The 144,179-nt window shown below is 38.7% G+C and overlaps 1 protein-coding gene, 1 long non-coding RNA gene and 1 other non-coding gene across 4 annotated transcripts; all 3 read right to left on the reverse strand.

Annotated features, from left to right (window-relative positions):
* Positions 1-23,203: 23,203 nt before the first annotated feature.
* On the reverse strand, positions 23,204-60,983 carry SEC14L1 (SEC14 like lipid binding 1). Its single transcript, XM_070739806.1, has 16 exons — positions 60,723-60,983; positions 56,474-56,564; positions 43,770-43,919; positions 43,556-43,687; positions 42,720-42,848; positions 41,748-41,979; positions 41,291-41,400; positions 39,954-40,143; positions 37,649-37,737; positions 36,584-36,654; positions 35,650-35,821; positions 34,273-34,407; positions 31,512-31,646; positions 28,908-29,162; positions 27,181-27,359; positions 23,204-25,571 (listed from the first exon to the last, which is right to left on the reverse strand). Exons 2-16 carry the CDS (start codon positions 56,534-56,536, stop codon positions 25,466-25,468), a joined length of 2,148 nt encoding a protein of 715 aa, XP_070595907.1. The 5' UTR covers positions 56,537-56,564; positions 60,723-60,983; the 3' UTR covers positions 23,204-25,465.
* A 44,367-nt stretch (positions 60,984-105,350) lies between these two features.
* LOC139158619 (uncharacterized) lies at positions 105,351-109,926 on the reverse strand. 2 transcript variants are annotated; one of them, XR_011557725.1, is made up of 3 exons: positions 109,619-109,926; positions 108,760-108,824; positions 105,351-106,749 (listed from the first exon to the last, which is right to left on the reverse strand). It is a non-coding gene; the product is annotated as an uncharacterized lncRNA (long non-coding RNA). The 2 variants fall into 2 exon arrangements; XR_011557724.1 differs by having other exon boundaries at positions 109,641-109,800.
* Positions 109,230-109,421, reverse strand: LOC139163275 (small Cajal body-specific RNA 16). The gene has a single exon (XR_011558441.1). It is a non-coding gene; the product is annotated as a small Cajal body-specific RNA 16 (non-coding RNA).
* Positions 109,927-144,179: the final 34,253 nt, after the last annotated feature.

Genomic DNA, 144,179 nt, shown 5'->3' on the forward strand with positions numbered 1-144,179 from the left:
TAGATCAGATTTACTGCATAAACTGAAGTACAGGGTTATTTGCAATGTCTTTCTGTGCCTGGGGGAACTCTTCAATTCTGCATAGTTGCTAAATTTGGGCTTTGGACAAGTGCCCCTTGACTAGATTTTTTTTCACTGTCATCTTTCTGACAAAATGTTGCCTTTTGAGTCTTATGCTCTTTCTTCCTCTGCTGTTCCTCAGCAATTAACATCCAAAGACTTACTCCTTCTGATTCTGGCAAGAACACACACTAAACAGAACAATTACCCATTTTATTGCCTTACCCTCCATGAATTTGTCTAATTCCCTGTTGGAGTTTTGTGTGAAAAGGGTTACTTTTGCCTGTTGGCAGCTCCGTTGCACTATTCATGTGGTCAAGGAGAGTCAGAACCCCAGCAATCAATCTTTTCCTCTGCCAAAGGGGAAAAACTTAGTGTCTTACATCCACTTTTAACCTTGGCACCAGTGGGGTTTTTCCTCCCACTGCAAATATCACTTGTAGGGTAATTCTATTCAAATCAATTTCAGGAATAAAATTAAGTGATTATGGCTATGCTTCAGATCCTGCCCTCAATTGAATGCTTTGGACAGCTTCTCTGGTTAGATATTTATTGCATCTTTAAAAAGTATTAAATCCAGCTTTTGTTTCAAAATTGTGCAAATTTTCATAGTTCATTCAGGTTCCAGAAGTGTATTTTAACTACCCTTATGTAAAATTTCAGGGTTTATTTTTTAGCACTATATACATTTTGTCCTAAATATTTATCTGCAGTTATATTTTTTTTAAAAGGGTATGAGAGTTACTGAACCAATTGAATAGCATCCTATTTTAAGTTGAGATATAAATTATAGAATTCTTTTAGAATCTAAGATTCCAGTCTTTGCATTTGCTAGATATGCAACCAGCAAATTGAACTAGCTTTCTGTGTTTGGAGATTTTACTTATAATTTAAAACCAGCCCCAAAGATGCTGTTCAAAAAGGCCACCTGGACTTTCTTGGTTTTGTTTCTCATCCAAGAAGCTTCTTTGGTTCTGAACTGAAGAAGCTTCTCGGATGAGAAGTGAAACGTTTTCAAGGAAAAAAACAAGAAAGAAAAAAAAAACAATTGCATCTTTAGAACCACCATGATCTGGATGACTGAGAATCTCCATAGACATTTAAAAGCAGTCCTTCATTAGTTTTAATGTATACTTTCTGCCTTGTTTTCTATTTCAGGATATCATGGAAACACCATGTATATTTTTCACCCTACAGCTTGCAACTCATTTAGAAAAAGTGCTAAATATCTCAAATGCAAAAAAGGGGGGACCATTTTTGAAGGACTTTCAATGCTCTATAAAGCAGATGTATGGTATGTGTCTGTAAGGGGATGTACTACCATTGATTTAGCAGAAGATGGAGGGATAGAGGTTTTGTGCTCTTCTCTAATGCTATAAATACTGCTGTCCATGATCTCAATAAGTCAAAAACTATTCATAGCAAATTGAACAAAATGGCCAGAAAATTTGTTTCTAAAGGGTTTCCTAAGGGTCAGTGCAGTTGAGCAGGGAGCAGCTCCTGCATGGTGATTGTTCTGTCGGGCTCTCTGGTACACTCCTCCCAAAAATTCACAGGTACAAATTTCAGACACACACACGTTTGAAAATTCAAAACAATGTTCTTTATAATGAAAAGTCACTTAAACTAAGCCCTCTTTTGGTATAGCAAAGAGCACCCGTCTCCAAACAAACTGGTAATTTGTACAAGTCCCTTATCAGTTCTGTGATACTTAGCTTGCAGCTGTGAGGTAATTCACAGTCCTTCTTCTTTCACAAAGTGAAACACACTTTGCTCTGGTTTAGTTTCAAAGCGGGGAAAAATCAGCACACGAAAGGTCAAAGTCAGTAAAGCAGTCACGAAACACAATGACTAGATAATCCTCCACAATGGCCAAACCCACAGGCTGCTCTTTATAGCAGCCTCACTAATTACCACAGCCCCACCCAACCACAGGTGGCCTCATTTTCTTTGATAATATTCTCTCAGTTGTTGTTGCCTATGCATCGCTCTCCGCATGCCTGGCTGTAACATTAACTCTTCTTCTGAATCCAAGGAGGAGCTAGATAATTGATCTCCTTCTGAGCTGTCTGCCACAGTCTCCTCCTCTCTGTCACTCATGTCTTCTTGGTCAGAGGAGCCTTCATCAGCAGATTCCACCGGGGGCAAAACAGGCCTGCAGCATGTAGATGTCTCCCCTCCACACCCACAGTTCTTGGGGCAGGAGCTGGGCCAGAGCTAACCACAACAGTGATATTTTTCTTCCACGTCTCTATCTTGACTTCTCCAGTTGCCTCTCCTTTTGGTTCTCTGGAGATACTACATGGCAAAGGTTTTTCCCTCCCTTTCCTTTTCTCAAAGTATAAAAAGATACGTTGCTGCTCTCCTCCTATGATTGTATAATTCTATAAATGCCTGCCTGAAAGAAGCATGAAGCAACTACAAAGTCGTGTCAATACATTCCATTTGAACTTCCAAATGAGACCAGAAATGGACTAGCATGGAAACCTCCAATGGATTGCCCTAGCCAATTCCTTCTTCTTTCACAGTACGGCAGGTAGAAGTGGACTCTAACTGCTTTGGGATCAGTGGGAAGCTTTGAATTTGGGCTTCAAGTGATCTCATCGTCTCTGCACTGATAGTACTGGTGGCTTCTTTTCCTACCCTGCTCCAGGCATTGAAAGTGGACCTCTAACATTGACACTGAGAAGTATGTTGGTGGGTGATGGGCTGTTGGAAAACAGGATGGGAGAAATAGTGAAACATTGTGCAAGAATGCAACTTCTCACTGGTATTTTGATAAGGTTGGCGGGGCCTCGTGGAAGAGCCTTCTCTATGGCGGCTCTGAGGCTGTGGAATCAACTGCCCCCAGAGATTTGCATTATCTCCTCCTTACCTGGCTTTTCCAGCAGGCCTGGAATTAAGATTGATTGTTAGTATATATGGTTTTTTAATTATATACCTGATTTTAGTGATGTTTTTACTGTTTTTTACTTGTATTGTATTTATAACCGTTGTTAGCCACTCAGAGTCCATTTCAGAGTGAGTGACATATAAATGCAAGCAATAAATGAATGGATGGATGGATGGATGGATGGATGGATGGATGGATGGATGAATATAAGGCAGCGGTCCTCAAACTACGGCCCGCGGGCCGGATGCGGCCCAATGAGGTCTTTTAACCGGCCCGCGGCAGCTCACGAGATTTTACTGATCAATATAATAAGCTCCCGAATCTCCTGTCTACTCACCGCGGTCGGCTGCTGAGCGAGGAGAAGGTGGAGAGGCAAGGGGGCGGGCAGGAAAGCGGGCCTGCAATTGGCCAATTTATTTCTCGCCTTTAGGGAGAGAAACTGTTGCTGCCCTATGGCAGAGCAGCAACAGTTCCTCTCCCTAAAGGCGAGAAATAAATTGGCCAATTGCAGGGCCGCTTTCCTCCCCGCCTCCTTGCCTCTCCACCTCCTCCTCCGCGGTGAGTGGACGCGAAATTCAGGAAAAGGCGATGGCAATTGAAAAACTGTCCACTGAGTATATGTGTGTGGGGGGAAGGCGGCTGCTTGAAAATCCCAGACCTCCATAGCCTCACCCCCCCACGGCACAAGGCAAGCACACCTCGCCGCTGACACAGGTGGCGGGAACCGCCCTGTCCCCCTTCAGGGCCTCTTTGACAGCTCTCGGCATCAGCGGATGCCATGGCATCATTGTTGTCGTAGCAGTCACCCTGCACTGGCCAGTAAAGCCAGCTGCCCAAGAAAGCAGCGCAGGAAAGCGGCGCATTTAAAAAGCGCAGGGCAGCCGCCACGAAAACAACGGCCCAATGGCGGACGCTGAAGCCGAGAGCCCGAAGCCCGCTCTCCAGCCTCAACACCAGGCTTTGGGCGAGCAGAGCTGTGCGCTGGCGGCGGGAGTTGTTGGGCTCTGCCGGGAAGGGCTGTGTCAGCGGCGAGGTGGCCGCGCCGTCATTGTTCCTTCTAAGCTGCTTGCGCGACCACCTCGCACAGAAACATTTGTCCCTTTGCGCCGCCCCACCACCCGTTCCTGCAAGTAGAGGTCGGGTGTGTTACCGGGAGCTGGAGGCGGCGTGGGGCCAGACACTAGGTGCCGGGGAGGACAAAGGAGTGAACGTAGCTACTGCCTCTCAGCTGCAGAGCCGAATGGGGGCAGAGGCAACAGTGGAGCCCGGCGCTGGGGCCATGTGGGGCCGCTCCTCCAGGGGGGCGTAGACTGGCAAGTCGCCCTCCGCTCTCTCTCTTTCTCTCCCTGTTGCCAGCATGGTATATGAGAGAGAAAGAGAGAGGCAGAGGTCGGGCACGTTACCGGGAGGTGGAGGCAGCATGGGGACGCTGGGTGCCGGGGACACGGAGGAGGGGGTGGACGTGGCCTCTCAGTTGCAGAGCCGAACAAGGGCGGAGGCAACGGTGGAGTCCGGCGCTGGGGCCATGCGGGGCCGCTCATCCAGGGGGGCGTGGACTGGCAAGTCGCCCTCCTTTCTCTCTCTTTCTCTCTCTTATACCACGCCGGCAACAGGGAGAGAAAGAGAGAGAGCGGAGGGCACCTTGCCGGTCCACGCCCCCCTGGATGAGCGGCTCCGCATGGCCCCAGCGCTTGTTCGGCTCTGCAGCTGAGAGGCCACGTCCACCCCCTCCTCGGTGTCCCCAGCACCCAGCGTCCCCACGCCGCCTCCACCTCCCGGTAACGCGCCCGACCTCTGCCTCTCTCTTTCTCTCTCTGTTGCCGGCGTGGTGTATGAGAGAGAAAGAGAGAGAGAGAAAAAAAAGAGGGGAGAGAGAAAGAGAGAAAAAAAGCAAGAGCGAGAGAGAGAGAAAGAAAGGGAGAGGAGAGATAGAAAGGGAGAGAGAAAGAGGGAGAGATAGAGATATACAAAGAGAGATACAAAGAGAGTGAGTGAGAGAATGAGAGATAAGAGAGAGAAAGAAAGAGAGGGACAGAGAGAAAGCAAGAGAGGGACAGAGAGAAAGGGAGAGAGAGAAAGAGAAAGAAAGAAAGGTAGAGAGAAATAGGGAGAGATACAAAGAGTAAGTGAGTGAGAGAAAGAGAAGAGAGAGAAAGAAAAGAGAAAGAAAGAAATAGAGAAAGGGGGAGAGGGAGAGAAAGAGGGAGAGATAGAGAGGGAGAGGGAGAGAGGAAGAGGAGAGATAGAAAGGGAGGGAGAGACAGAGAGAGGGAGAGAGAAAGAGGGAGAGATATAAAGAGAGTGAGTGAGAGAAAGAGAGAAGAGAAAGCAAGCAAGAGAGAAATAGAAAGAGAGAAGGACAAAGAGAGAGGGGGGGGAGAATAAATATTAAATATTGTATTTTTTCCCATTTTGTTTTTTACTTTAAATAAGGTATGTGCAGTGTGCATGGGGATTTGCTCATACATTTTTTTTATAGTCCGGCCCTCCAACAGTCTGAGGGACAGTGAACTGGCCCCCTGTGTAAAAAGTTTGGGGACCCCTGATATAAGGCTATGCCAGACTTAATTCTCTGATATCATTGTAAGCCAATATCGCACTGATATGCGTGTCTATATAAGTGCAAATTTTAACACTACACTGAAATGATAGGGATTTTTTCAAGTGGCATTCATGAAAACCAGTCATAAAAGCTTATCCCCATCACTTCAAACCAGGAATCAGTACAGGTGAAGGTAGGGACTATGTGGTTTCCAGATGTTGATGAACTGTAGATCCCAGAAGGAGAATTTAATAACAGTGGGAGGATGACAGGGATGACCTAGTGGCTGCAAAACATGTGGTTCCTTTTCTTTTTCATTGCTAACCAATTGAACATTTTAAGTCTAATCTATATAAATCTAGTATTGATTGGAATAGACCCTTTTTCTATCAGTATATTACAAATTCAGGAATTAAAAAGAAAATTGAATTAGAAAATGGAAAAATAGTTCAAAAGAATTAAGTAGCTATACTGTAAAGGAGTAAAACAGAAAAGCTTTTCTCTTTTCCACGAACATATTTCACATTCATGAACTTAGATACTAAGATAGCAGCTAGAATTCTAGTAATGCAAATCTAAGGCAAAGTCATACAGTATATTATTTATTATTTTATTGAATTACTATTCTGCCTTTTCACTGGGGGTTCAAGGTATATTGAGCCAATTGCTTGATGGGTACTGCAGCCTGGATCTTCCTGGTCCAATGCCTCGCCTTAAGCATTTCGATAGAGTGATTAAAACTACTCCACACTTCTTTTTGTTAATATAATTCTTTAAATTCTGCAATATAAGATAGCAAGCAACTTAGCAAACCTCTGTGAGTCAATAGATCTTATATTTGGAGAGACTCCCCCTCTTCTATTTTAATTTAGCTGTTACTTCAAGTCTACAGTTTCCTTGACAACCAACAAGGGTACCATGTCTCTTTCTCCATAACCCCACCTCCATACAATATGCTTCTATATGCCTGGCCTTCTTCAAATCAAAATTTGCAAAATGAAATATCAGCCTGTTGTCTTGGTGGTGAGTCAGCTCAAGTAGCTCACTGAGTAGAAACTACTATAAAAATGATAGGCATATTTGAAAAGATGTGAAAATGTGTTTAAAATCACACATAAAAAGCCTCCTAGTCTATCCTATTTCATCTCACTGATGTTCTAGAAACCTTAGACCCCTTGGTTCTCCTTTTACACATCTAGAAGCTAGATGTCTGCTATGCTCGAACTTCTCAGAAGACAAGCTAACTCATGTCTGGACACTGGGATTGATAGAGCAAAAGCTGCTATGGATGCAAATGGTGATAGGCTTTCACCAGTGGGGAGGGATTGGGGATATTGTGATAAACTCTGCTCCTGAACTTTGAAGTTGATCCATGGAGTGACTTACCGAACTTGGGATTCTGCATGGAAGCATTTTGGTAGAAACAAAATAAGATGCCTGAAAGAAACAAAACGTAAGACTCCTTAATGGTTTCAAGATTGAGCTGAAGGGGCACCCCAAGCAAGTCCCATGCAGTACAAATAATTATCTCATTCAGGTTCATTTGTGGTTGTAAGTTGAGGACTACCTGTATCCTTGATAGGCAAGGAAAGGTATTCTTTGTAAGAGACCAGTGTGGAAAGGGCTCTATGTCTTGGTTACGATCTGCACACTGTATTATGACATTGTAAATTTAAACACGATTTGATAATAAAGCTGCAATGGCTGGGTTCAGACAGTACGTTAAAGCCAAACCAAACCCTTTATGTTTCAGAGTGTTGTGTAAATTCAGTATTATGCACAGGAGGCTGTGCTTGCTAACATTTTCATTTCTGACCCAGGGTTTGATTTTTGCCTCTCTCTTTAGACCTTTGTAACTAAACCCCCTGAAATTGGGGGAAGCCTTTCTTCCTTCCTGTTAGTTTCTGATCAGCCTTCCCATAACAAGCTGTTCTTGTTTTGCAGTCCCATTTAGACAGGGGGCAATTAGCTATAGTCTGTGTTAAAGGGAAAGCTGTGCTCTTAAGTGGTTATTGATAAATAGCTGTGTTGCTAACATGGAGCAATTAACATCCAGGGTTGCCATTCCCTAATTCAAGTTTTTATAGCTTATTATCAGATGATACAAATGCTGGCTTCCTGCGTCCAAGGTAGTAATGACAGCTCTCCACCAAGAGCCTTCATCTTGGATATTAAAGTTATTAGCTAAATACAGGCTTTTAATGTGTCGCCATAGCAACCAAAAAACCGTGCTCAGCATTTCAATGGCAATAGGCCCGATGGGTGTTCTGTTTTCTGAGGTGACCATTTCTGATAGTTTTAAGATCATCCTGCCCTCTTGTCAGAATGAATAGCAGCTAGGCCCTTCTACATTTATCAAACACAGCTAATTCCCTAATGCTAGCTTCCTTCTACAAAGTTGAATTTTCCAGATGTCAAAGGAGCGGTGGCTTTAAGACAGCCAGAAGGGATCCAGCTTGAGAAAAGCAGGTACAAAGAGGAGATCTGAGGTCACAGCTGTTACATTACCATAACAATAACCACCTCCCTCAAAAGGATTTTTTAAGAAGTTACCCTGTCCTGATTTAAGAGACAAATCCACAAGACCATTTTGACAACAATATGGAAATGGTTTGGCATTATTTTCATCCCAATCTTTTTTTCCAGCTCCAAATTATGTAGCAGTTTCCCATTGAAATCATAACTAGGATGAAACCGGTTTAATTCTGGAGCCCAGAAGGTCCTTGGTACACTCTAAGTTTGGATATTTTCTTGCAGATGTTTCATTACCCAAACTAGGTAACAACAGCAGTTCTCATTTCAACCCTGAGTTAGAAATATTGTCCACTATTGAGCCCAAATAAGGTTGATCAGTTGCCACTTTTTGTTGAGATGCTGCTTAAACACACCTCCCCTCCATTTTGTTTGGACCCTTTCCATTAGCATCGAAGGGCTAATTTAGAATTTTAACCTAAATATCTTAATTGCCCCAACATATAATTTCATTTTTCTCCCTCTGGATAGAGAAGGGAGGATATGTTCTCTGAGCCATTTAAATGCTTTACGGAGAAGCCTACAGGCAAGCTCATTTTTAAAACCTTTAAAAGAGGCTTCGCATTTAAATGCTATAAACACAGTATGAAAAGAACATATTTCAGAGATAGATGGCTGTCCATGGGAAAACGCCTGGGCAATTATAGTCTGCTGAGGGCTTTTTTCTGAGGCAGAATGATGAAAAACGCACTCGGTTCAAAATCTCTACAGGAACATTTACAAAGCAATCACAAAATGCCCAGTATTATTGTTAATGGGACAAATTCTCCATTTATTTGTTTAGGCTCCATTAACAACTGGGGGGGGGGGGACAAACCATTCCAATCTGTGCCACTCTCAATCATTTAGCTGCCATGTCACAACATTCTTCCTCCTAATAAATATGGAACCACCCGTTAAGAAATATACCACAGGCTGGTGGCAATGAGGATCTTGGAAAACTAAACTAAAGCTACGAAGACTGGAATCTTGCAAGCAATGATTTTTCTTGGGACACTCTGTGGAAGTGAAAGTTGGACTTTGAAAAAAGCAGGGTAGAAGTTTGTACTGGAGAATACCATGGACAGCTCAGAAGCATGTGCAGACTTAGCTCTCTGGAGAAGGTTCTAATGCTGGGAAAAGTGAAAGCCAAGAGAAGCAGTTTAGGGATAGTTTGTCATGGGGGAAGAAAAACCTGTCTATCTGGTTGCTAAGGCGCTGACTTGATGGCATATAATCAAAATACAGAAGCAGGAAGGAGTAGCTGCTTTGTGAAAGTGCAGGAATAAACCACCCACAACTGTGAGAACTGTGAGAAATTAATTCTTGGGTCATTCTTCTTTTCAGACTTTCTGCAGAACTTTCCCATATGATTATGTAAGTTTTTGCTTGCCTGTTGTCCCACTGAACTACTGGAATAATAAGAGAAGCTGTACAATTCACAAACCTGGATCATCCTTGGGGGGGTGGGGAAGAATGGCCCCTCTCTTTAGGGACATGAAACAGTTAACAGGTTGTAAGCCAACTCTTGTCTTTGGTTGGCAAAATTACTAGAGAGTCTTTCAAAGAGGGAGGAAGAAAGAGAGAGAAAGCCTGGGCTATATTAGGGTTCAATTTGAAGATTAGGATTGAAAGTGGGGAGAGAAATGACTTTCAAAAGTATGGATTTATTAAAAAAAATAAGGGCTAGGTTCAGATAATTTTAGGGTTCCAACAACTTAATCCAAATCCAACAGGTTCGTTGTCTCCATAATGGCATCAGTTTCACACTTCCAATGAATTTGACACCATGGAATAACATCAATCAGAGCCAGTGAAGGGCTTGCTGACCATGTGACTAGGTGGGAGTGGCTTGACGGTCATGTGACCAGGTGTGGTTTAAAGGTCATGTGACTGGCTTAAAGGTGGCCAACCTGATGTCACTCATGTCAAAAGTTTGGGTTAGAATTAGGGTGCCTGGCCTCTCCTGGCCTCAAAGAGATACAATTTCCCTATCTATTTACTAGTACTGGACATCCAAAATATACTCTTTAATTCTATGTATATATGCCATATGTGTACATACATATTATACACAAGCACACAAAAATATACATTATCTACTATATAAACGTTATGTGCATGTACACACATACACACACACACAGCTCTTCTAAAATTATACACATTCAACCTCATTTACTATGATAGGAAAAACATACCAAGAGTACAGAAGGGAAAAAAAGAAAACTAATTCAAAATTTTTCTACCGGTTCTGCATACCTGACCGTACCCGTAGGAGCCCCTCACTGGTCAAAGCATTTAACATGTCATTTTTATCATCCTTATTAAGAGCCTTATAAGGCTGCTGAATATTATCCCAAATTGTAACTACTGGTGAGTGGGGAGAGATTGAAACTCAGAGGACATCATTCTTAGGTTATGGGTATGGTATGATCGGCACATCTTGTTTCAGAATCCAGATTTATGCAGTTCATTTACATACATGTGTCATGTCGATGCCATTTTATTTGGGATCTTTGGCCTGTCACAATTTACACTACTGTATTATGCATTTTCCATTGAGGGAAAATGGGAGAGGGGGATTGTATGAGATTGTTAGGAGGTAGCCGTAACAAATTCTTTCTCGGAAGCCAAGGTCATCCTTTGCCTCTGCACCTGCATGAAAGAAGATGGGTGGACTCTACCAGCATGGCAATTGGAGATTGGATAATATGATGGATTTGTGAGTGTGGATGCATGTACTTGAACTTTCAATTGGGTGGTGAAACTCAGGGAAGAGTTAGATTTTTTTTCTTTTTTCTCCTTGACCTATTCTGTCTGGTCAATCATTTCATTGGACAATATTTAAACCGGGACTATTAGAAGGAGTGGGAGGAAATGGGGGTTTGTTTGTTCATTGATCACTATGCTCCTCCTTTGATCAGGTTACTTCTCTGTTCTTCTGCTCTCCCCAGATAGATCTTCTCAAATTATTAAATCAAAATATTAAATTGTAGATCTGAACGGTGTTACCCACTCTGAATTCTACAGGTTCCTTTTCAAAAGCAATCATCTTAATGTTTTAACTTTAAATTGGTTCCTTTAAAGTTATGCTTTCTCGGGGATTGCTAGCATCTGTTTGATCTTCTACAGATAAGAGAATTTGATAATGCTTTTATAACAAGGTGTAACTGTGTTTCCTTGAAAATAAGACCCTGTCCTATATTATTTTTTGAACCTAAAATAGATTCAGATCTGCAATTTAATATTTTGATTTAATTTAACCCTGAGCCATGTACTCAAAAGCCTGATTGGGCTTATTATCAGGGGGTGTCTTATTTTAGGGGAAATGGCGTATTAAAAATCTGAAATTGTGAACCAGAATGGGAAAGGCTGAGCTGGGGGACAGGAGGGCATAATAAATATCTCAGGCTACTCTAAAAGCTAATAATTGGCATTCAATTTACACATGGCATAGCAGGTCAAATACTTTAGCAGACTTTATCTTACGGCCTACTAGATAGAAGAGGAAATGGGAGGAAAGGCTTGTTTTTGCACTCCTTTCCTTTTGTAACTTATCTTGTTTAAATATTGCCTTTCTCTTGCTTTCCCTGGAAACCACAAAAACTCTGAAATATCACCTCATGTGGTGATGGTGCTGGGCTCTACGCTTGACCAGGTGTGGTAGTTCCTGCATAATGGATTTGAATGAGCGGAGTGAGTCCAGCCTCCATCTGTTGCTTCTCTTTCCCTCAGAATGCAACAGACATGGACTGGCACTTTCCTAGGCTGCCCGTGTGATTAATGTTTCTAATGGAAATGCTTTTTGTTTGATTACAATTGGAAAACTCCCAAAACATTTACTTCAGGGCTCTCTTGCTCTTATGAAGTAATACCACCTGGGAGTCATCCCCTTATAAGATGCCTTATTAGAGACAGTTTGCTCTACTGATATAGGCTTCAGGTTAGAAGTTCAAGTTCTGCCTTAGCCATGAAAGTCAGCTGGGTGACTTTGGGCCAGTCTTTCTCAGCCCTACTTACCTCATAGGATTGCTGTTGTGGGAAAAATAGGAGGAAAGTGTGCTAGATATGTTTGCCACTTTGATAAAGTGACCATATTTTAAGATTGGGAAAGAGGGACACCATTGAGTGGTGGGAGGGGGGGCTAAAACAAAGTTTAGCAAAAAAAAAATTAGCAAAAAAAAATCTCACTCTTTCTCTCTCTTCCTTCATCCCTTTTTCTCTATTTCTCTCTTTCTTTCTTTCTTTCTCTCTCCCTCCCTCTTTCTCTCTCTTCCTTCCTTCCTCTTTCTTTCTCTCTTCTTTTCTTCCTCTCTTTTTTGCTCTCTTTTTCTCTCTCTTCCTTCCTCCCTCTATGTCTTTCTCTCTCCCTCCTTCCCTCCCTCTGTCTTTCTCTCTCTATTCCTCCCATTCTATTTCACTTTCTCTCTCACTCCCTTTCTTTGATTCTCACTCTTCCTCTCTTTTCTCTCTCTCTCTTTCACTCTCCTCCCTGCCCCAATGGTGCCTGGGTGGAGGCGAAGGTGGGAGAGGAGGTGTAGGGGTGAAGCGGGTCCGAAGGCTCAGCAGGTGCTTCCCTTCTCCTGCAGAGTTTCTGCCCAGCAGACCTGGACAGCCCCCTGACCCATCCTCCAAGTTCCTCCGCTGCTCTTTCACACACACCGCCCAACTCAAGACCGACATAGAAGGCCGGCTGCACGGGCAGGGGGAATGGAAGGATAACCCCCCTCCCACTTCCACTGCCCACGCAGCTGGCCTTCCTCTTTGGAGTGTGGGTTGGGGTTGGGAAGGAAGAGCAGCCAGCAGAGGCCCGGACAGCCCTTAAGCTCCTCCCGGGTCACAGGGCTGCAGTGCCGGGACAAAACTGGGCCTGTCCAGGGGCGGGATGGGGGAAATGGGTGAGCAAAGACCCTGCATAGCTGGCTGGAAGTAAGCTCAGAGACCTCCAGCCAAGCTGGGTTGAGTGGGGAGGGCGAGGCAGCAGCAGAGAGCCTGGAATCCCCTCCTTCCAGCCTCTTCCCAAGGGGGCTGGTTGGGAGGGGAAAAAGCGGAACATATTTCAAAGGGCGTGGGACGCGGGACAAATGATGAAAAGGCGTGACTGTCCCACTGAAAACACTTTGAGTTATTTGCAAAAATAATAAAGGAAAGATATGAATAAATAAATAAATCCTCATTGCTACTATTCAGATCCCATGATTAGTTTTGGATTGAGGCCCTTTGGAAGGCCTTGTATATGAATATCAAGTTTTGGAAACATTTCAAACAAAAGTTTGAAGCAAGGTTGTAATTATTACTACAAATAAAAGAACTTCTCATTGTCAAAACAATCCAACCAATATGCCTTTTCTCTTACATCTATATTCCTTTTCTTTCTTTTTATGTAGTTTTATATAGTGCTCTCCAATGTCAAAACATCGCACTTTACAGATTTATTTAGAATCAACATTTAGGAGCCAAGAAAAATGCAGATTTCATCTGTTGGGGTAGAAAAAAAAACCTCTTCCTGAACCAATAGAAGCCATTATGACTCTCTCTTATCCCCTAAACCCCCACCTCTACCCCCATTATATTCTAAGGTCAGAAGGAATTAGAAAGAAACTTGCTGAAGTTGAACCTTGGGATGTGCTTGAAGGGGGCATGGATCTGTACCTGAAAATAACAAAATAATAGGGAATGAACCTTGTAGGTCATCTAATTCAATCCTCCAACCAAGCAGCAGACCCTATGCCATTTCTGACAGATGGCAGTCTGGTTTCTTCTTGATAGCTTCCAGTGATGAAGCTCCCACAACTTCTGTTCATTGGTTGATTATTCCATCAGAAAGTTCCTCCTTATTTCTAGATGGAATCTCTCCTTGATCAGTTTCCATCCATTTTTCCTTGTCTGGCCTTCAAATAGCTTGACCCCTTCATTTCTGTAACAGCCCTTCAAGTATTGAATCACTGCTATCATGTCTCTTCTGGTCCTTCTCTTCACTAGACTAGCCAAGCCCACTTTCGATCCTTTAAATTAAAAAGTCAAGAGAAGAGCTGCAAATACGAGATTTATAGTAGATTTCTACCGACCTTTCTGCAAACGTCCAGTGGAATTCTGGATGTCTTGGGGGCTCCAATGACTGAGTTTTCTATCATAGCTGTCACCTAGAATGACCTTGTAACTTTTGTAAATGCATTTCTTTCTTTTTTAAAAAAAAAAGAATCGGCTAAAAACAGCCCAAAATGTATTCTATCACGGTCGGTGAGATTATGAATTTCAGTTACAATGCCTATTATCAACTTATATTACTGTAGGATAACATGCTGTTTTATTATTCCGGTTGATCCTACAGGACAAAATTTTATAGCTCTCAACATATAACATTCAGATCAAGGGAAGGTATTTAATTATTGTTACACATAAATTCAGAGGAAGATGGAGACTTTAATACCTTCCCGGTTTTGGCAATCAGCGGTTCTCTGGAAGAAATGGATTTTTGTACCATTTCTTTTACACTTAATAATTATCTTCTCCAGTCGTTGCTATGAGTAACTTCTTTGCTCTCCAACAATGCAATATAAATATATTTCACAGTGGTTCTACAAAGCAGATGATGACTCCTTTCTTAGTTTAATTTAGTATAGGCAGCTTCACCTCCTTCTCCTCCCCAAAGTATTGCAGTAAAACAGCCTTGGGTTGCTTTATTGGTATATTTAGAGACTGCAGGCACTCATTGCAAACGAAACATGTAAAAAAAAATGCAAAACAATATGTTGTGATTCCGTCTGAGGCCCCTCAGGGAACGGCTGATCCTCTGCCGGCTTCCTGCTCAGAGGGGGAGGATGAGGAACAGGAGGTTCAGGCAGATGGAGAGGAGGAATCTCAGGCTGAGGGAGAGGGAGGACAGCCAGAGTCCCCCGAGGGGGAGCTCTCCCCAGCAAGCAGCCTGGATTCCTTAGATGAAAATGCACAAGCAATAATCGATCTCCGGCAGAGAAGAGCAACACAACGAAGGGGACAATTAGCCAGGTACTTTCAGCACTAAAGAGGCAACAGCTGGGTTTGGGTGTGGTGCTCTCTGGAAAGGCTGAAAAGGCAGACCCACCCTTCCTGGCTTGTGGAGTATTATCTTTGGGAGTCCTGGGACCTGGCTGTGATCTTTGACATCTTGGAATTCTGGTTTGTGACTTTGAATACTGAAACCTTGGGGGGAAAAGGTGTGGGTCCTATTCTCTACAGTGGTGGGTGTGCCAGCAAGAAGTCTGCTGTATTGTCTGGCCATCAGGACTCTGCTGTGAAGTCTCATAGCCTGCCTGTTGGGAAGAACAGGTTTTTCTCTGTGTTTATTTTTCAAACTATAAAGTGCTTTTGCTTTTACCAGCGTGTCTGGCTGCTTTTTCCAGTTGGTGTTGAAGTCTGGGGGCACCCAGACAGAACAACAATATAAGTTATTCAATGGCTCTTTTGCATGGTCACATTGCACCGGTTCCCACTGTTTCTCGTGTAACCTAAGTGCTGAACTCCAAACAGCTTCCACACAGAATGCTGAGCTTGCTAGGAGGCAGCTAAACTGGAGCAGACCACAGTTCTATTATTAGTTATACTCATCTCCCTAAAGCCTTCAATTGGTTTCTATCCAAACAAGAAAACTGTATTCTGATCAAGCCTTGCAAATTCTTTTCTTTAAAGCATTGTTGATTAAACAACATTTGAATTATTCAGAGAGATGACAGGTACATGGCTTAGGACCAAATTACCTGGTGTTGTGGTTAGCTCTGGCCCAACTCCTGCCCCAAGGAATGTGGATGTGGGGGAAACATCCACATGCCACAGGCCTGTTTTGCACCCGATAGAATCTGCTGACGAAGTCTCCTCTGACGAAGGAAGCGTGAGTGACAGGGAAGAGGGGAGTTTGGCAGACAGCCCAGGAGATCAATCATCCTTATCATCCCTGGATTCTGAACAAGAACTTATGACGGACCCACGCATGCGTAGAGTGATGCATAGGAGAGAACAACTGAAGGATTATTACAGGAGATAAGTGAGGCCACCTTTGGTTGGGTGGGGCTGCTGTAATTAGTGCTACAGATTAAAAAAAAGCAGCGTGCTGGTTTAGCCTCGTGGAAGTTTATCTGATTCATAGTGTCATCAAGATCGTGGTTTGCTGTTTCCCTGTTCAAGACTGTGTGTGGAATGTCTGTACTTTGGAATTGGACTCAATTTCCCAGTTACTGGGTGAGAAATTGGATTGCATTTAACCTGTGCCTTGTGTGTACCAGAAAATCCCTTTGACATTTAAAAAGGGAGTTGTTTCTGCTTTTCTGTTGATAAAGACCTTTTGTTTTCCTTCTATCGTGTGGTGTGTGTCTGTTTGGACTAATTACCCTGTAATTACGGGTGGTTGGGACATGCCGGCAGAACACCTACAGAACTGTCTTCTGCCTCATGCATCCCAGTGGCCGGTTAGGTCCCACAGAGTTGGCCTTCTCCAGGTCCCGTCAACCAATGTCATCTGGCAGTATCTAGGGGAAGAGCCTTCTCTATGGTGGCCCCAGTCCTTTGGAATGAACTCCCTCCGGAGATATGTACTGCCCCCTCCCTCCTGGTCTTTCACAAAGCTTTGAAGACCTGTGTCTGCCGGTGAGCATGGGGGATGTGAACGTTAAGATTAGCTCCGGCCGATGCTCTGAGTAACTCAATTGGATTAATGTGGATGATTGTGTTGGGATAGATGGGTTTTTAAAGAATTTTTTTAGTTTTATAGTATTTTTAAAATTAGATTTCTACACATTGTATTGTATTTATTATGTTGTACACCACCCTGAGTTGGTTGAGAAGGGTAGCATAGAAGTCAAATAACTAACTAACAAACAAACAAAGTAAGTAAGCAAGCAAGTAAGTAAATAATAAGTAAATGTGCAAATATGTAAATAGGTAAATAAGGTATAGGAACTATTCAGGATAGGGTGCTGATATGGGGCACTATCCCTGTTTCAAATCATAGTAATCTTTCGGTATCATCTGTATCCTTGAGTAATTATTACCATTATTGTTGTAATATTAATTGTGATAAGACAGTGACTGACTATGTCACATGATTCAGCTTCTCTAGAATTCTCAAAAGTCTCCTTGTTAATTTTGGCCTGTTTTTCCAACTGAAAATTGCAATGAGGTAGTGGAGAGCTAAAAGGATGTGAGTGATACTTCTGTTTTCATCTCAAGAACTCATCCAGAATCCACCAGACTGTCTCCTAATATCCTAGCCGTGTGAGCTTGAATTGTTGAACCAGCTGAATGCATCTGTTCATTTCCAGTCAAAGTCAACCAAGCACATGCAGCCACATCCCAATATTCATAAGAGCATGAGATGGATGCATCTTGAGCCACTTGCTTCTCTGGGGCATTATCAGGACTTGATTTAGGTTGAGAAGAAAGATGTGGCTGCCGTGACCTTCTCTTTCTTGGTAATATTTATAGATTTCAGAATTATTTCATGGGTTTTCTATAGATATTATAAACATCTGGGGTCTTGATGCAGTGTATATACTTAGGCATGGAAGCTTTTTATCTTCCTGCCTTTTTATCAACCCTTGTGAATTTTCATTGGTAGATACCTTCACTAGATGTACTGGTTGAAAAAGGGATAAGAAAAACATAATTTTCACTGTCACTCTTTCTATTCCAGAAAAGGATAAAAAGTCAATGAACTAGGGGAATATCTTTACAATTCCAGGCAAGATTACAACTCAACCCTGAAACTCACATTGAAATTATTGATTAAACAATGTCCTGTGCTTTCCCACTGAATTACAGAGTTTTTCCTATTTTATTTATTAAATTTTAATGCCACCGTTTCACTGATACACTGGAGTGGTGACTCTGGGTGGCATACACTATTACTATACAGTATATTCATTTCATGCAATATTCATTTTATACAAAATGTAATTTATGTTGTGCTGTGCTGTCTAAAAAATTAATTTTGGGTGTCGGGGTTAAGGAAAGAACCTGATAATAATTGATATTATTTGCATAATTTGAAATTTAGTGGGCTGAATTTGGCTGAATTTGAATTCACATCCTTTAATGCCATATTCTTCAAATCAAAACAAAGCATTATACTCAATTCATATATAAATTTTACCATACATTCCTAAAAAGTAATTATGACCAACTCAGCAATCTTGCTGTTCATACATAGAAGCTAGAGCATTATATTTGTAGAATGGTCTCCCTGCAGAGGCTGGGACTTTCAAAGACATAATGATTACTTTGAAGAAAACTATTTTTTTTTAACATGGACTGTTTTAAAATAAAACTTTTGTGTTAAGAGTAGCACATCTGCCAAATGTGCCAGATTTGACCATGAAGCACTAAGATAGCCCCTCATCTAACCAACATCAATAGTCAGACCAAGGGACAAAACTTTCCAGACTTGCAGTGAATACTTATAGGAACAGTTTGCAGAGTTTGGGTGGAAATTATCAGTTAGTGAATGCCTATCTCAGAAGTATGGAACCGACAACCCCAAGTTCGTAAATTTGTATTCACAAGTTGTGGGATGGATGGAGGTTGTCCACTCAAGGGACCTTCCTCATGCCACATCTCCAGAACACAGCTAAGCAAGTGTTCTGTCTGGGTCCCCCCCAGACGCCAACACCAACTAAAAAGAGTATTCAGACACACTGGTAAAAAGCAAAGGCAGTTTATATATTTGAAAGCAAACACAGGTAACAAAAACTGTTCTTACAGACAGGAACGTTATGAAGCTTCACAGAGGTTTCACTACGGCCAGGCAATAAAACAGGATTCTTGCTGGCAAAAACAACACTGGAGGTAATAAAACCCACGCCTCCCCCAAGTCTTCAGCCTTCGAAGCCACAAGCCAGGATCAGAGACGCCAAGAATCGAAGCAAGGTCACAGGACTCCCAATAGATAACTCTCCACAATACAGTAAGGGTGGGCCTGCCTTTTCAACCCTGCTGAGGAGAACCACACCCAAACCCAGCTGTTACCAATTCAGGAATGGAAATACCTTGCTAATTGGCCCCTTCTTTGGGCTGCCCGTCTCTGCCTCATATCTATGATAGCCTGGACGTCTTCATCTAATGAATCCAGGCTACTCGCTGGGGAGAGCCCCCCCCCGGGGGTCTCAGGCTGCTCTCCCTCCTCCCGTTCCTCTTCTGCCTGGTCCTCCCCCTCCTGTTCATCGTCTTCCCCCTCTGAGCATGGATCCGGCAGAGTTCCAGCCGTTCCCTGAGGAGCCTCAGGCTGAATCACAACAGCAAGTAATAAATGAATAGAGCCAAGGTGGCACAGCAGGTAGAGTGCAGTACTGCAGGCCACTAAAGATGACTGTAGATCTGTAGGTCAGCGGTTCAAATCTCATCACTGGCTCAAGGTTGACTCAGCCTTCCATCCTTCCAAAGTAGGTAAAATGAGGACCAGGATTGTGGAGGCAATATGCTGGCTCTGTTAAAAAGTGCTATTGCTAACATGTTGTAAGCCGTCCTGAGTCTAAGGAGAAGGGCGGCATAAAAAAATGGAATAAATAAATAAGAACATGTGTGAATTGATTTTATTCAAAGTCTTCTCCTGAATTGTTCTTTTAAATTTCTGATTGCACACTTATTTTGCAAGCACGAGGGAGTGATGCATCCTACAAAATTCAGCCATCTAGCCAGGGATGCACCGCGAGCACTTGCCATTGCTAATTTATCAAAGGGCAGTTTTCAGACAGAATACTGTATGATTTTTCCTCCCCTTACCAGGTTGAAGCTTGCTTAGTAAGACTAAAATGCAAAATACTGTATAGAATAGTTCATGGATCAGATGCAGCCTTACGGAAAGCTGAACATGAAGTCAGCCGGTCAATCAAGATGCAACTCATTCTCCTCTCTCTCCTCCAGGTAGATATTCACCTGGAGAATAGGAGCAGCAATCCATTGCTTAAAGATTACTTGCATCATCTAGTGGGCATTCCTGACTCTGCACCATCTTTCCAGCAAGATTATTGAGTTAGTAACGGTCTGAAGAGTTTGCATAGGCATATACATCCATACTTCAGGAAAACCAATTGGAGACCTAAGATAACCAGGTTGCTTTCCCCAGGCTGGTTTCATAGTCAGATATTCTAATATTGAATCACAAGACTAGATAAGAAATATTCCAAAAAGGGAAAGAGAATGCTTTTTAACATGGCAAAATTTAGGCTTGCCTTCTTCTGTACATTTCTAGGCATTTTTCTATAAGAAATTGCATCAAAGCAGCTTCTTTGATTGCAATACTCCTCCTCAAAAGTCTTCATCTATCTTTATAATCGATTTCTTGCTTATCACCAATTTTATAAAATACATAGGTAGGATTGTTTACAAACACAATATGGCAAATCAAAGTGTATGTTAATCCTGCTGTCACATTAATCTTTTAGAAAGAGCAAAATGTAAATATTTAGCCAATTTGGTGTAGTGGTTAAAGGCAACAGGCTACAGACCAGGAGACTGAGCTCTAGTCACACCTTACACACAAAGACAGCTGAATTGAGTTTGAATCAGTCATTCTCATCCAGCCACATGTGGGCTAAGGTGGAACGGCGACGTGTGCTCGTCCCCGTGGCTCTGAGTGCTAGCGGAGTCCAGCGCAATTATGCTACTGCACCTGTGCAGGTAGAAAAATTGCACACCTTGTGTTTCGACACGGTTTTTTTTTCCTTCCACGTGCACACACGTCACTGTTCCACCTTAGCAGCCCACCTCTGCATTCAGCCCTAGTGAGCAGACAATGGTAAACCACTTTTAAAATCTTGCTAAGAACACCACAGTCAACTGACCCGAAGACATCAAAAAAGAAAAAAAACCAGAGCTATTTATTTAAAATATTAGTTCAAATGCTCAAAGTTCTCTTGTTGACATTACCATTCTGAACCCAGATGGCAGAGGTTAGAATGCACTATTGCAGGCTAGAGTTAGAGTTGACCACTGCTTGGAGTTTGATCCTGACAAAGCTCAATGTTAACTCAGTCTTTCTTCAAAGTCGGTAAAATGAGAACCCAGATCGTTCAGAGCAATATGCTGATATTGTAAACTCTAGGCCTAGAGTGCTGTAAAGCTCTATGGAGCAGTATACGAGTCTAAGTCTATAAATTGTATAAGTCTAAGTGCTATTGCTATTCTTCTGCAAGTTATTGAAAGGAAATGGATTAGAACGTAAGAGTAGAAAAACATGTAAATAGTACTTATGTAAAGTAGTCTATATTACCCTTTTAAAGTATGAGCAGTAAGTGACATTAATGGAGAAGGCAGCCAACTGTATTTCTTGCTACTTCTCCATTAATGCCACTTACTGGTCATACTTTAAAAGGGTAATATAGACTACTTTACATAAGTACTATTTACATGGGGTTTTTTAATTGAGCGGTGGTAGCGTAGTGGCTAGAATGCAGTATTGCAGGCTAATTCTGCTGCTGCCAGCAGTTCGATAAGAACATTTTTTTAAATATGTTTTTCTACACTTTTATGTTCTTTTTGAACTGCTGGCAGTCAGAATTATCCTGAAATACTGCATTCTAGACACTACGCTACCACCACTCAATAAAAACAAAAAAACCTAAGGGAATCTGGTAGAACAGTCTGCTTATTCAGAAGTCAATACCATAAAATTTAAATAGGATTGCCCTGTAAGAATACGGAAGATTGTAACCTAAGTGTACTGCATATGTACCATTTCTGGGAAGTATTTGCCTTGTTTCAGTTCTGAATGATTGGATTTGTTCGATACCAAATACTATCAAAGCTTCATGTAGGTCAATGGCTAACCTTTTTGTGGTTGCAGGCTGGAAGCGCACATGCGGCTGTACTCCTAATGGGTGTATGAGCCCGTGAGCCCACCCCCACATGCTCCCCCCACATGCGCCGCACGCTTCCCCTGCCCATGCGTTCATCTTCCACATGTGCCCTGCGCCCCACACATGCACGGACCTGAAAATCAGCTGGCCGGCGGGAGCTGCGCAAATGTGCATGGTGCTGAGCCGGGGTGCACACCCACAGAGAGGGCTCTGCGTGCCACCTGTGCCATAGGTTCGCCATCGCTGATATAGGTTATAAAGGGAGTCCAAAAGTACCAACGCTATCCAATCTTAATCCTTGTTTCATTTATTTCATTAAACAAAGTACACAATATGCTTGGGTGAGAAAGCAGTCATCCTGTTAAAGTCAGTGAATGTCTCTGCTCTTTCAATTACAATAACTCAACCAAATGCTGTTATAATTAGTGACCCGTGTCTCACACTTTCAGCTCAGAAATGTTTTAGGATTTTCTTAGCATGAAGAGTTCGGGTCAAGTTCAGCTACATAATTTTTGGTTAAGATATGAACTTGGCTGTGAAAACACTAAAACCTTCATATTTGGAATCGCTGTTCTTCTGCATGTCCCACTGGAACATCAGCTTTAGCTGGCAGGAAGACGGGTAGATAATTTTGTAATTTTTTGTTATAAAGCCATATTTACGCCTCCTTAAAGGAGGGAAAGTCATTTGGGCTCTGTGGTAGCACAGGATTCCCAAACGATAATAGTGGTACCTCGACATATGAGTTTAATTCGTGCCAGAGCCGAGCTCGTATGTCGATCAATTCGTATCTCGAACGAATGCATTTAGATTTGGCTATTCGCGCCGAGATAACCGGAAAAAATGGAATTCTTGCGCCACCTAGTGGACGCTCGGCTCGTATCCCGAATTTGAGCTCGGGTGTCGGACAGAAATTTTGCTCGCGTCTCAGCTCGTAACTTGGAATACTCGCATGTGGAGCAGTTCGTATCTAGAGGTACTACTGTACTGTCTTCATGTTTGATGGTTAGTTTAAGGTTCTTGTTTCTGCCAGTCCAAACATCATAGCTTGAAGAGTTTCGTTTTTGGCTCACCTGCCAATAAAACCTCCCTCCAGAAATCTGCAGGGAACCAGTAGAAATAGTTGTGTGAGCTCCAGTTTGATGGGTATCAATTACATTTCAATGAGGTCTTCAGAAGTATCTTTTGGGTGGGCAATGGGTGCCTCTGTTGTGACACCCGTGACAAAAGGGACCCTATGTGAGATTCATCCAGCACACAAAAATCATTTAATGAAATAGCCACACAGCCATCCCTACACTTACCACTCTTGTTTTATCTTGTAGAAAATCACCCCTTCTGAAGCATGCTGACAAGAAATGGATTCAGACATTTTTCCCATATCACATTTATTACGGATACAATTTTTTTTAAAAAAAAAATTAAAAGACTGTTACTTTATTACCAAGATTGCGGTAATATGTTTAGAAAACATTTACAGAAATCAATATGAAGTTCAGGAACGGCGAGAAGGTGGGAGAAAGTTGCTCAATTGAGTTAATAGAAGGAAGGATGACCAGGCTTATCAGTTCTGGCGGAATAATATAGTTAGATCACACACTAAGGAGAAGAGCAAAGAGTTAATCCAGCCACAGGTGGGATGTCATGCTTTTTAGGAGGAATAAGAACCCTTCCATTCCAAGTCTGTGTGTGCTTTGAGCTCTGAAATGCCCTCTCCTCCCAAAGTCCCTTCTTTTTCAGAGCCTTTGTTTTTGAGAGGGAAGACTGTACCATTTTGCAACCAGGCAAGGGAGACACTAATTACAAGAAGGATGAACATGGCACAATGTTTCTGAGGCTGGGAACCATGTTTGTGATTACATACCAACAATTACAACTGCTACTGAAGATAATTACCACGCTAGTGCTCTTAGTAGTTAAGAAACTATCACAAAAAAGCAGCGGCTGGGTGAAATACAGCATGTGTGGGTCTGTGGAACAAATCTATATACTCTTTCAATTCCATTTAACCAGTATTCAGAATAGTCATCTCGATTAATACTTTATGCACTTCCTGGTTTTGGTTTTTTAATTCCATATGACCAGTCCTTTGAATTAGGCACATAAACACTCTGATCTTAAAACAAATCCCTTTCATTTCTAATTAATCAATGTGCAGGTTGCATTCATCCTTACTTTCCTTTTTCCGAAACAGACTGCATATTAACCTTCTACAAGATATGTAAGCACAGAGTAAGTACAAAGTCTTCTCTAAACAAGACTGTAATTACACCCTGGAGGTGTGTTTGTGTGTGTGTGTGTGTGTGTGTGTGCGTGTGTGGTAACTAGAGCTTTAAATGGGAGTAAATGAATCCAACAGATACCATTTCAGCAGCTCTTGTTGGCTACGGGAACAGATTTGCAATCCTTGTAGAATTATACTCATTTGCATCAGCAAGGTTAGCCTGGCAGCTGGCTGTTTTAGGTTCCAAGGCTTCCAAAAGGCATGCTTCAAATACGAATGAAGCAAGTGCTGGAGAGCTTAAGCAACCTTTAGCAAATTTACTATTACAGAAACATGGGGATGTCTGCAATGAATTTATTGCCACAGCAGGCTGTGCTCTGTTAAGAGGGTAAACATCCCGTCTGTACTGCAGTATAGCGCACGAGGCGTCTCTCGGCATTCGCAGGACAGATCAGGGAAGTGGAGAAGAGCACAGGAAAGAAAGGACCGATGCAGCCACTTCTCCAGGAAGCTCTTGGCAGAAAAGATGCCACTCTTCAAAGGGTATTTGTCGAGGGTGAAAAGAAGCAAAGGAGGTACAATCAGGTGCACCTCCAGGAGAAACAAACCTGAGGACTCGAAGGAGGGCCAGCCTTTGGGTTGAGTTAAGGAGAGCCTGCTCTGCCCTCTTCCTTCCCACCTTCGATGCTCAGAAGTGTACGTTCTAGCTTAATGCCTTTCAATGCCCCAAAAAATAAAAAACCAAGGAGTCTGTCCTTAACCATGTGAGCTAAGCAGAATGAACTCGTGTTAAAAGAGCTGCCTGGCAGGACAGACAGCTCACCTCCCCGTCAGGGCAGCGCCTCTGGCTGAGAAAAGGTCAGGAAAAAGGTTCAGCCAGTTCACCAGCTGGCTTTTCACGAAACGATAGGCACCCAGCTACTGCCCTGCACCCCTTAGGCCTTCCTTAATGCTGGGCTGTAACAGAGGAGAGACTCGGGAGAGCAGAAAGCAGAAGAAGGGGCATGCAAACTTTGCAAAAGTCTCACTGGCAAAACCTTTGGGACAGACTTCTAATGCGTTACAAATATATCAACAGGAAGTTAAATAAATTCTCAGCCATACAACCACTGATTGATTCTTCCTTTGCAAAAACAGCCCTTTTACGTTTCCAGGTGAGAATTTGTGCAAGCGTATGTATAAAAAACTATGGCTATTAAGATTAGACACACTCTTTCGGTTCTAATTCAAAACGAAACCAGAATATTTAAATGCACACAGCTACTTTTACTATCTATAAAAAAGACCTTCCATTTGTGTGTTCGGGTTTTTTTTGCAAGTGTCACTGATGGTGATGGTGCTGTATTGCGGAGGACTGCCGTAGACGAGGGTCCAGCCGTCTCATCAACTGGCTTTTGTAGGCAGCGGCACTACCTGGAAATCATGGAGCTGGACTGAGACTGGCCGGAGGAAGTTGTAGCAGCACTGAGCTGAGAAAATCCACTGTGACTTGATTCAAGGCTGCTCATGGATCCCCTGTGGAAAGATAGACTCACAGTAAGCATAAGACACTTTCACATGCCGAACTGTATGCAAAAACTATACACAGAGAAGGGGAGGAAATCCCAAATGGAATCGGCAATGCTTACTGATAGGTTCAATGTATAAATACTGATCATGGAGGGTTTTTTTTATTAGTTTTAGCTTCCACAATTTCCTAGCCAATCTGAGGAACATACAGCAGCTGGAAAAGGGCTGGTTAATATAGTCAGTTACCCAAGTACCCAAAGAACCAGAATGAATCATCCATGTATATACCAGCTTCCCAAAGCAACTTCCAACTATTACAACAAACGATAAGCCTCAAAGATGCCGAAGTCTAAAAAGCCAGATTTTTTTTTTTTACAAAGAATAAAAAGTAGCTTGCCATATATTTTTATAGCTAACACCACTGAAAAATGCAACAATTCCATAATACCTTGTTTAAGAACCTTCAGTAAGAAAATAAATTGTTCTTCAGGACTTAATTGAAGGTCTGCAATGACCTGCTAACAATGAAGAAAAGAGTACTTCTTGCCTTCCAAAACCAACTTCTAATTCAATAAACTAAGGAAAATTAAGTTTTCTCTAACAAATAAACACAGTGTATGAAATCCAAAAAATTCCTTAAATTTATTCAGATTACAAAAGATTAATCTGAGTCAATTTAAGGAATCTTCTGGATTTTATATACTAAAAAGTGTTCACATATACAATTGCCACTTATAACCAAAAACCAAACTGATTTGAAGAGACAAAACGCCAATACCTGCACTCATCTTATAGCGAACAGCATCAAAAAGAGATTTGTCATAAATTCATTTATAAAAGTATTTGGCTTGGTGTTTTCTTTCTCTTCAAATCAATAAGCAAAGGTTGTCATTGTTTGATAGTTCTGGAACTACGCAGATGTTTGATCTCTTTAATGTAAAAAAAGATCAGTAAAGCTATTTACATAGTCCATGATTAGTGTAGTTTTTGAGACCTGTACATACATTTTAACAACAATTTGCCCCTTATCTCTTGTCTAAATAATGATCTAACTTTTTTCCTCCATCTCTATCAAACCAATGTTAGTTAATATTAGTCAAGTGTACTTATTGTTTAGAAGGCATTGGCTATATTAGCTTCCCCTAGAGATTATTAAGTTTTCCGATAGGACAAAAACAATCAAAATCATTTTCCAACATTTTACTTGGAGTTTTTGGCCTGCCACACTTTATGCGATTTTAAATTGTATTCTTTGCTATGGGCATTGCATGAGGGATGTCTGCATGCAGCCATAACAAATTCCTTCTACGTTGTCAAGGTCATCCTTTGTCTTTGCGCTAGCGCACCTGCACAAAAGGAGATGGGAGTTGCTGCCAAGTTGGCAGATGAAGACTGGTCAATGTGATGGATTTGGGGGTGTGGGGACAAGGGCTTGAACTTTCAACTGGGTGGAGAAATCCCTGGGACTTCAGATTTGGGTTTCTCCTTGATGTGCCAATATGGCTCTGCTAATAAATTGGATCTTTGGGGAATACTTTGCCTTGGACTCAGATTTAATTTCCGATGCTATTTGAAACCCTGACATTGGCATTTGCAACATTGCAGTTAACTTTACCTGAAATCTTCTGACCCAATTACTTCTGTGTAGTACATCACTTTGCATTTGTGGGATGAGACCTGCAGGGATGCCAGTACATCATCAACACGAGGCAGGCTGGTGGTAGCGCAGGCAGGCATGCTGTGGAACTTCCACTGGAGAATGTAGAAGCCAGGCCATCTAGTCACATGAGAGCCCTTAAAAAGCAAGAGCAGAGGAAATCAGTGCTAATAACCATCCATTTGGATATAACGTAGTGCACTTCATCAATCGGCAGTTGAGTCTCCCTTTCATGCTCAGCCTACTTGATCAATTCAGAGCGGTTGGCAGGCAAGAACATAACAAACATAGTTCCACTAAACACGATTCGGTTTTCTTGAATTTAGTGCAATTAATCATTATGGCTTATCACAGATATATCTGTATGAAAAATAAGGATTAATTGGCAAGTACGGCATACATAATACCTAGTACCACATCTTGACTTGGTGGTAAACCTCAATGTTTAGACCAGTGCATATAAAACCACAAAGTTGTAATGAATTATGTAGCCCACCATCCTTCAGATTGATTTATGCATAGTTTTGAACATACTAATTTGTTGCAATCCTATGTTTTGCATATCACCCTTTTAAAATGCAGAGAAGTAATTTTCAGAGATTCCAAAATCTGGATATTTCCCCTAAAAAAACCAGCTACATCCCAGAAGGAGGTTGCAAAATTTTAAGAAGGGCTAGATAGAGGGATTCATCACCAACTAAAGCAGTCAAAGATTGAAAGGCTTATTTGCTGGCAGAGGTTCCTTATTGATGTACAATTTATCTGCGAAGTGCATGACTGGTTAAAATATCTCTCTCCCCTTGTCCTGAAAGAGGAGTTACTTTAAGGTTGATTTGCTGAGGACCTCTAATTTCAATGTTGAATTGGCACCTCAGTTTATAGAACTCTAAAATGAGTCACTGATTAAATGTTCTAGTGTGAAGCAGAAGGAAAAATAGGTTTAGTGGGAGAAACTAAGCTCACACTATTTGAGAAGGACTTCAGCCATATTAAGGCAACCTGTTTTGGATGCGAAAACACACAAAGTCCTCACATTCTAATGATTTCACATGATAAATTAGGAATTGTATTAAGACCAATGACATAATCACAAAGAAGCAACGCAAGAATGCTGTGGTAGATACAGTGTTCCCTCGATTTTCGCGGGGGATGCGTTCCGAGACCGCCCGCGAAAGTTCAATTTCCGTGAAGTAGAGATGCGGAAGTAATACACCATTTTTGGCTATGGACAGTATCACACATTAAAGTTCCCTTAACACTTTAAACCCCTAAATTACCATTTCCCATTCCCTTAACAACCATTTACTCACCATTATTACTGGTACTCACAGTTTAATAAGACATTTAGTGATCCTGATATTTATAAACATAATTATTTATTTGGCGATAAAAATGCTGATTGGCCGAGATTTCAGCCAATCAGCAATGGCAAATGAAAGTTTGGCAATGACGTATGACGTCATCGGGTGGAAAAAAACATGGTATAGAAAAAAAAATGCAAAGTATTTTTTAATTAATATTTTTTGAAAAACCGTGGTATAGGCTGTTCGCGAAGTTTGAACCTGCGAAAATCGAGGGAACACTGTATTCAGAATGTGCTTGAATTAAAAAGCCTGTTCTGATAAATCTTAAAAGCATTTTGCTAGGAACCAAAGTAGGGACTGTGCTTAGGGACGTGTTCTCACCTGCACGCTTTCCCCTTCCTTGCAAATGAGCGGTGATTCCACCATACTGTAGTCTCGCCCCAGTTGCCAGGCTTTGTCTATCAACTGTACGTTATTTCCACCAGGAGAGGTAATACTATGTGCCCCGACCAAAGAGTCTTTTTTGGGAGGCTGAGGGGCTCTCTTGGAGTGATAGATGTTGAAAACAATATCACCTTTACAAACATCAAAATCCCAGGTGATCACAGAGGTAGCTTCCACAATCTGAATGAAAATCTGAAAAGAAAAGCAATATTAATATATTGGATATATTAGAAACTCAAGTCATGGCAGATATGTCTACCAGCCAAGGCTCCCCTGTCAGCCTTCCCTCAATAAGAATTGTGCACTGTGTCTGGTTTTAAGCCTGCTATTTGTATTAGTTATATTACCAATAAAGGAGAATATTTATTCTTCAGGTTTGAAATAAAGGGTCCTTGGTGCCGAGCTTATTTTCTTGCAGATGTTTCATAACTCAAAACTAGGTAGCATCATCAGTGCTAGTAAGCAGTGGGATTTGCTCAGTTTCTGTTCTAGTGGCTTGCCCTGTTAGTATTGGTGGAGACATGTTCTTAGAGGTCTGTGGTTGGGCTGGTTATTGTTAGCTTGCTTGGCAGTTCCTTGACTTGGGGTATTGTTTACCTTGATTGTTGGTCTGATATTAATCTTGGAGTTAATCTATGGTCATCTGAGTGCTGATTGCTGGTGAAGAGGTAGTTGAGTCTTTTGTTCCCTTTTTGGCTTGTTCATTATCTCTTTTGCATAGTATGTAGCTATTGTTGATGCCTATGTGTCTACTGATGGCTAATTTGTCAGGGTGCCAGGCTTCTAGAAATTCCCTGGCATTTTTGGACTTGGCTTGGTTTAGGATGGTCACAGTTTCCCAATTGAAACTATGGTTACGTCCATCCATAAGTACCACCTATCAGAAATCAGACTGAAGAGTTCATCTAGCTACAACATCCATTATTTGTGTCACATACTTAAAGCAATAGTGTCTGCTATTGTACAGTTTTAATCTTCATGTTAGATGATTGTTAAAACCTTAACATTGCAAATCAAAATCTGATGCCCAAAGCCAGAAACATAGGCTTTTGTCAGGAAAGACCTACAGCTATTTAATCAAAAACTAGAAACAGAAGCTAGGAAGACTAGGAAAATACTGAGAGCCAAGCATTAGCAGAACCATTAACTCCATTCAGATCACAGAGGGAGAGTCTGGTCCCCTTTGTAACTTTTTAATTGCAGATTTTGGAATACTGGATCATTCCAGTGAAACTGGGGAAGGAAGTCAAGGGCTGGGGACTTCCCATACTTCACTTAAGGTCTCTTTTCCTTAGAAATAAAGCATTACCTATTACAAATTCATAGATAGTATTTTAAGGTCACTCAGATAATACTCAAGATAGCATTCTTGCCCAAAATTGTCATGCAAGATTGAAGCGCCTAATGGAAAGTACAATTTTTAAAAAATACGAAAAGTTTTATGGTATGATTTTCCCTAACTATGCATATTTTTTCAGTTTTGAAATCGAAAGAGTATCACTTGAACTAGTTCTGAAAATAAAATTGCTTCCAAAAATTCTTCCCACCCAGCTAGATAGCAAGCCCTAAGGAAAGCTGAGCCTGATTGATACTCAGGGGAGAGCCTACCAGGAAACAGCAAAACTAGAGCGAAAAAAGAGGCTAGACTAGGAAGTTAAAAAAAATGCCAGAAAATATCCATGGTAAACCATTTCCTTAATATTTCTAAGAAAACAACATGGATTTATTCATGAGGTCATCAGGAATTGACCTTGATTTGAAACATAGAAAAGTAGAAGTCTGACGGCAGAAAAAGACCTCATGGTCCATCTAGTCTGCCCTTATACTATTTTCTGTATTTTATCTTAGGATGGATATATGTTTATCCCAGGCATGTTTAAATTCAGCTACTGTGGATTTATCTACCACGTCTGCTGGAAGTTTGTTCCAAGGATCTACTACTCTTTCTGTAAAATAATATTTTCTCATGTTGCTTTTGATCTTTCCCCCAACTAACTTCAGATTGTGTCCCCTTGTTCTTGTGTTCACTTTCCTATTAAAAACACTTCCCTCCTGGACCTTATTTAACCCTTTAACATATTTAAATGTTTCGATCATATCCCCCCTTTTCCTTGTCCTCCAGACTATACAGATTGAGTTCATTAAGTCTTTCCTGATATGTTTTATGCTTAAGACCTTCCACCATTCTTGTAGCCCGTCTTTGGACCCGTTCAATTTTTTCAATATCTTTTTGTAGGTGATGTCTCCAGAACTGAACACAGTATTCCAAATGTGGTCTCACCAGCGCTCTATATAGCGGGATCATAATCTCCCTCTTCCTGCTTGTTATACTTCTAGCTATGCAGCCAAGCATCCTACTTGCTTTCCCTACCGCCTGACTGCACTGTTCACCCATTTTGAGACTGTCAGAAATCACTACCCCTAAATCCTTCTCTTCTGAAGTTTTTGCTAACACAGAACTGCCAATACAATTATTTTTATCAAAGACCAGATTATTTTTATCAAAGACCAGAGGGAAAGAGGAAAAATAAAACGATTTACCTCATGAGGAGCTCCTTTGAAGACACTTGCAGACTGATAAATAGTTTCTGTCCACAATTTTATGTCTTCGTTTTCCAGTTCTTCTGCTGTCCGGTACAAAGATTTGGGAACCAGCCCACCTTCTGGAACTTCGCACTAAATAAATGTAATTAAAGTGCGGAGAGAAAAGAGTTAGCAAAATGGATCTGTTTCTGCTCCAACTGTAAACATCTCAGGAAGAATATTCCACAGCCAATTTGAAATAGGGAGAAGATGTAAAACAATTTGATGAGTATAACAACTGTGTGTGACTGGAAATGACCCCATTTTCTCACTGTAGCAGTAGTGGGTTTCAATTACGTTCACTATCGGTTCACTATCGGGAGTGTGCGTGTGATGCTTCTGCGCATGTGCACATATGTCCAGGCGAGTGAGTGGAGCCTCCCACTGCCGCTACTACCCAATCCGGAGAGAACTGGTAGCAACCCACTGCACTGTAGCCTATGACTGCCTTCACAACATACTTCTCAAGCAGACAGTGATAAGACACAGACTGAGAATTAATTGGCCCGAAACACTGGATTTCTGCTTGACTTCACTGTAAGACAAGCTAGATTCAAAAACTAGCTTTTCAGCAGTAAAAGAACATTATTACAGTGTTCTATACAAATGAATACTGTACATAAGCAGGATTTGAGTTCATTATTATAAATGGTATACATTTATTTATTTAGTTATTTATTTGGATTTATATTTATATTATATTACAAGATACAGTGATCCCCCGCTCGTTGCGAGGGTTCCGTTCCAGGACCCCCCGCAACGAGCGGGTTTTCGCGAAGTAGCGCTGCGGAAGTAAAAACACCATCTGCGCATGTGCAGATGGTGTTTTTAACTTCCGCCGCGCTAGCGAGGAGCTGAAGATTGGGGGGCGGGGCGGCCGCCGACATGGGGGGCTCGCTAGCACCCCCCCGAACCCCCAACCCGGGTTTGGGGGGGTGCTAGCAAGCCCCCCATGTCGGCGGGGATGTTTTAAAACACCCGCACGGCTTTCCAATGAGTCCCGAAGACAAACGCGGAAGTTTGCCGTTTGTCTTCGGGACTCATTGGAAAGCTCCGATCGTTTTAAAACAGTTGCGCCGTTCTCCGCTGACTCCTGGCGAACTTCCCCGCTTTAGGAGTCAGCGGAGAACGGCGCGCCTGCTTGGCTTCCCTCGCCAGCACAGCCAACGTGCGCTACGATCTTCCGGGCGTGCCAGGCTCAGTGATGGAAGGCAGCCGCTTGGCCCGGGATGCTGGGCCGAGAGGAGCCGGGCTTGATCCGCTGAGCCTGGCTGGCCCGGAAGATCGTAGCACGCGTTGGCTGCAGCGGCGAGGGAAGCCAAGCCGGCAGCAATGTCGCCGCCGCTGCAGCCAACGCGCGCTACAATCTTCCGGGCCAGCCAGGCTCAGCGGATCAAGCCCGGCTCCTCTCGGCCCAGCATCCCGGACCAAGCGGCTGCCTTCCGTCACTGAGCCTGGCTCGCCCGGAAGATCGTAGCGCGCGTTGGCTGCAGCGGCGGCGACATTGCTGCCAGCTTGGCTTCCCTCGCCGCTGCAGCCAACGCGCGCTACGATCTTCCGGGCGAGCCAGGCTCAGTCACGGAAGGCAGCTGCTTGGCCCGGGATGCTGGGCCGAAAGGAGCCGGGCTTGAAGATCGCAGCGCGCGTTGGCTGCGGTGGCGAGGGCTTGCGATGGAGGGTGGAGGAAACGGCCATGGGAGGGCGAGCTGCCTCAGGGAGGAGGATCAGGCGGGACCAGGTGGGGGCTGGAATTTCTCTGCTGGGAAGAAGCGGCCAGGGCGAAGGGCGGGCGAGCGGCGAAGGGCGGGCGAGCGGGTGCTGGGGAGGGCTTCTCGCCCTCCCGCCAGCAAGAGGGGGAGCGAACGGCGTGGGCGGGCGAAGGGCGGGCGAGCGGCAGCGAGGAGTTTGCGTGGGCGGTGGGGAAACTCCTCGCTGATGCCAGCAAGAGGGGGAAGACCCAGGGAAGCCGCCCAGCAGCTGATCTGCTGGGCGCCATCTACGCATGCGTGCCCATAGAAAAAAAGGGCACGCATGCGTAGATGGTATTTTGACTTCCGGGTTCAAAATTAGCAAATTACCCTGTTCGCAATGGTTGGGGATGCAATAACCGGGGGATCACTGTATATTCTAAAGATGTTACCTAAACGACATGGTTCTATCATGGGGTCTGGGGATCCTGCAGATAATACAAGATGGCTGTATTATCTGTGAGTGGTAGTTGCCATTCTCCTACGCTTTTACATTTTGGATTTATTATGATTTTGATTGATTTATTTTTTATTTCTTTACACAAATTTGTTTTTTTTTTTGTTGTTTTAACTTGAGAACTGCTTAGAATCATGTAAATAAAATAGGGACTGTATTAATTTTAAAACAAAGCAAAACATTTTCTTGAAGCACTGTGAAGTTTCAAGGTTGGGTGGACAATGTGACAACAGACAAAGCCTTTGAGAAATCTCAAAATCGTTCCAGCCTAGAAACACTTGACTTCACTTGAATCCGAATGGATTCAAAGCCACCCAAACTGCTTTGCTAAATTGAACTGGATGATCCCTTCAGCAAATTGTGCCACTTATGCAACTCAAATAACTTCTTTGAAATGAATCTACGATTCTTTGCACAGGTCTAATAGACTGGGCACTGGATTGCACTGGCACAGAGCGTTGATTATTACAGGTCACTGAGCTTAGTTGACAAATATACTAATTTTTCTACCTACCATGCATTCTCCACCAAGAAAATCGGGAATAATTTCTTTGTCAATGTAATCCAACAGCCCACCAGGACCCTGGTAATCATTGCCAGCATAAATCAGGAATTTCTTTCGAGTGTTGTCATCAATAAAAGGACTAACCTACAAACAAAATGCTAAAGTAGTAACATTCCCAAGACATCAGATGAACTCAAGAGAAACACATTATTCCAATGGCCACTTACTGTAGGTCTATTCTCTAGCTGGGTTTCTACTTATGGCTCCAAAAATCAAGTACACTATAAATATCAAGCTTTGCCAATCTTATTTATTCCAAAGTACAGTGGAACCCCGACATAAGAGATGCTCTACTTAAGAGCAACTCGAGATAAGAGCTGGGAGGGGAGAGATATTTTTGTTCTACTTACAAGCCCAAATTCGAGATACAAGCGCCAAGGAGCTGTCTCCTGAAGCCAAATGCTAACTTCCGCGTTCGGCTTCAGGAGACAGCTGCGAAGCGGCGCGCGTGTTTTAAAACGTTGCAGCCGGCCTGGGGGGCTCGGGGGGGTGCTTGCAGCTTTCTTTCTTGCTCTTTTTCTTTCTCTCTTTTACCTTCCCTTCCTCTATTTCTTCTTTTCTTTCTCCTTCCCACCTTCTTCCCTCCCTCCCTTCACTCATTCCTCTCTTACTCTCCCCTTTCATAAGTTTCCTTGCTTCCTTCCTCTGTTCCTGTCCCTTCCCCCTTTCTTTCTTTCTTTCTTTCTTTCTTTCTTTCTTTCTTTCTTTCTTTCTTGCTCTTTTTCTTTCTCTCTTTTACCTTCCCTTCCTCTATTTCTTCTTTTCTTTCTCCTTCCCACCTTCTTCCCTCCCTCCCTCCCTTCACTCATTCCTCTCTTACTCTCCCCTTTCATAAGTTTCCTTGCTTCCTTCCTCTGTTCCTGTCCCTTCCCTCTTTCCTTCCTTCCTTCCCACCCTCCGTCCATTCATTCACCCATTCCTCTCTTGATCGCTTAAAGCCGGTCCCTGGTGCAAAAAGGGTTGGGGACCTCTGTCCTACAGGATTGGGTGGCAGAGAAGTTGAACATATGTAAATTTAAAAGTTTAAGAAAGTTTACAAGTTAAGTGAAAGAAACTTCATTATTCATTTATATGTACATGTACATTTCTTCATTAAAAACATGTCTTTCTGCATAATTTAGACTAACTTTGTGAGTTTTTTGAGGGCTGGAACCAATTAAAATTATTTACATTAATTCCTATGGGGAAAAGTCGTTCGAGATAAGAGCTGCTCGACTTAAGAGCCCAGGTCCGGAACGAATTAAACTCATATCTCGAGGTACCACTGTACATACTGATCCCAATTTACAAAACACAAATTCTCAGAGAACCAACTTAAGAACCTACCAGTGTCCAAAGGACTGGAAACACTCTGGGAGCTCGGAGAATTAACAGACGTCCTAGCGTTTCTGGATAATTAGCTTCTACCACCTCAATAATCCTCAGCAAGGCCTTGACCCCAGGTCTCCACAGATGGCGCATGTTCAAACCCTCCAGATCCACCAAGCAAGTCCAAGAGCTGTGTTTTCCCAAAATAAAACATAATCCGCATGTTCAACTTAAATCAATCAAGCAATTATTTGATTGTGACAGTATACAAATATACCCTACTATATTAGATGTTTTTACTCCTCACTTAAATTCTTGTAGGTCAAAAAGTTTTAAATCATAACCGTAATACCTGAAATATTTATTAATGAAAAGAGAATAAATTTACCCTCCACTCTTTCAAATCCAGATGCTTATAATTCCTTCAATATCCTTCCAACTCTTTCAATTTTTGTGATTAATTGCATTGGTCACTCATGAAAAGCAAGCACCCACCCACAATTTCACTTTTTGGCCTTACAATATTTTTATTGATTTGTTTACATCCTATCCCATTTTGTTCATCCACCCTGGTTTAAAATATGGGATTTCAAAACAGTCCTCTTTTCACACTGGTTCAATATAATTAGCTGAGCTAGATGGTATCTTGCTTGGTATACTGCTCTTGGGATTATCATCACTTTCCATTCCCACCTGCACTTATTTGGATCTATTCTTAGCTCTTACTCTGAAGTATCTGACACTGCTGTTTAATGACTGAACTTTAGCAGAGTGGATGGGATGCCAGAATCTTGCAGAATCAAGTCTGACCAGTGGAATCGTGTTAAAGTGTTCCATTGGTTAACCTAGGACTTTATCAAAACACTGCATAGCAAAACTTTATCTCAATTAGCATAAACATGTCTAAAGTTCAGTGAAACAGACTCATGGGACTTCAAGAAAGTTTCTTTACCTAATAGGCCTTCCAAATACTTTTGTATTTTCTTTACACCTCCTCAGTCCTTCTTCATTTATAGATAGAACCTGCATATTAATAAAAAAGAAAGATGAGGATGTTGAATTATGTTGCTGTAAAATGACCAGGGGTAAAATTTCAGACACAGAGTTACTTTGGGTTCAACTTTGATTTTTGTATAAAATTTAAAAATAAAATAAAATAAAATGAAAGTCAGTATTTTTTGTGTAGTATCTGAACTGCAAAATAATTTGATATCTTTGAATATCTAGTTTTGAGGAATCAATATGTGCATATATTTTAAAATGTAAAATTATAGCTCTTACAATTTAGAAATGAATTGAATACATCAGAAGATGTTACTTTATATTTTTGGGAATGTTGAAAAAGAAATTAATATGATTTATGTTGATGATGTAAGAAATGTGAAAGTTAATACAATGTGGTCTTGTCCATCTACAGCTTTATTTGGATTTCAAATCATTACATATGTTAATGCACTTGAGAAGAAATATTACAGCCAACGATCTCAATGTAATGTTGACATATTTTTCCTAAAATGTAAAATTTGTTATCTCATTAATATGTTGGCACTTTGGAGGCTGGATCATGGAAAAAGTGGTAATTTTTTTTATGAAATTGGAAAAACAATTTCTGCCTTACTTATATTCAGAGGTAGGAAAGGCTGTCCTGATATCTGAGGATTAACCCCTCATTCTCCTATTCAGAAGTGAGCAATCTGAAGGAGCTGGTCAATAGTGAGAGATGCCCTATCTCAAGAGCAAAAAGCTGGCCATGTGTTTATTCTTGCACAACAGACAGAAAAAGCACGTTGTTATTCTAATAAAAGAGATTGTACAGATTGTCAATGACGTTCTAGAGTGCTCTCTGCTGTAATGTAACTTCTTCCAACTGATAATACCCTGCAGATATTTTGGACATGGTTAATACGAGCAACCTATCTGAGGAACATCCAGTTATGCTAACTGATACAAGATAATTGAAATGTGGATGTAACTTTGCCTAGAGAAATAATCTGCAAATCGTATCTGAAGCACTTACATAGCGAAGCAGGGCTTCTTCTCCAAGAGCTCGTACCAAACCTTTGGTATCCATCTGGCCTAGTCTCAACACATACAGTGGACGCCCATCTGAACCAAAAGAATAATAATGGTGACATTCAAGTTATCTTCAGATAAACCAAGAAATGATTAGAAGGCCTTTCTGTATTAGATTTTGTATTCTATATAAACTGGAGTGATCAATCCTTGCTTATTAACTTAATTTCCAACAAACATTTTGGCTGCATAAATAAAGATGACACATGAGTAAAGATGTTAAAGATTTAACAGTCGTTAAGTAAATGGCCAATGACTTTTGACCCCTTGCTTAATGGCTGTTCAAAGTTATGAGCTTAGAAAAGGTGCTTTACAGCCCATACTGCCCCCAGCCTCCATGGCCATATGACTGCATTTTGGGTGCTTAGCAACTAGCTTGCATTTATTCTTTCTTTCTTTCTTTCTTTCTTTCTTTCTTTCTTTCTTTCTTTCTTTCTTTCTTTCTTTCTTTCTTTCTTATTTTTATGCCTCCCTTCTCCTTAGACTCAGGGTGGCTTACAACATGTTAGCAACAGCACTTTTTAACAGAGCCAGCATATTGCCCCCACAACTGGTTATCAAGAAACCCATGATCATGTGATCACCATTTGCGATCTTCTCTGGCAGAAAGCGTATTCTGATAATAAGTTAAGAGTTGACTATTATTATTATTACTATTACTATTATTTTATTATTATTATTATTATTATTATTATTAATTATTAGATTTGTATGCTGCCCTTCTCCGAAGGCTCGAAGACTATATAGGAATTGCTGGCTTAAAATGTACTTATTATTATTTCTCTTTTTATTATATTATTTCAATTTCTATGGCTGCCCACTTATGTATCACTTGCTAACTTTCTCGTATGATTGCAAGTATTATAAACAGAAGAGCCAATGGGAAGGAAAAAAAAACCCATTATGATAAGCAGAATATTTTCGCCTAGATGAACAGGGGAACCATGAGTTAAATGACATACTGAAAAGTTATCAATGAAATTTAGAAGACATTGGTCTAACTATATTGACTCATCACAATTGTGCCAGGACACCTTCCTGATAGGTATTTATTTTTATTAGAGCTGCTTGATTCCAAAATGATTTGAGGTGGCTTAACATTTGAAAACTATTCATGACATAAAGGGGAAAAAAATTAGTGCCCAGGCAATGCCACACAAATAATAACTCCCTAAATCACCACGGAGTCCTTAACCTGAAACCTAGGAACAGAGGGAAGCTTTCAGAAGCTTCTGGAAGGACAGGAACCATAGTATGAGGATCCCAAAAGTGTTTTTTTTTTTCAAAAGGCAACTGGACTTTCTTTTTCCTTGAAGACATTTTGCTTCTCATCCACGGAGCTTCTTCGGTTTGCTGCAGAACTGAAGAAGCTTCTTGGATGAGAAGCAAAACGTCTTCCAAGAAAAACAAAACCCACATGGCCTTCTGAGAACAGCACCTTTTGGACAACCATGGCCTGGATGACTGATCATCTCCATAAATATAGTATGGGAATGCTGCTCCAGAGGAGGTACAGTATGCTTCTCTGTTCCCAGGAGATGGCAATTAACTGAAGGAACCTGGGGTGCGCACCCACTCTGCCCGATCTTAGTGAATGGGCAGAAACTATTGGGAACATGCAGTCCCTCAAACAACCAGAGCCCCATGCCCAGAAAGGCTATAGAATTGATGGCCAGCATCTTCTATTATACCCAGAATTCAACTGGCAACTGACACGGCTTGTAACACAGCAATGACACATGGGAGTAACATGAGATATCCCTTACAAGCCTATGCTCCTGAACTCTGGACCAGCTTTGAATGGTCTTCAATGGCCTCCAAAGGTACAACTTGATTTGATCCCATGGCAGCATTTAAGCTAGTCACTGCTATATGTTGTGTTCATCAAACTCCCAAACGGTGTATGATTGAAAACTGAGCAGAAATCTGAAGTTCCAGCTTATTAATGTATTTTTTTATAATGTCTTAATCTTGTATTTACCACTTAAGAATCAGCAACAACTGAAACAGCTTACCTGCCAAATAAATAATAAAGTCAAGACGTCTCACTCTTTATCATAAGATACCTATAACTTTATAGGTATCATATTTCCCTTTTACTCCAACAAAGTATCATAAACACTTTGTGTTTATAATTTTTAAGTACTTTAAACAAGTCCCATTTGGTTCTCTTCAGCAAAGCATTCTGGCAGCATTTCAGAAGACCTAAGACTTCTCCCTCTTAAACGCCTGCATCGATGTTACTATACCTTTGTCATGATGGTGCCAACCACCTGCATAATAATCCTGCAGTACTTGAGGAGGGTTCCAGGTATCGAGGATGTAGTCCACCTGATGCTGTTTGCGCCACGTTAAAGACTGGCACAGGATTTCTCTGGCCTTATCAATGTTGAAATCTCGGGCACGCAAGAATCTTAAGATGTGCTCATCTTTGGGAATCTATAAATGTAATTAATCACCAAATAAGAACTGTCAAAAGTATATATAATATTCTGTAAGAAAATTTCAAGGCGTACACTAGTCCCTTTCCGTGCCACCCCTTCTCCATAAAAAAGCTGCCATTTCTTTCATTCCTTCATTCCACAGAAAAATAGACCAATCAGACAAGAATTTTAAAAGAATATTTGGAGAACACCTAAAAGCTTTGATGAGAAATACAGGGAACGGAAATAAACTGGGACATTGTGTGTGTGTGTGTGTGTGTGTGTGTATGTACGTGTGTGTACTCAGCTAAGAGTACTATCCTATAACTTAAATAATTTTTTTGATTAAAACATGGCAATGAAGACTGAAAAACTAAATAACTGGAGTTAATAAATGATAATGTAAATATCAGCCTAACTAGCCTTTTCTAATAGTCAGTTCCTGAAGTGCTCTATGGCTGAGATATGATAAAAATCCCTGTGGCTCTCTTACCACTCTCCCTTTAACAGGAACCACATGCTGCTGCTTTTAAATTCAAACACATCACTGTCAGGGCTGAGAATCCATTCAAATTGCAGTGCTTAAATTTAAAGTGTTAGCAGCCCATTTGGTCCTTCCCCTCCCAAATCTTTTCTAAGCCCCTGCCAATAATGTTGTCTTATTTTTGCCCCACACCAAAACAGAAGACATGCATTAGGTTCACCCTGAAAAAAATTGCATGTTTTCGTCTCACACAAAGCATTTGAAATTGATCCATACACAAAGCAATTCATGAACAGAATGTTTTTCATAAACTTATCTAAGGGGAAAAACTAGAAATCCAAGGACAAAAAGATGCCTTATAGTAGAATGGAGAAGTTTAAACAGGAAATATAAGAACACAGTCCAAGAAATGTTCTACTGTAGTACTAGAAGATCATAAGAACATCACAAGGAGGAGGTCTTGGAGGAGGGAGAATCACCCATTTCTGAAATAGATTTGGGGATCTAAATTCTGCACTATGGGAAACTAAAGATGAGAATTTCCTACTCTATAAATAAATACATAAACAATTTTGCACTTTGTTTTCCTTCCTCTGGACACTGACATTCTGCCAGACATTCTTGTACACCATGCACCTTTCTGATGAACAGGAAGCAAAAGACAGACACATCCTCTTACTTTGCCTTTGTGTGTTTCCTGGAGCCACTGCCGAAGCCTGATGAGGCAGCTTTCCTGGAGTGGGGTCAAGTCGCCCAGATACCTCTTGATATAATCTGCATCTAATTTGTCTGAAAGATTCAAGTAGAATTGTTTTCATTAACCACACTTCTAGTGGAAACTCATTTTTGAAATGGTCAAATTATTTACACAAGTTAGCCGCTAGTAGTTTTGATAGATATTTTCATCAGTTCTGCAGATCCTTGTAAACTCTGCACTGCTAACTGCCTTCAGCATCTACTGTCCAAATCCCCAACTGTGTATCTACCGGATATTATTGAAAAGAGATAAAGCTGTACAACTGCTCGCCTTTTCTGAATTCATCAATTTGATTATTTTCTTGTATCTTTCAAATCTATCTGAGATTATGATGGCATTCATGAAATAGTTATAAAAGAGGTTGGGACAAACCACACACCGTCAGGGGTTCCAGCCGCCAGTTCTGATGCATTGTTGCACGTGTTGATTTCCTTGGTGTTCAATCCCTCCTTGACAGCAGTTTCTGGTATGTTGATTGGAGGGGACAGTGACCGTCTAAAGTGAGCTGTGCCGTGTTCAAATGCAAACTTAGCAGGGGTAGTCCAACGAGGAATAAATGTTACACCTTCTTCTTCTAGCTGCTTCAAGTAGTACTCTATTATCTCTTTGCCCTTTCAAAACAAGACAATTCTTACATCAATGCATCGTAGGCATACATGGCTGGTGTGTGTGTATGTGTATGTGTGAGAGAGAGAATGAGAAAGAGAGTATGAATGAATCCTGTAATTCGTTCCTGATTGAAGAAAACTAAGTCTGCTGGAATAATGTGATCTTGGGAGACTTCAGTTCAGCATTACAAAGCCTCAAATAGAAACTAAAGAAGAGAGGAACAAATATATTCCCATGACTTTCAATACAAAAAGAAAAAGAAAGAAAGAAATGAAAAATATGTTCTCTGGATCTTATTGTTCAAATCCAGACATAACTGTCTTTTGAATCATGAAGATCATTGCCAGTCATGGGTAATGTCATTCCTTCTAAATATAAATTGTAAACTAGACTATTTTTAGTAGCTTAGTGCTGAAGAGCCAACTTCCTCTAAACTGGTTTATTCTTTAGCAGAACGTGATCCCCAATATTTTTGTATTCATTCATTTCTGTTATTGGACAATTATCTCTGACAAGATCAAAAGGTGGGAAATGATAATGGTACTTCTGGATGACCAGAGCCTGTTATACTCAATTTCCTCTCTTGCCAATATAACAGAGAACATGTCTCTAATAGAAGACGGGAGTAAACATAGATTATGACATCATGCAAGATCAATAAGAACTTTCTCACGATTTGAAAACTGTTCCCAGCCTTCAGAAAACTGCAACATTATTTGCATATAAAACTCAGAAAATTTACCTTTTTAATATTGCTCGTGTATTGCTTCATAGCAATCTTTTCTACTGTGCTTTCAAAGCCAAAGAAAGATTTAATGTCAAGACTTGCAGACTGCTCAAAACATGTCCAGTCTTCATTGTCTGGGTGCACCTGGAGATTTAAGAAATAAAAGTAGGCACAAGGTGTAAGAAAACCTTAATCCAGTGGGCATAGGACAATTATTTGTTAAGAACTGGATAGTGCATTTTCCTTTTCTTCACGTACAACTTTTTTCTTACCAACATATCGGAATGCCCAATAAGCCCAACATTTGCGTACCTAAATAATTATTTTATTAAACATGCTGTTTGAAAAATATTATTCTCTTAAATCTTAAAAAATTGTGGAGCCAATAATTTCTTTGAATGGAAATTATGGGAGCCAATAATTTGGAGAAAACCTACAAATTCAAATCGTGTGAATTAGATTTTCCTCAGACCAGAATTGCCAACAGAAAATGACACATTTTGAGTATCATAGAACAATTTACATCACAAGTTGTTTTAAAGTGATCAGGAGAACGTATTGGGTATATTCTTCTTGCTCCTAAAATCCCCTCAGGAGCTAGGTTTTCATTGCTATGCTTTCAGAAAAGTAAGCAAGAACATTTCTTCAAATATGTCTGCAAAGTCAATAATAATGTTATACGAGTTAGCTATGCTTTTAATTGTTTCTAATTTTGTGCCCTTGGCACGCCAAGATAGGAAAAACAGAACCATAAATAATTGAAACCGTAAATAAAAAAGAATGGTTAACTATAAATGGCCAGACGTTCTTAAAAAGACCATAATATAAAATCGAAGCCTGCCCTTACTCACCGTATATGAGCATTTTTCGTTAATGACAACTCTGTTTGAGAAAGTCTCGTTGTGGGCCTCTATGTGTAAAGTGCGGTCTCTTCTATTCAAGGAGTTCTTCTGGATAAAGTAAACATAATCTACCCCTGCAATCTGAGAAGGAGAACAAAACAGATGGATTTAAGAAGCAGCCCAACAGATGGTGATTTGGACAAAGGATCTGACTAGGCCTTGCCTTTTTCAGGAGCCGTGGAGCATCCACATCCAGTTTACAACGTCTTTCAGTCACATGGATTGCTCGGTCGTCACTCTTGAATTCACTCACAGTATCACTGCCTACAAACATGGGGATGAGAGGGCAAGTGGGAAACCTTTTCTCATAGGCCTGTAAGAAAAGGAGAATATAAACATCAACCTCTGTCACAGGAGTCTCCAGGCAGCATTTCACATACTTGCCAAACTGATCAGACATCAAAAGCTTATTCTTTCCATACTGGTGGTTCCCAAGCATACCTATACAAATTCAACTCAGAACTGGAGCCACCATTTTCCAGGCTGTATTCATGCCAAAGTACATACAGGTAGCCCTCCACTTATGATGGCAATTAGGACCTCAGTGAATTCCTCATTATGGAATTCACTTCCAGAAGAGGTTGTGACAGCTGTCAGCCTTGATAGCTTCAAGGCAGGATTAGACAGATTCATGGATGCCAAGTGTATCGGTGGTTATTGAAATGGATGTCCAAGTGCTGCCTCTATGTTGGTTGAGGCAGGCAGGATTCCCTTGAATACCATTTGTTGGGGGTCAAGGGAAAGGGAGGGTCTTGCCTTCTCTTTCTGCTCAAGATCCCCATGTACAATTGGTGGGCCACTGTGTGACACAGAATGCTGGACTCGATGGGCTTTGGCCTGATTCAGCATGGCTCTTCTTATGTTCTTATGACAGCAATCCATGCAGTCCTGGTTTTATTTATTTTATTTATTAGACTTGTATGCCGCCCCTTTCCGATGACCCGTTGCCATCATTAATAGGACTATTAGTGTAAGAAAGTTTCCTGAAGTCAAAGTTACTGGGGAAGCTGATAAAAGTTGCAAGTCCCAGGCTGCCAGGCAGGTAAGTAGCTGCTGCCAGATGTGTGCGAGGCATGTTGCAGGAAGGGTGCACGATATTCATTCATACACCAAATTCTTCTATCAGATGAGATTCCTGTATGAGATCATTCTATTTACCTATTCCCACACATTTCAACTGAAACCACCCATTAAGATGATCTGTCTGTGCCTGCGTGTTTATTAATTGTATGTTTTTAACTTCTTAGAATCTCTCTATTATATGCGCGCATCCCCCTCATGCCCCCGGTCCCACACATGTGTAGCTGAGACCCCTAGACCAACTGGCCAGCAGGAGGCGCACACGCATGCACGGTGGAACTGAGCTGAGCTGATGGCTGGCGTGCCTGCAGAGAGGACTTACCACCTGTGGCATGCGTGCCATAGGTTCACCATCACATTTCTAACCTATGTATTGGTAATCTCTCCATCTCTTAGGGGACATTCAGAAGCTTTTCTGCTATGAATAAAATTGTAAGATTCCTGGCAAATCTTCTCATCCCCTAAAAACCTATGTCTGCCAGGAAGTTAGGTTTTTTATTGCCTTCTGAAGTTATTCCTCCATTGTACGAAAATTATCAAACTAACAAAGCTGAACATTAATAGAAGGTTATTTCCATTTCTGCCTCTAAACATTTTAGTTTCAGTGTGAAGGAACCCACTCCTTTACCTTGAATGTAGATTTAAAACCCAAAGACATAAATGTGAATTCTAATAATCCATTCAGGCACAATAATGAATACAACTTTAGAAACCCCCCTCTAGTGCTAAGATGGAATATATGTATGTGGTATTAAAATTCAAAATAAATCTGAAGTACCCATTTTTGCTCATGGCTTAGAATTCATAGGGAAACTGAGAAGTAAATTCAGAAACATTTGACCCATGAATGAAGCTCTAGCAACCTAGCTTTTCTGCTTAACCGCCTTTCAGCTATTATAGTAACTGAGAATCTTGAACACCCCTCACCCTCCCCAAAATACACACACTGTGCAGAAAAACAAAAAATTCATCCCAAATTCACAAAATCTGTCCCACCTAATGCATCTATCCTTGCTGCTTTTTAAAAAACGTCTTGGTGGCCTTCGATACCATCAACCATGGTATCTTTAGGCTGACTTACGGAGTTGGGGCAATCATCTAAATATGATGATAGACAGATAGACAGACAGACCACGTTTGAAGGTGTCTATTGCTTAACATCAAATTCTGCAATGTATATCTCTTGTAGGTATGTCTAACCTTCATTGTTTTTAAGCATTTAAAAATGCAACATGTTAATACCCTGTGCAACTAGCCATGTTTATGCTTTCATAAAGAAGATAACTAGGCAGTTGCGGTACTTTTAATGTAATTTTATAATACTCAACATGTATGTGTCTTCAACAAAGCTATATGAAAAAAACTGGTCGCAGCGATACAGTCTGGAAATAATGGGCTCTGACTAGCCCCACAAAATTCCAGGTTGACAAACCGCTGTCAGAGGGGGGGTCTTCGGATGGGATCCATCCTGTGGAGATGGAGAAGGAGAGGCACCAAGGAAGACCAAGAGTGATAGGTCCGAGGAAAGCCCTTCGAACTGATGGCGGGGGCCATGGTGGCCATCACAAACTTGGGCAACTGGAATAAGCTTTGTGCAGGAGCAGTAAGTTGAAAGGAGTATTGAGAACAGGTGTTTGGCCAACACATATTTAAAAAAAAGAATTTATTTAAAGAACTTTAAAAGTTATCCTGGAGAAGAATTAGCAGCTAATTTGGCATGGGGGGAAATGAATGAAATGGAGGCTTGAAGACTAGCCCAAAACGGACAGTGAGATAATCAACGTACTTTGAAAAGGAACCTGAATGAAAGCAGTTGTTTTAAGAAGATTGGAAGTAATTTTAAATTTGGAACATTGAAAAAAGAATAAAGCAAAGTGTAAAATAAGGTGTATTTATACCAAAAGTGATTATTTTGCTCTTTTGTTCATTGGCATTGTGGAGCGAAAAGAGAGAGAGAAAGCTATTGGCAGGAAAAAAGAATTGCAACAAATAATTTGTTAATTGCAAAATTGCTGTTGTTTTTCACACAGTGTCCTTGGTTTACAAGCTGTGAGAAGTTTTAAGGAGGACTTGTTTTCTTTTAAGCTATTTGATCTCGGCAATAGAAGGTGGACTTATTCATAATTTTAAACTGAAGCTAGAACATTGTGGAAACAATGATATATGCCAGGTATTATTTGAAATGATTAATGAACTGAAAGAAATTATCAAAATGACACATGGACTATTTAAGCTTGATGAATCAAAAAACATGCTGCAACATACCCAAGTAAATAAAGATATCAGGAAAGAGAAGCAACAACTTAGCATTGAAGAAAAAAAATATGACATTGGGAGTAATGATATAAGAAAGAGAAGGATTGGCAGAAAAGTAACTAAGAAAAGGAAGCAAATAAAGGGAGGAAAAGGGAAGGTTAATGATTACACTGGGTTTAGCAGTGGTGAAAATTGAGAGGGTAGAAAGAAACAAAGAAGAAAAAGGGAAAAGACTAGGTTCAAAAGAGACAACTGAGTACACGGGGATTAACAGTGGGGAAATAAAGAAGAGAAAAAAGGGAAAATGGGATCATAAGGCAGAAGAAAAGATATAATAATTACAAAACTAAAAAAAAAGAAGAAAAAAAGAAGGAAAAGAGAACGTGAGGATGAGAGGAAAATTTTAAGAAGTGGAATGTATGGGAGACTAAAGGTAAATGGTTAAAGGAATAATTAAAGGAAAGAAGAATGGGAAATATATGTAGAAGTGAATTGTATTATGATTAATAAATGCAATTATTATTGTTATTATTATTTATTGGATTTGTATGCTGCCCCTCTCCGTAGTATTTGAATATGATATGAGGAATGAAATGGAGAGAAGGAAAAGAAATGTAGTATATACTTAAAATTGTTTGAATAGTAATATTAATGATTGTAATAAATGAAATTAGTGAAATAAATATCTATAGGCATAAGCAATGTATTTAGATTAATAATGGTGAGTGTAATATGTGGTTGATTGTTTATAAGAGGATGTTGGATAGTTGAAGAAGGAAAGATGGATAACAAAATATGAGGATAAAATTTTAAGAAGTGGATTGTATGGGAGTTCAAAGGAAAATGGATAACGGTATAATTAAAGGAAAGGAATGGGAAATATGGTATGTAAAAGTGATCTTTATTATGATTAACAGGTGTAACTGTAATATTGGAATAAGATGAAACGATGAATGAAAGGGAAAGAAAGAAAAAATGTTTGAGTTAACTATGATTGTTAATATCCATACACATAAGCTACATATTTAGCTTAACTTATGTGGGTATAATATCTGAATGAATGTTTTATAAGATGATGTTGGATAGGTGAAAAAGGAGTTGTAAAAATCAATCTTAAAGAAATGTATTATTTATGAAGTTAAATGGAAAAGGTATTGAAAAGTAAATGGATTATGGCCGTGTTTCCCCGAAAATAAGAACCAGTCTTATATTTTTTTGAATCCTGAAATAAGTGCTTGGCTTTATTGCTGTGCACTCAAAAGCCCGATTGGGCTTATTATCAGATAATGTTTTATTTGGGGGAAAACAGGGTATTTTATTATTAAAAAATTGAGAAACTAGGAATTAAGATGGAAAGGACTGCTTTTAAAAGGTTTTAACTAGAAAGGGGAATAAGAAAGCTTTAGGGTAAGGGCAAATGGTGACATTGTTTAAATGTTAGGAAAAAAGTAGGAGGTAAATAGAATAGAAATTTTTTAAAATAGAAAGAATATTATGGCAAAAATGAAATACCAGTATATAAAATTGTGATCGGGGATGTTATAAGCTGTATAAAATCTTACAAAATCTTTACCCGACCAATACTCTGTTTAGAGAAAATACATTGTATGTCTCTCTATATGTGTGCTAAAAAATAAAAAACTTGAAAAAAGAAAAACAAAACAGAGCTGTGTGAAGCCAGCTGCAGTGGCATTTTATTTTCCAAGAACAGTTTTCTGGCATTATGTGTATGACAAAGTCTGGCATCAGCTGCAACTGAACAAAGCCTTCGGATATTATTTCCCACATACCAGCTTACAAATCTTAATTCAAACCGTAAGTATGTAGTTGCTTAGCAACCACAAGATTTGCAATAAGCTATTTTTTCAGCCAGAAATTTAAGCATTCATACAGTTTCCAGCCTGCAACATTTTATGATACATTTGCATTAATTTCAAAGATTTTATATAAGATTCTAGTGATATCCCCAAATTGGGTCTGAATAAATTACTCTAGATGTATCAAAAGAAGAAGTGATTATCCATCACACAGCCATTGCATCCTAAACAGAGTGCTAACAGCCAAAGCAGTGTTAATGTCAGCAAGAGAGGAGTATTTCAAAGATAGGTTTTATGAAATCGATGCTATATTGGGAAATGTTAAAGCGATTAAGAAGACAGTGTTAATGGCGCTCTCTTCCGTTATGCTGGTGCTATAGCTTTCTAAAAATATTGCAGGATATGAAAACCACCTGCTCCCTCCTTTAAAACAGATGTCTGCAACCACATGGGAGCTTAAACACATATAAATATTGCTAAGTGCCACTCACAGGAGAGTAGTGTCAATTATTTTTATTTGACAATACAGGTACTCCAAGACAATTAATGTATCAATATTGTATCTCTTGGCCATAAAAAAATTGTATCCACTAATTATATATACCAGCTTAAAGTTACCAAGAATTTCCTCTGAAATTCTTCTGAGTTGGGTAACTCAGAAATGCTATAAAATGCCCAGGGATGTGGTTGCTCCATTTCCATATCATATTCTATGAACCACAGTAATCGTATGAGAAGTATAGAAACATTACAGGCATACTGACATTATCAGAAGCGTATCAAAAGGGTTTGGCAATCTAAAATGTGCTATTTTTAAAGAAAAGTATACTACCTTCCTCTTTGATAACATTTCTTCCTTCTAGGTAAGTTAAATTTCTGTTTTATAAATTAATTACTCCACTAAATGCAGAAATTAACTCTTTTGTCTCTTGAAGCATATTGACTATTTCCACACTTGCCTCATTACAGTAATGAAGATCCCTTCACCTAATTCTCTAACTCAGTGATTTTCAAGCTATGATGTCATTATGGGAGGTCCGTAAACAGTTGAAAATGATTTATACCTTGAGTTAAGTCTTGAAGGGTCTGTGGTCAGTTTTTTTAATTGGGGATAAAGGGGATTTAAGGGGATCCAGTGTGAAGAAAAGGTTGAGAACCACTAACCTAACTCATGCCTCCAATGTGAAAAAAGCACTATTCATGATTCAGCAAGATAAATATCTCATCTTTCTTATAGCTACTACTTAGAAAAGCCAATCTTAAATAATCCTAGACATCTTTCCCCCCTCAACTTTTCTTCCCACAATTCAAATTATCAATTGGTCCACTGTGGGGGGGTTTGTTGTTTTGCATCCAAAATTGATTACAAATAACTTTGCTATTTTAAAGACAAGGTTTCCAGGTCTTGTTCAAGAGCATATAAGTCTCTGTCATTTATATTGTTGGCAACACCTTAAAACTACTAGAAAATCTTGATTGTAGCCCTTGGTAGCAAAATACATCATCATAATAGCAGTTCACAGCTTGAATCCAATTCAGAACTACGTACAATCTTGATTGCAGTATGGACAAGAACATTAAAAGTTAAATTGGACTTCTCTCATACAGCATCATCACTACAAGAATCTTGTGCAGATAACTAAGTTACAAATGGCCAATCTAAAACTGCATGAAGGCTTACAAAAAAAATTTATTAGAAAATATTCTTAAATAATTTTGGTGAAGTAGGCCCGCTTAAGACACCAAGGCATATGGCATTTCCTGTAAGAGGCTGGTAGCAAAATTAACTACAGAAATTCATATACAAATAAACTGATGCTGAATACTTCCCATATATTTCATTATAAGATGTACATAAATATCTTCTCGTACTATCATTCTTTGGGTAACTCACCTCAAAAGCCTGGAAATACTGTATTAACAAATGAATCGGAAAAAACCCATTCACACTCAGTTGAAACAATCCTTGCAACAAAAAGGAACATTTTATAAACTTGAGAAATTTATTACACAATCACAAACAGTACCCTAAAACTAACTTCAAGATTGTGAAGCAAAATTGGATTAAGTAACAAAATGAAACATACTAAATGAACAAATCAAAATTCACTCTTGGGACTAAAGGAAGAAAATGTACTAGCAGAGCTAGATACGTTCTTGATGTTAGTCCAAGATTGATGTCACTCACATTTCCTATCACATGGAGAAACACAATGTGTTTTGGAAAAGAAAATAATTCCATCAGGAAGCTCATTACTTATTCTGATAAGGTTGTGGCTCAAACATTCTCTAAATGCTCTGACACTTATTCCCACTGTCTTGCAGGATTCGGGAAATGTAAGAATATGACAAACACATCCTTTTAATCATTCAAGGCTCACACATATTCCAGTATTACTACAGCAAGAGTATGATAACATCTCCACCTGTTGTTACAGTGAAATCACAATTTGCATCAAGAAGGGCCATAATGTTAAGACAGCTTGAAAATGGTTGCCTATTGATTCATCTGCTTCCATAACCTGCTTAAAATATATGTGAAAGTTCTGAAATTTCGGATTTGGATTCTCAAAACTCTCAGTTGCTTCCTGATATGAAACATTTCTCCTTTTCACATTTGATATGATATTTTCTAGCAAGAGGCAATCAAGAAAGTTAATCCTAACAGGTATGCCACACCATTATTGTAACTCTTCTAAAAATGTTTTACCCACAGCTGCAGATGAAGACATCTTTCTGACACAGCTGATATCCCATAAATTCATAACCCGTATAGCTAATTGCCTCTCCCATTATTTCCCAGGATATTTTCATCCATTAATCTAAGAATATAAATTTTATTATGTTTCCTACATTCAATTACTGTAAGATAATACTTCTTTATTGTACTGCTGCATAGAGATCTTCATATTATGCCTTAATGAATATTAATCAGTGGCATGACATTTTTACAAATTAGAACAAAAGTGTCCTGCAAGATGGCAAAAATAAAGAAGTACTAAAATATACAGAAGAACAAATTCAATAGAAATAGATTCCTACATCAGTTTGATGATCTGAGTAATAAATGCTCTCTTCTTTCAGTTCATTAATTATTTTAACTGATCTATAAATCTAATAAAATGAGCCCTGCTTAGCACTTGGATGGGGAACCATCCAGAAAGCCCAGGCTAGATTAGGAAACTGAAAAAGAGAATGCAATGAGAAAATATTTCTACCTTGAATTTATTAGATTTGTATGCCGCCCCTCTCCAAAGACTTTCTTATTACTAAGAAAGTTGTATTAAAGTGTTCCATCATGAATTGAGCATTAATCAAAGATACTGCTTACACATTGCAGGTAATCCTTGCTTGCCAACAGTATTTGGGACCACGAAGTCTGTTCCTAAGCAATGGAGTCATACACCATGATGACACATTTACAACCTCATTCCAGAAATGAGTAATGAAGGCTGCAAACGGCGATCACATAGCTGTGGGATGCTGCAACATTGTGACTGCGAGTTGGCTGCAAAGTGTTGAATCCTGATGACATATATGCAGGGACACTACAATGGCTACAACTACAAGGATGCATTGTGAAGTAGCTGCCTGCAACAAATAAATATCAAAAGGTGGAACACGAAGATATTGTAGATCATGGATGTCAAACTCGCTGCATCACATTGCCGTCACGTGACATTTCACGATGTCCTTCCCATTCACGGAATTGGGTAGGCGTGGCCTATGCGTGATGCATCGGGCCCATGGGCCGCCAGTTTGACACACTTGTAGAAAAAATGAGCATCCAGCTTTTTGTCTGCTTTCTCTTTATCTATTGAAGTAGATAGATGAAAGATGTTTTAACAATAGACAAGACATTGCAATATTGCAATGTTTCTTATATTTAATAGAAAAATTCACTACATTACATTATTCATGAACATCACAGGAGAGACATTTAAGACCTGAGGCTCTATTCTGGAGTTGAATAATGACAAGGAAGCATAGATGAATATTTCCTCTCACTAAAGGTCTCCTTTCAGCATAATATGCATGTATAATATGCAGCATAATATGCATGCCTGTTTTTCCACTTGACATTCAGGACAATTTAACAAACAGTTCAAATTCATTAAAAAAAATAACAATTAAACTAAATTACTACCATCAGTTTGTATACATGTTTTAATTGGAAGGCCTTCAGAATATCAGCACTAAACCCAGGAGGAATTTAAAAAACTGTTGCCTGTCTGCATATTAAAACATTTTGACATATGATAATGAATAGATGCATCCACAGACACTTTAAAAAAAATAAAAGTTAGAATTGCAGCTTAAGCCTTGAGTACAATGCCACAATGCAATTCATTTGGGCACTTAATAGATACTGGTATTTAAATCTCCTTTTCATGAATATATATGTAATAGAGTTCAGATAGGACTGTACCCATGAGTTTGCGGTGGGGGGATTCAATTTTTTTCACTACCAGTTCTGTGGGCGTGTGTTGGGTGACTGTGGCAGCGGAAGGATCAGAGGTGGGTTTCTGCCAATTTGGACCCGTTCTATAGAACTGGTAGCAAGAATTTCCCTCTACAGTACTTGCTAAACCGGTAGCGATGGTCAGCTAGATATGTTCTTTATTAAAAAGAACAATGCAGAGAAATGTTATTCTTTTCGGGGGGGGGGGTCCTATTTCATGCTTAGTTATAAGTTTATTCCTGACCAACTCTGACTATAAATTCTTAGGTATAGATTAAGATGCTTTAAATTTTTAATATTCAAAATGGAGTTAATATATAGTTTTAGAACAGATCTCGGGGAACTCACAATTCAATATTTAGGAGCCCTAGATATACAGTATTTCACATAATTATTTATTTTATCCATTTTTGTCAGATGCTGTAAATTTATATATATATATATTTCCCCAGATGTATCCATTAAGGAGAACTTTGTATGCTTTATATTGCAAGAGTAAAAAAAAATCTACTGCATTATTTGTATAAAAAGCTACTGAAACAGCTTTGAAAAATCTATTTCACCATTAACATATGACATTTGGTATATAAAAACTATGAATGAAGATATTCTTATAAAGTTTTAAAACCATCTGCAAACTGTTTTTTTACCATTTTAAGACTCAGAAAAATATTGAATTAATTAATTTGATACATAGTGTCTTTTTCTGAGTTCTATTCATATATACAGTACTATGAAAATGTTAACAAAATTACTGACCAGAGCAATGCACTGAAGAGATAACAGAAGGGTTATTGAACAGTTGCCAGCAATGAAGAACACAACACAGTCAATTTGCATGCAGCGAAAAATCGTACCAGAACAGGACTTTACAAGACAAATTGTAATTTATATGGAATCATAGGAGCTGGATGGAATCTCATCTAATCTCGGCCCATTGTTAATACAAGGATCCACTAAACCACTTTCAGCATAAAGGTTCATTTTCAAATGGTGGTTTTAAAACAATCTTTATTGTCAAGAATTTTCCCCCAGTGTTTTTTTTCCCTTTAACCCATTAGACCTTGTCCTGCTCTTGATTTAAATAGAGAATAAAAAATCCTCTCCCACAGAATAGTCTTTTCAATATCTGTGGATTGTTGTTATGTAGCTCCTTAGATTTTTTTTCTTTCCTTTTTCCCCTTTTCTTGTTTGAAAGCTAAACATGCCCAGATCTTTATGTAATTCATATAGGTCTTGATTTTCATAATCCTTATCACCATAACTTATGTTTCATCCATTTCATTTTCCTTTCATATTACATGGAATACAGTGCTTTAAGTATGGTCTAATGGTGATATACTTGAGTATTTCAATGAGAATCTCCTAGAGGCAAATTCGTACTAGAGACTAACTCTAGTACTAGATATGTACTAGAGGCAAACCGCTTGTTTATCTAATTGGCCAAATAACTTGGCCAAATAAAAGTATTCAATTCATTGATTCAAAGTTAATCAAACGTAAACATCTCATGGTTGAATTAGTGGACATAGTGGAAGACAATGGTGCCAAAGAATTATTTAGAGTAACAGTACCTAGCATTACTACATAATTCTAGAATCCTGTTAAGCAGTTAGTGGACATTAAAAAAAATGCCTAGCAAACATAAATAATCCCAGGACTATCTCAGGGATACCCACGCTAAAGCAACAACAATGTGTATTATATCTAAGGTCCTACACTGAGAAAACAACAAAGTGGATGGGATGCAGAAGCAGCAGTTTTGATAAAGAGGTAGCAATAAATGTCCAAGGAGCATAGATTATAATCCCAGCTGCTAGCACGCTTTGAATGCAACACCTCACTAGGCCCTGCAATGTTACTATGGCTTGCCCATATGCTGTCCTCAAACATGACACCTCCGCCCCCAACCAACAGAATTTAATCAGTTCAATTTTGTATCTCAGGACTCAATTTTCTTGAGGACCCAGCTGTCCAGAAACAATTTCTAACTTTTTTTTAATTATTATTATTATGAATTTCTCCTACATGATCAGCTTCCTATGGACAAAAAATAAATAAATAATATGATAGTATTTCATTGTTCTTGGACTCACGGTTTTTAAAAACTTAACCAGATCTCAATTTCGGTATTTTTTTAGCCCTATTTGCAAGCATTAATATATCATCCCTACAAAAACTATTCAGAAAACAAACACGGTAGATTTACTAACCGGTAAATCAAAAGGACAAGCTAAAGGGACAACAACTGAAAACTTCCAATATGGCCAATGGTGAGAAATGCATTGGACAACTTTAAGGCCAGGAGTACTAGTCCCCTCCCAATTATAGATTAATAACATAGTTAATCCTGAAGTTCCAATCTACATACAGTATTTTAATAACATCTATAAGTCTTCTTTCTGGTGCTAAAATTTAATTCTGAAGGTTCTGTAGCCAATGATATATTAAAAAGCATTTAATAATATATCAAATACTGATATAATTTTATCAGTATTTCTTAGTACAAAGCAACTGTTTTACATAGTACATCGTGCCTATTTGCTATTGCCAACGCCTTCAGATATGCTGTTCCTCCTACGACAATTCTGCCAGTAATATTGCTAGTTTAGGAGCAAAAGATTTTTAAAGGGTACAGGAATTTTTCCCTTCTCCTACAGGAGAGAAGGGTAGAGAATTTCATAGTAAACCAAGAAAACAGTAAGCAATATTACAATCTCAGAACCAGATGCTCCAGAATAGCTATTCAAACCATTGTATACCAAATATTTTTTACAATAAGAAACTATTATATGCAGAACATATTTTTGGATTCTATAATATAATAAAAAGGAAATAATTAATTTCCTAAATAATTAGAGAAAAATATGATTTTATAGCACTGTATTCGTTTCCGATTTCATCAGCAGATAGCAATCTGTTTAAAGCCAAGCTGTCAAAAGTAGAATTAAGATATTATGCCAAACCAAGTTACTTCTTCCAAATGCATTTCTATAACATGGTTAATCAACCAACCAACATCCTCAATAGTCATGTATATTATTTCAATTTTTTCAGGATATTGTTTTAACTCATATATTTATGCCAAAGAACAGAAATAAACATGCCATCTTGAATATATATAACTGGAACCAGTTAAGCACCAACCTCTTTAGAGTATATTCAAAATAAATTATGTTTCTTAATTTAACCAATCAAGCAATAAACACAGACAGTACAATTCATGACTACATTACCAAAACAGATACTTACAGCCATAATTAGCTCAAAGGGGTGTTTATACACCCTCACGGGTGACTGGTATTTCTGCACCATGGTTACCAATAATTTGAACTATACAGATCTAAAAATAAAAAATAAAAGAAACAATTATGAGTCTATTGTAGCTGACACATCAATACTCACCAAGACTTTGTAGATCATGTACTGGTAGTTAGCACCCTAGTTTCTTACTCCATCGATCTAAACAAACAGATCTTAAAAACTGAAAATAAGAATTCACTATGAGAATATTTTAACTGCAGTAGCTTTTGTGTTGAAACATCTCAGGTGTTTAGAGGCACCATCCATGTTTCCACCATTATTAAGCTAGAAGAGAATATACGGTAGTTATTCTATTTCAAATGTTTAAAACATGAAAGATGGCTACTATCTATATACTTATACATGAAATCAATAAAACTGGAGTTTCATGATACTAATATAAAAGCATATTTAAGTACAGATGGCTGTAAAATAGAAATACTTAAAAAGGTGAGCTTCAGTTACTTGCAAACAGCCATTTTATGTTTCTTCTGTGCATAATCAAACCAGCCAAGACACTATACTGGAACAGATGTTTTTATGTTTCCTGCATTATTAATTAAACGTGACTGTTTTATAGCTTTTTCTTTACGATTTTAGAATATTTAAGTTATAAATAAATTTGTAAAGAGATTAACTGGATTACTTAGAAATAGATCATGTAAATGGAAAGCTATAGTGCCATGATGGCAAGCTGTCACCATAGAGTGCGCACATACTTCCCGCCGGCCAGCTGGTTGTGTCAATGCTGTGCATGGGCAGGGGGCAGGGCGCATGCACATGCATGTGTGGGGGCAGAGAACACACATGCATACACAGAGGGTCATGCATGCACTTTTCACACGCACATTGCATTATGGATGTGCACGGCTGTGTGTGTACACGCTATCAGCACACAACGACAGAAAGGTTAGCCAACACTGCTATAATGAATAGGTAATTTCTTAGCTAGTTTTGCTGCTTGCAATTAAGAGAGAAGGGCAATGTTTTGTACAAACAAGGAGAACAGATGTTAGATAGTAAGAGAGATAGTCCTCGCTATTTAAGATAGCCTCTAAAACTATGAACTCTTTAGACATCTGTTTCAAAGAAAAAGAGAATTACTATTATCCACTCTAAAACAAGAAATGCTTTTACACTAATGCTAATATAGTCATAGACTCAATTTCTGTTGAGAAATAAAATGATTAGATTTATTTATAAAATCAGAACAAGAATATTATTAAATAAGTTGGGGGAAGGGAATATTTAAAACTGTTCAAAACTGTTCTTACTCTCCGTTTGTCAAAAAAATTTAAAGTGATTCTGACCAATATACTTATATAGCCTCTTGGAATTCTGAGTACAAGTTTGAAGACATTACAAAATGATATATAAAGTGAGCTATTATTTAAATCAAATAGCTAATTTTGTGACTTAAACAGTATGTTTATGTTTATTTAGATTTGTATGCCGCCCCTCCCCGCAGACTCGGGGCGGCTCACAACAAAGTGAAAAACAATTTACAACAAATCTAAATTTCTACTAAAAACATTAAAAAAAACCCATTTTCTAAACACACATACATACACACATACCATTTATAAATTGTATATGCCCAGGGGAGATGTCTTAGTTCCCCCATGCCTGACGACACAAATATACACAAATTATTAAATTTCTGGTCCATTCTCTATTGGGACTCAAGATTGGTAATCATGTTATTAAACAAGTTTATTTTAAAATCATTAAAATATTTTAAAAACCTCATGAGCACAATAAAGAGAATATAACACAATAGCTTTCATCCATACATTTTGCTATGTGTTTCACAGTATTTTCATGGATCTGTTTCTATGCTGATAAACATACAGAAAGTGGATACTAAAAATAACTATCATACAGCATACCATCCTTAAGGAATGTGTGGGACTGAGTTATTAGTCCATATTGATATACGTTTTTCAGAAATGAAAGCCATACAAATTCAAATAATATATAAATCTAACTAACTTCCTACATTAATTTAAAGGGCAAATAAACATTTTAAAGCGATACAAATTTACAAAAAAAATCAAAGAGAAATTAATAAGGAACATTTTCTATAGCTTGGAAGGGAACTCTCTTTAACCAAATGACTACTTCTTTAAATCACTGGCAACAAAGACTTCAATAAACTAAGGAAAAGAACACTGAAGAAAAGCGAGCTCCTTTCAAAGCAAAAACACAATCAACTACTTGTCAGCAAGCCATAAACCAATTATTTATCCTCAGATATCTAAGAAGAACCCTCAGACCAAATCACAAGCTCATTCTTGAAAAGCAACTGTTGCTGATTATTTATGCAAGACTACAAAATAGCACAAGAGACAATTATTTATTTACTTCTCCTCTATTATTAAAAAGCAAATAAAACATGGAATCTATTTACCTATGCATCAACTTGACAAAGATAGATGACAACATGAATTTTGAGCTGAACACTGGGACTCAGCCCTCTTCCCCAGTACTCGTGAAAGCATGGAAAAAAAGTTTAACATGGAAAGGAAGCTAGGCATCATGCCAATTTGAGATGCCTGGCTGCAAAAAAAAAAGCTAGGAATTTCAGGGACGCGGCGTAGAAAATGAATGCAAGGAAAACAAGCATACAGAAGCAGAAGTTTAAAGAGCAAAGCAGAAGGGAGAATAAAATGAGAATTCTGAGATAAAGCAAGGGTGTGAAAATGCATTGCTTGGTTTTGTGTTATAAGGAGAGAGAGGAGAAAAAGAAAAAGAGAGGTACATTCCAGGACAAGGGTGAGTAGAGTTCAGCAAGAAAGAAGCCAGAGAATAAGGATACAGAGAAAATGTCTAAGAAGAGATTGGGACAACTGAAATGGTAGAACATTTCTTCCTAAGCAGGGGGTTGGACTAGAAGACCTCCAAGGTCCCTTCCAACCCTGTTATTTACACGTTAAGATGAAACTGATGATCTGCAATACCTGGTACACTATACCTTCTCCCTGTTCTGTTCTGTTGATGCAAATTAGATGGATTTTAGGTAATTTGGTTGGGCAGGAGGCCAGATTTTCCAGGCTCAAGGTTTACTCAGCCTTCCATCCTTCCCAGGCAGATAATATGAGGACCCAGCTTGTTGGGGGGCAATATGCATGAGCCCACCATTGTGCCTACCATCCCCGTCCTACTGTCTTCTTTTATCATTATTTAAATATGTTAAAGGGTTAAATAAAGTTCAGGAAGGAAGTGTTTTTAATAGGAAAGTAAACACAAGAACAAGGGGGCACAATCTGAGGTTGGTTGGGGGAAAGATCAGAAGCAACGTGAGAAAATATTATTTCACTGAAAGAGTTGTAGATGCTTGGAACAAACTTCCAGCAGACATGGTTGGTAAATCCACAACAACTGAATTTAGACATGCCTGGGATAAACATATATCCACCCTAAGATAAAATACAGGCAAAAGTATAAGGCAGACTAGATGGACCATGATGTCTTTTTCTGCCGTCAATCTTCCATGCTTCGATCTTCTATTATTTACTACTTATGTTACCTTTATACAAACTATAATCCTATACTTGTTCCACAAAATTAAATAAATAAATAAATAAATAAATAAATAAATAAATAAATAAATGGATATGAATGCTGTCTGGTGGCAGGCACATTGAACACTGTTTTATGTTGTGTGAATGTTTTCTTGCTATAAAAATCAATAAAATATTTAAATATTAAATAAATAAATATGCTGATTCTGTAAACCACTTTAGAGAGGGCTGTAAAGCAATGTGAAGTGGTATACAAGTCTAAAGACTCTTATTGCTATTCCTATTCCACCTCCCCAAGACAAGGTCAGAGCAGGGAAGGCGAATAAAGGCGACCATAGACATAACCACCCACCTCCCAATTCTGTGGGACGCGAAGGAAGGCAAGGCAGGAGAAGGAGAAGCGGGCGAGGAGCCTTCCCCGACTCGAGAGCCCGCTCCCAACCGCCCACAGCGAGCAGGTCCAGACCCGCCAGATGCGGAGTTTAAAAAAAAAAAAAAAAAGGTCCCCATTTAAAAAAGGCAAACGCGGCGCTGGGGAAACCAACCTGGGAGAACAGAGCCCGCAGGAACGAAATACGCGGGGGGGAGGGGGAAGGTGATGGGAAGAGCCGGCGGGGGCGGGGGGAGAGGAAGGGAAGAAGCAGCCCATCCAGGTGGGCGACGCGGAAACCCACCTTCTTTATCGCCAAGGCCGGCAGCTCTCCTGCTTCATGTCGGCTCCTTGTGATGCCGCTGACGATGGAAGGGGCCCCTCCGGAGTGGTACTGCCTCCCCCCCACGGCCGGTTCTGGGAAGCGACAAAGAGGAGGAGGAGGAGGAGGAAGAGGAGGAGGAAGCCGAGCGACAACGGGCCGGCGATGTTACTCAGTGGCAAACCAGAGGGAAGAGGAGGAGGAGGGGCTGGGCCGCTCGTGCGCCCGCGCACTCTAAAGAACGGCTAAGCAGCACCCCCCCACCTCAGGGAAGGAGCTCTTTCTGCGCATGCTCTCCCTAAGCTCGCTTCTGCGCACAAGCTGGAGCGAGGGTGGATGGAATTTTTTTTCCGTGATAAGTTTTATCTCAATTTTTCCCCCCTTCTGGTTCATTTTTCAATACTAATTTATAGGAAAGGTTCACGTGTTCCTTGTATTTTTGACAAAGTGAGCGAGTGGCGTGATAGCTTAAGGAGCCAACACGTTTTAGCCCTTTGTTTAGATGAGCGATTACTTCTTATTTATTTGGTTGTTTTGTCCAATACACAATAATACACAATGAGGATTATAGAGGATATAATCAGGTAGAATATATTAAAGGGAGAATAGAGGAGAAAATAAAGAAGTAAAATATAACTATGAGAGAATAGCAGAAAAAGATATAGGAATAGAAGAGAATATATATGAGATATAGGAGAGACAATAGGACGGGACCGTAGGCACTCTGGTTTTATTTTATTAAAGAACGATTTCTTTATTCATTCGTTCGTTCATTCATTCCATTTGCATGCCACCCATCTCCCAAGAGACTCTGGGCAGCTCACAACAAAGATTAAAACATAAATAGTATTAAAATCTCTTTAAAAACCCAATTTTAAAAACAATGTAAATCCATGCTTGTTTCACAAACTTTTATAATAAAGATAAATCTTCCAGGAACCCACGGCTTAATCATTCATAAATAATGACTAATGGAACAAACGGTTCAATTTAAATTTTACCTAGTTTTTGTGGAACAGTTCAGTGGCTCATACTGCCTGGAAATAATCAGACGTCCAAGGGGACTTGCATAATTGCAGGCTTTAAAGAATGAAAGGCTAAAAGTCAAGTTTGTTTGCAGTACTGAATGTTTACGTAGAAAGGAAGTAAGCAAAGCAATAATTGGAAGTGTTCTGTTTTATACTGTACACTAGATTATAGCTGAGTTTAATAGATGTAAATACAAGATAGGTTTATTTATTTATTTATTACTTAGATTTGTATGCCGCCCCTCTCCGAAGACTCAGGTTTGCTCAGGAAAGATACCATCTTGATCTATTTCTCTGAAATAAATTTAGGAACAGCTTGTGGAGACATTCTGTTGGATACAGGTAGTCCTTGATTTAGAACTATTCATTTAGTGACTACTTTAAGTTATTTAGTGACTTAGAACCATTCATTCCGTGAAACTGAAAAAGTGACTTATGACTGTTTTTCACACCTATGACATTAACACCCCCGTGGTGGAATCATCAAAATTCAGACACTTGGCAACTGGCTCATATTTATGATGGTTTCAGATCACCTTTTGCGATCTGACATGCAAAGTCAATGAAGAAGCCAGATTTACTTCACAACTTTGTTACTAACTTAACAACTGTGGTGATTCTCTTGACAAGTGCGTAAAATGGGGCAAAACGTACATAGCAACTGCCTCGCTTAGCAACGTAAATGGTGTTAAACTTGGCTTGTCAGAAGGCCCCAAAAGGTGATCACATGACTGCAAGATACTAACCTAAATACATGCCAGTTGCTGGGCATGTGGATTTTGTTCATGTGACCACAGGGATGCTGTGCTGGTCACAAGCGTTAAATAATTCAATTGGTAAAAGTGTGTGTGTGTACATAGAATGTGTGCACTATACAATTGAAGCTGCACACGCAGCGCACCAGTAGCAGCAATAGCAGCAATCCACCCCTGGTGACAGGTGGTGACCAAAGGTGAATGCAGTGCCCTAAAAGCTGCCCTAAATGAGCTTCCGTAAAAGGACACGGCATCCCCCTACACCAGAAGTGCTACCCCTCCCTGAACACCCCATACACCTAACTTCGCATGAGAAGGCTGATAAACTGATCTAAGAACTGTCAGCAGATCACTCAAAGGGAAGTTGCTATATCTGATTAAAAAGTGTATCTGACAGTTCACAAGAATGTGTGGGTCAGGTTGGTGAATATCTGAAGGTTTATGATACATGAGCTCATTGTAAATTAGAGACTCAGAAAAGTAAGCAGGAGGGGGGGAGGAAACAAAGGGTTGCCACTGATCTGTGCTCCTAAAACAACAAAAGCCAAGAGATATTTCACTTATTATTATGTGATAAAACCTAGTTAAGAGACAATGCGAATGGTTGCCAGGACTATTTTTTGCAGGTAGTCCTTGACTTATGACCATTCAGTTAATGACCAAAGTTAGTCTTCGGAGAGGGGCGGCATACAAATCTAATTTTTTTTTATTATTATTATTATTATTATTATTATTATTATTATTATTATTATTACAATGCTGAAAAAATGTGATCTATCACTAGTCTTTGTACTTAGTCAGACCATCACTAAAATCATGTGATCAAATTTGGACACTTGGCAACTGGCATGTATACATGATTTACAATGTTGCAGCATCGTGGTGATTGCCATTATGTCTTTCCCAGGGGACTTCCAACAAGCAAAGCCAATGGGGGAACTAGATTCACTTAATGACTGTGATTCACTTAATGACCATGGAAAAAAGGTCATAAATTGGGTATGACTCACTGGAAGTTGAATGTTACAGTCTCAATTATGGTCAAAGACACCCTATACCAGTGATGGCAAATCTTTTTTTCTTCAGGTGCCGAAAGAGCATGTGCCCACTTCGGTGTGGGCACTTGTGGGGAGGGAAAAAACAGCTTCCTCCAGATTCCTCCAGAGGCCAGAAATGGCCTGTTTCCCAACTTCAAGTGGGCCCAGTAGGCTCGTGTTTCGCCCTTCCCAGGCTCCAAAGGCTTCCCTGGAGCTGAAGGAGGGGAAAATATGCCCTTCCCCACCCCCCTTCCCCCGTAGGCTTCCTGGAAGCCAAAAACGCCCTTTGTGCGAGCCAAAAATCAGCTGGCCAACACATACATACATATTGGAGCTGAGCTAGAGCGATGGCTTGTGTGCCAGCAGATATGGCTCCATGTGCCTCTGTCCTATACCCACGATGGTGAATCTATGGCACGCATGCAGAGCTCTCTGTGGGCACGAGCACCATTGCTAGCTGCTCTTCTGGGTTCTGCCACGTGCATGCACGTCGGACAGCTCTCTTCCAGGTTCGGTCACTCCAGCACATGCACACGCATGCTCCAGTTTCGAAACGTGGTGCCGAAAAGGTTAACCATCACTGCCCCATAGTATAAATGCATCTAAAAGTCTCTCAAAGCTGGTTGGGCCATCAAGCCTGGGTCCCAGAGGACTGGTAAATTGCCATATTTTTCGGAGTATAAGATGCACCTTTTCCTCTCTTAAAAGTGGGTGGAAATGTCAGTGTGTCTTATATACTGAATATAGCCATTTTTAGCCTCCCAAAGCCCTGCCTCTTTTTTACAAAAACCATTTTTTACAAAAACGGGCGTTTTTGCCTTCCCCCAGCTCCCAGGAATACTCTGCAGACTTCCCAGACCCTCTGCACACACCATTTTTGCAAAGAAATGGGTAAAAAATGGGCCACTTCATGCAAAAATTAGTGCATTTTTGCCTTTCCTCAGCCTTCAAGAGCACTCTGCAGACTTCCCATATCCTCTGCGTGCCCTGTTTTTTGCAAAAATGGGCGAAAAACGGCTCTGTTTTTTAAAAAAAATGGGGTGTAGAGAGGGTTGGGAAGACCTGCAGAGCGCTCATGGAGTTCTGGGGAAGGCAAAGACGCCCCTATTTTTGTGGAAAATGGGGCGCACAGAGGGTTTGGGAGGCAAAATTCATTTAATAAATGTCTCACTTAATAACAGACATTTTGGGCTCAGTTGTAGTCATAAGTCGAGGACTCCCTGTATTATTAACTTATGTTTACACAATATACCTTTTTTTGTCTTGTTTTTAATAATTAACAATGATTAATATTTATTAATTCACTGTGTTTTGCTTTCTTGTGTACCATTCAGAGTCACTTGTGAAATAGCTGACTATATATATTTGACAGATAAATAAATATGACAACACTTTGGGTCACAATAGCATTTAAATGTTATAGAAGTAATTAGTAATTATTAAGTGAATGTGACATGTTCAAAAGGTCAGTTTCTGAAAGCAGATACAGACGGGGTCAGAAAACAATATATTTCCACCTAACATTTTCATAAACTTAAAAAATGCTGCATTTATCATCTAGTGTAAATAACTACCATCGACTACCATCTGACCCCCTATCAGATTTGATTATCAGAGAACTAAAGAAAAAGCACTAGGCATTAACAAATACTCAATTTAACATTTCACTTAGGGAAACTTTCCTGTCTCCCTTGATTAATCATTTCAAAACTTCGCTATTTTGTGAAAACATGTTGCGTTTAGACAGTTGTGCTGTGTTACGAAGTTCATGTTGCAAGCCAAGATTCTCATGAAATTGTCACTGCCTATAAATAGATCACATTTTCTGAAATCAGCGTTTCAGCAATTTTTGATTGCCAGAGCACTACATTGCATCATTCAGCAGAGAAGCTTTCTCAATGTGATGTCTTTCAAATCCATTAAGATTTTCATAAACTCCCACTCAAGGGCAATGTTCCCAGGACCACTACTTTTGCCAAGCAAATCCTTAAACCAGCAGTGAAATCCACTTACCTTCCCTACTGGTTCGGAGGCGCACGCCACCATCACACACACACTTTTTCACCCTCTGTGCATGCCCAGAAGGCTTTGCGTAGAGAATTAAAAACAAGAAAATGGTGACGCCCAGGTAGGTGAGCGGAGTCTTGCGCTCCTACCACTATCGGTCCTCCAAACCACCGGCAGCCACCACTACCAGTACGCCCGAATTGGGCTGAACCAGTAGCATTTCACCCCTGCCTTAAACTTTACTAAAACCAACTGTGGAAAATAACAGAGTGGCACTTACTCATTCAGTGATCTACAGAGTCTCCAAACCTGGCAAGGCTAGCGAAAGCTATAGTGGCAGCTGCACAAGGGTGCCTTGTAATCCTTTCAGCCTTTTACTTAGGATACACAGACATACGCTGGGCTTCATTATTTGTAGCCTCTTCTAATGCACTATCCATAATGGCTTCATGGTCGATGATTATGGGTCAAAGAGGACAACAGTGACCTCTATCTCAGTTCCTAACATCCAATCAATATAACCATGGTTTGGTGTTTCTTTTTTGCGCAGTAGCTGTCCTTTCATGTTCACTAGGGATCCACTCCAGTCTTTCCTCCCATTCCAGCTTTTCAGATCTGAGATCATTTGCCTTTACCGTTCTTCTAACATATCTATTTTAGCTTTTTTAAAATTCAATTCTGAATGAGCTAAGTGCCAAAGTCCACTGCAACAACATCGCAAAAAAGACTTCAAGAGTTGTTAACCTAAGCCTACATAGCTTCTTCTCCGGTAATATCACTCTACTAACACAAAGCATACAAAACCTTTGCCAGACCAATCCTTGAACACCACTCATCTATCTGGAACCCACACAAAATTTCAGACATAAACACTCTAGAAAATATCCAGAGATACTTTATTAGAAAAGCCCTCCACTCCTCCACTAGCAACAGAATACTCTATGCAATTAGACTTACAATCCTAGGCTTAGAAAGCCTAGAGCTTCGCCGCCTTAAACACAACCTAAGCATAGCCCATAAAATCATCTGCTACAACGTCCTTCCTGTCAACGACTACTTCAGCTTCAACCACAACTATATATGAGCACATAACAGATACAAACTCAGAGTTAACTGCTGCAAATTCGACTGTAGAAAATATGACTTCAGAAACCGAGTTGTTAATGCATGGAACTCACTACCAGACTCTATTGTTTCATCACCAAACCCCCAAAACTTCACCCTTAGACTATCCACTGTTGACTTCACCTGACTCCTAAAAGGACAGTAGGGGCATGCGTAAGTGCACCTGCCTGCCTACCGTCCCTATCCTAAGTTTCTCTCTTATTAGTACCAATATCATGTATATAAGCAGTGTTATTTTTTTTGTATACCACCCATACATACTTGACAAATAAAATAAATAAATAAAATAAATAAATTCCTCTATCTCCATTCAATATCACAGGATTCAGCAGGATGTCTTATTTATTTTTTTTCTGTCTATCTTGCATCCACTCACTTCCTCATTCTATCCTTCTCATGGCTTCATCATGCTGTCAATTTCTTTCTTATTCTTCTCACATCATCTCTGGTTACTGTTTTCTTAATTGGGCAACATGCAAAGAAATGGGATTACTGATACAAACTTCATTGCCCGCTATGGTAATTTAATCCATCACATTCCCTATGGGTGCTTGTTCTTCATACAAAAATGGAAAAACTACTTGCACTTTCCTTCTGCACCCCACTGAAATGCAATCCAGAAGCCTGCAACAGTCTCTATCATGAGGACCAAAATCCTGCATTAGTATTAACAACAACAATAAAATCCCAATTAAATTTCTTCTAGCACAGTGTTTCCCAACCTTGGCAACTTGAAGATATTTGGACTTCAACTCCCAGAATTCCCCAGCCAGCGAATGTTGCCTCGGGAATTCTGGGAGTTGAAGTCCAGATATCTTCAAGTTGCCAAGGTTGGGAAGCACTGTTCTAGCAGGTAAGTCTTGAGATAGTGAATGTCAATTATGTACTATAGTCAAATTTTAAAAATTTCAAAATATGGTTTCTATAATATTTGGATTCATGTGAATTATCAAGAAAGGTGTGGGATCTAATATGTAAAAGCAGAGATAGATTTGAAAATAAAACAAATTGGACACCATAAAAGTACTGAGAGCTGCCTGATTTCTAAGAAAAATCTGATGGGAATGTAATGACAGTTGTTTCCGTTTCATCTTATCCGCTTTGCAATGTTCAACCTGTACGTTTGTAAATAATACAAATATTGACTTTTTAGGAAGGAAGTTATTTGAGATAAACGCTGGACTGTTCACCTTTATCTCTTAGGAAAATACAATAAGCCTGACTCCTGATGGCCTTTTTGGACTTCCAGTAAATGGACATAGGTAGAAACTTGCCACAATGCTTAAATACTGTTATAAATACTGTTATAAGCCACCCCGAGTCTACGGAGAGGGGCGGCATACAAATCCAATAAATAAATGAATGAATGAATGAATGAATGAATGAATGAATGAATAAATAAATAAATAAATAAATTTAATTTAATTTTTATTTTGAGTTGCCGCTGCTGTCTTTTATTATTATTATTTTTTAAGTGTTTACATTTTTTTTAAGGTTAAAGTGTCAAGCTGCCAAATGGCGTCTGAAATTAAATCAGAGTCCGAGGCACGGATTTCTTTAAAGTTCCAATTTATTAACAGAGCCATCTTGGCACATCTGTGAGAAACCTGAATCTAAAGCCTCGAGGGTTTCTCCACCCAGGTTTATATTCATTCCTTTGTTCCCACACCCACACCTCATAACGTTGGTCAGTTGTCTTTTGCCGATGTGTCCGCCACTCCCAGCAACTTCTGGGCAGGTACTGAAAAAAGGATGACCTTGAGAATCTAGAAGGAATTTGTTATGGCAACATCTCTACATCCCTCAAGCAATAGCCCTTCCCAAGTTCCCACAGCAAGAATACATTCTAAAGCATAAAGTGTGGCAGGCCAAAGTCTCCAAGTCAGGGGTATGTATGTATGTATGTATGTATGTATGTATGTATGTATTTATTTATTTATTTATTTATTTATTTATTTATTTATTTATTTATTTATTAGATTTGTATGCCACCTCTCTCCGTAGACTCGGGGCTGCTCACAACACAATAAAAACAGTTCATGACAAATCTAATAATTTACAATTTAAAAATATTTTTAAAAATATTAAGCAGACATACATACAAACAAACATACCATACATAAATTGTATAGGCCCGGGGGAGATATCTCAGTTCCCCCATGCCTGACGACAAAGGTGGGTTTTGAGGAGTTTACGAAAGGCAAGGAGGGTAGGGGCAGTTCTAATCTCTGGGGGGAGTTGGTTCCAGAGAGTCGGGGGCCACCACAGAGAAGGCTCTTCCCCTGGGGCCCGCCAACCGACATTGTTTAGTTGACGGGACCCGGAGAAGGCCCACTCTGTGGGACCTAATCGGTCGCTGGGATTCGTGCGACAGAAGGCGGTCTCGGAGATATTCTGGTCTGATGCCATGAAGGGCTTTATAGGTCATAACCAACACTGTATGCCGCCTTTCATTTGCTCCACATTACACTCTCTCCTCAGGAAGCATCTAGGAAAGAGAATTATGGATATTTTCATATTATTTATAAAATCTATAACACTGTTTCTACTTTTTCTCTTCCCATCTCAACTAAGATCCCCCTAGCACCATCAGAAGTACTTACTTCAACGTCTTGATTGTTTGCGTTGTCATTTTCTCTTCCTCCAGGGGATTCTTTGAGATTGGACACTGAGAGTGCCTACAATACTCCAAATGTGGGTGGTGTCAAAGATGTAAATGGTACCATGGTGCCATTTGGTTAGTCATTGGTATGTATGTATGTATGTATGTATGTATGTATGTATGTATGTATGTATGTATTTAATTAATTTGATTTCTATGTCTCCCAATCCCGAAGGACTCAGGGTGGTTCACAACAATAAAAATTACAAAACAGTAAAAAGAAGTCAAAAAATACTATCTAACTCTAAAACCCTAATAAGACTTGTATAAAATAGACACAAAAACATGCATATACACCAATCCTTCACATTCAATCTATAATCTCAGTCTATCAATCTATAATACCGGGTATGTTTTATTTTCTCTTTCTCCCTGTTTTTACATACCAACACTTGCATATTCTTTTAAAATAAATAACCAGGAAATTCAAAACAGAGTATTAACTCAAAAAGTTGACCTTTCCTGCATGATTGCCTAAGATGTATGCAAACTAACGCTGGTGGTGCCTGCCTGAAAACCAAACATGACTCATGGAAATTTTAGGAGAGAAAAGTCATATGATTTGCAGTAGGTGTGGTAGGCCACCACTCTCCTCCAAGGCATTTCATGCCAGGATTTCTGTATACATACAGAATTGGGTGCCAACATCTAACCACAAGACCAATGAAGCAATCTGGAAAACAAAACAGGAGGTTTGATCTCCTAGCCCAGTGATGGCAAACCCTTTTTTCCCTGGGATGCCAAACGTGTGCAGGCATGCACTGTCACACATGCATGAGTGCCCACACACATAATGCAATGCCCTTCCCACATGTCCTGCACTCTCCACAAGGTAGTGGGATAGTGGTGGCTTTTGTCCAAATTGATGGAGAGCCTGTGCTGCCTAAGAGTGAGAATGGTAATTTGAAGATATTGCAGTGCAAGTTCTTTAGATGGTCCATGCACAGTGATATAGTCCAGGTAACATTGGTCATGCATGAGCAGGGACCTAAGGTGAGCCTCTAAGACTGCCAGAACTTTGGTGAACACCCTGAGAGCAGATGACAAACCAAATGGAAGAGCCCTGTACTGGAAGTGACTACCTGCAAACAGAGGAATTTCCAGTGATGGCGGTTAATTGGGACATGCAGGTAGGTTTCAGTGAAATCAAAGGATGCCAGGAAGTCATCCTGATGAATGGAGGCCAAGATGGATGGAAGGGAGTGCATCTTAAACTTGCGATATTTGAGATTTCAGCTCTTCAGTCACTTTAGAAGTGGCTGAATGGGAATACAGTGGTACCTCTACCTACGAATGCCTCTACTTATGAACTTTTCTAGATAAGAACCGGGTGTTCAAGATTTTTTTGCCTCTTCTCAAGAACCATTTTCCACTTTCAAACCCGAGCCTCTGAAACTGTAACCGGAAAAGGCAGTGTGGCTTCCGGGGGCCTCTCTAGGAATCTCCTGGGAGGAAACAGGGCCAGAAAAGCTGGGGAGAAGTCTCTGTGGGGCCTCTCTAGGAAGCTCCTGGGAGGAAACAGAGCCAGAAAAGACAGGGAGAAGCCTCTGTGGAGCCTCTCTAGGAATTTCCTGGGGGGGGGCAGAAAAGGCGGGAAGAAGCCTCCATGGGTCTCTATAAGAATCTCCTGGGAGGAAACAGGGCCTCCATCCTCCCTGTGGTTTCCCCAGTTGCACACATTATTTGCTTTTACATTGGTTCCTATGGGAAAAATTGCTTCTTCTTACAAACTTTTCTACTTAAGAACCTGGTCACGGAACGAATTAAGTTCGTAAGTAGAGGTACCACTGTAATGGGACCTGGAGGAGAGTTGACCTGAGGAAGAGGACTGATCCTCCTCATTAGTGGAACAGGTAGATTTTTTGAGGTGCTTGCCGCCTGGTTTATTTTGAACTGGGGCGTTGTCTGCCATCTTTTTTGTTAGTGCCTCAAAATGGTTACTCCAAGGTCTAAATGATCCTCGCCCTCCCACACAATGTCAAAGAGAACACAACAGGCGGTATTATTAAGCAGCCTGGGCCTTCCCGAGCATGTTCCGAGGGAATTGGACCCCTTGAATGCCTTAAAAATTTGTTTCTGAAATTCATTAAAGATAGTTGTAAAAGACCCTTTGAGAATGAAAAGAAATTGGATAGAATTTTGTTCTGAAATTTGTTCTAAGTCTGAAAAGCTTAGATGGAAAAATATTGTGAAGGAGGATAACAGCATTTGGAGTTCCAACAATAGATTTCTGTGTTCCTTTCTTAATAGCCTCGCTTTCTCCGTTGCTAGCTAAACAAGCTCCTACAATAAAACATGTGTGGCTGTAGGATAAAATCTGTTGTTCTACATCTCGCCTTATATGGATGGCTCCATTGGAAAACAATGACCCAGTCAAGCTTCTTCAAGGCATAGATGTTTCCAAAATTGGAGGAAGGAAGGAAAGTAAGCCAGATGGTCAACTTCATATTTGGTATTCATTACCTGATCTCAACCCTGGGTGGGTCTTTCCCCAACTGCAGCTAACCACAGTATCAAGATATCCTGGCATCTTCTTTTTCCACTTTAACTCTCTGACACAACCTTCATCTCAACCATAGACCAAGGGTGAGGCTGAGCCTTGTCATCCTTAGCCATATTGATGTTAAAGTATTATTTTTTCACTTATTCTGAAGGACAGAATTGAACTGTACAAAGTCCCAATAAGTCCAGCTGGAACTAACTACAGCTGGAAACAGACTGTAGAAGCAGAGAAAGTGATCAGCCAATTTTATCCTGATATATTTTCCTGATGATTCCTCAATGGAGGAGTACTTTGAATTAGCATTGGTAAAGTCCCAACAACAAACCTCAGATCCAACAGTTCATGCACCTTGCATGAGCAAAAAGACAGGGCTTGCATTGCAACCAAGGAAGGGCTGCAAAAAATTTTACTACCACACTGTGGATGTGGCTTACTTTGTGAGTGTGGCTTGCCAGCCATGTGACTAGGTGAGAGTGGATTGATGATCATATGACCTGGGGTGGCTTAAAGGTCATGTGACTGGCTTAAAGGTGGCCAACCTGACGTCACTCATGTCAAGGGTTTGGATTAGGGTTAGGGTGCCTGGCCTCGCCACACCTCAAAGAGATACAATTTCCCTATTTATTATTACTGAACATCCAAATTATACTACTGTATTTAATTCTATGTATAAATGCCATATATTTACATACATATTACACACAGGCACACAAAAATATACATTATCTACTATATAAACTGTATGTTTATGTACACACACACACATGCACGCACAACTCTTCTAAAATTATACACATTCAACCTCATTTACTGCAATAGGAAAAACATACCCAGAGCCCAGAAGGGAAAAAAAGAAGAAAATTCAATTTTTTTCTACCGGTTCTGCATACCTGACCATACCTGTAGGAGCCTATCACTGACTGCAACACACCACCTTACCTTTTTAAATATTTTTTTTTAAATCCCACCTTTATTACTTTTGTAAATAACTCAAGACAGCAAACACACACAGTGTTCTTTTCTTTTTTTATTTTCCCTACAACAGTAACCCTGTGAGAGGAGTTGACTTGAGAGAGAGTGACCGGCCCAAAGTCACCAGTCTGGTGTCTTAATCACTAGACTGAACTGACCAAACCCTGTTCCTTGAGGTCCTGTTGTCTGGAATTTGGTGGATACCAAACTAGTGTCAAATCAATATTTCAAACCCCGAGTTAAAATAATGATTCTTTATTTAAAATAAAGAGTCTAGAAGATCTAGACTCTAGATGATCACCATCAATTAGTAATTGCAATAGCACTTAGACTTCTATACCACTTTACAGTGCTTTACAACCCTCTCTAAGTGGTTTACAGAGTCAGTCTATTGCCCCCCCCCCCCCCCCAACAATCTGGATCCTCATTTTATCCACCACAGAAGGATGGAAGGCAGAGTCAACCTTGAGCCGGTCAGGATCGAATTGCCAAACTCCTGGCAGACATGAAGCACCTAGAGGTGATCGCCTGAACAGCTGAAACGGACATCCAGTTACGAGGCCCTTACTGACCTCTTAGGAATCGGGAGAGGTCAACTGTGGATAGTCTAAGGGTAAAATACTGAACTTCTGTCATATTCTCATCATACTCTAAATAATAAATAATTATAACAGGCTGAGTTTGACTTATAATTAATAAGACTTATAATAAATAAAACCCCTGTATAAGTTTTGTATATAATTATGTGGATTGTATGTATGTATGTATGTATGTATGTATGTATGTATGTATGTATGTATATAGTTAGTTAGTTAGTTAGTTAGTTAGTTAGTTAGTTAGTTAGTTAATTTGTTAGTTAGTTAGTCCAATACATAATGTAGGTTTCAGAAGATATAAACATAGTAAAATATATCAATGGAAGATTAGAAGAAAAGATATAGGAATAATATGGAAGAAATGCTAGAGTTCATAAACATATACAGTTAGTAGAAATATAAGAGAAGTATTAGGACAGGGGATGGAAGGCACGCTGGTGCGCTTATGCACGCCTCTTACTGACCTCTTAGGAATCAGGAGAGGTCAACTGTGGATAGTCTAAGGGTAAAATACTATACTTCTATCATATTCTCATCATACTCTAAATAATAAATAATTATAACAGGCTGAGTTTGACTTATAATTAATAAGACTTATAATAAATAAATAATAGACCAAGTTTGTTTTTGCAATATTTATTCAGCTTCTGTAACCATGGAGAAAGCACTGAAGTCCGTCCTGTGCGTGGATGTACAGTAAACATCACACCCCTCCCACTACACATCTGGAACCTCACAGGACTCATAGTTTCCGCAGGGTAATTATACAGTCTACAAGCCCAAAAGCTGATATTCCTGAGAGACGCAGCTGGGAGTCTCAAAAAAACCTAAATAAATGCCCCGCCCAATAGCGCATTCCAAAACTTTTCTATGCTCTGAGGAAATATTTCCAGCATTAAAGGGTAATGCATTTCTAGCAAGCTTAGAGCAAACAGTGTAGCAATCAGTGAAGTGGGTGGAGAGTATTAAAATAAATCGTTTTATGTAAAAAGAAAATCCTAAACGGAAGGCAGATTATGAGACATTAAAAGACAAAAGCCCTATGCATATTGCAACTAAATTGATACCGTAGTAACAAAACAGCTGGTGCAGCAGAGAATATCAGTTAATTTTAACAAAAAATGAGAGCAAAAAATTGTTATCTGATTAAAAAAGAGAACAGACACACAAGTGCACTTCAGGGTCGGGGAGCTAAAATGATAGAAATGTCTATTTTTGTATTTCTATGTACCACAATCAGTGTGTGAAAGCAGGTCTCAACGTTAGAAACATAGAAGACTGACGGCAGAAAAAGACCTCATGATCCATCTAGTCTGCCCTTATACTATTTTCTGTATTTTATCTTAAATTCAGTTACTGTGGATTTATCAACCACATCTGCTGGAAGTTTGTTCCAAGGATCTACTACTCTTTCAGTAAAATAATATTTTCTCATGTTGTTTTTGATCTTTCCCCCAACTAACTTCAGATTGTGTCCCCTTGTTCTAGTGTTCACTTTCCTATTAAAAACACTTCCCTCCTGGACCTTATTTAACCCTTTAACATATTTAAATGTTTTGATCATGTCCTCCCTTTTCCTTCTGTCCTCCAGACTATACAGATTGAGTTCATTAAGTCTTTCCTGATACGTTTTATGCTTAAGACCTTCCACCATTCTTGTAGCCCGTCTTTGGACTCGTTCAATTTCGTCAATATCTTTTTGTAGGTGAGGTCTCCAGAACTGAACACGGTGTTCCAAATGTGGTCTCACCAGCACTCTATATAGCGGAATCATAATTTCCCTTTTCATGCTTGTTATACCTCTAGCTATGCAGCCAAGCATCCTACTTGCTTTCCCTACCGCCTGACTGCACTATTCACCCATTTTGAGACTGTTAGAAATCACTACCCCTAAATCCTTCTCTTCTGAAGTTTTTGCTAACACAGAACTGCCAATACAATACTCAGATTGAGGATTCCTTTTCCCCAAGTGCATTATTTTACATTTGGAAACATTAAACTGCAGTTTCCATTGCTTTGGCCCCATTGCATTAAAATTTGTTTTTCTGAAATCCAATACTTTGATTGCAGTACAGAATTGCTCACAATCAGTTTTTACATCAAACCACAAACACTGCAACCTAAATTTTATCCCACCTTAATCTCTGAAACCCAATTCCCATTCGTAAAAACTAAATCTAGAATTTTCTCCCCTCTAGTCGGGCAAAGTTCGGGGTTGCGTTCGACGTTCGAAACTTTGATGTCACTGGCAGGTTGCTAAGTTCCAGGTTGCTAAGGACGCAAAGGTGATCACTTCCTGGATTCCATGGAAGCCAGGAAGTGATCACCTTGGCATCCTTAGCAACCTGCCGGAATCTCTTGGTGGGATTCCCCGTTCGGGTTCGGGTTCAGCCGCATTTTGCGTAAAGTTCGTCCAAACTTGCCAAACCCAAACACTGTTGGGTTCACCCATCACTATTCCTAACCTAACCTTGTAACAACAAATGTTGCCAGTTAGGGAACCATTATTGAATATGGTAAGTGTTAAAAAGTCTTGACTTACAATGTTTCTTTTCCAAGTTAGCCAAATAGCTTTCAAGATTATTTACCATGGGAATTATGTTGAAGCAACTATAGAATTCCCTACACAATTAAGCAAACGACAGGAGATATTATCAGGTTTTGGACTGAGTCAGTATATGCTAGTCACAGCCAGTTAAGAATTTGCCAATCGCGCAAAAGAATTTGAGTTCAGGAACTGTGATGGATTAAATAAGATTTCAAAACCCTAAACTAAGACAGGCTATATGTTAGAGGTTATGGTGTATAGTTAAAGCTGAACTCTCAATTAATCATCTACCGTTCAGCTGATTAATCTATTGATTGAACTTTAATGCTTACAGGCTAAGCCCTAAAAATGGTGCTCTATAGGCAGAAGATGGGACACAAATTATGAAAATAAGTTAACAAAAGAATTGAACGTGAAAGGAAATTAAAATCCTAAATAGCTTCTTTTTTTTTAGAACATGAAAGGAATAATCAAAACCTGACTTCATGAGGAATTCTTTTTTTCTTGTTTTCTTGCTCCTGACCTTTGATTTGCAGCTGGAGTTACAGAGCTACAGATTTATAGAATGCAAAAACCTTCAATTGTCATAATGGAAACTCTCTTTATGAGAGGAAAAAACCTTAAAAACTCCTCCATGTCTCTGAAAAATCTAGCACCATTAGTGGACAAGTGGTAGCTTTAAATTCTATCCTTTACTTTAGCTTATTTAGAAGATATAAAGCTACTACACAGAAATGACTGATCAATACAAATCTGCAATTATTGGTAGTTCAGGAAGTCTAAAATATAATTAAGGATTGTGATGCTTAAAATGAAGTACAGTGGTACCTCTACCCAGTAATGGGCAGCCAAATTTTTTACTGCTACACTGTGGGTGTGGCTTATTTTTTGAGTGTGGCTTAATAGTCATATGACTGGGTAGGAGTAAGCCACCATGGTCATGTGATCAGGTGGGAGTGGCTTGAACGATCATCATCATTCAAGTGAACTGTTAAGTCCTCGATTTACAACCTTATCAGTGTTGCTTGCTGGGGTGACAATTTGCTTCACGTTTCCCGCACTCTCCTTCCTGGGTCGCCCCTCCTGCCTCAAGCTGGGTAGCTAGGTGAACAGGTGGTGCCAGAAGCATAAATGCTGCCAGCGCCACTTCCACCCATGCCTTCTGCTTGCACCTCGTGAGGTTGGAGGGGAGATGGGGAGGAGAGAGGGAAGCTCATCTGAGGCCATGAAGGAGGGAAGAGGGAAAAAGCAAGGAGCACAGATGCAGCAGCAGCAGCTGCAGAGAAAAAAGCGAGAGCCGAGATGAGACCAGTAATACAGGAAGTGACAGCCGCCGATCAGTTGGAGTTGCACATGCATCTTCATTTTCACCGGTGGAACTGTGTTCCACCCCATCCTGCCTGCTGCCCACCCCTGCCTCTACCTAAGAACGCCTCTACTTACAAACTTTTCTAGATAAGAACCGGGTGTTCAAGATTTTTTTGCCTCTTCTCAAGAACCATTTTCCACTTACAAACCCGAGCCTCCGAAACTGTAACCGGAAAAGGCAGGGAGAAGCCTCCATGGGGCCCCTCTAGGAATCTCCTGGGAGGAAACAGGGTTGGAAAAGGCAGGGAGAAGCCTCATGGGGCCCCTCTAGGAATCTCCTAGGAGGAAACAGAGTTGGAAAAGGCAGGGAGAAGCCTCCATGGGGCCCGTCTAGGAATCTCCTGGGAGGAAACAGGGTCTCCACCCTCCCTGTGGTTTCCCCAATCACACACCTTATTTGCTTTTATATTGATTACTATGGGAAAATTTGCTTCTTCTTACAAACCTTTCTACTTAAGAACCTGGTCACAGAATGAATTAAGTTCGTAAGTAGAGGTACCGCTGTATTGGAAAATACATAGGTTGCAGTGGCTACATAAAAGACTGAGTTTTAAAATTACAATTCTCAATTCTAGACATCAAGTCTAGAATCTCCATGGGGGAATTTTAGTGCAAATATTAATAATTAGGTTGGGATGGCACAATGAGAACAAGCAGTAACATTACAGCATTAGAGCTGACAGAAGGTTCTTGAATGAAGCCTACTGTATATAGATGCTATATTCATTGGTACATTCCATTTATATCCCACATGCGTATTACGGGAGAAACAGTGTTGGCGTTATTGGTTATTTGTCCTCAAGGAAGTGCTTATTCAAGGAAAATTAACTTCCAGTACTTCTGCACTGATAAGCACATTTGTACTTTTTATTTTTTAAAGTCAAGGAGAGAAAAGGAAACCAGACCAGATGAGGCTTTGTTAATAGAACACTTTTTATAATTTCTGCTGATAAAGGCACTTTGAAAAGCAGCAAGCAACCTTGGTCGAATTCTTGGCAGTCAAACCTAGTCACCCTCCAATTAAATTGCAGCAAGTACAGTAGAAATTTAGGTCACTGTTTAGCTCTGTAGAATTTATTCTGAACACTTCTTTAAATATTTAAGACATGGTTGTCTAATTAAGTCTGGCCATTTAAAAAAAACCACAAGAAGCATCGTGTTCATTCAAAAATATGTTCATGGTTATATTTGCTGTTCTTTCATATTTTTAACATTAAAAATACTGTATAAATCTCATTGCAGCATAAAAGAAACCGTTTAACCATATCTAGAGGCTGAACATTTTCCCTCTTTGGACTGCTTTTACTAGAGACTTGTAATGTTTCTCCAAAGCAGTGTTTCATCACTGTGAAGATCAGTGGAGTGATAAAAGATGCTACCTGATTTGCTTTGATAACACAACTGATTTATGTGGGATAATGGCAGTAAAGAGGTTAGACCCAAGAGCCTCTGTCAGTTCTCTTTGTATAATATTGTGCCTCTACATTGACTCATCAGTGGTTGGTTTGCTTAACCACAGTTTGTAGACAGAAGCAGAGCAAGCTGGGTTTATGAACCTGCTAAGCCATCAACCAGTGTTAATAAAACCAGTAGTTAAGACATCAAAACACAGTAGTTAAGACATTCTGAACTAAAGAAAGCATACTACCATATTTCTTTCCATTTAGCACTTACATGAATTTAGGTGGTGTGGTAGTGGGGAGGATTCCCCAAATGGTTCTCTGCTCTATTTATACAGAATATAACAGAGGCAGCATTTGTATATCTAAACAAATAATCTGTTGGTAAAACATTCACAGTGTCTTAATACTACCATACACTCGAATATTAGGATCATCAGAGGCTTCTTTATATTGTTGATCAGCTTAGCTCTCATTGTCAGTAAGACACAGTATATAGCAATGAATTTTATTAATTATCTTTTTAGCAACTTTCCAAGGTTACATTGACGTATGTATGTATGTATGTATGCATTTATTTATGTATGTATGTATGTATGTATGCATGTATGTATGTATGTATGAATGTATGTATGTTGGAAGGGACCTTGCAGATCATCTAGTCCAACCCCCCACTCAAGAAGGAGTTCCTACACCATTTGAGACAGGTGGCAGTCCAATCTCCTCTTGAAGGTCACAAGTGTTGCAGTTCTCACAATCTCCGCTGGCAACCACTGGTTGATCACTCTCACCATCAGAAAGTTTATCCTCACTTCCAGGTTGAATCTCTCCTTGGTCAGCTTCCAACCATTATTCCTATTTGGCTTTCTGGTGCCATAGAGAAGTATTGGAACCCTGCTATGATATCACCCCTGGTCCTTCTCTTTGCCACACTGGCCAAACTCCAGTTCCTGCAGTGCTCTTTGTATGTTTTATTTTCCAGACCCTTTATCATCCTGGTTGCTCACTTCTGCACTTTCTCTAGAGTCTCAATGTCTTTTTTGTAGTGTGGTGACCAAAACTGGATGCAATACTCTAGATGTGGTCTGACCAAGACTTTGTAGAGTAGTACTAGTACCTCTCTAGTCTGTGATTGTATCCCTCAGGACTGTGTTGCCATTTTTGGCTACTGAGGCACACTGCTGGCTCAGATTTAGTTGGCTGCCTACCAAGACTCCAAGAACCATCTTGCAGTTGTTGCTATTGAGTATGATTTTGCCCGGTTTGTATCTGCATTTTTGATTCTTCCTATCTAGCTGTAGGATTTTACTTTTCTCCATGTTGAATTTCATTGTATTGATTTGGGCCCAGTGTTTGAGTCTGTCAAAGTCTCTCTGGATTGTGAGTCTGTCCTCTGGAGTGTTTGCTACTGCAGCCAGCTTGGTATCATCTGCAAACTTGATTAATTCTCCTGCTTAATTCCCTTAATTAATTCCCCCATCTAGGTCATATTAAAAAGTACTGGGCCTAGGACAGAACCTTGTGGTATCCCACTGCTTACTTCTGTCCATTTAGACTTAGAGCCATTGAGGGTTACTCGCTGGATACAGTTGGTTAGCCTGTTGTTGTTCCATCTGGTTGTGTAGCTGTCTATCCCACTTTTTTCTAGCTTATGAAGAAGTAGGTTGTGGTCTACTTTGTCAAATGCTTTGTTGAAGTACAGGTATATTATGTCCATTGCATTTCACTGGTCTACTAATTTGGTCACAGTGTTGAAGAATGAAATGAGGTTGGTTTGGCATGACTTGTTCTTAACAAATCTGTGTTGGCTGTTGCTTATTACTTGGTTTGTTTCTAGATGTTGGGAGCTTTTAAAATATTTTTTCCAGTATTTTCCCAGGTATTGATGTTAGGCTGATTGGTCTGTAGTTTCCTGGGTCTGTTTTTCTACCTTTTTTGTAGATTAGGACCATATAACAGTTTGTAAACTGAGGCACAGCAAGCTTGTTTTATTCATTTTGTTTAAAGATGTTGGAAATGAAAACTGGGCTTTCTTGCAAGCAAAACATGTACTGTACTCTACTGCTGAACCACTTCCTTCTTATGGAGTGTTTACAGATGTGACCAAATGTATTGGTACACATCCACTTTTTCAAAGTGTCTGCTTTAGGGATATGGAGTAAAGAATGTTAGATACCATTTACATATGGCAGTTTCAACTTATTTCGTAGCAAGTTGGGATTCTTCAGGAAAAAAGTGAAGGGGTGGCAATATTGTGGCCACATCTCTGTACTGCATTCTTTCACTTATACAGCAGCCATTCCTAAAACAATGACCTCCAGAATGTATTTGTTAAATTTATTTTTGCTTTTTCTCAGAATGGAATGATTAGCACTCCCTTTATGCCTTTTATAATAACATTCCTGCAAGGGAGGCTGGCTTAGACACAAGCCAGTGAACCTCTATGATGGAGAATGTATTTGAATGTGGTTGTCAACCCAAAAGCTGACCTTACCAAAGCCATCTTGGAGCTTCAATGTTGCCACGCTGCAGCTGAGAGATTGGGAGGAGGGATTAGAGATAGCTGGGGTTTTGTAGCCAAAATAAAATACTTCTCTTGGGAACTATGGACATTCTCACAGCTGGCCTGAGGAAGGAGGAGTGATGTTGCCAGGCAACCAGACAGGGTCACGATTGGATTATGTGACTGATTATTTGGGATTGAGGGAAATTGCGGGAACCCTCAGAGTCAATTTTCACCAGATCTGTGCCAATATGGTATCTCCGATAAAACAATTCTTTGAGGAATCGACCTGCCTCTGAGTTTTGCTTGCTATGGGGCTATTACTTGGAACTCTGACAGTGGACTTTAGATCTAGCCAGTATCTTAACCAGCAGGCTGCACACATTAGCATTTCCTAATTCCCAGCCAACACAACCAATGGCCACAGTGGTTAGTATTTATGGGAGATGGCTCTCTCCAGCTGATAGACAAGGCTTGCTGAGATAAACAGAAGATGTCTCAGAAGCTTGAAGGTTGCCTAGGTTGCCTCATAACCCTGAAAAGTAATGTTAGTTACTTGGTTGTTTGATAGGTTAGTGCCAGGCATAACTCCAGCTTTATGTTTTAATTAGCTAACCATTATTTAAAAAAATTGTAAGGCACTACATTGTGGTAACCCAGGTTCTCCCAATTGCAGAATTCACATATAGCAATGTTGTCCCCAATCAAGCCAATGTTCTGAAGGAACTATGGCTTTGGATCCTCTGCTTTGCCAATATGTTTTCCTCATATTGCTTAAGCTGTGTTGGACAAAATGACATTGCAATGCTTGTCACACCTCATGGCCAGCATCAAAAGGAGTCCTTTCTTCACAGCATTATACAAGCCAAAGCCTGATTTACTCTTTTTATATTGCAGCCAAAAAACCCCCGTCACCGATTTCAAGCCATGTTCCTGGTGGACACAAAGGGAAGTTGCATAAGGCATACTGATAGCTGCAGAAACCACTACGTTCTTACCCCTGCTGTCATTTTCTACTTTTCCCACAATTACGGAAGTATTTCTATCGATATTTTATTTATGCCACGTAGGTCACAAATTATCCTGTCAGAAGCTGTGCTGCCCTTGCAGCCAACTGCTTTTTTTGTATGTGTGTGAACAATTTGCATGTATCAGTAATTACCAGTTACCAGTTAAGCATTTCATTCTTCTGCTATTTAGCCTTCTGTCTTGTGACATTTTATGAAACAGTATCCACTGTTCTTTTACACTGGCATAGCAGGAAGTACAAGTACGTCTTGTACAAGAATTCTGCCTTGGTACAAGTTAAACAAGTTCTGTCAGCTACAAAATAATCTGCAAAAGCTCTGAAGAACCATTTTCTTTAGATAATAGTCTAATCAGATTTTGTTCTCTGATTATTTCATCAAGTAACTTTTATGGTAGTTCTAATCGTGCAATGAAATCTCTCTGATCCACGTGCATTTAAATGACTTTTTTTAAAAAACTGAAATGCCACCCTAAGGAAATTACATGCAGAAACTCAATACGCATGTATGGTATGATCTCCATGAATAGTGGTATGCCTGCGATGAAGAGGCAAACAAAGAAATCAAGTCATTTGATTAGCAACTTGATGTTTCATACAAGAAGTCTCATTGTCTTATGACCAACCTGTACCATTCGGTCTCCTTGCCCACTCCCCAAGGTCTCTACTGAAGAGTCCTCCTAAAATTTGGCAGACTTTCTTCACCATTTTGATGTAGGACTTGTAGTTGTGTACGTTTTGTAGTTCCAAAAATTGACATTTTGCCTTTTGTTCCATCTAATTATACTTTCCCAAAATGTTAAATATAATCTGCCCACATCCCTGCCCAACTATAGATATTTGCAATAGAGGTATCTTACTTCTAATATTTTCTCATTCCACCTTAAACTATTGGATGCAATGTCTGGAACTACATATCTGCATAAAAAGAATGTATGTCACCTTAAACAAAAAGCAGGCAAAATCTAACAACCTCAGTAGATGAAACTGACGACCCTGCAAAATATATAGCAAAGTTAAAGACAAAATTATTCTAGTCATAGATTGAATGAAGATGATATGTAAATAGTGTGGAGGTTAGCATTATTTGTGGTTTTTAATTATGTAACTAAGTAAATAAAAATAGTAGAACAATTTGGTGCCACCAGAAACATTGGATGGCCATTTCATTAACCAGCAAGGCTATTCTCAATCAGGGGCCATTCTATGTGGGAATTATCAGTATAATTGGAGAATAACATGGAAGACTAATAGATCAACAATACAAGGTATATAGACTGTACCACTCTCTATAATAGTAACAAAAATGTAGAGGTTTTGGAAACAGAACTTTGTTTTCAAAAATACCTATACAAAGCACTTGATTTGTCATTATTTTTGAAGCATTAAATAAAAAGCACATTGACCTCTCTGAAACTTTATAAAGGAATTTTGCGGCACTTATTATGTATAGAGGATAACAAACTATTGGTGAACAATACTTATGTTATGGATCGAAGAATTTTTTTCAAATGTAATGGAAATATAAATGTAAATGAAAAATATATTCAGTGAATGATCAACAACATAAAACAGACAAAAGGAATGTTCAAATATTTGAAGGGCTCCTACAAAGACGAGAGGAGCCAAACTATTTTCCAAAGCACCGAAAGATAAGACATAAAGCAATGGATGCAAACTAACCAAGGAGAGAAGCCTATCCCTCTCCCACCCGCCCCTCTTTTTCCCTCTGTAGATTTGGACAAATTTTAAAGTTTATGAAACTATACAAGATACAATTGTACCAGAGAAGTAGCAAGAATGTAAACAAAAGCTTTCAAGGAGCACTTTGATTGATTAATAGAAATGTATATAGAGCCACTTGTATCTTCAGACATTTCCTCTGTAATATTGAGGAAGAGAAACAACCATCAGCATCAATTAGCAGAACAATGAGGTTTTGAAAGTTTTTTGCAAGTAGCATAGTCTCCAGAAGAGAATGCATTAGGAAACAACTCTCTCCTGCCTAAGGCATTTTGCTTGAAAAATATTCTCAGAGTAAAAACATACTTCCTTCCCCATTTCATGAGTGGAAGTGGTCATAATTCTACCCAGGGCCTATACAAGTTGTTCTCCAACAAGCTTTGTACCACTGAACAGCCAAGAATAGGAGCCCACTAGGAACATTTGACTCATGCAATGTCTTTTATATACGGTAGCCAGAAGAAATTACCATATTGTGTCCTGGCCCTCTAGCTTAGATAGATGGGAATATAGCAATTTTAATGCAATTGCAAATTGTTCCCTTCAGGGAAAGCTAGTGCAAAGTGCAAAATCACAGGATGCAATACTACAATGTGTAACATTTTGCCAAATCATTTTGTTCTTTCAACAGGACTTGAAGACAGATTCCTTGAAATATTGACAGTTCTGCTAAACTGTTTCATCATAAGTACATCTTTTGTAAGCAAGAACATCTCCCCCTTTTTAAAAAAAAGAAAGCCTATGATAAAGTAACAATGACAACATACATCAAAGAAACCTCTAGATACTTCTCTCCATCTTCCTTTATTTTGATAAGTAGTATTTCAGAAAAATGAGTAAAATGGAAATGCTACAAGATTCTGCAGATGATCAAATGAAAGCAGGACACATAGGGATATCAGAAGTTGCTTTCCACTGAGTCATAGTATATGTGCATCTAATTAATACTAATTACATTGACAACCAGCTCCCCATGATCTTCCATAATGGTCTTTCCTCAACTACACAAAGGTGAAACAAGGAACAATTCCATATAAGTTATAGGTATTACAGATAATACCTATCTGTAGATACAAGAGCTCACTGCCACTTGTTTTCCTTTTGTCTATGCCAGCCAATATTTTGTAAAGGCCAAAATCAATGTGCTGTGCTGGATATATTGAGCTAGAAAGTTAAGCCAACCTCCTCACCTGCTCTGCCCCATGTCTTGTGACAATGGTCTCTGGATAACATAATTAATAACCAGAGGCCTTGAAAACTGTCATAAAACAACTAAAAACAACTCTTAAGAGTTTACCCAGCTAGTTTCATGTCTAACATAGGACCAGAATCCTCAATTTCATTTCAAAACAGTAGTCTCTAATCATTACACCAAACTGTGTCTAGGTTGACCAGTATTGAATACTCAATACTACATTTTTCAGTAATGATTTTCAGCTGCGACTGTTTTTGAAGAAGGGAATTTCAAAACCCAGTATGAAACCACTGAATAAAAACAAGTTTAGGTCTATCACCGGAATTGAGATAACAAATTTATATCGTTGTACATATTATCAGTATTGTAGCACTGTTGGGTGGTTTTCTGATATGTAAACATGTTTTACTTTATCCATGGTTGCTGCGATATATATATTTTTACATGCACTTAAGCTTTCATTTAGTTTATTCCTCTTACCACCAACACCACTTTTTGTTGGGTCTGGAATCTCTGGGCCTCCTATTTATGGAACAAATAAATTTCCATAAATTTCCATAAATTTATTTATGGAATAACTAAACACAAATTACTAGTGTGGCCTCTTCTTCACAACAATTTAGAACATAACGAAACCATTATCGCCATGTTACTTCCATGTTAAGAACCCACTTTCTTAGCAAGCAGCACTTAGTTCCAATTCATTCCAGCTACAGAGTGGAAATGAACCAGGTCTTTTGAGTCAAATTAATAATGATTTGGCTTTTAAAAATCTGGCTTCATCCCCCCCCCCCATATTTAGATTCAGCAGTTATTGTACTGATTGTATTATAAGCTCTTTTGAATGAGAGACATAACATATAAAAATGAACTATCTATATTATAAAGCTGATACTTTTTTAAAGAAAAGGAATAAGATAGGTCAGTGTACTCATGTCCCAAAATTGAAAGAACAATGTCCTGCAGGAGATCATCTTGTGATCTCATAAAAGAGGCCATATTTTAACTAGGGCAGAAGTAAGAAAGAAGATTGATTTCAAAGCATTTCCCTACTTCTCTTACATAATCCAGATAAAGTGATTAGTTGTGGAAAAAAACAAGGCATGTTGCAATATATTTAGTTCTTGGGAGGAGCCATTTCAAAGTAAAAGGCTAGGTGTTTTAAAAGGGCAGCTTTGACAATCTCTTGATCAATCCCTTGTGTTCTCTCTCAGAGTAAGGTCACAAGGATAATTGGGACTCAGTAGAACTAGCAAATACCATATTTGAGGTACCTCAAGTACTGATAGGCCTCAACTTATGACTAATCACTTAGCATCTCCTTAAAGTTACAACTAATTCCCCCACATTTCAGGTGCTTGGTAACCAAATTTATGAGTGTTGACAGCATGACCGCAACCTACAATAGCTTTTTGCAAAAATGTTCCATAACAAACAACTGGTTCACTTAATAACCATTATGTTCACTTAATGACTGCCACAAAAAAGGCTATAAATTGTGTGACCCACCTTACAACTGTCACAGATTCCATTATGATCATAATGGCTTAGATTAATGAGCTTTTGGTGGCATTAGAAGGGGTCCATTGGATAGGCTCTATTGGCTCCTAGGCCAAAAGTTCTCCTACCGGAGAGTTTTCAGGCCCTATCTCCATGTTTCATTTCCTCTTATTGTACTATCACATTACAAAAGCTGTTTCAATGGGCAAAATCATAAAGAGGGGAAGTAAATTCTCTAGAAATTTAAACATTTAAACAGAGGTAAAGCATGCCATCATTTATGAAAGGGAAACTTCCTATTCCAGAGAGTAACAATAATCACAGGAAATTGAACTTATAGTGTGCCCATACAACAGAGATGTGACATAATTTCCCATCAAAGGGTTTATCTTGCTAAGAGCACATTTCACTAGAAATAGCTAGCTGTCCATATTTTTTTTTAACAAATGTGTTCACTAAGAATCTTTAAAACCAGGCGATTTCTTGAGTGTTGCAAATGCAATATACATGGTAGAAAAGGGGGCTGTCGTTCTCATATAATTTAACCTCTCGTTCTTAAAATGATACTGTATTATTGAAACTACTTGAGATGACTAAAATAATTTTTTATTAAATTCTATAGCAGCCTTCCCTAAAACAGGTACATACCAGAATAATTCTCTGTCTTCATCCCTGCAGATTGCAACAGACCCTGGATCAAGAGTCACTAATCCGTAGATACAAAATCATTTTCCTGTTCTCTTGACTCTGCTTATGTTTCCTGTTTCATGGCTGCTGCAAACAGTTAGAAAGAAATGCTTTAAGCAGAAGTGTAAGAAAGAGAGGAAATTTTGCTAATTTCTCTCTTCCAAAATGACAAACCCCAATTTTTTAAAGTGCTCCTTAAAGTATCTGATAGAAGACTGAGCAGGGAGAATTTATATTGTATAGTCCCAAAATATTACCCCATATTATACAGAGTATAGTAAAACAGAGATGAGTATCTTAGAGGCCTTCTAGTGAAGACCGTATACCAGTTTTTCCTTGGGTGCCGAAAGTACTCCTGTGTGATAATGCATGCATATGTGTCAACACCTATAATGCAATTCCCCCCACAGGCCCTGCCACCCACATCCATGCATGACCCACACAACCTCCCCTGCACGACTCCCACACATGTGCATGTGACCTCCATTTTGGTGCTAGCAGGTCTCCCTGAAGCCTCCTGGAACGAAAAATGGGCTGCAACTTGCAAGTACCTTTTGGGAGTCCTTTGAAAGTTTGAAAGTTTGCTAAGCATCTGATTGTAAGTGGAGCACTACTTGTATAAAGAATAAAGGATTTTATTCGGCTGGTCATAACCAAATATAGGGAGGATGCTCATCTCAATTTCAAGGCCATTGAGACAGCACTGTGTGAAGACCTTTCCATAGGCATGTGGCCAACATTATGTCAAAGGGTGCTATTACCTTCCCACCAAAGTGGTACCTATTCATTTACTCACATTTGCATGTTTTCGAATTGCTAGCTGGGCAGCAGCTGGGGCAAGAACCGGAGCTCACCCCATTGCATGGCACTTAGGTCTTGAACCTGGGCTGTTGACTTTCCAGTAAACAAGCCTAGGGTCTTAACCACTGAGCCGTCTCACCGCCCCTGTATAAAGAATAGGCTTGAGTAAACTATGTTTTTGAAAAGGTTCACGGCTTCACTGAAGCTTACCTTTCTACAATATCCTATCATAGTTCTGTTTTGGGAGAGAGCTATTACACGTGTTAACTTTGAGATAAGTTTTAATGTTCTCAGATGTTCATGTTGTTTTGAACTGTATTCTTGCTGCATAGAAATTGTTGTGTGCATGGTTTCTGTGTCCTATTTAGAGCTAAAATGTTTATTCTTCAGTTTTGTAAAGATGAATATATTGTCTCAACTACTCAGTCAGCAGAAATCTTACCAGTCAACCTATGAACAAATCTCCAGGATAGATTTCACTAAATTGGATAAACGTCAGTCAGTAGTGCTATTTACTGAAAGACCTATAAAGTTTGTATGTATAAAAACTTTTTTGTGTATCTACTGTATATTTGAAAGTTTCTATATGTGTTTACAAATCATTTGTCTTTTATGTTTTTGTTGTTTCCTTTGTGTTTCTTTTGCTGTATTTATTTTTCTTTCTTTATACCTTTCTGTATTGTTTAGGTTTTCTTCATACTTGGGGGTGTTTTTTTTGTATTCAATTACAGTTATTAAAGAAAAACAGAAATTTCCATCTGACATATTGCTGGTGTGAAAATAGAGACGCCTGGCTTATGTCTTCAAAGCTCTAGAATGGTCCAAGCTGTTTCTACTGCAAACTCTTACTGCATTCTACCCAGATTGGATTGCACAATGGACTGGAAAGTTTATCTGAATATCTGGCATGCCATGACAAAGCAGAAGACCTGAGGGTATTCCATTGTTGAAATGAGCGTGAGATATGACTAAGATGAATGGCCATCACCAAAGATAAGCCACATCATGAGAAAATTGTGCCGGTCTTCTTGCTGGTAATATGTGCTGAATTGCCATTATGAGAATGCTGTCTAATCACAATCTAACACTTTATGGAACTTCAAATCAGCTGTCTGTGCCAAACAACGTAAGCTTTCTGAAAACCATGGAGCTGATTGTTCAGTTTGATGCTATTCTTTGGCAGCATCTAAGATGAGTCATCACCCAAAATATTTACACACAACCCTTCCTTGGAAAACAATTTAAAATGAGATCACACAGTTCTTGCCATTGAAAGATTATAGCAGATTTAAAGAGAGAAAAGAATTGTTCTGTTACTCTGTACTGGATGCCTAATATCAGGCATACAAAGTAAATTAATGCTGCATTTTATAATAAAAAAAGTTAGGGAAAATGTTTCTGCAGTAGGAAGCAACAAAGAATATTTTCTAGGCAATATGGAAGGGAGGAGGAATGGATCTGAGAGTTGAATCCTCCATAAGCTTTTTTTCCTGCCCATTTCTCATTCAGTGTTGCAATAGTCAGATGCAACACAAACTAATTTATGTGCTTTTCTCTAAACGTACGAATATTTGAATGGTAAGTTTTGAAGCAACATCTGAGAACATCAATTCTCATAATAAAACTAATGGTGGAAAGTTAAGTATAGGTGACAAATCTTATTAAAACCAGAGAGGGAAGACAGGCAATTCCATAACTGATATTATAGATGTTATGAGATGTGAAAGAATGTAAGATGAAATCACCACAAACATGCATGATTTCAAATTTCTATGTGGGTTCATATTGTTGTAAATGTGGTGAGCAAAAGACTGGATTCATGTCAAATAGAGGAACAACTGAACAAAGCAGTTGTATACCAATACTCTTACTTATTAGGCAGGGAAAGTTTTCTTTAAAATGTTCTAAGGACTGCAGAGATATTGGCAAAGGAACTTGCCAATGAAGTTATTTTCCCACTCATTCAAGAATTCAAGTACTGTATTACAGAAAAAGAAATGTTGAATAGAAAACATGAGATAATCTCAAACAACAATTTCAACTTCATTTCTTTTTGCAATTACAATTAAATAAATACATGGATTCTAGATTGTGCAATACAATCAGTTGGATAATGTTCGCTGTGGCTTATATTTGGGGTGTTGTTGCCTAATATTATAAATTCTTTGGTATATCTGAGGAAGACGTTTGGGCACAGATAGTACACACACAGGATATGATGACACATGATGTTGATGTGAGTAATGCGGGTGACAAACTGAACCATTTCAAGATGCATCTCAAAATGATCAACTACAAAGGCTACTCTGGAATAAGTGGCAAGAAGATGTCATTGTACTGCAGTGGAATCAGAACTCTTTTCTATGTGTATCCTAATATCATACACATTCTCCAAAGAGTTATGTTAACAAGTGCTAGCTTGCCTTCCACTTGGAAGGTTGAGAGTTCAGCCCTAGGTAGAAACAGATGTTTCTCTCTCAGGATGCAAAGGAAAAATACCTGTTGCAAACTCTGTATAGGCATCAGGAAGGGCATCCAACCAGGACATGCTTAGCTCCAACCAATCACTGTGACTCCACCCCAAATTAAGGGATTACAGGGTTATAAAAAGGAAGTGTGTATGTATGTATTGTATGTAATGTATGTATGTATGTATGTATGTATGTATGTATGTATACACACAAAGAAACAATCCTTTTTTTCTATTTATTAAAACATTTGAAAAACAGAGATGAGGAAAATTAACGGATAAAAGGATGTCCACAAATAAACAGTGAGTTAACAATTGTCATGTCATGTCATGTTCAGTATTTATTAGTTAGTGGATTGATTGTCTAGAACTAAAGACATTTAGCTTTATTTAGAAAATAGAAATCTCTGAACAAGAATATCATCATTATTTATTATTATTCCAAGGATAAATATACTTAATACATTTGGCAGCATATATAGCATATTTTTTTTTTTAAATAGGAAGGAAAAATCAATAGAAACATAAGTATTTGTTTTCAAATTCCTTCCCATTGTACTCTAACTAACATATCATTACAATCAACATGTTTATTAACATTTGAAATAATTTTTGATTACGCCACTTGTTCTCTCCCTAAAAATAGTTATCTTTTTTGTGTTGAATGAGACATAGGAGAGCCATTTTGCTTTAATTAGATCAAGCTTCTGTTCTGAATCTATATTATTAATTGTGCTATGGCTGCCTCTTCTCCAAGTTTGGTCTCCCAGTCTCTTTATCAATGCTGGACTAGGTTTATACTCATGTCCATCAGGACATAATTTAATATACTGTGATATTTTTTATCTATGTGTTTTGGAACAGCTCCTAATTCTTTAAAAAATCTGAGATTTCAATTCAAGCTTTGTTTTTATGGGTTTTTTTTAAAGTGTGCATTTCTTTCCAGTACTTTCAATTTTTTTATATGAACAATACATATGATAACATGTGTGCCTTTACAATTTCCATCATATTTTATATCATTTATTCCTTTTTGCAATGACTGACAGTTATATACCATCTTAAAAACATTTCCCACCAATATTTTCTTAAATTATAGCTTGGTGTACAGTTTATTGGTTTTTCCCCCTGTAATTCTGCACATTCTTGTATTGTAATTGTTTCTTTAACATGTTGCATCCACTTTATAATGCAATTTTGTATTTGTTCTGCCTTTATGTTGTACTTTAATAGTAAATAAACACACACCCTAGCCTAGTAGATGGTTTTGATTCTGAAACACTTGTAAAATTCTATTGTATATTTTTAAAAGCCTTCCTTCTTTTAAAATATTATTGTAATTACATCACCTGGCTTTCAACTATTCTTGAATCTTTAACCTTCTTCTGAAGTCTGAATACGCCTCTCTTTTAGATGATTCTGTAAACTTTTGCAGTGGATGGGGATGATTTGGGTGACTGTATGTATGTATATGTATGTGTATATGTGCATATGTGTGCGCGTATATACAGTGTATGTATGTATGTATGTATGTATGTATGTATCAATAAAGGGAACTCTCAAATAACACATCCTAGATCTGAATGGATGAAATATTCTCATTGAATACTTTGTTTTGTACAAAGTTGAATATGCACAACAGCATGTGAAATTGATTGTCAATCAGTGTTGCTTCCTAAGTGGACAGTTTGATTTCACAGAAGTTTGATTTACTTGGAATTATATTGTGTTGTTTAAGTGTTCCTTTTATTTTTTTGAGCAGTGTGTGTGCGTGTGTGCGTGCATGAGTGCATCTGTCTGTCTGTCTGTCTGTCTATCTATCATCTATTTTACGCACACACACACTTTTCTTGCAATAATTATCCCCAGCTTAAAATATTTGAAGGTGAGATAAGAGGTAGAATTGCCAATCTTATTATTTCTGTAAAATTCCATGTTTTCATCAAATTTTATTTCATAATTTGTCCTTTCGTTTTCTATCCTGGAACCATAAATATCTGTGAAGTCCATAACTAGACTAGCTCTTCCCACTATATAGAGGTTTGGTCCATTCAGTCATTCATGACAAACAATTTGAAGGACACTATAATTTGAAATTTGGCCAACAAGTCTGCCTTTTTTGTTGTTGTTTTTCAATGCTTTTGTTGCTCTGCATGTACTCCTCAAACTTCTGCTTGCCAGTGAAGAAAGCAGCTTCCCCAAACTGTAGTTAATAAAAGCACAACTTTATACCAAAATAACACAGGAAAAGCTGGTTGCCTATATCAAGACAACATAAACTGGCCAAAACTGGTCCTCCAGGAAGCAGTTCAGATTAAGGTAACCTGGAAAGTTACCTTCATAATTCTTTAAAGTTAAAAATCCCAGTGTTAACTATATAGACAGACAAAATTATGTTTGTTCTTTGGTCATTTGAAATTTACTTAATGTTTTCTAAAAAAAAAAAAAAACCATGCGAAGTGTTACTTCTCCATTATTGAGATATGTAAGCAAAGTAGTACAGTGAGAGGCGTAGAAGAGAAATATGGCAGAACTAGGAATCTTCAGTGAGGACTGGGAGGCAATGCAGATGAATACAGGTTAGCCATTTTAAAAAAAGCTGTCAATTGCAACCAAGTTCTCCCATTTGCATTCATAACACACATTCCATGCAATTCTGGGCATAATGCAATGTATGAGCATGATCCAAGATTGCAGTTTAGTCATGTACCAGAAATCATTTTTGGTTTCTTTGACAGCACGAAGATTGGTTTAGAATTTTCTGTGTATGGGTTTTACAGGTCTTTTTCAATTGTTGCCAACTCCTTTGAGACATTATGATTACATAAAAGGGATTTAGAGCTTTCAAAAAGGAGCAAAACAATGACTGTAGCCATATTACAGCCTTGTTAGTTGGCACATTTTGAACCTTAGGAACAGTTTGCAAAATCAGGAGTTTAAAAATATAGTTGAGAAAGCACCAGCTTCAAATATGGGCCAGCTGTGTGCAGCAGCTGCCAAAGAAGCTAACACAGCTCTAGGCTGCATTAACAGAGGCATAGAATCAAGATCATGCTAAGTATTAATACCTCTTTATAATGCCTTGGTAAGGCCACACTTGGAATACTGCATTCAGTTTTGGTCACCACGATGCAAAAAGGATGTTGAGACTCCAGAAAGAGTGCAGAGGAGAGCAACAAAAATGATTAGGAGACTAGAGGCTAAAACATATGAAGAACTCTTGCAGCAACTGGACATGGCTAGTTTGATGAGGAGAAGGACCAGGGGAGACATGATAGCAGCGTTCCTATCAATCCATAACCCTCAGGGGTTGCCACAAAGAAGAGGGACCTATTCTCCAAAGCACTTGAAGGCAGCACAAGAAGCAATGGGTAGAAACTAAATAAGGAGAGAAGTAACTTAGAACTACTGCCTCCAGAAGATGTGAAGTAGTGTAGGGTTTCCTGCCTAAGCAGTGGGTTGGGCTAGAAGACCTCCAAGGTCCATTCCAACTCATTGTTGTTGTTGTTGTTTTTATTATTATGTCAATACAACAAAGCAAATGAGATCACTATGCTGGATTTCGTATTTCATCACCAGTCAGGTGCTTCCCAAGCACCTAGGACTGTGTGATGTAGCGGTGAATTATGTTTGCCGATCCCAGTAAAGCGGCCTTTTGCAATTGACAGATGGAGATTTTGTCAGTTCCGATGTTTTTCAAATGTCCGCTGAGATCCTTTGGCACTGTGCCCACTTTCACTGGCTTATGCCAGAGTCGTTGCAGCTCAATTTTTAGATCTACGTATTTCACTAATTTCTCTAGCTGCTTCTCCTCAATTCTGCTGTCTCCTGGGATTGCGATGTCGATGATCCATGCTTTCTTTTTCTCCACAATCAGGATGTCTGGTGTGTTATGCTTCAGAATTCGGTCAGTCTGAAGTCGGAAGTCCCACAGTAGTTTTGCTTGTTCAGTTTCGACCACTTTTTCGGGCTTATGATCCCACCAGTTCTTTGACACTGGTAGATGGTAGTTCTGGCACAGGTTCCAGTGGATCATCTGTGCCACAGCATCGTGTCTATGCTTGTAGTCAGTCTGTGTGATCTTTTTGCAGCAGCTGAGTATGTGATCGATTGTTTCATCTGTTTCTTTACAGAGTCTGCACTTTGGATCGTCTGTTGATTTTTCAATTCTGGCTTTGACAGCATTTGTTCTGATGGCCTGTTCTTGTGCCGCCAGTATTAGTCCTTCTGTCTCCTTTTTGAGTGTTCCACTTGTAAGCCATGACCAGGTCTTTTCTTTATCCACTTTGCCTTCAATCTTCTCCAAGAACTGGCCATGCAATGCTTTGTTCCGCCAACTGTCCATACGACATTGAGTTACAGTTTTTCTGTACTGGTCCTTAGTTTGCTTCACCTTGGGAAGCTTCCTATTGTTGACCTCCATCAACGCTGACTCTTTGCTCTCCTTCACATAATCAGCTAATGCATGCTTCTCTTCTTCCACTGTCTGCTTCACTTGCAAAAGTCCTCTGCCACCTGTTTTCCTTGGTAAATACAGCCTGTCAATGTCACTATGGGGGTGTAGTGCATGATGGATTGTCATTAATTTGCTGGTTTTCCTGTCCAAGTTGTCTCCAGCTCTGCTTGAGTCCATTATTATTATTATTATTATTATTATTATTATTATTATTATTATTATTATTATTATTATTAAATTAAAAGCAAATATCCAGGTGCCCAAGTTGGCTCTGGGACATAACTGAGTGTTTCCCTCACCTAGGTCATAAAAGAGCCATGAGGACCAGAATTACTACTATGGTGCTAAGTCGGTGTGTGTATGTGTGTTTCTACTTACTTCTCTACCGGTTTGCATCGCAACCGAAATGCATGTTTTGTGCACGTGCCCCATTACATCACACAAATGACCCTCTGTGCATGGACAGAAGGTTCTTTGCCCGCCACGGCAACCAGAGGAACAGTTCAAGGGTATGGACAGCCGGCCATTGCTGCTGGTTTGGTGAGCAGGTGAAAATTTCCGCCATCGATATGTGATAACCGGTCTGAACTGGCAGCAACCCACCACTGATGCTGGTGGAAGCCGAGATGCCATGAAAACAATCACAAGAGCTTCCAAGACCGGTGAGATCCACCTTGGCTGAATTAAAAAGAAGTAACTGTCAGATAACCATTATGGAAGAAGTGTTTGTGGGAGAAAGAGGACAACTACAAACTCCCAAGCCCAACCCCTCCACTTCCCATGGCCTCAAGGTCTCGTCATTTGTGATTTCCCTATCTGTGGTTTTACACTGGAATGAAACTTAAGAAGGAGACACTGTGTATCTAGTTATTAAAAGCCATAGCACAAAAGGAGCGACAAATTCTACAGCAGCCACCCAGCCTAGTTAGGAATCAAAATAGAAACAGAAAAGGGGGAGAACCTTTTACCAAGACTATTGCAACTTTGGATGGAAAAGCCACTGCTTGCAGGAGAGAAGATTGAAATCTGGAAAATTATTGCAGCGAGGATGGGAAAAATAAATTGTAACTGGGGATACACCATGATCTTGTAGGGGATAGGCAACTAGCAAGTTCAGACTACATGATACATGAACCTATGCCCAGGATGGATAGAGTAGATGATTCTTTGCATAGTTACAAATCAATGTATCTTTTTTTTAAATGTTTTATTAAATTGCAAAGATAGACAAAACATACATTACATGTAACATTTAGTGGAGCAACAATCGCTCCTCTCAATATAGAAGTCATCTTTATATTTATAATAAATTTAAAAAAAATAAACTAACTTTATCATTAATTATAAAATACTTGGATATATCAATTATAAGATAATAAGTAAAAAACACATCTAAAACATTTAAAAATATATAGAAATTTTAAAATTATGACTTGAAATGAACTATGAAGAAGAAAAAAAAGAGAAATGGTAGAAGAGGAAAGAAGGAGTTTTTCTTTATATTGTTAATAATCACTGTCTAATACAATATAACTACTAAGTACAAATATATTTAAAATAATGTAAAAATAAGGTTATCTCTGTTTCTTTGTATCCCACCAGATATATTTTTGCCAAACCTCATAAAATTCTGATTCTTCTTGATTTTTCAATGTATCTTTTCTTTTATGTACACTGAGAGCATATGCACCAAAGACAAATTCCTTGTGTGTCCAATGAAGAATTCTATTCTATTCATTGCACTATATGGGAGCTAAAGACAGCATTTTAGAGTGCCAGTCTGGGCACATCCAACATGGGTGAAGGAAGTTAGGAAACTCTTTGACAGTGGGCTTACTGGAGGGCATGGCGAGGGAATCCCTCATTGTATTCCTTTATGTATTTCTAAACCTTTCTTGGTAGTTTAAAAAAAAAAAATTGCATTATTTAGGGGATGCTCTTTCCCTTGCTTTTAATTTAAAAGCACCAAAGAAGATACCGTACTTTTAATGTCCAGGTTTAGATATTTATCAGGAGACATTACTACACCTCAAACATAACAATTAAAAAGTTGGAAACTTCATAAGTGAATAGAACTGCTTCGGGAGGTTTGGAGGAGGGGACAGTTTGGAATTGTTTTCATAAAACTGTGCACTGGTTTGGCTAGAACTAAAGACCACATGGAAAAATGGGGTTCCACATAGAGAGCAAGGATAGTTACTACGAACTGGCACTATACAAACAACTATCTTTTATAGTGCCCCTATAAAAGATTGAATTGCTGGTCGGAAATATCCCTGGCATCAATGTAGTCCAGCATTGGGCTAGATTAGAGGTAGGCAAAGCTGGATCTTCTATGACTTGTGGACTTCAACTCCCAGAATTCCTAAGCCAATCAGGCTAGCTCAGGAATTCTGGGAGTTGAAGTCCACCTGTCATAGAAGAGCCAACTCTGCCTACCCCTGGGCTAGAAAAACTATATAAATTTGTTTTTATTAATTTTTTAAAAAAAATTAAATTAAAATTTTAATCTCCTCCTTTTACTTCCTGCATTTCTGACATGAGATGAGACCTGTTTCAGAAACTTACCATATATGACAGTGATGGCAAACCTTTTTTCCCCCAGGTGCCGAAAGAGCATATGTGCATGTTATTGCGTATGCACGAGTACCACACCCATAATTCAATGCCTGGGGAGGGCGAAAACAGCTTCCTCCACCTCCCGGAGCCCCTCTGGTGGCTGGAAATGGGCTGTTTCCCAACTTCTGGTGGGGCCAGTAGGCTTGTGTTTCACCCTCCCCAAGCTCCAAAGCTGGAGACAGGGGAGGGTATAAACACCCTCCCCCATCACCCGTAGGTTTCTCGAAGCCAAAAATGCCCTCCCAGGGCCTCTGTGCGAGGCAAAAATCAGCTGGCTGTCACGCACGTGCACGCTTGAGCTGAGCTGGGCAACAGCTCGCATGCCAGCATATATGACTCAGCATGCCACCTGTGGCACTTGTGCGAGGTTCACCATCACTGATATATGATATCTTTAAATCAGCACCTTTAGTACTATTAAGTATTATGCTCCAGATGTTTTGGCAAATATACATATACAGTATATATATATTTAAGATGAGCTACTAGGAAGGAGTGGTATGCAACACCACATCAGCTTCACTTTGATCTATTTGTGCTCTATTAGTATTATGGGGAAAGCCAAACCTGTAAGTAACATGAATATTTCCTTCTTTCCTTCCCTTTTCCCCCCCTCTGTGTTCCTGGGTGGAGTATGGAATGTATAAATTAACAAGATTAAATCACTTACCAAAAAGTACAGAATGCTCCAAAGTGGCATGTTGACATGGATGGCTTTTTTTAAACTATCCCACAATTGTGAGGCAGTCCACCCACATCTACATGTCACTTTGGAGCACTCTACTTTATTGGTGAACCATTTAATCAACATTGTAAGACTTAAAATATTGTTTACATAACAATCCAGTACTGTACTATCTATTTTTAAAATGTGCTAAATTAGATATTCTAGAATATAGGATAAATATGTAAGCATGGAATAAGAAGGGGAACATAACTGGTGCAAAAGACTATAGAAGACCATACATAAATTTATTAGAATTTTTTTTATCATGCCTTTATTTCTATTATAAGTAATTTATGGCTGTGAACATTCATGATACGATACCCCATCTTCCTAGTATTTTTCCCACATCAACAACCCTGAGATGGATTGGACTGAGTGAATGACTGCCCAACTGGCTTTCATGTATAAGGCAGGACAAGAACTCCCAGTCTCTAGGCCAGCACCTACGTTTAAATCATTTTGATCATTTTATTGTTCTGACTGTAAAGCTGCTTAGATATAATCATTGAATGGGCAATTCCCAATTGGCCAATTCCCAATACCTTGATTTCAAAGTACATTTAGTGCAACAGAAAAAAATATTTTGTGTGAAGTGGACAACCATGCAACTTTTTAGGGGGTGGGGAGACTGATTTGTTGATTCCGCTGTGGATTAAGATTTTTTTAACAGGGTTTTTTAGTTTGATGAATCTGACTCTCACCCACAGAAGCATATACTGTACTGCATTTAAAGTGACATATACTTTATTTTATCTTTGTATCTTAAATCAGTTTGCAAATTTCATCATAATCTAATGATTTACTACGCAAATTTCAGAGGTAACTGAACTTCAACTCTGATCTAGAGAATTGTAGACATTATCAAAGTTATAGGGACTAACACAAGGATGACTGGTTTAAAATAGGGTCACATGAGGGAATCTTATTAATTGTATATTGTTAAGTGAGAAAACATAATACAAAACTGCCTTTTTTGCTCATAGCCCTTTATACACAAACACTGTGATATGAAAGCATAGATTCAAATGTGTACATTGGTAAAGCTTACACCTAAGATTCACCAAAATCTCTCTGAAGTTTCCCCTTCTTTTACAAGAGAGCTGTTTATTTCCTTCTTTCTCAACCTTAATCAAGATTACCAAGTAAGTCCACACCCAATATCTGCTTTTATTTCCCACAAATCCCTGCCCTTGGCAACCTTAGAAGACTATTTAAAGATGTGAAAGGGCCACTGTGGTAGATTACACACACCTCAGTAAGGCTTAATAAAAAGCAGCAGGCAAGAAATGATTCCTTTCAGTTCCCAAGATTATACTGCAGTATACCCATCTTGACATTTCTAAGACAGGATGCAAAAACAATTTTTTAAACTTACAATTGACCTTTTAAGGATCATTCCATCAAGAGGAAATTTATAGTTAATTCCTTGAAAATAACCCTAAAAGGTTGCTTAGTGTTATACGTTTTCAGAGTAGATTTAAGGAATAGGAATGATAAGTTAGCTCACATAAATGCTGCCCTGAATTTTATTACTTTCATTTCCTTCATTGCAGCAGATCATCAAGACTGAATAGCAAATTGTAGTCCTTCTCCACAATAGGGACCAACAGTTATTGGGTTGTGCCCAACAGAGCTTTGGACAACAGGACCGTAAGGTGAATAAAATCTTGAATGAACGAATCAAAAGTGGCAGAGTCGAAGATAAAGTTTTTTCTCATTGAATATGAGAAAACTATAAATGTCTGTATATTTATTTATTTAACAGAATGTGTTGACATTTGTAGGCAGAGTAGCCCCTTCTGCTAATAGGACTTAGACCAACATACTGCTTCACAGCCCTAAAAGAAGGTTATTGTCCCCCCCCCCCCAACAATCTGGGTCCTCATTTTACCAACCTCGGAAGGATGGAAGGCTGAGTCAACGTTGAGCCTGGTGAGGTTTGACCTGCCAAATTACAGTCACCCGGCATTCAGCAAAAATAGCCTACAATACTGCACTCTAACCACTGTGCCACCACGGCTTGTAATGTGTAAAGCACAGATACCGGACATTTCAGTTTGGTATTTTAAAATCTTAAAGTAATTACAGCTTTAGTGGTTGTTGCGTTTATTTATTTTATTTTATTTATTTATTGGATTTATATGCCGCCCCTCTCCGAAAACTCGGGGCGGCTAGCAGCAATAATAAACAGTGTACAATAATAATCCAATACTAAAAGCGAATTAAAAACCCCTTAATATAAAAAAATCAAACATACAAACAAACAAACAAACATACCATGCATACAATTGTAAAGGCCTGGGGGCCGCAGAAGAAATGGGGAGACATAGTAGTGTGATCCACTTTTCCTCTGGTAACTTTAATATAAAGTCCATATTAATCTGTATCACCCAATATTGTATTGCTGGCTTTTGTACATTTCTTTTGATTACCCTCTAATAACATTATCTACACTTAACATCATCTAATATTGTATTGCTGGCTTTTGCACTCTACTTTTCTTTTGATTTCCTTCTAATAACATTATCTTCTGCAAACATTTAACATCTTTCCTAGACTTATGCAATTTATTTCAACTTTATTACTGTAGTGAACAAACACGTGACTCTCTAAAAGGGAGGAAAAGTTGATGGATGACAAGAAAGGACATCTCTCCAGGAATGTTCTGGGCAGGCATATAGAGATGCGAAATCCAATCCTCCTTCTTTACTTAAGTAAGCTAAGAAAAGTCAGAGTGAGATGTAAAATTCAGTGTAGAACTAACTGGGAAGACATTATGTTCCAGCTGGCAAAAAAGAGGTCCATCTGCAATCTTGGAATTCTTGTTCACAAAAGGATACTACATATACATTCTTTTTGATTTGTGCAAACTTCTGGAGTCATTTTTCTATAAGTATGCTCGTCTTAAAACCTAAGAGTATACTGCTATTCAACTAACCACTCGATGCTAGAACACTATCAAATAATTTAAGGGACTTCCTCAAATTGTGTGATGAGCCACTGATATCTCATTTCCTATGATTTGAAGCTGACTTGCTATCCTGTCTGATTGAGTGACAAAGCTAAGGCTGATTGTGATTTTGTGGCTTCTTGTAAATCCTGCTTGCTTTCAGAGCCACAATTCAGCCCGATTTTGAGTGTCATCCAGGTTTCCATTGCAAACCTGGAAGTTCATTTTTAGCACCACTCCACAGGTGGAAATCAATTGAACCTTTGTACCCTCCACTCTCTAACCTCCCTGAGTGAAAATTCATTTTCTCTGCATTCCTTTATCAGTCCCGTATGGTTTTTAACACTACATATTTATTACATCAGCTGGTCCAGAAAGGTCTACTTCAAAGCTTTAATATGGCCAAACCAAAACATCTCCTGACAGGCAAGAATACAGTATATATGACTGTATCAGTATATATGACTGAATGCTAAGCAGTATCAAAATGCAATTTTTAAAGTGACACCTCAATCTTCATATAAGAGTAATCCTTGATTTGTAACAGTGGCTGTCAACTACCGGTAATGGTATGCCAAATGAGTCTAGGCAGGACACAAATTCCATCCTTAAATTGAGAAATACGAGAGGGGTGAGAGCAGGTGGTCTCCAGTTGTGTGTGCCAAAACAAAGGAAGCAAGTACATCTTGGCAGAACATTTGGTGAAGTCCAGGACTGGAACAGCTGAAAGATTATGATGTAGGAGCCAAAATAATGTTTTGCACTGGTTAGTTCACTTAATATCTGTTTGTTTTAATTTGGGTTTAGAAAAAGCTAATCCATACTCTAGAAAGTACTGCTTTGCTCACGGTTAGTTCTATTTTAACTACAAAAAGTATTGTAAACAGTATCAATGCATTTTTAAAAGGGTTACTATAAGTGATAAGCCTAACAGAATGCCTATAAACCACAGCCTTTTGGTTATCTTACTAGAACTCAAGCTCAACCCAGACAAGACGGAGTGGCTGTGGGCCTTGCCTCCCAAGGACAATTCCATCTGTCCATCCATTACCCTGGGGGGGGGGAACTATTGACCCCCTCAGAGAGGGTTCGCAACTTGGGCGTCCTCCTCGATCCACAGCTGACATTGGAACATCTTTCAGCTGTGGCGAGGAGGGCGTTTGCCCAGGTCCGCCTGGTGCACCAATTGCGGCCCTATTTGGACAGAGAGTCACTGCTCAGTCGCTCATGCCCTCATCACCTCGAGGTTTGATTACTGCAACGCTCTCTACATGGGGCTACCTCTGAAGTGTTCGGAAACTTCAGATCATGCAGAACACGGCCGTGAGAGCCATCGTGGGGCTTCCTAGATTCGCCCACGTTTCTGCAACACTCCGTGGCCTGCATTGGCTGTCGATCAGTTTCCAGTCACAATTCAGTGTTGGTTATGACCTTTAAAGCCCTGCATGGCATTGGACCAGAGTACCTCCAGAACCGCCTGCTACCACACGAATCCCAGCGACCGATAAGGTCCCACAGAGTTGGCCTTCTCCAGGTCCCGTCGACCAAACAATGTCATTCAGCCTGCCCCAGGGGAAGAGCCTTCTCTGTGGCAGCCCGGCACTCTGGAATCAACTCCCCCCGGAGATTAGAACTGCCCCCACACTCCTTGTCTTTCGTAAATTACTCAAGACCCATCTATACCGCCAGGCATGGGGGAGTTGAGACACCTTTCCCCCAGGCTTTTTTATATTTATGTTTGGGTATGTACATGTTGAGTCTTCAGAGAGGGGCGGCATACAAATCTAATACAGTGGTCCCTCGATCATCACGAGGGTTCCGTTCCAGGACCCCAAGCGATGATCGATTTTTCGCGAAGTAGCGGTGCGGAAGTAAAAACACCATCTGCGCATGCGCAGATGGTGTTTTTACTTCCACTGCCGCCCGCCCTTCACCCGCCCACCCCGTTGCTCGCGCCTGGGGTTTCCCCGCGCGCGTGCCGCCCGCCCACGCCATTGCTGGGGCTGCTTCCCAGCTGGGAAGCGGAGCTGGGGTGTCCCCGCGCGTGCCGCCCGCCCGCCCACGCCGTTGCTCGCGCCGCCGCTGGGGTCTTACCGGGGCAAGAGGGGGAAAACCCAGGGAAGCCGCCCAGCAGCTTATCTGCCCGGCGGGAAACTCCACCATCTACGCATGCGTGGCCATAGAAAAAAGGCACGCATGTGCAGATGGTGGAGTTTACTTCCGGGTTGAAAACTCGCGATATAGCCCTTTCGCGATGCTCGAGGACGCGAAACTCGAGGGATCACTGTAAATTGAATTGAATTGTTGAAAAAAAGGGCTGAGTAACATTAAATTGAAAGATATTTCAGAAAAGCTTACATGAGCAACATGTTTTAAGTTGCTACACAACTAAAATAGTTGCAACACAACTAAAATAAAGGAAGCATTTTAAAAGGTAATGTCTTTATCAAGAAAAAACAAATTCTTAAAAGTAACCTACAGATTATGTCTGCAAAATGCTACAACAAAGATAACTGTGTTTGCTTCATTTAGGCACTGAAAGATAATCCATAGAGGCAGAGCTGTTTGAATCAGATACAATAGTGACAAGAGACAACAAAATCAAGAAGTTGTGACTTTGCTCTTGTAAGTGACTCTTCTGTTATGTCAGCCTGAGGTGATTCACATTTTCTAGCAGGACAAGGAAGCCAGTTCCCTATATTTCTCTTACTCCTCCAGTAGTATAAGATGGAAGACAGACTTTGGCAATAGTGTAATTCCTTTCCACAGCTATGCAATATTCAGAGTTTCATGCACCCTTACCTCAGCTATGAGTTAGCCCTATGTTACAAGCATTCCAAGTCTTGAATAAATAAAGTAATACACATATGACAAGACTCTCCCAGCACTGATTTTTATGAAGGAAAAATGAGTAATTGAAGCAAATTGCAACCACTCCCAAAGTTATAACATTACAAAACATGAAAAGAATTATATAAGATAGACTTCCCAATCTCAGATATTTAATTATAAATCCTTAAGAACACAATGTCATTAACCTTGTATATGTGTGTGTGTGTGTGTGTGTGTGATAGAACATAAGGTTTACCAGTCCTAACCAACATCTGTTTTGCAGTTCTTATATTAAACAAATGACTCCTTTAAACCTCTAAAAACAGGTTCTCCTTCAAATTCCTTTTATTACCCCAAAATTGTTTTCATATTGGAATTTGAATTGCCAAGCTGACATGTCTCCTTCTTATATTAAAATGTCCTGCTAATATAGTAAGAGCATACAGGGATTCACCATTTATGGTATGGTCCATAAAGTATGGTCCAGAAAACAATTTTAATTAACCAATTGACTTAAGGACTATTAAAAAAAGTTCCTAAACTCATGGGCACCTGAACACATCTGATAATTTTAAATATCAGCTCTAGATTTCCCTATCTGACTGAATGTGAACATATTCAAGTGTCAATTCTGGTACTTTATTCATTGTTGAATTTATATGGAAACAAAATAAGTGCTTTTAGTGTCAATCGAAAAACCTTTGCATATTCCATGCCTAAAATTAGGGGATAAAATAAAAAGCTAAACTTTCATTTCAGGTTTTAGCAGAAATTCTTATGTATGTCCCCCACTTAGAATCCATCTCTCCTATTTCTGCCTGTTAGAACTTTATACTTCAAAAAGACTGAATTAAATGACTTATGCAGATGCCCAATGTTCTTGCCTTACACAGTACAGAGTTTGTTCAAAGTAGTCTGATGGAATTTTCCAGAAGAGCTTGTTCCTCAAACTTCCTGAAATGGCTTGCTAAAAAGCACAGCGCTTGTTTTTCTTCTGTTATTCAGACAGTTCTCTTATGTAATCAATTAGGGTAACAATTCTTGGAATGCAATTACAGGAAATTTGTTTACAGCAGAAAAAATACCAGAGAAAGCAAGCGGCCATTCAGAGAACTTTATTCCACCTAGTGGTAGAAAGAGATTCTACCATGTAGTGTTATTTGAAAAGCTTATATCACATCATAAATTGACTACTGAAAGATATCAAAAATCCAAATTCCATAGCTGGCCTTGTACTGAATCAAAACTTAGACAAATATGTTGGGATGTTCTTTAGTAAGTTAAGTAAGCTATATATTTTAATTGAAAGGCATTAAAACTTCAAATCTTATAAAACCTCAAAAATCAGTCTAATTAATCTTGGTATGACAATGGAAAATATTTTATTGTTATGGTCAAAAATCAACAATTCACATTCACATGCTGGTCTATAGAATATATTTATTGTGTTTCCCCGAAAATAAGACCCTGTCTTATATTAGTTTGAATCCTGAAGTAAGTGCTTGGCCTTATTGCCATGCACTCAAAAGCCCAACTGGACTTATTATCAGGGGATGTCTTACTTTGGGGGAATCAGGGTAATTGCTAAACCTATTGAACCAGACTTCTAAGAAGACATATGGCATATGCTAAAGTATGCCTAAGAGAAGGTTTTGTATTGCCTAAAGTTAGTGAAATTATTAGCTAGCATTTAAATAATTCTGCAATATTAGAACATTTAAAAACATAAACTGTTTTACAGTATAGAAAGCAAGGTTTCAGATAGAAGACCATAGGGCAAAAGGTTATATATACAATGAGTTTTTTCCCCAAACTGAGTAAACTGCAAGGATTGATGAAAGGTAAAAAGTTTATTTTTAACCATGAAATGAACATTACTAGCCAATATAAATCTCCACCCTAGACAACCTAGACTTCAGTTGTAAGTTGACATTTATACCTGGAAAAATCTGAATTGCTTCCAGCAAAGCACAGCTAAAACATGAGCTGAACTTGAAATCCAATGAGCGGCTGAACCAAAATTAGCCGCAAATAATTTGATCGGGAAGGAGGGACTTTTTTGAGTGGAAGAACCTCAGCATTATTGCTTCATTCATCTAAGATGTTGGCACATGATTAACCTAAGCTTCCTTCTCATTCTAAAAGTATGCCTAATCAGTAACTCTGAATTTGTCAGTTTGGTATTCTAGAACAGTTAGCATAATCTTGTTTTCTGATAATTGACCTGGAGACACTTATCAGAGAAATAAAGTGCAAGAGCTCCCTATGAAAAATCTGAAAACTGGATAAAGCTATAGAATTGGGAGCCATTTGTTAGCTAGTTTAGAAGAAATTCTGGAGATGTATGATTGGAGACTTTTCACAACATTAAAAAAATACCCCCTTATTTATTCCTTAACTTCTGATATATACAGTATTTGATCAATAGACTTTGATCCATGGAGGAAAACTTGGTTCTTCCTCCAGAATTTGAGCATTGCTCTTCAATAAATGCTTACCTGGAAAAAGAAAGTAAGAGACATGATCAGTAAGCTTCAAACTTAAAACCCAGAGTCAAATTTTCCTCAATTTTCTACGGCCATACAAAAAAGTTCAACAGACACCCTGTCTCCATTTGGGCTTGACTGGGAGAAAATAAGTCTGGACCATAAAATATAACTGAATCAACTTTCTTTAAGGATGAAATATTCTATTAAAACCCAACAATTCCACACAGGATGCAGAATTATGAAATCTAGCAAGGGCAGATGGAACGAAGCAAAGTGAGAATATTAAAACTTTCAAATCTTATTAGACTATACCTACTGCTGGAAGTGCGTACTGGAACACTGTTTGGAAATTACATCCATCAGCAGATAGCAACGTATTCATTTTATATATTCAATTTTTGTAGTTCAAAATGAGTTCACGTATCATTTATTGTGGAACACTATAAATGTTTAATATTTTTCATATTCAAAATGCTTCATTAATAAAAATAATTTGTAATCCACACCCATCCTAAAGTTTTACAATGGTGTCTTTTACAGACTGAAATACTGGACAAGTAATGTAAGGAAATTAATCAAGAAGAGAAGCAACCTAGAACTACAGAGAAATTTCCTGACAGTGAGAATTAATCAGTGGAACAACTTGCCTCCAGAAGTTGTGAACACTCCAACAGTTTTTAAGAAGAGATTCGACAACAATTTATTGAAATGGTGCAGGGTTTCCTGCCTGAGCAGGGAGTTGGATTAGAAGACCTCCAAGGTCCCTTCCAACTGTTATTACATTTTGTTCTTTAAAGATGACTAACCTAAGAACTGAATCTGAAATTTAATCTCCAATTTTTATTATATCATATTCCTGCTACAGGCATTTAGGAGAAAATATGTGTTTTTCTCTCTGCTCCCCTATTTTATCCTTCCAATATCCTTCAATTAGTCAGGTTCAATAAGGATCAGTCTGGATATTTTTTGTGTGATTTTGAAACCTGAGTTTTTACCAAATACCATCCATCACTTTTAAAAGTTGATCTTATGGCAATAAAATATTTAGCAACTTTGTTGAGGCAATGTTGGCCGTCTTTACAGAAGAGCTCCAAGACTGAACACAAGGGCTCCCTGTGCCAAGGTGACCATTTAATTTAGCACTCTGTGAACAAAGATAACCAGATTAATCTGTTACCTGCAGAACAGTAAGAGTGCATATATATATAATTCAAAATTGTAGTTTAGCTCCACTCTACAAAATACAGCCAATATAGCTTGGTGATCAAGATATTGGATTTGAAGGTGAGAGAGATTGGTTCAGCCAGAATTCATTGGATGATTTTAGACTAGTAAATGCAATCCAACCAATCGTATGATTATTATCGAATCTAATATTAGGAGAAACCTTAAGGAACTCATACAGAAATCTTCAGAAACATAATGCAATAACATAAATATGTGGTGCTACGCATATAAAATGTAATGTAACATTGAATTACAGTATATACTAATTTCTCATATATGTGCATTATATTTTTGTACATAAAATGTAAGGAGGGTTACATTTTCCCTATTCACAGAATTTCTTCAGAAGTTTAAAACTCAGAAATGTCTCCATTGTGAGAAAAAAAATCATCCATGCTAAATGAAATGGAAATTATCACTTATGCACACTGTGCATACTTAAGCTTTGATAGAAAAGTTATTTTAGTACTGTTGTTTTGTTTAGGGGTTTCTTTTTGGATTGAAGTTATTTCCATGTTAATTTTGTTTCCTAATATTTATTATTATATATTACTAGGTTGGGAACGGACAGGGGGAATAACAGAAATGGAGAAAAAAGTTGATATTACAAGGCCAGAAATTCAACTCACATTTTATGTTTGAAAAAAGCATAGTAGTGTTTGTTGGGAGTCCTAAATGAAGATCTATTTAGAAATTGGGCTTATATGTACCAATTAATATATTTAATTTTAACTTAAAAATCAAATTACTCTATCGAGAACATTGGAAAAGGTTGAAATACAAGATGGTTACCTATAAAGAGTTGCTGCAAAAGTAGTCATTTTTTCGGTTTTCTTCTTGTTTAATAAATTCAGCATCTGTAAGAAACACTGATTAGCCACAAAATAAGAACACATCTGTCGGATTCCAATATTTATCACAAAAGTGAAGCTTTTTTATTTAAAAAAATGGTACAAGATCAATTGCTTGTGCATGGTACCGCAGACTTATTTTTTTAAAACAAAAACTCAATATAGTCCCCAAATATAATTACTTAACAGCAATCAAGGCCACGACAATCATATAAAACTATACATTGCACATCACAAGTTAGCACATTTTTCCTAGTATGGTATTCTGCATGAATACTCTACAGCAGGGCTCTTCTATGACTTGTGGACTTCAACTCCCAGAATTCCTGAGCCAATCATGCCAGCTCAGGAATTCTGGGAGTTGAAGTCCACATGTCATAGAAGAGCCAACTTTGTCTACCCTACAGGAAAATATGTATGCAGTATCATACATGACCATCAGGTTCCTGTAAAAATGCTCACACCTGTTACTGCATAAGGCGGAGTTGGACCCCTTAAAAGGAACGTGCCGCCTTTTCTTAATCTAGGGCAAAGTCAGGCTCACTGGTATTAAAGCCGGACCCCAAGGGGACCCAGCCACACAGCAGCCATTTCCTAGCCCATGAACGTTGGTGCCAGCAAACTTTAGCACGTGTCTGAAAGGTTCAAACGTGCAATGTTCTCCTATCCACTAACCACCCGGTCCAGATGTGCCAAATCCCATAAACCAAAAGCAGCGTGACTTGAGAACCTGGGAGGGCACGAACAGGAGGGCGAAGGAGGAAGAGGCGCTGAGAAACTCCGGGGAGAAAGAAGCCCACCTTCTATTTCACCAAGGCTTACCGCTCTCCTATCTCACGTCGGCTCTCCACCTTGAGATAGCACTAGCGAGAGAAGGATGAGAGGAAAGCGAACTCCGCCAGCCATCACGTTAGCGTCTCCTTAGCAAGGCCAGAAGAGGCGGGTCACCGTTGCCGGACTACTATTGCGCTTGCGCAATCAAACGAACGACAACGCTCCAGAGCGATGGGGGGGATTTTCTTTCTACGCATGCTCTCTGTATTTCCCTTCTGCCTCAAGCTCTCGCGGGGTAGATCGCGATATGGCAGTGTGAAAGTTAGTTGCTCGGCGCTACTTCATGGAGAATGAGTGTTCACGCTAGCGCAGGGATAGGCAAAACTTGACTCTTCTATGACATGTGGACTTCAACTCCCAGAATTCCTGAGCTCAGCAATTCTGGGAGTTGAAGTCCACAAGTCATAGAAGAGCCAAGTTTGCCTACCCCTGCGCTAGGGTGTCTGATATATCGCTCTTTATATTGTTAACAGTGGCGTGCGGATTGTTCGGAGCTCTCGCTGTTGAAAATGCTCCCTGAAATAATAGAACTTGTTTTTCCATGTGCGTTGATAGCTTCTGCTTTAAAAATAGGAAACCTCAAAATGGCTAAAGCAATATCTGTAACAAGTGGTGTGTGGTCTATTGTTTAGAAACGATATTACAAACGTAGAAATGATAGTACAAACTCCTTACCGGAAGCCTTCCGCACTTCAACTACAATGCCAGATTGCATATACAGGTAGTCCTTGATTTATGAGCACAATTGAACCCAAAATTTATGTTGCTAAGTGAGAAATGTCCCATTTTGTGACCTTTCTTTCCACAGTTGTTAAGTGAATCACTGCGGTCGGTAAGTGAATCTGGCTTTGCCATAAACTTTGCTTGTCAGAAGTTTGCAAAAGGGATCATGTGACCCCGGGATACTGCATCAATCTTATAAACGCCTTATAATCTTATAATCTTATAGACTCCTTAAACATGATCTAAGTATTGCCCACAAGATCACATGCTGCAACGTCCTGTCTGTCGGCGACTACTTCAGCTTCAACAACAACAACACAAGAGCACACAACAGATTTAAACTTAATATTAACCGCTCCAAACTTGACTGTAAAAAATATGACTTCAGTAACCGAGTTGTGGAACTCATTACCGGACTCCATAGTGTCATCCCCAAACCCCCAACGCTTTACCCTTAGATTATCCACGGTTGACCTAAGATTATCCAGATTCCTAAGAGGTCAGTAAGGGGTGACTACAAGTGCACTAGAGTGCCTTCTGTCCCCTGTCCTATTGCTCTCCTATACCTTTCTTCTATTCCTATGTCTCTTCTAATCTTTCATTGATATGTTCTATTCCTATATCTTCTTTCTTAGATATATTTTACTATGAATATATCCTCTATAAGCTTCATTATGTATTTTACTATGTGTACTGTATACCCATTAAAACCCTCATTGTGTATTGGACAAAATCAATCAATCAATCAATCAATCAATCAATCAACTGGTATAAAGCATCTGAATGTAAATGACCTTACTATGGGATGCTGAAGTGATTGTAAGTGTGAAAAATAGTCATAAGTAACTTTTTTCAGGGTTGCTGTAATTCTGAACGTTCACTAAATGAACTGTTGTAAGTCAACTACCTGTATTTCCAGGACAAATAGCCACTTAGCTTGGAATCCTTTTTATGATGCTGTATCTTAAGACAGTTTTATACAATAAAATAAAAGTAAAGACTGATTAGGTTGAACACCATTTGTAATGACTGAGGAGGGCCACCTGTTGTGTATTTTTTTTAATTAAAAATCACTGTAGATGGTACTGGTATTTTTATATGCTGTCCAGAAGTATGGGATTGAATAGCATAAACATTAGCTAAAATTATAAACACTGTAAGTTAGTGCTGATATAAGTGCTTGTTAGCCTACAGAATGTTGACCAGAGGAATTTGTTGGACTTTAGTAATGCTGTAAGTGCCAAAGTAAAGTACTCTTGCACCAACTAAAAATTAAATAAAATAAAAACTCTTTATTGTGCTAATGTTGCCTTTATGGCAGGAGCGAAATCCAGCAGGTTCTGACAGGGTCTGGAGAACTGGTATCAGAAATTTTGAGTAGTTCGGAGAACCAGCAAATGCCACCTCTGGCTGGCCCCAGAGTGGGGTGGGAATGGAAATTTTGCAATATCCTTCCTCTGCCACGCCCACCAAGCCACACCCACAGAACTGGTAGTAAAAAGATTGGATTTCACCATTGTTTCATGGTTTGGGTTTAAAACAGCACCGAGAAAAATGTGAGTAAAATTAAATATAAAGAAGACCAAACTAAAGACAACAGCTAGTCTTAGAGTTGACAGTGAAGTTACTGAAGTGATAGATACTGTCTACTTTTTTAGGATCATCCATCAACAAGCAGTCTTGAAATATGCTACAAGTTAGGACATGATAAAGCAGCCGTGAAGGCCTTGGAATAGTTGTAGTACCCATTACTCACTTAACGATTATTCAATTGGTAACCATTTGCAAATATGCAGATAATGCACAGTAATTTTAAAAATTTAAGATCATTTGTTGACCAATGCATATATTTATGACCAAATTTCATATTGTCTTGACATATTGTCTTGGCATGTTGTGAGCCGCTCCGGGTCCTCGGAGAGGAGCGGCATACAAGTCCAATAAATTGAATTGAATTTTCCTCTGGGCATGTCCTTGCTACAAAACTTTTGCCAGACCCATCCTTGAATACAATTAATCTGTCTGGAACCCATACCACATCTCGGACATCAACACCCTTGAAAATGTCCAAAGATACTTCACCAGAAGAGCCATTCGCTCCTCCACTCGAAACAGAATACTCTACGAAAGCAGACTATCAATCCTTGGTCTTGAAAGCTTAGAACTACGACGCATAAAACATGATCTAAGTATTGCCCACAAGATCATATGCTGCAACATTCTACCTGTCAATGACTACTTCAGCTTCAACCACAACAACACAAGAGCACGCAACAGATCCAAACTTAATATTAACCGCTCCAAACTTGACTGTAAAAAATATGACTTCAGCAACCGAGTTGTAGAAGTGTGGAACTCATTACCTGACTCAGTAGTGTCAACCCCTAGCCCCAAACATTTTTCCCTTAGACTATCCACGATTGACCTCTCCAGGTTCCTTAGCGGTCAGTAAGGGGCGTGCATAACTGCACCAGTGTGCCTTCTGTCCCCTGTCCAATTGTCTCTCCTTATCTCATTTATCTTTTCTTCCTTTCAAATTTGTTCACCTATACTTTTATATCTTTTCCTCTATTCGTTTCTTTATATTACTAAATATCTATTCTCTTCAATGTGTATTATGTATTGGACTAAATAAATAAATAATTCAAGAGTTCTGCACACTCCTTAGAACTAAACAATTTTTCTACACAGTAGCACCATAGATTTAATGAATCTAAAAGCAATACATCTTCATATTCTTTCAGAGCTAAATACAGAAGACCTGTTTATTAATATTAATCAAATCACAAGCAGTGTAAGGAAGAGCAACCATGCACTTTGTAGCTGAAGGGCCATTTTCATTCTCAACTATTAAGTAATTTATGTGGCTTCCCAGTGAATATCACTCAAGTGTGTGACAAATATCCATGCAGATGATCACTGAGATGGAACGCAGCTCTTAGGAATGTCTCTTTTCCACTCTGACCAGTCACTCCTACTGTTTTATGTGTGTACTGTAACAACATAGATTGATTTCAAGTCCAATATTGATGCCTCTGAAATATTATTCTGTCAGAATTTGACACTTCTATTTCATTAATAAGCTGTCCATGTCATGCATACTTTATGCTGACATTCCAGATACAACAAAACAAGTCCCGATTTTTTACTGTTACTTTTTATCCCAAAGACTAATGGAAACATTAATCAAATACCTAACAGAAATTCTATTTTTGTATTTTGATATTTTGGTGGTCCAAAGAGCTGATGAAAAACAGGTTTCTGTAACGGAACAGGTGTGAGCCATGCTTTGATTGTCCATATATGAAAATTGCCCAAGTGGAAAGCCTTGTCCACCTTCTAATAAATAGAATATTTTATTGTGGTCGATTAATTATAGGACATTTGAGAAGAAGATATATCTAACTAATCTTTTTGTCCATTCCAGTGTCTAACTTTTGAGAAAAAATGTGAAAAGGGAGTTTTTTGCGTTTTGTATTTTACCAAGTGTAAAATATTCAAATGATATTTTATATAATAATATTTAAATAATCCAGCACTACATTAGGTTTCTCCCATCCTATTTTGGTGAATTAAGAATAACCAGTTATAATATTTTTCATTATTATCCTCTAGAGCTGACATCTAGAACTAGGGACTTGATTCTCCATCGGTGACACATTTAAACAATTTTCTGCAGCCTTTCTGATCTTATCCAAATTTTTACATTGTTAGTTTGTGGAATAAGCCACAGTAATTAAGTCCATAAATAACGCGCTAAACCATAAACTATGGCATACTAATCAATTATGTGATGCTCCATCAATTGAGGAGAGGGGCAGCATACAAATCTAAGAAAGAAAGAAAGAAAGAAAGAAAGAAAGAAAGAAAGAAAGAAAGAAAGAAAGAAAGAAAGAAAGAAAGAAAGAAGAGATTGGATAATCATTTGCCTAAAATGGTATAGGGCAGTGATGGCGAATCTTTTTTTCCTCAGGTGCTGAAAGCATATGCGTGTGCTATCACACATGCACGACTGCCCATACCCATACTTCAATGCCTGGGGACAGTAAAAATGGCTTCCCTCCCCCCCGGAGGCACTCTGGACGCCTAAAACAGCCCATTTCCAAAACTGGTGGGCCCAGTCCGCCCGTTTTTCACCCTCTCCAGGTTCCAGGGGCAAAAATGCCCTCCCGCATATGCCCAGAAACTCTCCAGAAGCTGAAAATGCCCACCCAGAGCCTCTGTGCGAGCCAAAAATCAGCTGGCCAGCATTCACATGCACATTGGAACTGAGCTAGGGCAATAGCTCACATGCCAGTAGATATGGTTCTGCCTGTCACCTATGGCACCTGTGCCATAGATTTGCCATCAGTGGTATAAGGTCTCTTGCTTGAGCAAGGGTTGGACTAGAAGGCCTCCAAGGTCCCTTCCAACTCTGCTATTCTATTCTGAACTAAAATAAAACCTATGCCTAGTGTGACTAGAATTGCTAATAGTCTTGACTGCATTTAAACTCTTTTTTTAAGTAGACTTGATTGTGCCTAAATTTTCCCAATACTTTAGAAATCCAGATAGTTTTCTCCCAAATCCTGATTTCGACTCCCATGTTGATTCTCCTCATTTTGCCTGTCTAATTGACTCTGACCCCTGGACTTTTTTTTTCCTGAGCACAAAACCAATCACTGGAAAGCTTGGCTCTACTTTATTTATCTATCTATTTATCTGTCACATTTTGCTCACAGAGGGACTTTCCATTATCTTTACTGTTCTTAAAAAACAAACAAACCCATACCACTGTATTTTCTATCTCAATAATATCCCATGCAGTATGAATGGTCTGTCCATAAAGTTCTTCATTATATATTAATACTGTCCAATTATATACTTGCTTTGCAAGAAATATTCATATTAGAAGCCAAGAATCATGAACTATTCAAAAGGGTAAGTGGTTCACTAACCATCTCATTAACTACTTGATGAGAGCTAGTGGCCTAAACCTCCCAGACTCCTCCAAGTAGTTAGCATATAATTTTCAACAAATTGCTTTCCCTCTTAGTAGGTTAACACTAAGAATGTGTTTAGATCTGCTGGGGATTTAAAATTCCAGCTGAGCCCAACAGAGTTTCCTCTTAGTGCTTAGTGGTTTGCACTACTTCTTCATTCTCTAAGGCAAATATCATTAAATAGTTTATGACAGTCAAATACATCAATTCAATAATTTACTGTTCCATGTAGGTTTGTTAATTTGCAAATGTTATAGCATTTAAGATTAATATACAAGTTTGAAATAGTTTACCTAGCTTATAACAAAGTTGTTTAGGAAAGTTGTTTTTTATGCATTTAGCACAGTTGCAGTTTCTGTAGATCGTGGGATCACCTTTGTGACATTATGGTAAGAAATGTCATGAAATGGAGCAAAACTCACTTAATAACTGTCTTGAAAGTTATAAGTGGAGGACTACCTGTAGTGTGAAGATGCAGCAACAAATGCATGTTTATTACATTAGCATGTTTATTACACTAGGAAATGGGTCCCAGAGATATTGATGCCTTCTTCCCTGTAGTGCCAATGTAATGTCTTATAAATGTCTTATAAAAGTATCTTACTTTTCTCATACCACAAGAAAGCATGCCTACCCAATTGCAAATTATCTGCTTCCGTTTTTCTTTGCTTGCAGAAGCATGCAATGTTGTGTGTGTTATTTATAGCCAGTTGTGAGCCAAACTAAGCTAAGAGACCAGAGTAGAAACTGGGAGACTATGAGCTCTTGTTGCACCTTAGGCCAAAAATCACCAGCCAAACCCTGCCTATCCTCCCTGCCACACCCTACATATTATTTTCCCTTTACCATATGTTACTGCTAATCTTGACGCCTCACCTTCACACCTTGCCCACTCTGCTCATCAAAAGTAAGCATGCTGCCCGCTCAGCCATGACCTCGGGTCGGGGCCCAGGGACACAGCATTCCCTTGACCACTCACCACCTGCCTCAGCTGGGTCTGGGAATGTACCATTGGCCAGCTCCGGCCTTGCCCTGGGCCTTTGCTCGCATGCTGCCAAACTACTGTATATCCGGGTTTTCTTCATAACTAAAGCGCTGCAGCACAGATCTTGCAGCTGTCCCTTGCTGCTGAGGTTCGTTCACTCGTGGACAGGCTCCTTGTGGTCTCCAGGTCAGCAGTTGCTTCTCTTCATTGCTGGTCTTGTTGGGAGAGATAGCATCTCTTGTGCAATTTAGCAGCTGTGAGCTGCTGCTTTTACACCTGTTAAATTGCACAAGAGATGCTCTCTCTCCCAGCAAGACCAGCAATGAAGAGAAGCAGCCTCTGCCTCGGAGAGCAGAGACGGAGCGAAGCATGCCCTGAAAGTCTGCTTGGTCGACCCTCACTGCATGGTGGAAGCCGTGCATGGAAGCAATGAGCATGAATACATGGAAGCTGTGTGTACATGCATACATGGAATCCATGTATATGTGCATTGGTGGAAGCTGTGCATGCACACCTTTTCATTCAACAGGTTGAATCCAACTGTTGCATTACCTCATTTTTTTTGATAAAGTAAAACATTGATATAGAAATTTGCACAGAATAGATTGAGCATAAGCTTGCATTATTTTTCTTCTTCTTTTAGGGGGTGGGGGTAAGGCACATATTGTTAAACACACACACATACGCACACACAACTTTAAGAAAGTAGATTATTATTCAGTATGAGCTAATTTAGTGCGGTTTTTTTTTTAAGGATCATCTTTCACTACTCAGTATAATATGTACAATTATTCTGATAACTGCTGTTGATAAAAGAAAATGTATTTTGGGTGGTAGTTCAGCTGGAATCCAGTTTATGTTGCATAGTGACTTGGTAACTATGGAAATATTACACATGAATTGTAACTGCAGTTATAAATAATTGACATGGTTACATAAGAACAAGCATAAGACTTGGTAAGAATATATTGATCGGAAGAATAGCTACAATTAAAATGGATATATTGCTGATATTATTATACTTGTTTCAAACAATTCTGATAAAATTAGAAAAAATACTTTAAGGAACTTAATAAAATAACATTAAAATACACTGCTCAAAAAAATAAAGGGAATACTCAAATAACACATCCTAAATGAATGAAATACTGTAGTCTCATTGAATACTTTGTTCCGTACAAAGTTGAATGTGCTGACAACAAAATGAAATTGATTGTCAATAAGTGTTGCTTCCTAAGTGGACAGTTTGATTTCACAGAAATTTGATTTACTTGGAGTTATATTTTGTTGTTTAAGTGTCCCCTTTATTTTTTTGAGCAGTGTATATTTCACAAGGGGAAAAAGCAAGAATTAGTTTAAAAATGCTGCAGGATTCAAGAAATGGAGGAGGCTTTGGATTACCAAATTGGGAATTATATTATCAGGCCGCAGTATTAACATAGATGAAAGAATGGATTGCTTTGAGGCATACGAAACTATTAACTCCAGAGGGACATAATTTGCAATTGAGTTCGCGTGCTTTCTTCTGCTATGGGAAAAGTAAGATACATGGTTACTTTCAAAGACATTACATTAGCACTACTGTTACCATGGGATAAAATCTGAGAGCAATATTACTTGAGGATATCAGTTTGGGTTTCAACAATGGAAGCATTGATTCACCCAAGTGTTACTAACATGGGAAATATTGTTAGATATAAATATATTCTAAATGAAAAAGGTGAGATCAAAACTAAACAAGAATTGAGTGATCAAGGGATCGATCTGGCATGGTACACACAAATACAGATACATTCTAGATATGAGAAAGATGTTAAATTATATGGTTTCTATAAAGAACTGACAGAATTAGACAAGATATTCACAGGGACTGAAGAAAGACTGATAAAGAAAACATCTAACTACTTACTGGGCACCAAATTGGTAGATGAACAAGTGAAGGAGACAATGATAGCACAGGCAAAAAACTTTGGTTATGCACTAGAACTGGATAAATGGCAAAAATGGTAGGGCAGGAACTATAAATTAACAATGTCTTCCTCCAAGCAGCAGGTGGCACTCTTCATTAATCCCACAAGTCTGTATTTCCTTGTCAGCAATATACTTATATATTTTAAATCAATTCAAATTAAACAAAATATTCTTTGCTATTCTTATCTTCCAACCCCTTAAAACCCCACTGGACTTTCATCCCACAATTCAAAGTTCTCAAAATTGGGCTTTAGTTGCCACATTCTTTAAATGAATTCTTCTGTGGTCTTCTATTTGTTAGATAGCCGTTTAATCATTTTTCAGGCCTTTTCTTCCCCTTTTAAGCTTAAAAAAGATTCCAAGGCTTCCTTTTGGCAGTATAACTCACCAGCTTCAATTTCTATTCTTCTCTGCAGCACTCAATCTTGAATCTTCTTCCCCAGATGACATCCAATCTTCAAAACTATTAATCAGATCATTTGTGGCCGCCATGGTGTGGACAACTTCTGCAAGTCATTTTCCAGCGCCGCCGGTCGAGAGCTCAATGCTGACTTCCTGGGGTGTGTGTGTGTGTGGCATCCACCCCAGGTTGCCAATGGTGTCTCTCTTCTTCCCCATCCCTCCATCCCTCCTGTTGATGTGGGTATCGGGATTCCCCTGCAGAGTACAGGGAACTCCGTGTTGCCGCAGCATTTGACCTCCCCTCTTCCTATTACAGTGGTACCTCGAGATACGAGTTTAATTCGTTCAGAACCTGGGCTCTTAAGTCGAGCAGCTCTTATCTCGAACGACTTTTCCCCATAGGAATTAATGTAAATAATTTTAATTGGTTCCAGCCCTCAAAAAACTCACAAAGTTAGTCTAAATTATGCAGAAAGACAAGTTTTTAATGAAGAAATGTACATGTACATATAAATGAATAATGAAGTTTCTTTCACTTAACTTGTAAACTTTCTTAAACTTTTAAATTTACATATGTTCAACTTCTCTGCCACCCAATCCTGTAGAACAGAGGTCCCCAATCCTTTTTGCACCAGGGACCGGCTTTAAGCGATCAAGAGAGGAATGGGTGAATGAAAGGACGGAGGGTGGGAAGGAAGGAAGGAAAGAGGGAAGGGACAGGAACAGAGGAAGGAAGCAAGGAAACTTATGAAAGGGGAGAGTAAGAGTGGAATGAGTGAAGGGAGGGAGGGAGGGAAGAAGGTGGGAAGGAGAAAGAAAAGAAGAAAGAGGAAGGGAAGGTAAAAGAGAGAAAGAAAAAGAGCTAACTTCCGCGTTCAGCTTCAGGAGACAGCTGCGAAGCCGCGCGCGTGTTTTAAAAGGTTGCAGCCGGCCTGGGGTGCTTGGGGGGGGGGTGCTGGCAAGCCCCCCAGGCCGGCTGCAAGCACCCCCGAGCCCCCCAGGCCGGCTGCAACCTTTTAAAACACGCGCGCCGCTTCGCAGCTGTCTCCTGAAGCCGAACGCGGAAGTTAGCGTTCGGCTTCAGGAGACAGCTCCTTGGCGCTCGTATCTCGAATTTGGGCTTGTAAGTAGAACAAAAATATCTCTCCCCTCCCAGCTCTTATCTCGAGTTGCTCGTAAGTAGAGCAGCTCTTATGTCGGGGTTCCACTGTATATTCTTATTAGAAGATATGTTAAGAGGGAGAAGTGAATATGTTTATAATGCCCAATATTGGTATTATTAGAGAATTAATACTGATGTAATGAATATTGTTGTAAATTTTGATTATTACTGCACAAAGATACATGTACCCAGATGGGACACTATTTAATGGAAGATGCAATTATTATACTTTTAAAAAAAAAGACTTGGTAGAATAGAAGACTGAAAACTCCAGATGTAAACCCTTGCATGGACTTGAAAACAACAGTTTCCTTATCAGTTTCCTTATTAAGTTGTTGGACACATATCACAATCAAAAGCAAAGTTAAGAAGACAAGAAACTTACAAATAATGACTAATCATAGAGAATGAAAAATTAACTTCACTCCTATATTATGATTTCTTTAGAAAATTTCCAATTAGTTACAATATTTGTATGTTTAAGAATGTATTGCTTATACATTACATAATTTCATTAATAATTTCTGGGTTTGATTGATTGATTCAATGGTTATGGACTATTAATGTGGTGTTAACTATTTGTGACCCCATAGATTTTCTCTATAACAATCTGCCCCTAAGCTAGTTATTTGTGTCTTCCAAGAATGTACTCACTACCATCTATCTTGCTGCTGGCTGTCCTCACCTTCTCTTTCGTTCAACCTTTCCTGGCATTTGAATCTTTTCCAAAAAGATACACCTTCTTCTAATGTATCCCTTGTGTTATAATATAATTCTGGTCCTCGGAGAAGGGCGGCATACAAGTCTAATAAATAATAATAATAATAACAACAACAACAACAACAACAACAACAACAACAACAATTGTCTTGAGCAACAACTTTGGGTTGGTGTGTTTTATGATCCTTTTTTTTCTTGGCTGTCTAATATTCTCAGAAGTCTTCTCCAATACCAAATTTCAAAAGCATCAATACTCTTTTTATTCTGCTTCTTTAAAGTCCAACTTTCGCTTCTGTGGAATATCACAGGGAATACTATTTCTTGCACTATTCTAACCTTTTGTTCATAATATTATTTCGTTGCATGGGATTTAATCAGTGCTCAGGAGTGAATTATGTGTGTGTTTATTATACAAAGACAGATTCCCTATTGAAGAGGTTCCAAAATGGGGCTTTAATTTAGGATGATTAAATGATTTCTTCTGGAATGCAAGTTAATGAACATGTAAGAACCCCAAAGTGTTAGGATTTATAATGGTTATAAATCTGCTACAAGGTCTTATGGCAAGTTAAAACTACTATGTTTATTATAGCATTGATAGTAAATTGTTAACCAGTAACTTGAGAAGTTTAATGGTTTCTAATTAGGGAAAGATATATGTTCATGACTAGTAATGGATTTTGAATGTTGTTTTCTAATTTAGAGCAATTACTTCCCCTAAATAGTTGTTTCACCTTTTTTAAAAAATATATGCATTTATTGAAAGATCAGTTTATGTTTTTTAAATATACTATTGATTTTTAATTTGAGGGGATAAATGCTGACCTTCTCTCTACATTTGTGAAAAATTGTTATGCTTAGTTTTATTAGGTTACTCTTAAAGATTTTGTGTTGAAAAATGTTTGACTAATGTTATATAGCTTATAGAGATAAGCTTTCAGTGTTTCATTGTTTAGAATGCAACAGTAGGGGAAAGAAAGATCCAGTGATACTGAAGATACATTGCAATAAGAACTAAAACCCATAATGACACCATTTATGGTGGTGGCACAATGGTTAAAATGCAGTATTGTAGGCTAATTCAGCCATATGCCAGCAATTCGGTCTTGGGAGCAATATACTGACATTTTTAAACCATTCAGGGAATGCTGCGAAGCACTGTGGAGTGGATTATAAATCTAAGCCAGTGTTTCCCAACCTTGGCAACTTGAAGATATTTGGACTTCAACTCCGAGAATTCTGGGAGTTGAAGTCCAAATACAGTATCTCCAAGTTGCCAAGGTTGGGAATCACTGGTCTAGGCACTATTGCCATTTATCTGGACAGAGAGTCTTAACAAACTTTGGTATATTTATATTTCCTTTTTTAATTCAACCAGCCAACTGAACAAGATAAAGACTGTTTTCATTGTTCTTTTCTTGTTATCACTGTTGACACTGCATAGTTCAAAAATGCCATTATTATTTTATGATTTGGCTGTTCTTTTTTTTTTTTTTTTTAAAATCTCTTTATTAATTTTTCTTATGTCATTCCCATCACATATTATTTTGAATTACAGATTATACATATTCTCAGTTAACATTCTGACAGTAAGTTTTGACCGGTTTTCTTTCATTATATACATTGTATTTTATATTTTTAAATTCTAAAATCTATTACGTTCATTAATTATACACGGTAACTGTAGGTCGTTTCAATTGTACTGTTGTTTCATATTATGTTGCTTTTATGTTCTCTTTTGAACCCATTCGTGCCATTTTTGCCATGTTCTTTTTGATTCTATTAATTTATTTCCCTTAATTGAGTTCGTGAATTCGTCCATCTCTACACATGCATATATCTTATCTATAATTAAATCTTCCGTTGGTATCTGATCACTTTTCCAGAGTTGTGCTATCGCAATTCTCGTGGCGGTGTTAATATGTGTTGTGAGGAGCATTGTTTGTTTTGAATAATGTTTTCTCCAAACTCCTAAAAGCATAGCTTCCGGTGTGAGTTCTATTTCCTCTTTCGTGATCTCTGTGAGCCAAGTATGAGTTATTGTCCAAATTTTTTGTATCATGGGGCAGGACCACCACATATGGAAAAACGTACCTCTTTCCTTTTTACACTTCCAACATGAGTCTGATAACGTTGGGTGGATCTTTGCTAATCTCGCCGGTGGGAGGTACCATCTGTAGAATAATTTGTAATAGTTTTCCTTATATGCTGCCGAAAGGGTTATTTTGGATATTGTGGTCCATGTTCTTTCCCAGTCGGCAATATGGATGGCGTGTTGCAGATTTTTTTCCCACGCTATCATTGGTGTTTTGGTCGTATCTTTTATTCTTTCCTGTTCTAAAAGTATTTGGTATATTCTGCTTATTTGTTTGTTTTCATTTCCTATCAGAATCTTATCTAATGGGTTCATAGATTTTTGAATACCGGGTGTTTGATTGTCTTTTTTAAATCTGGATTCTATTTGGGCGTATGTCCACCAATCCATTTTATGATTTAATCTTTCCAGTTCTTGTCTAGATTTGAGTTCCCCGTTTGGGTGTAATATGTCTCTGTACTGGATGGTTTTGGCTATGTCGATCAAATTTGGGTAGATGATGGCTTCCATAGTGGAAAGCCATCTTGGAATTTTGTCGTAGTGTTTATTTTTAATTTCGTACCAGGTTTTTAGTAGTGATTTACGGATCAAGTGCCTGTCAAATATAGTTTGTTTTTGCAATTTATCTTTCCATAAATGCGCATGCCAGCCTGTTTGTAAGTCATGACCTTCTAATACAAGTATTCTCTTATTTTTTAAGTTAATCCACTCTTTTATCCAAATTAGGCTTGCCGCTTTGTAGTATAATTTTAGATCCGGGAGCCCCAGGCCTCCTCTAATTCTATTATCTTGGAGATACACATATTTTATTCTTGGCCTTTTGTTTTGCCAGATGAATTTGGAGATGATTTTATTGATTTCTTTAAAAAAATTTGGTTCCAAGTTAATCGGAGCTGTCTGAAAAAGATATAAAAATTTGGGAAGAATATCCATTTTTATTACAGATATTCTGCCTAACATTGATATTTGTAGGTCTTTCCATTTCTCTAAATTTTTTTTGGTATCTTGCAATAATTTGTCATAATTGTCCTTTTTAAGTGTAATTGTTTTGTTTGTTAATATTAATCCTAAGTACTTCATTTTTTTTGTAGTTTGGAGTTTAGTAGTTTCTTCTAATTTCCTAATTTGTCGTATACTCATGTTTTTTGTCATTAACATTGTTTTCTGTTTATTTATTTTTAGACCTGCAAATTCCCCAAAAATTTCAATTTCTTTGATTAGCTCTGGGCCAGAGCTGGTTGGTTCTTCTAAAAAGAACACCATGTCGTCCGCATATGCCTGTAATTTGTATTCTTCTTTTTTAATTTTAATTCCTTGTATATTTTTATTATTTCTTATTTTATTTAGTAGTAGTTCCTGTGTCAGTATAAATAATAAGGGTGACATTGGGCAGCCTTGGCGGACTCCTTTTTCTATCAAAATTGGTTTTGTAGTGTCTCCATTTATTATTGCTCTGGCCTTTTGGGTGGTATATATATTTTTGATAATGTTTTCAAATCTGTTACCTAATTTTAATTCTCTAATTAACTCATTTAAGTATTGCCAATTAACATTATCAAATGCCTTCTGGGCATCCAGGAAGACAAGAGCTATTTGTTTTCCTGGATGGGCTTCACCATATTCTAAGACGTCTAAAACTGTCCTGGTGCAGTTGAAAATTTGTCTGGAGGGTAGAAAGCCATTTTGGTCTGTGTTGATGATTTTATTTAATATTTCTTTTATTCTGTCTGCTAAGATTACCATAAAGATCTTATAATCCGCGTTAAGCAGAGAAATTGGTCTGTAGTTTTTTATTTTCTGTTTGTCTAACCCCTCCTTTGGTATCATCGTTATGTATGATTCTCTCCAGGTTTCTGGAATTTTTGCTTGTTCTAATATTTCATTGTATGTCTCCAGTAATATGGGTTCAAATAGATCTTTATTTCCTTTATAGAATTCCCCCGGGAGTCCATCCGGCCCTGGGGTTTTATTGTTTTTTTGTTTTTTTAATGCTAATTGGATTTCTTGTAGAGTAATTTTTTCATTTAAAATTTGTTTATCGAGTTCTTCAATTTGTATGGTATTATTTTCTTGTATGTATTTAGTAATTTTTACCATTTCAATTGGTTCTTCTTTATATAGGTTGTTGTAATAATCTTGTATTATTTCCTTTTTCTGTTGTTCCATGTGTTGTATTGTCCCGTCTTTATCCTCTAATTGATAAATTAATTTTTCGCTTCTCATTTTTTTGATTTTCTGTGCAAGCCATCTACCTGGTTTGTTAGCTGTTTCAAAGTATTTTTGTTTCGTTTGTTTTAAATTTCTAATAGATTCTTGCTGTTCTAATATATTTATTTTGGATTTAGCTTCCCTTAGTGATATTTGTGTCTGTTTGTTTGTTGGGTTTTGTTGAAGAGTTTTTTCCAGGTTGGCTATTTTATTTACGTAGTGATTATATTCTGCCTTCTCTTCTTTTTGTTTTTTAGCTGTATATGATATAGTAACTCCCCTAGTATATGCTTTCAGTGTGTCCCATAGTATTTGAGTTGAGGTGGGTTGTTTCTTATTTTCCTCTAGAAATAATTTTATTTCTTTGTTTAGCATTTCTGTATATTTTTCATCTCGAAGTAGGTTTGTATTTAATGACCATCTTCTAAATTCTTTCTTTTCCCCCTGCCAAGTGATTGTTATTGGGTTATGGTCAGCCCACGTATTTGGTTCTATGTCAACAGATTTTATTTTTTTGTGCATATTCTTACTTAGCCATACCATATCTATCCTAGAGAAAGAGTTGTGTGGGGCAGAGTAGAATGTAAATTGTTTTTCATTTGGATGTATTAATCTCCACATATCTACCAGATCTAGTTCATCCGTCATTTTCTCAAATGTGGTTGGTAGTGTGGCTCTTTTTATTTTACTCTTGGTTTCTATTTTGTAGTCCAGTTTTTGGTTCACTATTCCGTTATAGTCTCCTATTATACATATATTTGTTTGGTTAAATTGTAATAATATTTCATGTATTTTTTTATAAAATTGTTTCAATTCATGATTTGGTGCATATATATTTACTAATAATATTTTCTCTCCTTTGATTTCTACTTCTACTATAATATATCTTCCTTTTGGGTCAGTTTTTATCTCTCTTGGGTTTAATTCTTTTTTCACATATGTGGCTACCCCTCTTTTCTTTTCTTTTTCATCTAGAGAAGTGTATAGCTCTCCCAATTTGGTGTATTCTAAATATTTTTTGTGTGCAAGTTTGATATGTACTTCTTGTAGACATATTATCTGTGCTTTCTGTTTCAGGAGTTTGGAGAAAACCTTTTTTCTTTTCTGATTGTTGTTGAGACCATTTATGTTTATTGAAATTAGTTTAGTTCCCAGTGGCATTTAGCTTTGAATGGGTAGAAAGAGAATATATAAACAAGAATAAAAGAATAAAAGAAAGAGGGCTTTTCCTTCTTGGTTGTTTTTAGTTCCTTTTGTTTGTTTGTTTCTATTTGTCTGCTGCTGCTGCTGCTGTTTGGGATCTGGTCTTAGCCCCTTCTTCCCTTTCTCTTTCTCCCCCCGTCTCCCCCGTCCTTCCACCTGTTTGTTTGTCAATTTCAATTTCTTCTTCTTTACTAGATTCTAATCTCTCCCCGCTCTCTAACTCTATCTCAGTGTTAACCAATTGTTCGTATATTTCTTGTGCTTTTTCAAGGGAGTCCACTTTAACTCTTCTGCCATCAATATTTATCATCATCCCTTCGGGATTAATCCATCTAAATGTAATTTCTTTTTTGTTTAGGACAGAGGCTAGTGTCTTATAATCTCTCCTTCTCTCTCTTACCTTTCTAGGGATTTGCTTTAATATATTTAATTCTTTACCCTTATATGTCATTTTCCTTCCTCTAGAAATTGCATATACCCTGTCTCTCATGATCCTTCTAGCAAATCTCAGGTGGATCTCCCTCGGGAGTCGGTTTCTACGGGCATAATTAGTGTTAATTCTGTAAATTTCATCCAGTTCACTTATTACCTCTTCCCGACTGGTTTGTAATATTCCTGAAATTATGGTTATCATAATCTCCCCTAAGTTTTCATTCTCTGTCTCTATCACATTTTGAAATCTTAAAAAATAAGAAGATCGTTCCAACTCCAGCTGAATCAGGGAGTTTTCGAGATCCTTATGGGATTCCTTAAGTTTTTGATCTACCTGTTCAATTTTTTTCTCACTCTGTTCTATTTTCTCTTCCACCTGTGTAATTTTTTGTTCATTTTTCTGTGTTGCAAGTTGTGCTGTTTCCAGTCTGTTTTCTAACCTAAGGATATCAGTTTTTAACTCTAGGTGGTTATTGGTAATAAGTTCTTGTAGTTTCAGCATTGCTTCTTGCATAACTGTCAATGTTTTATTCATATTTTGCATTAGTGAGGAACTTTCTTTCTCTTTTTCTTTCTCTGGATTTAACATATCATCTATTTGTCTTTGTGATGCTGAAGAAGCTGAAGATAGTGTATTTGAAGGTGTGGCTGGGGTTGTTTTTTTACCACCTCTGGGCTGGTAATTGGCCATTTCTTTTATAATCTGGTTTTGCTTTTCTAAAATATTATATATTCTATTCCATATGACCATAGGAAATATTTATGCACTTTAAAAGTTCTATTATTTTTCTTAGAAATGTTAACGTTTTTTACAAGGCTACAAATTCTATAATAATTAATTAAAATTTCTATAGCACTTAATGACTTAATAACTATTTTAGTATATTAAATATATCTAAATATCTAAATATAAGTATATCTGAGTATCAGTGTAGTTATAAACAATTAATCTATTAACAATTATGTAAATATATCTAAGAATCAGAATAATAATAATAAACAATTAATATTTTTATACTATATATATATATGCTATATATATTTTTTTTTAAAAAAGTAACACTATATCTATAAGGCTATGTCTAAATCTATACTTATGTATTATCTATGCTATTAATCTATTAATACAGACTTCTATTTTATAATTTGTCTAAACACTTAATATATATGTATTAATTTAAATAAAAAGAGAACTAATAGGTTGTAACATAGAATATAGAAAAAAGGGAAGAAAAAGGAAGGAAAGAAGGAAATTTTTAACTTTTTAAATTGTGAAAACACTTTCTTTGCTGCTTAGCGTTTCCTACTCCCCTAATATGCAAGTTCCAAATCTTCTACTGCAACTTAATAGCCGGATATGATGTCAGTTCATTTACTGTTCTCTTCGCCTCTTGCAATTTGGCCGTTATTCTAAAGTCTTTTACTCCTGTCACAGTCTTTCTGCCGCCAGATAAGATCTTGTAAAGTCTCACTAGTTCAAGTAATCCAAAACCCGACAGCAGAGTCTCACCAAAACAAATCTTTCCTTTCTGTTTAGCTGTGTTCAGGGTCACTCTCTCTGTCAGATTTTTCTCCCTGTGCTGTTCCGGTTTCTCCGCTCACTTCTCCACTCACTTTTCTTATCGGCTGCTTGTCAAACCTCACCGTCGCTTCAGTTATAAATCACCGTCTCTCCCGTTGTATAATAATTATCCCGTTGTATAATAATTATCTGCTGCATAGTTCAAAAATGCCATTATTATTTTATGATTTGGCTGTTCTTATGTTGTTGTACCAAGGGACAACTTTTCAAACCTCTCCTATTGGTATAAAAATTGCTCCTTAAACAATACAACAAAGAGTTTTTCTTTTAATTTTTTTTTGCAATAAAACATGTGTTCCACCATACACACAAACTCTCTTACAGTAGCTATATTAAATTAGGCAGGCTTTATTTACTCCCACCTAAAAGGCAACTTTGTTTGTAATTGTTATCAGTTCTGTTAAAAGTTACAAGAACTATTTCCTTAAAAAAATGTGAAAGTTGGTTTTCATCTATGGTAGCAGGAGTCACCAAAATTGTAAATTATGCAAGTAGTCCAGCCAAAGTCAAAGCAACAGGCTTTCAAGCGCTACCTATTATAAAAAGTCAAGAAAATAGATAAGGGTTTTCTACCATAAAATTTCTACATATTGGTATTTAATTTAAAAGTCAGTTTTCACTAAAATAGCAATAGCAATAACAATAGCACTTAGACTTTTATACCACTTCATAGTGCTTTACAGCACTCTCTAAGCAGTTTACAGAGTCAGCATTGTTCTGGTCCATGCCTAGGAATGCTTTCTCAGAAGATAAATTCCACGCAAATCATACAGATTACGTTTATTGTCTGGTATCTTCATATCATAGACTTACTAATGAGATGAAATTCCTCAGAGTTTATGTCCATAATCTGCCCCATAACATGTAGGCAGTGAAGAGCTACCAAACTTTTTACTGTCACACTGTGGTTGTGGCTTATGCAGGACGCCCTGCATTTTCTTTCAACATCTTTCAGTGCAAATTGGGTGCCCTGGGGTGGAGCTACATTTTCGCTACCCCACTGCGTTCCCCCCTGTCCGGGCAGTAGCCCACCCCTGGATGCAGGTTAAAAGAAATTTATTTCTTCCATCTGCAGGCTGTTGCCTAGTCTCTGTTAAGACTTAAAAATGGCTGTTGGAGAGCATGGCTCAATTACCCTACACAACAGGCTAGGTATAGCTCAATGGCAAATAAGAACACACAGTTGAGGTCACGTTCATAGACTACATTACCCAGAGTGCAATCTGTTATTATATTCCATTAATACACTCTCTTAAAGAAACATCTCTTAAACTGAGCTAGGATCTTGCCCCCAACAATCCGAGTTCTCATTTTATCGGAAGGATGGAAGGCTGAGTCAACCTTGAGTTTGGTGAGATTCGATCTGCAAAACTGTTGGCAGCTGGTAATCAGCAGAAGTGGCCTGAAGTACTGCACTCTAACCACTGTGCCACTGCAGCTCTTCGTGCACCAGAGTGCCTACCGTCCCCTGTCCTATAGTCTCTCCCATATCTCCTATATCTTCTCTCCATCATCTATCTATTATATCTCTTTTATCTCTTATATTTTCTGCTATTCTCTCTAGTTATATTTTGCTCCTATATTTATTTCTCTTCTATATTCTTTTGATACATTCTACTCGTATATATCCTCTATAACCTTCATTTTGTATTATTGTGTATTGGACAAAACAAACAAATAAAATAAATAAATAAAATAATCCTTATGTTGTAACCTTAACTCTCTTTGTTGTGAGCCGCCCCGAGTCTTCGGAGAGGGGTGGCATACAAATCTAATAAATTCAAATTCAAATTCAATTCTCCTTCTAATAAATATTACTAAGCAGAGTTCCCAAGACTCTTTCTCCCCTGTCCCAATTGTTAGAACAAAAATCTATCATAAAATTTTTTTTGGGAGGAACTAATCTTACAAGAGACTAGAACTTACTTTTAGAGCAGTGGTTAGGACCCCTTTGGGGGCCAAATGACCATTTCTTAGGGGTCACCTAAGACCATGGGAAAAGATAAAGTTCCCATGGTGTTAGGAACTAAAGCTTCTATTCTGGCACCTTGGAACATATTTTTACAATCTGACCAATCAGGCATTTACAGTGGGGGTGGCACTCTGAACTTCCTGCCAATCAGCTTAAAGCTCTGTTGGGAGAATTGCCACTAGACTTATGGTTGTGGGTCACCACAACATGAGGAACTGTATCAAGGGGTCATGGCATCAGAAAGGTTGAGAACCAGTGTTTTAGAGCCTATTTTTCCAGGCAAAGTTCATCCCACCAGACTGAGTTCAACAGGCCCGCCAATTATACTAAAAAGAAGTCCCAGCTGATTGTAGATGTTCCATAATAATTAGCTGAAGATACAGAGACTATGACTCAAGTCTGGTGGCCTCCAGATTAGCTTGAATCAAATGGAGCTATTTTTGGAATTGCCAAATTTCAGCCATGGATTTTTTTGTGATCAGTAAACAACATCAGCCTTGGGATCGTTAGGTAAAAGCCTGAAATTAATATGTCAAATAATCCCTTTGACAAAGCCAGAATGTATAAAGTATGTGCTTGCCAAAACGTAGCGCTACAGTAACAACTTTAACAGTAATTACATCTTCCAGATGGACTGTCGCATAAAGTGTTTTGACTGATGACATAGCAATGCATCTTTATCTGCCAATTATTTTAACTATTCTGTTTATTATTTAGCTGTAACTCTGCAGTGGCTGCTGTGTAATTTCAGCAACAAAAATTAATACCCCAGGGCTCTATCTGCTTTATCTACCTATAATGTGCAGCAATGATACAGCATCTGGATGTGGGCTTTGGAGCACTAAATTAGGCATTCCTTCTTTATTCCTTTGTAACTATCCTGACATGCAGAGGTGAAATCCAGCAAATTCTGACAAGTTCCAGACAACCAATAGTGGAAATTTTGAGTAGTTCAGAGCAGTATTTCCCAACCTTGGCAACTTGAAGATGTCTGGACTTCAACTCCCAGAAGTCCCCAGCCAGCATTCGCTGGCTGGGGAATTCTGGGAGTTGAAGTCCAAATATCTTCAAGTTGCCAAGGTTGGGAAACACTGGTTCAGAGAACCAACAAATACCATTTCTGCTTGGTCCCAGTGGGGTGGGAATGGAAATTTTGTAATATCCTTCCCCCAGGAATAGAGAGGGAATGGAGATTTTGCAGTACCCTTCCCCTGCCACGCCCATCAAGCCATGCCCACAGAACTAGTAGGGAAAATATGGGTTTCACCACTGCTGACATGGAAATAAAAATAGGAACCCACTTTATATAGTCTTATGTTAGTGCTTTACATCTTCAAAATGCTTTACCTAGATGTCACTTTTACTACCTTATATGTTAAACTATGAAGCTTTAAAATGTATTCATTTGTAAAAAAACTATTTTCCTTCCGGGCAAGACTTAAATTTGGATGATGCAAGATGAAACACTACCGCATGCAATTATCCTACTGTACTGACAAATGTTACAGGAATTCCAAACCATTTTCCATTTGTAACCTTCCTTGCTTTCTCATTACTGTACAGGTAAGTCCTTGACTCACAACAGCTTGTTTAGTGACTATTAGAACTTACAACAGCACTGAAAAGTGACATGACTTTTTCACTCTTACAATCATAGCAGCATTTCCATGGTCCCATGATCAAAATTCAGATGCTTGGCAACTGATTCATATAGATAGTATTTGCAGTTTTCTGAGGTCATGTGATCACCTTTGTGACCTGACAAGCAAAATCAATAAAACTAAATTAGCAATGTAGTGAGTCACTTAACTGTGGCAAGAAAGGTTGTGAAAAGAGGCAAAACTCACTTAACAACTATCTCCCTTAGCAACAAAAATTTTAGGCTCCATTGAGATTCTCATAAGTTGAGAACTACCTGTATTTCTTCTCTTTTGTTTCCCTCCACAAATGAATGGAGGAATGAGAAAGATTCATTAAAGATGGAAAAAATGGCAATAGTACATAATATTACTTTGAGTAGTAATCATAGAAACATAGACGTCTGACGGCAGAAAAAGACCTCCTGGTCCATCTAGTCTGCCCTTATACTATTTTCTGTATTTTATCTTAGCATGGATATATGTTTATCCCAGGCATGTTTAAATTCAGTTACTGTGGATTTATCTACCACGTCTGCTGGAAGTTTGTTCCAAGCATCTACTCCTCTTTCAGTCAAACAATATTTTCTCATGTTGCTTTTGATCTTTCCCCCAACTAACTTCAGATTGTGTCCCCTTGTTCTTGTGTTCACTTTCCTATTAAAAACACTTCCCTCCTGGACCTTATTTAACCCTTTAATATATTTAAATGTTTCGATCATGTCCCGCCTTTTCCTTCTGTCCTCCAGACTATACAGATAGGAGTCAACAGTCCGGAAACTTCTGTATCAGTTGTGTGAGAGGCATATCTAGATCAACAACATGCCTCAAGGACCTCAAGGAATAATAATTAAGAAAAATAATAATAAAATCATAATAATTAGTTCACCCTTAATGAGCTAACTTCTGGAGCATTGTAAGAAGACAGTCTTTCATTTCTTTTTTTATTGATGAACATTTGTTTCATATTTCCATTTTATTTTTTTACTTAAATGCAAAGAAAAAGTGAGAGAAAAGAAGGTAAAGAAGGAAAATTGCTTGTTTTGAATTGAGGAGTTACATCAAAGCCTTCCTTTAAAAGGCCTGGGCGTATATTTTTATAGCTTTAGAGCAGTGGTCCCCAAACTACGGCCCGTGGGCCACATGCGGCCCACTAAGGCCATTTATCCGGCCCGCCAGTGAGTGACAAGAGCACAGGGAAAAGAGAGAGAGAAAGAAAGAAAAGGGAAAGAGATGGAGGGAAGGAGAAGTGGAGAGGAATGAAGGAGGGAAGGAAGTAAGGAAGGAGAAATGGAGGGAACAAGGAAGAAAGGAAGGAAGGAAGAATGAAATGAATGGAGGGACAGAGGAAGGAAGGACTGGTTTTTTTGGGGGTAATTTTTTTAAATTTTTCTCTAACAACACAGTGTACCATCTAATTTTCCATGAATAAAATGCGGTATTTTGTTAGTGACTAATATCAATCATCAAAAAAGTTGCAAAAGGTTTTTTTTCTAATTTTGTCATCCAGTTACATTCATTTTCTTTTAATTAAATTCCCTCCTTAATGTTCCTTCAAAAAGTGCAACACCAATTATATTTCTAACTTATTAACCATTATGCCAAAGTGCTTCCTTCTTTCTTTTTACATTTTTCATAAGCCAAGAAAACCTTGTATAGCCAATCAGATGTCAACAAAAGAAAATGAAAAACAAAACATAAACATATATGAATTTCAGATCTTCTCCCCCCCTCTAAATAGTACGTTCCCATTTTGTTTTTTACTTCAAAACAAGGTATGTGCAGTGTGCATGGGGATTTGTTCATAGTTTTTTTATATAGTCCGGCCCTTCAACAGTCCAAGGGACAGTGAACTGGCCCCCTGTGTAAAAAGTTTGGGGACCCCTGCTTTAGAGCAATCTGTTGGGAGATGAGTATGCAACAGAAGATATCAGGAGAAAAGTGCAAGGAGAAATGTCTTGTCCCCTCCTCCTCATCTTCCCTCCTCCCTCCCTCTCTTTTTTTCCTTCTCTCCTTCTATCACTCTCTTACCACCCATCACCTTGCATCTTTTTCTAATGTTTTCTCCCCTCTTCAGTGGTCAGCTGCAGAAAGGGGGGTAAAGTCTTTTTCCTGAGGTCTGAAATAAGCCATCCTCCAGCCACAGTTGTCTTCTGTATATGAAATCAATTAACTTCTGATTGAATCAAGCTAAGATAAAACAGTTAATTAATTTTATTTTTTACAAATAACTCAAAGGGGCAAACGTATCCAACACACCTTCCTCCTCATATTTTCCCCACAGAAACAACCCCGTGAGGTAGGTGGGGCTGACAATGTGACTGGCCCAAGGTCCCCTAGCTGGCTTTCACAATCTACTGTTTTTTATTTATTTTATTTATTTTTATTTTTATTTATTCTTTGTCCAATATACAATACATATGGAAGAGAATAGACATTAAGTAATATATATAATGATAGAAAGTAAGAAAGAAGAGAAATAGGAGGAAAGGAGAGAAATGTATGATATATGAGATAAGGAAAGAAGATTGGACAGGGAACGATAGGCACATCAGTGCACTTATGTTTTAGCATGGTACCTTTACCCACAATTGAGGCTCTTTAATCATTTTCCTGTCCCTAGCCACACTACCCATTCAAATATCCTAATCTAGGCAGAGGTAGTGTATATTTCCCCGAATAGATTTATCTTGCTAGGCGGTTCAGCTTTTCTTCACCCATAAAAGCTCCCCTATAATTTCCAAGGAGGGAATATTTTGAGCGCTGCAGTGATAAAATTGGATTGCTTGCAAGTTGTCCTTTGATTTTTCAGCAAAGTTAAGAAAAGAGCTTTTAAGAAAAGGATCAGAAAACCTTAATCATCCTAGATAATAAGAAAAGGGAGGCCTGTAAGGAAAACAAGCTTCTCTCTCTCTACTTCCATCTTCACAGAATGGAGCAATTTCCAAGTAGAGCATCATTGATTTCACCCCCTGTGGTGTAATCGGAAAGGACAAGCTAATTCAAAGAACATGTAAAATGATTGCCTTGGGCCCCCACAAATTTCCATTATGAAATTCAAAGTGGGGGGTGGGAGGACGGAGAACAGCTCCTAGGACCGTAGATCAAGACCCCATTGAAGGCTAAAGAAAATATCTGTAATTCATAACATATAGTGAACTATAGAAGATTATTTCAGTATCTGTGGAGATGGGAAATGCTGTCCAAATAACAATAAAACCCAGCAAGAACCTCTATCCTTTTTGATATTTATTCAAGGCTTGCCTGTTAAGAATTCAGCATTATTAATATCTCTCCAGCAGTTTTAGTCAAATACCATGATGCCTTCCGATAAAAGGCTGTTCATGTACTTTGCAATGGGAATGCTCTGAGGCCAATTCTATTTATTTATTTTAAACCAGCACGTGCAAATTCTAGCCGGAAACTTGTAAGAGTCTATAATGGAGATGAACATCAGAAAAAAAAACTTGTTCCAAAAGCAAGTTATGTTTTCAAAGAAACCACTGCAGGTAGTCCTCCACTTCATTTAGTGGTCATTCAAAATTTCAACGGCACTGATAAAAATGACTTATGACCGTTCTTTGCACTTAGGACTGTTGCAACATCTGATCAAAATTCAGATGCTTGGCAACTGTCTCATATTTATGACAATTGCAGACGGTTTGCAACCTTCTGACCAGCAAAGTCAATGGGGAAAACAGATTCACTTAACAACCATGTTATTAACAAATGCAATGATTCAATTAACAATTGTGGCAAGAAAAATCGTAAAATGGGGCAAAACTCACATAATGAATATTTCACTTAGCAACTGAAATTTTGGGCTCAGTTGTGGTTGTAATTTGAGGATTACCTGTACACTTGCAGACATAATTCCCCCCAAACTTTCCAATCTTAATCTAGTTTCCCTCTACATTTTTTTTTTTAAATCAATTAAATTTTTTAATGTAAATCAATTTTTTAAATGAAAGAACATTTGATTTAAGGGCTATATGAGAGCAATCTTATTGTGAAGAAAACAACAACAAAACAGATTTTAAAATGCTATCAGTGATTAAACCCCTCCAAAAAATAAAACATAGTTTGCAATTCCCAAATAGCCCATTTAATTAGTAAGCATTTAACATGAAAGTTGGAAAGATATGTTCAGTTTATAACACAGCAATTCTCCAAAAATAAGGGAGATGAATGTGTTCATTACCAGCATTTTCTGGTATTTTTAGTATTCTTACCCACCTGTTTCTTCTTTCTTTTTTAATTTTAATGTCTTCTTTTCAGAACCATTCCTATAATTTTATTTAACAGGCTAAAAATTTTGTTTTGTACATCAGGTTACATAATTCAACATAACTACTAATTTTATTTAGTTGAACAAAAAGTGCCAGGAAAGTGTGTATAAAGGGGATTTTTTTCCCCTTCCATTTAATGTAGAAAGGCAAAAATTGCCAAATATTTTTATAATACCGTCCGCAGATGCAAGTGTCATTGTTTATTAGAAACAGAGTGAAATGCAAGAAGAAAATATGAACAAAAAAGCAGGTGGAGAAGTTCTTTCAGTTTTAAACAATTTTTTGAAAGTCCAATAGGAAATGCATCATATAGGATAAAATACAGTAAGGACAAAAATCAGATGAAGTTGAAAGACATGGTAGGTAAATAGAGTATTCATAAACAAAATGGTTGGTGTTACTTGGGAAAAATGATTTTACATAATTTTTTAATACTATAAACTATGTCAAATTTGTGTACGTGCTTGTGTGCATGCATATATTCTGAATGTTGTCATCTTGCTTATGAAATAATGCACTAGAATTCTTCAAAAGCTTTTCTTTCACTTCAAGAGTTCACTAAACATTTTTGAAAGTTCTAACCATCAGGTATGGAAATAGCCTTTCCCATCACTCCAACAGAACGATTCTTGGAAAGCTATTGTGTGATCACATAAAGAAATAGTGCAAAGAACATTGGCTGTCAATGTAGTTTGAAGCTCAAAGATGGTAGAAGTCAATTAAATAAAAGGAGAAACTCTATTGACAGAAAGAGCAGTCTTAGAATAGAACCAATGACTAAACATGAAGTAGCATTCCTGTTCTTGAATATAATCTTTTGTTGGGAAAAGTTTTATTCCTGTACAGTTTTCCCTCGATTTTCGTGGGTTCAAACTTCGAGAATAGCCTAAACCACGGTCTTTCAAAAAAATTAATTAAAAATTACTTTGTGGGTTTTTTTCTATACCAGGGTTTTTCCCGCCCAATGACATCATACGTCATCGCAAAACTAATAATTTTTGCAAATAAATAACAAAAAAAATATTGTTAATAAATAATTATGTTTATAAATATCAGAATCACTAAGTGTCTTATTCAGTGGTAAGTACCAGTAATAATGGTGATTAAATGGTTGTTAAGGGAATGGTAAATGGTAATTTAGGGATTTAAAGTGTTAAGGGTTGGCTTGTGATACTGTTCATAGCCAAAATGGTGTATTTACTTCCACATCTCTACTTCACAGAAATTCGAATTTCGCGGTCGGTCGCGGAACGCATCCCTCACGACAATCAAGGGAACACTATTTCCAATTCTTTGGAGATTTGGGTTTTGTTTTAGATTCAGGTTATAAAGTACAGAATATGCAATGCACAATCCTAAATATATTACAAAGTCAACAAACGTTTTTGTAACTAAATGTATATCTTCATGCTGACTGCAGTCATATCTCATGTTGGCATGAATTTCAGTCTATTTACAAAAATCCTGTCAGGATTGAAACACTTCTGGAAATAGTTAGTACAGTGGAACCCCGACATAAGAGCTGCTCTACTTAAGAGCAACTCGAGATAAGAGCTGGGAGGGGAGAGATATTTTTGTTCTACTTACAAGCCCAAATTCGAGATACAAGCGCCAAGGAGCTGTCTCCTGAAGCCAAACGCTAACTTCCGCGTTCGGCTTCAGGAGACAGCTGCGAAGCAGCGCACTTGTTTTAAAAGGTTGCAGCCGGCCTGGGGGGCTCGGGGGGGTGCTTGCAGCTTTCTTTCTTGCTCTTTTTCTTTCTCTCTTTTACCTTCCCTTCCTCTATTTCTTCTTTTCTTTCTCCTTCCCACCTTCTTCCCTCCCTCCCTCCCTTCACTCATTCCTCTCTTACTCTCCCCTTTCATAAGTTTCCTTGCTTCCTTCCTCTGTTCCTGTCCCTTCCCCCTTTCTTTCTTTCTTTCTTTCTTTCTTTCTTTCTTTCTTTCTTTCTTTCTTTCTTTCTTTCTTTCTTTCTTGCTCTTTTTCTTTCTCTCTTTTACCTTCCCTTCCTCTATTTCTTCTTTTCTTTCTCCTTCCCACCTTCTTCCCTCCCTCCCTCCCTTCACTCATTCCTCTCTTACTCTCCCCTTTCATAAGTTTCCTTGCTTCCTTCCTCTGTTCCTGTCCCTTCCCTCTTTCCTTCCTTCCTTCCCACCCTCCGTCCATTCATTCACCCATTCCTCTCTTGATCGCTTAAAGCCGGTCCCTGGTGCAAAAAGGGTTGGGGACCTCTGTCCTACAGGATTGGGTGGCAGAGAAGTTGAACATATGTAAATTTAAAAGTTTAAGAAAGTTTACAAGTTAAGTGAAAGAAACTTCATTATTCATTTATATGTACATGTACATTTCTTCATTAAAAACATGTCTTTCTGCATAATTTAGACTAACTTTGTGAGTTTTTTGAGGGCTGGAACCAATTAAAATTATTTACATTAATTCCTATGGGGAAAAGTCGTTCGAGATAAGAGCTGCTCGACTTAAGAGCCCAGGTCCGGAACGAATTAAACTCGTATCTCGAGGTACCACTGTATTGGACTGCTGCTAACACATTGTTGAAGAATGAAATATGTTTCATCCTGTGGATGAATAATCCTGGACATTTATTTATTTATTTTTGTTTGTTTGTTTGTTTGTTTGTTTGTTTGTTTGTTCGTTCGTTCGTTCGTTCGTTCATTCATTCATTCATTTATTTATTTATTTATTTATTTATTTATTTATTTATTTATTTATTTATTTATTTATTTATTCCAATACATAATACACATTGAAGAGAATAGATATTTAGTAATATAACTAAAGAAACGAATAGAAGAACAGATATAAAAGTATAGGTGAACAAATTTGAAAGGAAGAAAAGATAAATGAGATAAGGAGAGACCAATTGGACAGGGGACGGAAGGCACACTGGTGCACTTATGCACGCCCCTTACTGACCTCTAAGGAACCTGGAGAGGTCAATCGTGGATAGTCTAAGGGAAAAATGTTGGGGGTTAGGGGTTGACATTACTGAGTCAGGTAATGAGTTCCACGCTTCGACAACTCGGTTGTTGAAATCATATTTTTTACAGTCAAGTTTGGAGCAGTTAATATTAAGTTTGAATCTGTTGCGTGCTCTTGTGTTATTGCGATTGAAGCTGGAAGTAGTCATTGACAGGTAGAACGTTGCAGCATTTGATCTTGTGGGCAATACTTAGATCGTGTTTTAGGTGTCGTAGTTCTAAGCTTTCAAGACCAAGGATTGATAGTCTGCTTTCGTAGGGTATTCTGTTTCGAGTGGAGGAGTGAAGGGCTCTTCTGGTGAAGTATCTTTGGACATTATCAAGGGTGTTGATGTCCGAGATGTGGTATGGATTCCAGACAGATGAACTGAATTCAAGGATATTCTTTCATACATGCACACTTATCCAACCAATTTGATATAATTGTTAAGGCATGAGGCTAGAAACTGGGAAACTCAGAGTTCTAGTTCCACCTTGGACACAAAACCTTTGGGGGGATCTTGAGCCAGCCTTTCAGTCCTAGGAAGAAGGGAAGGACAAAATCTTGCCAAGAAAAGTGAGGGGACTTTTCCAGGCTGCCACCAGACATCAATGCTATTCCTAGGCATATACACTCACATACAGAGACGCACACAATTAAACAGAATTTATGTATTCAAAAGTAACAGCATTGAGATATACATAAATCTAAGCATAACAACCAGTGGGTCCTCGTTGTTTTCTAATGTTTTCTAAATTTATGTTTGCTAAGACTGCTGTAACAGTACAGCGGTTTTAATATTTGCACAGCAAATCGAAAGTTGCTGGTATGAAACCCTAAAGAAATCTATAATGTATATTTTAATTACTTTTTTTATTTCCCCCCCCCTCCACCTTACAACTTTTCCCTGGGCTTTTTAAAAATATAGGTTCAGTGATTAACCTATCCTGAGGTAAAGACTGCCAATCCAAACAGACAGGAGCACTCAAGCACTAAAAGGGAAAAGAGTTTTAAAGCCACAACAGAAAAATACTTCCATGGGTAACATTCACATCATGGGAGAGAGGGAGTGAAAGGTGGCAATATCTGTTCCTGTCTTCCAATTGCTGACCAATCTGGTGACAAAGCAACTGGGCATAGCAGATAAACCCTTTTTATTCCTAGGATTAGGATTAATCAATTTGAATGTTAGCCGGTTTTGCTGTTTAATTTGTAAATGTAAGCTTCAGTCTGATGAGCAGCTGCCTGCAGGCCATTTTTGATCCAACTTAATTTTTGCAAATTGTCAGGCATATCAAGGAATTTCTTTCAAGATTTCTGTAGCTTTCTAAAGCTAAGAGATGCCCAGGCATATGGTGAAGATGACTGCCTCAAGGAATGGAATTTTTGTATTGTCTGAAATACTTGCTGAAGTTTTGTAACATCTGAAACAACTACACGCACAAGAGGACCACATATACATGTATATGCATGCATGTGTACATACATATATAATGTATCTGTCCTACATATGCATGTTGCTTCAAAAATGACTTAAAATGATTTAGTTGGGTCTAAAGGTACTGCTAGCAACAGCTGTCAAATGTTTGTTTGTTTGTTTGTTTGTTTGTGTTGGAAGGGACCTTGTAGGTCATCTAATCCAACCCCCGTTCAAGCAGAAGTCCCTATACAGTCCAATCTCCCCTTGAAATGGCAGTCCAATCTCCCCTTGAAAGTCTTAAGTGTTGGAGCACTCATAACCTCTGCAGGCAAGCTGTTCTACTGGTTGATCGCTCTCACTGTCAGAAAGTTCTTCCTTATTTCCAGGTTGAATCTCTCCTTGGTCAGCTTTCATCCATTATTCCTTGCCTGGCCTTATGGTGCCTTGGAAAACAGCCTGACCCCTTCCTCTCTGTGGTAGCCCCTCAGGTATTGGAACACTGCTAACATCTCTTCCTTGGTCCTTCTGTTTGCTAGACTAACCATGCCCAGTTCCTGCAACTTCTCTTTGTATGTTTTAGTTTCCAGTCCCCTTATCATCTTGGTTACTCTCTTCTGCACTTTCTCTGTCCAGTGCTGAAAGACCATGCGTGCATGCTATCACACATGCCTGAGTGCCCACATGCATAATTCAATGCCTGGGGAGAGTGAAAACAGCTTCCTTTGCCTCCTGGAGGTCCTCTGAAGGCCAGAAACAGCCTGTTCCCAACTTCTAATGGGTCCAGTACGCTCATTTTTTGCTCTCCCCAGGCTCTAAAGGCTTTCCTGGAGCGGGGGAAAGGTAAAAACACTCTCCCCCCATTCCCCTGAAAGCTATCTGGAAGCTAAAAACATCCTCCCAGAGCCTCTGTGTGAGCCAAAAATCAGCTGGCTGGCACACACATGCATATTGGAGTTGAGCTATGTCAACAGTTTGTGTGCCAGCAGATAAGGCTTCACGTGCCACCAAAAAAGTCATTGAAACTCTAGAGCAGTGATGGCAAACCTGTGGCACTGCTCTAGAGTTTCAATGACTTTTTTGTAGTGTGGTGACAAAAACTGGATGCAGCATTCTAGGAGTGGTCAGACCAAGGCTTTGTAGAACTGTATTAGTACTTCTCTGGTCCTTGATTGTGTCCCTCTATTTATGCAGCCCAGGACTACATTGGCCTTTTGGGCTTCTGCTCCACATTGCTGGCTCATATTTAGTTGGTTGTCCACCAAGAGTCCAAGATCATTCTTGCAGTCACTGCTATTGAGTGTGGTTTCACTCAATTTATATGTATGTCTTTGGTTTCTCTTACCTAGGTGTAGGATTTTACTTTTCTCTGCATTGAATTTCATTTTATTTGTTTGGGTCCAGTGTACAAGTCTGTCAAGATGTATCTGGATCCTGAGTCTGTCCTCTGGGGTATTGGCTATTCTTGCCAGCTTAATGTCATCTGCAAATTTGGTTTATTCCCCTTCTACTCCCTCATTTAGGTCATTAATGTAGATATTAAAGAGTACTAGGTCAAGGACTGAACCTTGTGGTATCCACTGCTTACTTCTCTCCATGTGGACTTGGACCCATTGAGGACTATTCGTTGGGTAGGGTTGGTCAACCAGTTGTAAATCCATCTGATTGTGTAGCTGTCTATCCCACTTTTTTTTAAGCTTGTAGAGATTGTGGTCCACTTTGTCAAATGCTTTGATGAAGTCCAAGTGTACTATGTCCAAGGCATTTTTCTGGTCTATTAATTTGGTCACAGTGTTGAAGAAAGTGTTTACTTTCAGGCTTTGTTGAAAGAATTAGAAGAGAACTTAAATCTTTTGAGGCACATAAACCAACTTGAAGCCTTCTCAATGTAATGAACTCAGCTCCTATTACTCCAGCCAGCCTAGTTGCTGGACAGCTGAAATTCAATACATGATTGTAGATGAAATGGAGACCTTGGAACTATTCTTTATTTCTGTATCCACTAGATGTCAGCAGAGACTGTCATCTTGGTTGGCAGGGGGCTGTATTTTTGCAGTTGCCCAACTGAACAGTCATAAAAATGATGGGAAAATAGCAGAGAGCGTAAAAAATCATTTTCATGGAATTTGTACACTGTTTTAACCATTGCCAGGTTATTGTCATATTCTATTCAGCGGCACATTTTGGAATTCTATTTATTTTCTTTCTCTTTCCTGAGATTGGATGCACTCACATGCAGGCACCCAGAGCTTATAATTTATAGAAGAGATGTTCTACATTATTCTGACATATGGGCACAAAGATATGCGTACATGTAAATGCACAGAGAAAACTTGGTTTTCTGCTTCGAATGAATACAAGGAGTCCTCAATTTACAACTGTTCATTTAGTGATCATTCAACCTTACAACAGCACTGAAAAAAGTGACCTATGACCATTTTCCACATTGACAACCACCATTGCAGCATCCCGATAGTCATGTGATCAAAATTCAGACATTTGGAAACTAATTCATGTTTCAATGTCCCAGGGTCATGTGATCACATTTTGTGACCTGACAAGTAAAATCAATGGGGAAGGCAGATTCCCCTAACAACTGTGTTACTAAATTTGTCAACTGCAGTGATTCCTGTGGTAAGAAAATAGGGCAAAGTTCAATTAACATAAAATAGGGCAGTGATGGCGAACCTATGGCAGGGGTTCCACGGGTGGCACGCGGAGCCATATCTGCTGGCATATGAGCTATTGCCCTAGCTCAGCTTCAACATGCATGTGTGCCGGCTAGCTGATTTTTGGCTTGGACAGAAGCTCTGGGAGGGCATTTTTGGCTTCCAGAGAACTTCCAGGGGGGATGGGGAAGGGTGTTTTTATACTTCTCCCGGGTCCAGGGAAACCTTTGGAGCCAGGAGAGGGTGAAACATGATTCAACTGGGCCCACAAAAAAATAAAATAAAATAATAATAATAATAATAATAATTATTATTATTATTTATTAGATTTGTATGCCGCCCCTCTCCGAAGACTCAGGGCGGCATACAAATGAGAAGTTGGGAAACAGGCTGTTTCCAGCCTCCAGAGGGCCTCAGGGGGGTGGGGAAGCTTTTTTCGCCCTCCCCAGGCATTGAATTATGTGGGCACTCACGCATGCGCTATAGCAAACACGCACACTCTTTCGGAGTTTCGCACCTGAAGAAAAAAAGATTCACCATCACTGAAATAGGGCAAAGCTCATTTAATGAATGTCTTGTTAGTAACAGAAATTTTGGACTCGGTTCGGGATAAAATAGAAAATGAAACATTAAGAAATAATATGCTGCAAATCTTTAATGAATGCAGGTTAGATGGTAACATTCCCAAATCATGGTCTGAATCTTTGATAACTTTAATTCACAAATCAGATACAGCAAAGGAAAAAATTAAAAATTATAGACCAATATCATTATTAAATGTAGATTATAAAATATTTATTGCAATATATGCAGACAGGTTGAAAATAGTAATAAATAGTAAAATCCACTCAGACCAAAATGGTTTCCTGCCAGGTAGACAAATTAAGAATAATCTTAGAACAATTATTAATGTATTAGAATACTATGAGCAACATTCAGATAAAACATTATCATTAATGTTCTTAGATGCTCAAAAAGCTTTTGACAACGTTAACTGGACATTTATAAAGATGCAACTAAATAAAATGAGATTTGGCCCCAAATTTGTTAATTTAATAGACGCTATTTATTCAGAACAAACAACAAAAATTATACTAAA

The sequence above is a fragment of the Erythrolamprus reginae genome, chromosome 2, assembly GCF_031021105.1.
Source record: "Erythrolamprus reginae isolate rEryReg1 chromosome 2, rEryReg1.hap1, whole genome shotgun sequence".
In the NCBI taxonomy this organism is placed as follows: Eukaryota; Metazoa; Chordata; class Lepidosauria; order Squamata; family Dipsadidae; genus Erythrolamprus; species Erythrolamprus reginae.

Bases quoted from the DNA above. Each gene is read 5' to 3' on its own strand.
- SEC14L1 (XM_070739806.1), bottom strand. From the start codon at position 56,536: ATGGTGCAGAAATACCAGTCACCCGTGAGGGTGTATAAACACCCCTTT. The intron at 43,920-56,473 runs GTAAGTATCTGT...CTTTTCTTACAG, and splicing joins CCTTTGAGCTAATTATGGCT to GCCTATGAGAAAAGGTTTCC. The intron at 42,849-43,555 runs GTGAGTAAGGGC...TTAAATCTCCAG, and splicing joins ACGAAAAATGCTCATATACG to GTGCACCCAGACAATGAAGA.